Here is a 144,179-nt window from a genome sequence, read left to right on the forward strand (position 1 = left end):
AAAAAAGTATGCAGCAGTTGATTGGTCCCTGAGGAATATATGCTCCTTGGTTACGATTTCTTGCATTTCAGCAACGCACTTACCTATGCACAGAGCAGCTTATCGCTAAGGAACGTTGAGTCTTCTTTGGGAGGCACCTGATTCTCTCTAGCAGTTTCTTCCTCCTTACACCATTTTCTTCTTCTAATGAATATCAGTGGGGTACACCCATTCCACTATTGACTCTGAAAGAAAAGGGGGGGCATATGCTCTTATTCTCCTGCCCCGCCTTTCCGTGCAGCTGACTGCTGAATGGCTGAGCAGGGAGATTCATCATCCAACCTCTTCACCGGAGTGATCCGCTGCGTGGAGAGGCAGGGCAGAGCTGGTTGGGGTACTTCTGAGATTGGCGCAATGTTGCTGCTGATGGACATGTGTGCTGCACAGAGCCCATGGCTCTGGGTAGATTGTTCTGGGTGGAGGGAATGGATTTCTGTGGTACATGTGGTGCCACACTTTGTGTTCGTCTCTCCAGGGATATGAATACAAAGCTCCCATCTCTAATCCAAACTATTCTCTACTGCAGCGGTCCCCAACCGTTTTTGGTCCATGGACTGTTTGGGGTGTGTGTGCTCCATGCATGGACCAGTTGGGGGGTGGGGGACAGTAATTAATGTACTTGATTCATTTATTTGATTGTAGGATTCTTTTAAAGAAATTGAAATGGGCAGCTCTTAAAAAATGACAACTGAAAAATTTAGGGGTAATAACAAGTAACATTTTACACAGAAGATGCTATCTCATGGGTGTCCTAAAAAGAAACTCTTCATGAGTAATGTTGTTACTTTAAACATGTTGTTTCCAAGCTTGATTCTTCGCAGATGAGATCATCTGGAGTAGCAAACCAATCTGTTTTTGTAACCTCTCTTTGACCCTGCTGGGGATAAGGACTGTCAGCTCCAGGCTAGATTATTTGATCAGCCTGTTTCTGGAATATTTCATAGGAAAAGAGGGTTTGAAGGACTCAGCAAATCCAGGACTACTCTAATTATACTCCTGGAATGCCCTGTTCCAGGGCTGTACTGATGGTGGTACTTGTGGAGCTTTCTTTTGGCACAGTAGAAATGGATGTACTAGAGGAGGGATACTTCTCACCATAATCCCACCAGCCAGCAGATTTTAAAGTTTAGATTTTCTCAGTCATTCTCTTCTATTTTTGCTTCTGCTTCTTTCTCTGTTGCCTTTTGTGCATCAATCTGCAAGCTCCCTCACAGGCAGGCCTAATATTTTTGTGAAGTGCAATGCACACTGATAGCATTATCTGAATAACAGTTGTGACTGTGTTTGAAAATGAAATGCATGCATGCATCCATGCATGCATAACATGACAAGGGTACATGTGCAAGTGACTCTGAATTATTGGGTCAGAGACCATCATATGACAAAGGAGTGTTCCATGCGATCTGGCAGAATGATGTGACAATCATGATATTAATCTGCTAAGAACAAAATTGTCCAAGGATAGTCTGTGAGAGGAGGGGACCTCAGACACAAGTCAAATGGTAGCTAATTTTTTAAAAAATTTATTGGAATAATACACATTATGGGTAGTGATATACCAATGCAAACATTTCAGGATTTTCAAAAAACAGTATTAAATATGTAGCAGGAGACCACTGTTACGATTTATTTTACAGGCAACACAAAGAAGGCATGAATCAAGTTTGAAACACCTTTGCCCTTTGGTGTCATAGTAAAAAAAATCCATTAAACACTCTAGTGTTTTACACTGAAGTGTCGCCGTTTACAAGTTTTAGTGATAAAATCTATGAATGATATTACAGTACAGATTATAAAAGAAGGAATTTATTTACCAAAAGTGTCTTGAGTGCAGAGAGTAGCAACTCTTCTTATCTCACAAGATTTGCAAATTTTACTTATTTTGTTTTGAGATTAGTCTTCCTGGCTTAAAACATGAGATTTCTTAGAAGTCCTAGAGAAGTTCACACAAATCTGCCAGAATCACTTCTCTCTGAAACTACTGTGATTCAGCTCTGACCACAAGTTAATTATAAAATCTGCTTCTGCCCTAAGAAAAATGACATTGTCTTGCATCTGAGGTGAAAACAGTGCTGCCCTAGAGCCACAGTTTTCACCTCAAAGCTGTTTTTGTGGGCCATGGTTCCATGAGGCTCAACTTCCCCACCAAAAAAATGGGTTTTCCCAACAAACAAAAAATGGCAACTTTGCGAAGCATCCAGGAGCAATAATTTATGTAGAGTGTTTTAAACCACCAGTTACTCATTTTGCAAAACTAAGATTTTTAGCTGCCAGAAACTTGCCTGATGATGTCCATGGAGAAATATTTCCTAGTGTATTTATGGTCCACCCAATGCAACCAGTGACCAGGTTCCACCACACTTTTAAAAATGGAAATGTAAGGAAGTTAAAATGTACAACAAAAGAGAAATTAAGATCTCTTGAAAACTCCAGTTTCTTTAGGGTTTAAGATTGCCACAAGGATACGGTATGCCTCTCTTTGTTTTTAGGCAAAAATCTGTCTAAGGCCCATTCAGTTAATAATAATAACAACCATGTACTGTCAAGTCAATTCTGATTTAAGCAATCCTTTTCAGAGTTTTCAGGTATAGAATACTCAGAAGTGGTTTACCATTCGTTTCTTCTGGGCAAAATCCTGGGATTCTGCTGCTTGCCCAAGGCCACACAGGCTAGCAGGAGGCTCAGTGGGGAATTGAACTCCTAATCAGGAGGCTTTGTAGCCTCCTGAGCTATCCAGCCAGCTCAGTAAAACTACTGGATAAAGAATATCTCTGGAAAAACTTTAGTTCACCAGCATTCATTTCTCAATAATGAATCTGGAAGGGAAATACCGATATAGACATATTTGTTCACTTAGCATTCATTTCCATCTACAAATGGCTTCCCGTGCCTGGTCTTTCAGATTCGATAATCAATTTCCTCTTAATGTCATTAATAAACCCCTGTTATACAGCAGCTTAGCGACTTCGCTCTTTTGGCCATGAGCTAAATTAGTCGCTTTGCTATTTCTGAAATCAAAGCTGTTGAATTACTAGGGACACAAAGCAAAGTCACTGCTTCACGTACTATGCAATAAAAATGCTGTAACAGATGGGCTGGTTATTATTAGTATTTTGTAAGGGAGAAAAGGTGTTCTGATTGGAGCTTTGGGGATTTGGTACGTTTATTGAAACACGGTACTGCTTATGTTTCCTCAGACTAAATGGCAGCATGTTCATTCTGCTCCATGTTCATCACCAGGTTCTTTGTATCGCTAGTTGGAGAAGTGGTACTGCTGTTAAAATAAAGAGAATTCTCAAAGTTGTCTTCTGTCACCAAGTGTTGATGTCTTTTCTTATAGAAATAGTAACCAGCGAGAGATGCCCCTGCTAGAATGAGGATCATCACAACCACCACTGCTGTTGTTTTGCTGTGGCTAGACGCAGGACTGTTTTCCATCTTCCTTGATTCTGTAAATTAAGGAACAGTATTTTACAAGGCAGCAATGTTGATAAGAATCACTGTTGTTACATTTTTGATCTTTTTTAAATAGGGAACTCTGGGCAACGGAAGTTAAAAATTCCAGTTTTGCAGGGCAATGAATCCATGTTCGGTTTTAGTCCACAGGAACTATTGGGAAAAAAAACTGTCCTGGTGTCACATTCTAACTCTATTCAGCACAGCGTATTGGGAGTGGCAAGGAACCTGTGGGTCCCATCATCCCCGGGCCCCATCCATGCTACCTGGGTATGATGGGAGTTGGAATACAAAAACCAGAATACCATATATTCATTTAGAGATCATCTAGTGTTCTTTCTTCTGGTCAGTAGGCAGTGATAAATTTAAAATCTTACATTTTTAAAAGAACTTGTTGCATTACTCATTACTTCTCAGTAGCTTGATTACTGAGTTGTTCTTATTATTAATTAGTTGTATTACACTTTACTAAATGATTGTATTATTGTTCCCAGTAGTCCAAAAAAATACAGGGCAAGACTATCTGGTTCCCTCTTGTGGCCAGTTCTGATACTGCACATTGAAAATGCCATTCTATAATACAGTACAAATTAATAACAGAATGGCATAAACTCTGGAAAATTCATATCAAATGACACTACAAACAGCTTTTGAAGATTACTAGCTGCTATTCATTGTAAATAAGTAACTTAGACATTATTTGTTACACTTTTAAAAAAACATTGCTCCTACTTGTTACATTACACAGTACCCCAAACATATACAGTAACTACCTTTCTTGCAAGTAATAACTTCCAAACAAGGATAAATTTTGAAGTTCAGGAGTTTATAATCACAACCCATGTACTCGCCCCCCCTCCAAAGATTAGTCCATCATCACCTCTGCCCCCCTTCACAAACAAACATGATATGGTCCCTGGTTGCATTGGATATTCTGTGAATATTTCTATGACACTCCATAACTCTATTTGGCATTTCATGTTCTGAGGTCAGCAAAGAACACTACCACATAACAAACAAATAATAATCAAAAGGCTATATAGATTTTGTCCATCAAACTGAAGTGAATAGAAAGTATTGAAATGAAAGTGTGGGAACGTCTTGGATATAAAAAGATCCTCAAAAGACAATTCTCAAGGAGATTATTCTATAATTTACCTTTAGCTTGTTTCATTGGCAACTTCTCAGTCGGCAGAATTTCAACAACTATAAAAATGGGGGGAAAACAATGAATGACAACAGGTTCAAATCTCCTTTTACTGTTTGGATAACATTATTATTATTATTTTAGGAACTCCATTGGGGATTGGTTCCAAGTTCCAAGAGTGGTCGACCAGACCAGATGGGTGGGATATAAATCAAATAAATAAATAATGTTCCCCGTGAATAATGAAAACCATGGATAATAACAAACACAATATATATCATGGTAAAATCATGGTAAAATGGGGGGGGGGAAGAAAAAAATTTCACATGCATTACAAGGGCTGGCTACGAGAGGGCACCAGAGACCATCCTATGCATTCATCACTAACAAGTGTTCATAGTATGGTCTCTGGCTCCAGCCAATGGCCTTTTCTGGTAATACCTGTGAAAATAGTTTTTTCTGGATGTTTTCTTTATAATATTTTTAATATTTTCAGACTGTGGATAAGTGAAACCGTGGATACTGATCCCGTGGATATGGGGGCCTTACTGTACATTCAGCACAAAGCATTTTGAGATATTTGCAGGCTTTAAATGTAGGGATATAAAGCATGACCTTGTTTCTCTTCACACACAAAACAAGGAAATGCAATGTTTTTTCTCCTCACTACTAGGTAGTCAGGGTTCTTATGAGGGGCAGTTTTGGATAGAATTAATACACATTTGCACATTTTTATAAATGAGCAGATGGAAAACCATAACTGCTGCCAATTATTAAAAGTGGAAGTGGGTTGTTGGCATCTGTCTGAGCAATCAGCCTCTCCTTTTGCATGTGTGTGTGTGTTTGTATATGTGTGTGTACATGTGCATGTGCGCTTAGCTTCATAATAGGCTTGGATACATTTGCTGAAATCAAGGAGTAACTCTCAACTAGAATACGCCCATTGAACCAATGAAACTTACAGAAGAATTGACTCACCAAATCTCAGTCGATTCAATGGGCCTACTCTAGCTCTGACTTACGACTGGATTCCAGTACAAATATTGTCAAGGAAAGAAGTGGCTCTTATGGTTCTATGAAAATCGTCAAAAGATTGTTCCGCTGAGGAAAGGCAGTGTCTCTCAACCAAAAATGAAAAACTAGTGAAATTTCTCTGTGTCCCCACTTAAATGATATCAGTTGGATCTTTTCTCAGTGAAAGACAATATTTTGTAGGTTAAAAGGCGTGTGACTCCATCCCTAGCTTCGGTTCAATGAGCTAGAAGATTTAAACATTACCCAAGTTTGGAAGTAATTCAGCTTTCTTCCTGGGCTAGAATTAGCTGCTCACTCCTAATGATGTAAATCTTTACTTGTTTCATACTTGGAAGTAAGGATGAGAAGCAGCAAGATTACTCCCATGCCCCATGAGAGGACATGGCATTTTGTGGCAGTCTTGACAGAAAAAACAGTGAGAACAAGGGGTTTTGCACTGTTTGTGCAAATTAGTTGACCTTAAGGCAGGAAAAAAAATTGCATTTGTTGTGTCTCAGTCTTGCTTGCAGGCAATAAATCTCCTTAAGATGTCTCATCAAGTCAAGACAGCCTAAATTACAAGGAGCAAAATTATAGGGAGTGTTCATTACATCTCTACTCAGTTTCCTCTCTTCCCCTACCTCCCAGCCAAATTCTTGTGTCTCTTAATAACCTTTAGTTGCCTTCCATTTAAACCATAAGCCTCTCACAGGTCAGAAGTGACTTGACAGCTCTTAGCAACAACAGGAACAACAAACAAAATGTCTTGTTTACCTTTTGGTTTTTTGCAAATGTACCCTGCATAGATATTGCAATAAGCATTATTCCACATTCCAGATGATGAAAGCATTTCTACACACTCTTCACTACTTTGAGGTGACGGCTCCCCATTGTTCCAGTTGACAAAATCCACGGCCGCATTATCCAGCCAGAGCCAATCACCTAACATCACATGGGAAAATATAGTGAGGAAAAGAACTCTAGCAGTTTCCTAGTTGGCATAAAAGGTTAAGTGCTCAATGTCATGGATTCAGGGTGTGCTCAAATGGCAGGAAATGCATGCAGCTGATTGTGCCAGGAAGAGTTGCCTCAATGGGAGCAATCTTTCTTAAAACAACCTTTCCATCTGCCAAGGAATTGCTCCAGCCCGCTCCCATAAAGTAGAAGCCCTATCGCTGGACTCTAGCTGGAAGATGGAGTGCGAAAGTTGTGTAGAAGTACATAGATTTGCACCTGTCTCTGGCTGCACCCGAGTTTTGCCCACAAACACACCTTCTTCCTCACCAACCACAATGGACACCAACCACCCCTTGTTGTAGGGTCAATGTCAATGTCAACTCTTTCTCTGTTGTATTTACCCAGAGACGATTGGTAGGCATTTTGATCATTTAAGAGCTCATAATAAAAATATTCACTGATTATGTCAGGAAACATTCAGATTAAAACCAAGGCCAAGAAACATACCATTCAAATTTCTGAACATTCCTATCCAAAACGATCGTGTTTTGCTTTCAAGTTCTTCTATATTTGCTGCTATGAAACGTGCTTCTGCTGCATCAGTTATGGAAACCAGAGTGGCATCTACAAAATATGAATAAGGAAACAAAAAGAATGTGTGAGTTTTTAATTGAAGTAATATATCTCACAGTGGCTGATTTCAAATTAGAACACACTTGGGCCAAATAAAGCAAACCTAGCTTTTGGATGAGGCTTTGCAGAATGAATTCCACTGCAATACTAACTTAAGTGACATCAATTTCAATGAGTCTCCTCAGAGGAGTGAACCACACACTTCTTTAAATCTGTTTAGTTTGAAATCCCTATCTATTTTATCCAGAATTGGAAGCACCATATTTGGTAGGGAATATACAGAAGTGGTTTGCCATTTCCTTCTTCTGGACGTGCCCTGGGATTACACAGGCCCACACTTCTCCAGCGAGACACTTCCAACCTCTGGCTTCTCAGCCAGACACCTAAACCACTGAGCTATCCAGCCAGCTATGGCAGGCAAAGTAGTTCTGCTTAACTGGAGAAAAAGAAACTGTATGTTGTTCAGTGGCACACTTCTCAGAGAATATCTACAATACATTGTTTTTTTCAGCTCAATACCACTTTATGGAATTCTGGGGTTTATAATTTAGGAAAGCCTTCAGAATTCTCTGCTGTCATTCTCTAGCAAAGCATTGCAAATATCTCATCAAACTACAGATCCCAAGATTCCATGGGATGAAGCTATGGTAGTTGGAATGATAGTTAAATATTGCTGTAACTGTGTAGTGTAGATACACTCTCAGTCTCCTTTAGTTGGATAGTATAGCCTCTAGACAATAAAAGGACAAGACTTAAAGTGGTGAACAATCTGGCCAATACATGAATGTGTGGTTATCCTATATCACATGCAAGTGGGCAAAGTTCTGGAAAAGGTAAATTTTGAAGCAAAAGCCAAATCATTTTTTTTAAGGAAACACGTGATAGGCCTAATCTAGATATGGATTGTTTATGTTTACTTCTACTTGAAAAAGCTAGAGATCTAAAACTGCCAAAATTGAGTTGAGAAAGAGACGTTACAGTTAGGCCATTACTGGAAGAGGGAAATCCTTAACTAATGGAAGCATCTGAGTGTCACTGCATTAGTCTCTCTTTGGTCTTTGAGAGTATGCAGATTACCTTGCTTTATTTGGAGACTGCTGTTCAAAGTGTAAGTATGGGATTTCTTTGAAGTTTGCTTTCACAAACACAGAAAGATTTCCACAACCACACCTCGGCAACATTCATGTGCTTTCAGCCATAATAATAGGCTATTAGTTTCTACCCTATCATACTGTGCACACTTGAGCATGAATGGATATGGATCCACCTTTTCCCTCTGTACTCCATTCAAGAAATGATGATACTTGCCTAACTGTAAACAAGCTAAAGAAGCCCTTGGCCAGTTCTTTTTCGAGGAGGATTCAAAGTAGTAGCAGTGTTGATGAAAAGGAATCCATGGCTTATCTTCTGATTCTGGACACTTCCCTGGTAGCTGAGGAGGTTCAGTAGGTGCCTTCTCTGTTTACAAATAAATAAATAGCACTATTAATTGGTGTGTGTGTATAGTAACTGTAATTCAAATACGTTTCCATCATCTTTTCCATCATAACACTTATTTTCATCATAAGGAACTTAAAGAATCAGACTGCTTTCTACACATCCCTATACCCATACCTGTGGTTCTCAAAATATCATTTGTAAATATTCATCCTTTGCTCAGAATCCTGTTCAAAAACACACACATACATGTTGAACAGTAATGACATATGTGGTTCCCCCATGGGGTAGGGATTCTCACAACCAGTTTCAGAATCAACACCTAGTCACTTATGTGATAGTCACCCTGTTAAAACAGGAACTCCTATGTGGCTGCCATAGCATGCACAATTTTTCCCCTGCTGTCTTATTCTCTATTGCCAGTTTTATATTTTGCTTCTCTAGTGGCCGTTTTATTGCACAGTATTATTGTTGTTATATTTGATATTTTTAATAGACTGTATATTGCCCAGCTAAGTTAAGTTAGTAGGTAGTTTAAAAGAGAAAATCAATGATGGATGGATGAAAAAAAAGTTGCAAATCTGTTCACAGTGCATACGTCCAAATGAATTATCAGTGAACCACTATTTAGAGTGTTGTGACGCCATGATTCAGAAATCTTATTGAGACACTAACTCCCTACCCACCCAAGCTTCCTGTCTCTTTGGTAAAATAGTCTAACAATAGCTTAAATTAGATTCTTAAAAGAGTAATTGGTTTGCATAGCCAATATTTGACATTATTCACAGCCTGATAAGCTAGAGTGGTCGTATTGACCAGATAGGCGGGGGTATAAATAAATAAATAAATAAATAAATAAATAAATAAATAAATAAATAAATAAATAAATAAATAAATAAATAAATAAATAAATAAATATTCCATTGCTAATGAACCATTGTCACTTTGTCCATTATCTGTATCACCTGATAAAGGGGCCATGTATAAATATGACACGTCATATAGTCTCACTCTCATGTCTGAGGAAGTGGACTGAATCTATGAAAGCTCTCACAGTAAATGTTGCAGTTAGTCTTTAAGGTACCAGTTTGTTTTGTTTTGCTTTGTTTTTATCTGAGATGTTCCACAGATGCAGCAATTTCTTTAAAAACTACAACCAGATAAACAGCTGCATCAAATGGAAAAGTCAGATTGTTCATTACAGAAGGACTCAGTGTTTATTTATTTGTTTTATTTCTGTTCCTTGTTTCCTCCAATAACTTCATGGTTTCTCTTCAGAACAAATCTCTCATATTTCATAATTTGTGTTTCAGAATTTAGGTTTCGTAATTTGTGAGGTCCTACTTCTGCCTAAACAGTAGAGTTAATGTGACGCTTCATTTACTTACGACTGGAATGTTTACAGAGTGGGAAATATTGTTCATCGCATGATCCTGTCTTCCATGTTCCATCTAGATCCATAAAGACACAACCAAATTTTTGTCTTGGTTCCCCTGGAGCCCAGTTAGTGAATTTCATTCTAAATTTATCCATCCATGAATACTGTCCACCGGTCTAAAAAAGTAAGTGCATGGTTAATAACATTCCCTGACAGAGACAGATCATATAAGCAAACTTACTCAAGCAAGTGGGTTGAGGGTGGTTGGCTCATTTAGGCCTACATTTAAGTGCTTTGCTGTGTACCCACTTCAAAATGCAATACATGTTCGCTGCATCTCCAGCAGCTGAACTCACAGCATGCCTCAAGTCGCAAAAGAAACGTCACGAGTGGTGAGCTGAATAAGTGTTATACGCTCAGAGGTCCTTGTCTGCACAAATGTTTAGTTAATTGAACTGGAGGTTCACACAACTAAAGAATTCTGCTTCATTCAGTGGCTGGAATCCTGTTGCTTAGCTGAGTAAGGCACTAGAGTAAGCCACTGAGACAATTAGGATTTAGTGGATCTGTAAGCTCCATTGATTCAAATGGTCTTACTGTAGTTGTGCCTTATTTTAGCTTAGTTAAGTAAGTTGGCTCATCAAATCCCACTTATTCAATGGGGATACACTAATGCAACTTTCTTTATGTCTGTCTGTTAAACTTATACCTGACTTTATGTCTATCTGTTAGACTTATATCCCACTTTCCTACTAAAAGACAGCACTTGAAGAGATTAACAAACTTTTTAAAAGAATAAAAACAGATAAAAACTATAGTAAGCAACAAGATTTTAGCTACTCTATTCTTGTATTTACTGATGTAAACTTGAAATTGATTATAGATCGGTGATTAATGTATGATAGAGCATCCTCAGTTTGATTACTAAAGGAGAAAATTACTCAAATAACATTATGATTTGTAATTTGGGATCAGACTGAAATTTTAAAAAGTGCAGCAGCTGATTCTGGCATCTTGCTCACAAGATTTTGCTGCAGTTTCACGGGGGATGCATTTAAAGGAACTTAATAACAACTGTGAAAGTCTAGTCTAAATCCAACATAATGCTTACAAGATGAAAATTATCTTTAGGAATTGCATAAAATTCTAGGATTCCTTGCACTAACTCTAAAAACACACAACTCTAAAGACAAAAGCTCTTGCAATGGGGCACTACTGAAGCTAGCTGCTACAACTAGGTTTCAGGATGGGACTAGCAGAGTGTACTTTCCATATGAAGGAAAAAAACATGATGAGATTTCCTTTTGTCTCTAGTATCAGGATTGAACAAGAGTAAGGGCAATCTAATCTAGAAATAATAAATCCTAATTGGACTTTGTATAATCCATGAAGTCCAGATTACCTGCAGACTAGAGATGGGCATAAATCAGAAAAATTGTGATTCATTTTGATTCATGAATTACGAATTACGAATGTATTACTTTTTTCATTTTTACTTTAAAACCCTACAAAATGTCCCTCAAGCACCGAGATACCAACTTCACAGGGAAGCTTCCTCTGACTCTTGTGTACAAGCCCAGCAAGTTTGATGAAGCTGAGGTTTCAGATGTCCAAGTTATACACCCACAAGAAGACCTCACAGGAAAGTTTCCCCCCACATGCACCTAGAGACACCAAAATCACAGGGAAGCTTCTACTGACTCTCCTCTACAAGCCACCCATGTTTAGTGAAGGTTGGGTTTCAGACATCCAAGTTATACACCTATATAGTAAGTTCCCCCAGGAAAGTGCCCTTTAGCATCTAACTTGGGAAATCCAACCTTCACCAAGGTTTGTAGGGGATTGTAGAGGAGAGTCAGAGGAAGCTTGTCTGCAGTTTTGGTGTCTTTGGTTCCTTGGGGGCCATTTTATAGGTAAACAAATTGATGAATAAAAAATTGCTTAAAATTCACTGATTCGTATTCATTGGGGCACTGATTCGTCTGAATATGAACTGATGAATTAGTGATTTTTGAATGAACTTGGTGATTCATTTTGTGATTTATGCTCATTTCTACTGAAGATCAAAAAATTTACCTCATTCTTAAATGTAGCAATGGGCAGTTGAAAATGCAGTTATGGATAGATCTTTTAATGTACAATGCAGCACCCGTTAATGCTCATTGGGTGATACCTGTGTTGCTTGATTGCTTGTACCTCAACTGAGCTCCTAAACTGACTAGAGGTTTATCCAAGATTTATGGCAAATAGGTGTGTATTTGCCAAAACTCTTGGATAAACCTCTAGTTAGTTTAGGAGCTCGGCAATTTTTTTTTATTTTTATTTTTTTTGCATTTTGTATGAAGTCCTTCAGATACATGTGACTGTTCACATAATTGTAATGGTCTAAATATGCACTGTCTCAAGAAGACTGGTGTACTGCAACTATATCACATGGCTGGAAATGCTGATGCAGTCACATCTGACTGCATCAGCATTTACAGCCATGTGATGTAGCTGCAGGAGGACAAGTCATTCTTCAGCAAGATATAGCTACTTAAAGAAGGATGGTAACGACATGTACACCAGTCTTCTTGAGACAGTGCATATTTAGACCATTACAATTATGTGAACAATCACATGTATCTGAAGGACTTCATAGAGAATGCAAAAAAAAAAAAAATCACTATGCTATATAGACAAGAAGGAACTGGATAAACATGAGGGTGAGGTCCACACATTTCTTCTGCTATACTTCATAGTGTGAAGTAACATACAGTAAATGCTCTGGACTCCTGCATTGTTTCTGGGATTTCTTTTGAACAAGACAAAAGCAGTTGCAGTGGATTCTAATTTGCTCTTGCTTCTGAAGTTCTTATTTGTTGTTGTTTAGTCGTTTAGTCATGCCCGACTCTTCGTGACCCCATGGAGCAGAGCACGCCAGGCCAACCTGTCTTCTACTGCCTCCCGGAGCTGGGCCAAATTCATGTTGGTCGCTCGGATGGCACTGTCCAACAATCTCATCCTCTGTCGTCCCCTTCTCCTCTTGCCCTCACACTTTCCCAACATCAGGGTCTTTTCCGGGGAGTCTTCTCTTCTCATGAGATGGCCAAAGTACTGGAGCCTCAGCTTCAGGATCTGTCCTTCCGAAGTTCTTATACTACCTAAGGAATACATGATGCACTTACCACATTGCTGTTAAGCCCAATCCACACGGGGCTTCTGTACTTTAACACTTGCAGCCAGAGGAATGACTGACTGAAAGGCTCTAAAATACTGGCAAGGACTGCACCTTCTTTTTGAATCTGACACCCCAGCTGGCCTTCTTTCCAAGTCACTTTTGATTCGATGAAGAAATAGGTGCTATTTTCATAATAGAGTTGACGTACTGGGGTTGTTGACGGAAGAAGAGAGTATTTGGGATCTGCAAAAGTAAGGGAGAAATTAAAACCTATGCATTACTCTCCTTAAAATGATTAGGACCATTTCATAAAGTTCAAGAAAGTTCCAATATATCATTGTATATATTTATTTATTTATATTATGATTGTTTATGTAGTGATCACAAAACTAAAGAAAGGCTAATGGTTAGGTGATCACTACAAACAGAAAGCAATTACCTTTAAGAGAGGAGTTAATGAAGAGTTGACACACAAAGTTCTCAACCAGCAGAGAGTCTCGGTCCTGCCCCGAGAGCAACTTTTATTAACCTTACAGATTGCTGATAGCATTCAGATAGGATATTGGTTACATAACGTCAATTTGCATTGGCTGAAAGAAAGGCTTTGAAGTCATACCCTCTGTCTCTATGGGAAAGAGGAAGGATGAGCAGATGTTACCCCCCCTCAGGAGCCGTCACATCCTGCTAGGAGGGTGTGCCCTCACTACAACAGGAATGCATCTGGCAACCCTGGAGACAAGCATTCCCACATGTTTATATTATTTATATGCCACTTTTCCCCCCATAAGGGACCCAAGGCAGCTCACAACAATCTATACAACGATCAAAGTTTTAAAAATACCATTAAAACCATATTTAAAAAACAATTAAACACATGCCAATATTAAAAAACAAGATTAAAATAACTGTAAACACATTAAAAACATTTAAAAATCTCTTAGTTTAATAAATACAGCATTCCAGAGACTCCCATTTATTGTTCAAAAATCTGCCCGAAAAGGAAGGTCTTTGTCTCACAACCAAGGGACAAGAGGGAGGGGGCCAACCTGTCTTTTCGGGGGCAATGCATCCAAAGTAGAATCCACACACAGATAAAAAGTCAGATAAACTGGATGTTGATTGCATGCATGTTTTGGGGAAATAGTGGCCAGAATCCTGTTGCTAGTTTACACATCTGTTAGTTAAATTGTGTAACTCATTGCAGCAAATTGATGCTAACTTAATGAGGCCCCAGTCACATTAAGAGCCACGCCTGATTGTGCAACAAGTGTGCACTTAAAATAATAATAATAATAATAATAATAATAATAATAATAATAATAATAATAATAATAATAATAATAATAATTATTATTATTATTATTATTATTATTATTATTATTATTATTATTATTATTATTATTATTATTATTATTATTATTATTATTATTATTATTATTATTATTATTATTATTATTATTATAGAACTGCAGAGCAGGAAGAGACTCTATGGTTCATCAAGTCCATCCCCTGTCAGGGAGGCACAGTGGGGAATCGAACTCCTAGCCTTAGCTATTCACCAGTTCCCAGTGCCTTGTGTGTTACATCAGTGAGTTACACAATTTAGCTTATGCAGATGTAAATGTAAATATAAAACTCCGGTCGTAACTCGAAATGGTCGTAAGTCAAAGCACCATTTCCAATAGGAATGCAATGAAATCCAATTAATCCATTCCAGCCAAAGAACAAAATCACCAAAAAACAACAACAATAACACCAACACCAACACCAACAACAACAACACTGCAACAAGACCCATCAGAAACGCGATTTATCCGTTTCAGCCGAAGGGGGAAAAAAGAAAGAAAAGCAAACAAGACCCTTCGTAAATGCAAAAAAAGCAAACTAACCCTGCAAGACCCATCAGAAATGGGGGGAAAAAACAACCCCCAAACCAAACAAACCCTGCAAGACCCATCACAGCATAGAAACATAATCCCACAACCCAGCCCAAAACCACGCTGCAAAACCCACCTAGAACAGTTTTTAAAAAGCAGAAAGCAGCACCTTACCTTACCAGGCAGTTTGAAGCCTCCTCCAAACACACGCTCTCTAACTGCTGGGGCGAAAGAGCTACAAAGAAGAGCCTCTTCGCTACCAACGTTTAGTAATTTGAATTTCTCGCCTTTTTACCCTGCCTTTTTCTGTTCATAATTGGAAGCTCCAGCCGCAAATCGAAGCAAAAGTTTGCGGCCGGAGCTGGTCGTAACTTGAAATGGTCGTATGCCAGGACGTTCGTATGTTGAGGCACCACTGTAAAATTTATCCGTTAGATAGTCTTTAACTGCAGCTGTGCCTTGTATAAGTGTACTAGGAGTGTACACAATTCCCATTTACATGTCCTTTGATTGCAATCTTATATAGAGTTACCATGGAATATGGTGATTACTATGTATAAAATTCAGTGGGATTTATTTCTATCTATACAGACCTGTATAGGATCCCCACTATCACTTTTAGAACCTCAAACATTTGATTTTTGACAAAATTGGGACCCCTGCTTTGAATATGTCCTAGAAATTGAAAATCCCACGCTATATGGATTATTTTCTTGAAGTGCTGTAGAGCAGATCATGGGCATTTAGGTTTTCATAATTGAATCGACTGAAATAGCCCACTGGAAAATGAACTCACCAGTATTGGTTTGGCATATATAGCCTTTCTTTCCAGAACAGTGAAAATCTCTCCATGTCCCTGCTTCACGTGGAGGCTGATTTTTAACTGCAACACAATTTTTCTATAAGAAAACAAAATGAAACAGACAAAAACTGTGAAAATGGTATGAGGAGGCTTTGGGTGGTTACTTTTTTCCTCCTAAGCCATACAGAGGTGAAAGGATGAGAGGTCGAAATAAGGAGTTTCCAGCATTATGCAATCCCTTATAATTATTCCCTTGCAAGCTATTATACAGCTATTATGATTCAATGGGTCTACCCAGTTGAGCTATCAGAGCTTCTGAGTTTGGCTTGAACTTTGCTTGGACAACAGTCAGAATTGTCCTTGTCTCCTTAACTACTTCCCTTGACTTCATTAGTTGATCCTAATAAAGCTGTTTAAGGGCCAGTGGGTATAGTGGATAAAGTGCGGAAGACTTGGGTTCAAATCCATGCTCAGTCATAGAAACTTGCTCAGCCATAGAGGAAATAACACCAATAAAAAGCCCTTCTCAAGACGGGGGATTTGTATTTGTCTCCCCCAGGTGATGAATACAAATTCTCCATCTCTACTTGTAAACTCTATGAGGGTCACCATAAGTCAGAAGCAACTAGACCAGTGGTTCACAACCTTGAGTCCCCAGATGTTCTTGGACTACAACTCCCAGAAATCCTGATCAGCACAGTTAGTGATAGAGGCTTCTTGGAGTCCAAGAATACCTGGGGATCCAAGGTAGGGAACAACTGAACTAGGCAGTCCATCTACAGTGGTGCCCTGCATAGCGAGTGCCCCATTTAATGACAAATCTGCATAGCGATGATTTATATGGCCAAAAATCGCATTGCGATGATCGGTAAGCGTTTCGCTTACCAATCTTCGCATTGCGATGTTTTTAAAACAGCTGATCGGCGGTTCAAAAATGGCTGCCGGGTAAACAAAATGGCCACCCACAGCATTTTCACGCGGTTTCCTCGCTTACCGGGCGGCGAAAATGGTGGCCGGATGGAGGATTTCCGCATAGCGGTGAGTTTTTTCCCCATAGGAACACATTAAAAGGGGTTTAATGCATTCCTATGGGGTTTTTTTGCCCCGCATAGCGAGGAATCCAGATAGTGATGCTTTTTTTTTTAACAGATTAACGTCACTATGCAGGGCACCACTACTTGTGAGCTTTCGATTTTGTTCAGTTTTCTAGCTCTTGTTTTTCTGCCTGCTAGATGCCCCTCAGACCCTAGTTCTGAAAGAGATATCCATCTTTTGCTCAAATTCAAGCTCTGACTAAGTAGATCTGAGATATAAACAAGGAAGCTGTGGGATAAGTTTTCAAGGAAGTTAGTAGAATTGACTTAATTTAAGAATAGCCCAATTCAGTTATTAAGGAGGCATATGGAACTCACATGTATTGGTGAAAGCATGTTAGTCTCCTCCTCTCCATTACACTGAAGAGGGAAATGTGACTGTTTGAAGAGGGAGAAGGTATATTATTCAGGCAACCTTTCCATATGTGTCAGAACCCCAGTTCTGGAGTGCAGAATTGGCTCATGGGGAGACCCTACCCAGGTTCAGCAGCCTCACTCTCTTTTCAGACAGTCGTATTTCAATGCAGCAAGAGATGAGATAAGCCTACCACATTCCTCTCAACATATGTAACCATCAGACGCCTCCTTGATGTCTCAATAGGGCTAAAAATGTGATCAAATACCTACTGAGGAGCTAGCATATCCAGATGATGGGTAACCTGCTGCCCAGTTTTCATAATGGAATCCACTTCCATCTGTCCAGAGGTACATTTGATCATGGTTGATATCATTCAATCCTATCCAGGCTTCTGCTGGAAAATTCTTTAAATGGAGAGTGAGGAAGGCTAAAAGAAAGGAAGGAGGTGGGGAAGTTGGCATCCAAAATTTGAGAGATAATTCAACCAAAAGCAGACAAAGAAACAAACAAACCACCATTCTCTGAAAGCCTGGATTTTGTAATAAACTAGCAGAAAGGGAAATAATTTGGAAAAGGACACTGCAATAGAAATAAGCATGGAAAACTTTAAGATCACAAACTGAATCCTGAAACTCAAGAATACAGAGAGAGCGGTCAGCTTGTTGTTATCAACACAAACAGCCCCAAGACTTTTTAAAATACAAGCATGCATTTGTGTGTGTGTGTGTGTGTGTGTGTGTGTGTGTGTGTGTGTGTGTGTGTATGTGTGTGTGTGTGTGTGTGTGTGTGAGAGAGAGAGAGAGAGAGAGAGGTGGTTCACACATTTCCCTTTCTTCCCATGCGTTAGGAGACCAGCAATGTCCTATGTAGGTTACAGCAAATCATAGTTTAACATCTTTATCCAAACCCAACAAATTCATTGTTTCCCAGGATTCAGTTCCAAGAGCACCCAGGGCCTAAATGCAATTGTAGGCCAAGATGGTGTAGTGACTAGGATGTTGCACTAGGGTTCAGAGACCCAAGTTTAAATCCCACTCAGCCATGGAAACTCACTGGGGAGGGGGTATAACAATACCAGTTTTTAATGCACCCGCAAAGGGAAGCCAGGGCTAGATGGCCATAAAATGACATGCAGATATGTTGTCAGAAAAATCACGGATCCAGGAACATGGATACCAGATGCCGTGCAATAAGGAGAGTAAGACGATTCACAAGTCAAGCCATTCACTCTTAAAATGCAAACTACACAGCAGGGCAGCTAACTACAGTGGGGTCTCGACTTACGAATGGCTCGACATACGAACATTTTGACTTACGAACTGCTCTCATAGGAATATATGGACTCGACTTGCGAACTTAGATTCGAGTTACGAACTCTTTTTTTCCCCCTTTTTAAAAAGCAAAGTCATCTTAGGTTAAAAGGAAAAAAGAAAAAAATATCCCCCTCTAGTGGCAGAAGGCAGAATAGCAGCTTCCCATTAGTTTCTATGGACGAAAAGAGCAGATACGGATTAAATGGTTTTCAGTGCATTCCTATGGGAAATGAAGATTCGACTTACGAACTTTTCGACCTGAGAACTGCCTTCCAATACGGATTAAGTTCGTAAGTCAAGACCCCACTGTACCTTGAGAAGTAAGAACATTCTTGATATTGCTCTGCGACAGAAAAGGAGCCAGCTAGTCTGCCTCTTCCCTAGCTGAGTAAGGCTCCATCCCAGGTCAGTCTCATACCATGGAGACAGTGAAATGCCTTGACAGGGGGCAGCATTGGCAAAACCAGACCTTAAACATTTCATATGCCTTGGAATATGAAAACCTACTAGGGTTTCAATAAGTCAGAAACAGCTCATAACAAACAGAGCCTCAGTTGCAAATAGTAGTTCAACATTAGTTCAACTTATTTACCTTGTTCCTTTTCATTAGATATGGTAGCCAGGTTTCCTCTAAACTCAGGGGCTTGACAATGTGTGCGTGCATCATTCCAAGATTTTTGGTCATCCACATTATATCCAAAAATTTTATAGCACTAAAAAAACCAACAATAATGAGGTAATAATATTTTTATAGAACCCGTTTGAGCTTATTTTCAGATGCAGAGATAGGTGGAACAGAGGTTAATCTGCTGCAAAGGCTGCTATCTTACAACTCAATGAGGAGACAAGAGCCTTTACAATTCCTAACAGGGGAAAGATCAAGAACTTGCGATCATCCTGTTTGTGCTCAGAAAAGTTATATTTTTTGAATACAACTCCTCAATCAGAACAGCTACTGAGAAAATGCCCAGCCAGAGGAATATAATGTATCTGACTACCATTACAGGCAAGTGATCAAGAAAGAAGGAGGGGGAGGGAGGGAGGGAGAGACAGAGAGAGAGGGAGAGAACTATTTTCCACTGTCACTGCTGGGTTCTATTCCCAGCTTGAATAGAAATTTTGCATGTCGCCATGTACTTGTGCTACCCAATCCCACAACAGAAGCTACCCAGAATCGACTGGCCATTGACCTCTGAATTACAGCATCAGTATACTTTGAAGGCAGTAGGAAAAGAGGAAGACCAGATGTGGGATGGATTGACAGCCTTTTAAAAAGAGCTGAGCAGGGCTATAGGGGGACAGGACATTTTGGAAGCCTGTCGTTCATGGGGTTGCCGTAAGTTAGAAGCCACGATGGCACATAACAATAACAATACACCTCAGAGCCTAAGTCTAACTTGTACTTCAACACTGCAATATCTAGGGCAGTATAAAGTATATTTTCTCTCTGGCTGATGGCCATGGGTCACAAAACAGCTCTTCCTTCAATTCCTCTTTCTATATATAGTCCTGTAGCCCTTGGTGTTACTATCTTGCAACAAGAACATTCTACCTGTACCTTATTTTCAAACAAAAGCCACGATTCTGGACATCCTCCTGGAATGGAAGGTTTCGTTGGAGCAACAGTTGCATTGATTGAATTGATGTGCCTTTCACATACGAAAGAGTTTGGGTAACCACAACTGATATCGTTCCAAAGTCCTGAACATAAGAGAACAAGGGATCATAACTTGGGTAGTTAGTTTTGAAAGGTTACAATGTATTGGCCACATTTGCAGGTCACCCTAAACTAAAACATCAAGAGAACAAGCCAGAATGAGGCCCAGAGACCTTTGGGTAGTGTGGGCAGCATATAAATAAAATAAATAAATAAAATAAATATGCAACCTGTGCACTCATTTTAACTGATGTAAGGTTAAACTGCATAAGCCTTTGTGCTGCAAGGTCAGAAGAACTGCAGTTGTAAGATTGAATCAACATGATGGAGTGAGCCCCTGTTGCTTGTCCCAGCTCCCGCCAACCTAGAGGTTTGAAAGCATGCAAAATGCAAAATGCGAGTAGATAAATAGGTACCACCACGGTGGGAAGGTAACAGCTTTCCGTGTCTAGTTGCACTGGCCACTTGACCACGGAAGATTGTCTTCGGACAAACACTAGCTCTATGGGTTGGAAACGGAAATGAGCACCGCCCCCTAGAGTCGAACACGACTGGACAAATTGTCAAGGGGAACCCTTACCTTTACCTAAGGAAAGGTACAGGTGCCCTTCACCCTAGATCTTGTAATACTGCTGCTTAAAGAGCAGGTTCCTGTGAACCTGATCCTTCTGCAGTAGCACAATTCCATCTGGAGAAGACTGAACATCATGTTCATGGCTTGTTTAAGAGTGAATTCCAGTCAGTTTATTCACTCAATGTCAACCCATAAGTGGCTCTAAGCACCTATACAAGACAGAATGTCAATGATTAGCTGAGAAAACATTTCATATACTGACAGCATTCTACTCCAAAGGTCTAGATGAACTCTCATTATTTCTGAGCCAGTCTACAGTATTTCTGAGCCAGTCTATTTCTGAGCCAGGGTGGAATTCAAAGTGCTGGTTATTAAGCTCTATACAGCTGGTGAAGGACTACACCATCCCATAGGAGCCTCCTTGGTTTGTAAGAGGGGTGGCTTCTCTCAGTCCCACCACCCTTGCAGGCTCATTGTTTGACGGCAAGAGAGAGGGTCTTCTTAGAGACTGCTCTCAGGCTTTCTAAAGCACTGCTCTGAGACTCCTATTTGGCCCCATTCCTCTTGTCCTTCAATTGTCAAGCAAAGACCATCCTTTTCAAGCTGGCTTTTAAGAATGCTGCTTCGAGTGAATTTAGAAATTTCTTAAAATGTTAGTTTTTTAAAATTTGCTTTTAATTGTGATTTTTAATACTGGTTTACTGATGTTGATAACAGTGATTGTTGTGCAGCTTTTAATTAACTGTGAGCTGCCTTGAGTCCCCTATATAAGTGACATATGTACAAAATAAAATGAAAAGAAATTAGATGAGATGCCTAAGTAGCATGGGGGGGAAACTGCATCAATGTTATGGAGTGACACCAGTGCCATCTTCTGGAAAATGCCCAAGCACAGGACTATAATGTTTCTGACTACCATTACAGGCAAGTGATCCAGAATTGTACTGCAACAAATGATAACAGAAGCCACCAAGAGATCTGGGGGAATCTCAGGGTATATTGGATTTTTTAAAAGTCTCCAAATACTTTCACTTCCTAAACTGAGATATGAAAAAAAAGTTTTGGCCAACAACACTTGGTGTTGGGTCACACTGTGCACCTGAGGCTGACATGGAAAGGTGCTGTGTTGTGCAGTAATCCCCAGCATATGTATTAGTGAGCAGAGCTTGGATGAGAGGGGCAGACTTCATGGAATTCGATAAGACTTACTTCTGATTCAATAAGTGAATAATCAATCCACTCAAAATGCAATACATCATGACATCAGAGCATGCAAGTCAATGGAAAACTTGCACAAGTACACTATTGTATTACAGAGATCAGATAATGCCATGAAAGCAGAGGGACAAGAAAAAATGACAGAAGCTTGGACAAATCAAAGGAACATCTGAAAGCAACAGGATGCATGCAGAGAGGATCAGCCATATGCACTGCAAATTTGTTCTTTCCAGCACATACACATATACCAGCATACACAGCAGCCCACCCACCTGTTCTTCTGTACATGACGACACAGTTCTCATCATTGTTTGCAAAGTTGGGTTCATGTGGTGCCCAGGCTACATATTGCAGTGGCGTTCCATCCATCCAGCTTAAAGACAAATTATTGAATTATCATATTTCTTTCAACATGGTTAAGTCATTCAAGGTAGGGAGAAATCTTCAAGGGGAAAAAATAGCCAAATTACTTGATTCCTATTGTTATCTCCAGTCATTGACTTTAAGGAAGAGTTGACAGATCCACCTCTGTAGATAAGGCTTAAGACCTATTTAACATCCATTAAGTATGCCAATTGCTGTAAACAGTGATCATGGGGGTTTATCTCATTTTGTTTTGGTTTGATGTTGATGGCCCTATCTCTGTGGAATTCCCTTCTATGGCAAGTAGCTCTGGCCTCTTCTGTGGCTGATATCAGCAGAACTTTACAGACCTGCCTGTTCTAGACTATGGATGGTTAAGGGAGCAACACGACTGGATTATTGTTTTAACCACCATGCAGTTTTATTTTCTCTTAGATGAAATGCTCCAGCCACTAACATGTTAGTTCTATTTTTGGCACTTTCCCCAGCTCTACAAATATTTTTTCTGGGAAGGGAGGGTGGGGAAATGTATCAAATGAAAGGTATTGGTCTTCCTTAGTTTGTACTTTATTATTTGATGGTATTAAATAGTGTATTCATATATATGAAATGGTTTAAAATGTTTTCATGTTTTTAATCTATTTTAAATGATGATTTTAATGATTTCTTGTTTAATAATTTTTAATTGCTATTTACATGTTATTTTAAATTCTTGCTCTTTTAATTATTTGTGAGCCATTTTGAGTCCCACTGTCAGGAGAAAGGTGGCATAGAAATACACTGAATAAATTAAAATAGATACAACACTCTTGAATAATATAAGACATGAGATGTCACAGTGCTGATAGCTAGAATCTCAAATGACCTTCAAATAAATACTGTTAAACTGGACCACAGAAGAAAGTAACAACATGCGACTGTCAATCAATGCCAAAACCACACAAAAAATCCCAACCCCAAATCAATACCAATATATAGGAATAATATCAATATAAATAACTATGTGTGACAATTCACATAGATACCAAGCAGACAAATATACATATCTGGAACACTTGATTAACAAACACATAGATTGTAATATAGAAATAAAGTGAAGAACTGAGATAACTAGAACAAGTTTGTGAAGTTGCTTAAATTGTTATGTAACAAACAGCTTAATACATCTTTGAGATTGAGAACGTTAAAGTGTTATATATGAGCGACCCTCCAATATAGATGTGATTATTGGACTATTAAGAAGGAGATGCTCAACAGAATACGTGCTATTGAAATATAGATATACAGGAGAATGTTTCACATCCCACAGCCTGGGAGAATATCAAATGAAGATGCACTTTATTGGATAGGAAAATAAAAAGTTCATTATTAAGAAACATGAGCACTCATATTTTGGGCACTTAATTTGTCATGGCAAATATATTGCAATACATCATTGAAGGGAAGATTGAGAGTAAATGTGAAAGAGATAGAGGAGAGATTTCTCAGATGAGTAACTTCAGAGGTTGGCTAGACTTTAACAAAGAACAACTAACCCATACAATGGTATGTAGGTGGAAATATGCCAGAATGTTAGCGCTCAGCAACTGCGATGGTACCCACAGAGAAAGGGAGTTACACAATCACATAATACGCTGTGTCGTTTTATGTTAACATACCTAACCTTCTTATCAAGGCTCAGTTGTAAACCAATGAAGTAGGTATCTACAGAGGCGTTTTGTGACATCTAAATAAAGAACAGGAAAGAACAGGAAAATGTATCCATTTGTTCTTACTTCCTGGAAGTTACATCTAAAGCAAACACTAATTTCAGAATATTACTTTTAAAAACAAGGTACGATACTGCAGTTCCTTTAAAAACAAATCAGTATTACAAACTCTGATGAATAAAGGTGCAGGAAAAATAACTTCTAAGGCTATGAGAAGAGAGCAAATTCAGACTATGGTCTTGAAGTTAGTCTCTCCATTTTTGCCCCTGTTATTCCAGTAGTTCCCAACCTTGGTTCACCAGATGTTCTTGGACTACAGCTTCCAGAAATCCTGGTCAGCACAGCTACAGGGGAAGGTTTCTGGGAGTTGTAGTCCAAGAACATCTGGGGAACCAAGGTTGGGAACCATTGCAATAACAGAAAATTAACTGTGTTATTGCATCCATAAAGAGAGAATATCAGGCACAACCTACAGAAAACAATAATAAAAAATTAAAAAGACAAAAATGTTTTGGCACCTTAAAAACTGTTATATTTTAATATGAGCTTTCACAGAGAAGGCAAGGTTTTTGTCTTTTTGATTTTTTTTAAATTTAGGTTTTGTGTGATGTGCTTGCGCACATTAATACAGCTACCTCTTCTAAAAGTACAGTTATGATAAGGATAGAAAAATTTTTATATTTTGGACAGTTCAGATTTTAGGGCAGTTGCGTTGAAAAGACTCCATTGTTCTTTTGTATTGTTTCCAGCACTGCCCGGTACACACCTGCACCATGTAGTATCATTTTTTGATAATATACTACATACAGTATACTCTCTGATATTGAGGGGTGAACATAAAAAGAGAAGAGGATCGAACTTTCAGATTATAATTTCATAAATAAAATTTCTGATATAATATTCTAAATTACCCTGGTAAGAAAGAATATATGGCTGGCTGACCAGCCTCAATGAGTTAGATAATTCAGCTGTGGAACCAGAGGTTAGGATTCCCCACTGTGCCACCAGAGAGTAGAGCCAGCCTGTGTAGCCTTGGGCAAGCTGCACAGCCCCAGGGTGTCCCAGAAAAAGGGAATGGCAAGCCATTTCTGAATATTCTCTACCTGGAAAACCCTGAAAAGGATTCTCATAAGCTAGACTTGATTTGATATCACACAATTATGAAGAAATAATATAGGAGTGACTTACATATTTGAATAGGAACCTTCTTTCATTGTCGTTTTCAATGACGGCTAGATCCCCAAAGTTCTCCTTGCAAAATGCCCGTGCTGTTCCCATAGGTACTTTATCAGTGTTAAAATAATACTGCTTGTCTCCATTGACCACCCATCCATCAGGGGTAAGCTCAAATTCTGCAAGAGTGATCGATGGCAGAGATACATATTTTGAGATTGAATTCACGCCCTTTTGTAGAAAAGAAGAGCCGGGGCTGTTTTTCAAAATCACTCATGCAACGAAAAAGCATGCAAGGTATAAATTAAGGCACATGCTTTGCCTTCCATACCATGTAAATAGCAGCCACTCTCTGTTGCAGTGGTAGAATCTTTGTGCTTCCGGATGTTTCTAACTTCCACCAACCAAACCAGTAGAGTTGAAAGGTCAAGGATTATGAAAATGTAATCCAGCAAAATATATCACAGAAGTGAGTACACCCCCTCGCATTTCATAAATATTTTAGTATATCTTTTCATGTGACAACACTGAAGAAATGACACTTGGCTACAATGTAAAGCAGCGAGTATACAGCTTGTATAACAGTGTAAATGTGCTGTCCCCTCAAAATAACGCAAAACACAGCCATGAATGTCTAAACCACTGGCAACAAAAGTGAGCAAACCCCTAAGTGACACTGTCCAAATTGGGCCCAAGTAGCTGTTTTCCCTCCCTGGTGTAATGAGACCCATTAGAGTCACAAGTCTCAGGTGTGGGGGGGGAGCAGATGTTATCGCTCTCATGCTCTCAGACATTTACACTGTTACACAAGCTGTATACTCACTGCTTTACATTGTAGCCAAGTGTCATTTCTTCAGTGTTGTCACATGAAAAGATATAATAAAATGTTTATGAAATGTGAGGGGGTGTACTCACTTGTGTGATATACTGTAGCTATCCAAACCTTGGTCTACAGCACAGCTCCAGCAAATCCCGAGGTCCATTTTCTGTCTGAAGCCCAGGACTGGCCTGTGGGAAATGCATATCACAGGAAAAAAATGTGGTTTTTTTTTGGGGGGGGGGGAATCAACCACAAAGAAGCTGGAAGTGGTTGGAAGTCAAACTCGGATCTGGAAAAATGAGCATTTGCAGCATTGCAAATTACAGGGCCTACTGTGGGCCCTGTAACTTATTTTTTTAAATGGATTGCTTCTCCTGGAGGTTTCTTTTTTAAATTTTTTTTAAATTTCCCATTGGATCAGGGAAGATTTAGGCTTCTAAGCGTGATGATTCACGTTTTTATTTTTATGGGGGGGGGAGCAGACTCTTTCTTGTTAGACAGAGAGTTTGGTTTGGTTCAAAGTTCAAACGCAGTGTGGTGTAGAGCAGTGGTCCCTAACCTTTTCCGAACTGCGGACCGGTTAGGGGGGCGGGGTCTGTGCGCAGTGGTGGGGCTGGTCCTGCCAAGGCCACGGACCGGCACCGGGCCGTGGACCAGGGTTTGGGGACACCTGGGTGTAAAGGATGGATTGTTGGACTAAGATTCAGGGAACCTGGGTTTAGGTCACTGTTTGGCCATGGAAGCTCTCTGAGGGTTGGCGATTAAAAAGCATCTCCTGAACATCTCACAGACCTCAAAAAGTCTAATAGGGTCACCATAAGTGACCTCAACGACAAATATACAGTCCCATAGTAGGAGTGATCATTGGTGTGTATATAATCTATGTGCATGTAGATGCAGGCTGATGGTTGATACACTTGCACAATTATATTTAATCTATAAGGAACATGTATTCACATGCCACCTATTAAGATACGGGAACCCTAATTCCATTCTAATTGTTGGTAACCCATGTGAGACCATTATACCAACCAACAAACAAACCAAGAAAAAAATCAAAACAAACTCACTTGGCAAAGGTGGATCTGTTGGTATAGGTTTTGGTTCCACTCCTGTTTTTTAAAAAAAGAGAAGGGGATTTTAGTGTAAATTACATGTCCATTGCTGAAACTGTCAGAGATTTTAGAGTCATAATGATGCCCAAGCTAGTCGAAACTCCCAGATTCTCAACATATTGGCCAGTAGCCTATTATGCACACAGTTTCCCCTGCAGAAGCTGCCACAAGGTGCTGGTTGACAAGGTGCTGGTTGTGTGAAACAGAGTTGTATGGATACCTAAACAATCCTGGCCCCAAAGCAAGACAAACAATAATGAGGACATAGGAAAAACCATACAGAACAGTTAATAAAGAGAAGAAGGGAATGGTAAACCACTTATGAGCATTCCCTACCTGGAAAACCGTGAAAACAGTGATCATAAATCAGAGTTGATGGCACTAACCCTTAAGTTAGTGATTCCACTATCTTGATTACTTTCATTAAATGTTATTTTTTAAAGTTGCATTTCAAAGCTTATAATGTTTCCATTTCATCATGTTTGGTGTATGTTTATTCTTTTATATTATTTTGATGTTATTTTATTTTAACTTACTGTTGCTGATTATTGTTCTATTTTCTGTTGTGAACTGCCCAGAGTGGTCTTGGTAGCCAGATGGGCAATATACAAATCAAATCAAATGTCCCATGGCATTTTTAAGACTGACAGATTAATTACAATATAAGCTTTGTTGGGCACAGAGCCTGCTTCCTCAGATTTTGTAACTCTTGTTCTTTTCAACCATCTTTTGTCTATGTTCTACATTAATATGGCAAGAAATCTTACCTTTTGGAATCTGGCAAATCCAAGCAAATAATTCATCACAGTGCATATCATTCCACCGCATCCAAGAATTTGCGTGTACCTCTCCACAGTGTTCAATGTTGTTATAATTATTAGGTTCTCCATATCCCCAGTTTACATACCCAAACTGAAGCAGAAATAAGCGTGTTAACGTTTGCTTCCAAGAAGAGCATTTCAGTCATGACTGCATCCCTAGATCCCATTTTTAAAAATCACCATAGTTTTTAACTAGAGATGGGCACAAACTGTGGCTTGGTGTTTCAGTGTGATTCAGCAGATCAAGCCCACAGGTGTTGTACAGATTCCGTGGATTCCCCACCCCGCCTCACCTCCTCCTGTGGGTGCCACTCAGAGGAGGAGGTGGGGCAGGGAAGCCTGAGGTGCTGCCTCTGAGTGGACGCCTGTGGAAGAAGGCAGGGTGGGGAATCCAGGGCCCCCATGCAATACCCGTGGCATGATCCACCAAACTTCACCAAGGTGCAGAACCACAGTCCATGCCCATCTCTATTTTTAATGTTTTACATGTTTTTAATTATTCAGCTCATTTTAATTTGTTTAATTGTTTTAGTATATAACTTTTTTTAAAAAAAAACTGTTCTCTTTTATATTGTGAGTCCCACTGAATCTCCTTATAGGGAGAAGGACGGACTATAAATCAGTAGTTCTTAACCTTTGTTACTCGGATGTTTTTGAACTGCAACTCCCAGAAACCCCAGCCAGCACAGTTGGTGGTGAAGGCTTCTGGGAGTTGCAGTCCAAAACTCCTGAGTAACCCAAGGTTAAGAACCAGTGCTATAAATGAATGAATGAATGAATGAATGAATGAATGAATTCATTCATTCATTCATTCATTCATTCATTCATTCATTCATTCATTCATTCATTCTACTAGATCCAGTCTTAAAGAACAGTACTAGTCATAATATTAGGGAGATTTCACAAGTATTGACCAAGTTTTTTTTTCACCTGATGAATTTATATTTGTCTCGATATCAGCTGTATACTCTAGCCTTGACCTGAAAACCAGTCTGTCAGACAAGATTTCTAAAACCGTCTCTTCAATAGTATACAGCTGTGCTTGTTAAATTAATTTTGGAAACAATCTGAGGGCAAGCAAATCACCTGTGGAAGTAGACTTGAAACAGAAAACTTCACTGTGAAATATAAGTTTTTAAGATAGCAATACATTTTGGATTTGATTTGCTTTTGTCTGGATACACCTTTACTTTATATCTCAGACTTCTGCGATACTGTGAAGATAAGAAAATGGGAATTTAAAAATCTGAACCTGATTTTTGGAGATATATATATATATAGCACTCAAAACTGCATATCCAGCAGAACTTAAATGTATGCCTCATTTGATATTGAGAACAAAACAATTTTTCAATCTGGCCTTTGATATAAATTGTTGCTGTGATTTATTGTAATGGTTTTTGTGTGTAGTTTATTTGGTTTGCATACACTTTGTAGTCTTAAGTGCTATGTTTCAATGGAAAACTCAGATAAAAGTAGACATTGTCATCACCATGATATTTTTAAAACCAGTATTTTTTTTAAATGGCTGGTATCCTCTTAGTGTTCATGCAAGGTTTGTGCAACATGGGCCTCACATTGGCTAATTGCTGAGGTGCCAGGGCACATCTGTGTGATATTAGGCACATGGCCAAGATATGCCCTTCTACTCCATCAGTTAGCCACACCACATTAAACAAACCTCTGAACCTCAATGGGATTCTGGCTAATATGAATCTCACCATGTTCACATTATTTGTCAAATTGGTTTTCTGGTTATTCAATAATCCAATTAATTTCAAATTATGAATTTTTTGGTGCTGTATTCCAATTCTTTTGCCTTTCAGTTTAACAGCACCATCTATCCAAGGACACAAACAATACAATATGAAAATAGAAAGAGAGAGAAAACAAATATTAAGTCACTCACTGGAGAGCCATCACTCCATTCAAAACCTTCTTTTGGACTTAGATAATTTAGACCTATCCAGTAATGAGTGTTGTCATATCCATAGTTCCTGAAATACAACAAGAATATAAGATAACCAAAGATGCAGAGATATGTTGTTCTACAAAATCATTTGTCATAGATAACTATTTGAATCTGCTCAAAACATTCTGAATTCTCTAGAGAAGACAATCATTAAATACAACTAGCAAGTACTCTTGCCATTGTGGTTGAAACTGTAAATTGTTTTTTATGAAATCTTGTTAGCTTTCTCTTTAAAATAAGGCATCTGCTTTTTTTTCACTCATCTTTGTCCAGTAATGTTTAAATTCAATAATCAAAACATAGTTTGTGGGAGGCAGTTTGAGTGGAGTCAGGGAGAGAAAGGATTTTGAAGGCATTGACAGAGGATTAGAGCAAGATGAAGGTTACGTGACTGAATGAATATTATTTCAACTGCCAGCACACACACTGTATATTGTCTCCCTGCTTATTTAACTTATATGCAGAATACATCATGTGAAAGGCTGGACTGGATGAATCCCAAGCCGGAATTAAGATTGCCGGAAGAAATCTCAACAACCTCCGATATGAAGATGATACCACTCGGATGGCAGAAAGTGAGGAGGAATTGAAGAAACTCTTAATGAGGGTTAAAGAGAAGAGCATCAAAAATGGTCTGAAGCTCAACATTAAAAAAAAACTAAGATCATGGTCACTGGTCCCATCACCTCCTGGCAAATAGAAGGGGAAGATATGGAGGCACTGATAGATTTTAGTTTGTTGGGCTCCATGATCACTGCAGATGATGACAGCAGCCACAAACTCAAAAGATACCTGCTTCTTGGGAAGAAAGCAATGACAAACCTAGACAGCATCTTAAAAAGCAGAGACATCACCTTGCCGACAAAGGCCTACATAGTAAAAGCTATGGTTTTTCCAGTAGCGATGTATGGAAGTGAGAGCTGGACCATAAAGAAGGCTGACCGCTGAAGAATTGATGCTTTTGAATTGTGGTGCTGGAGGAGACTCTTGAAGTCCTCTGGACTGCAAGGAGAACAAACCTATCAATTCTAAAGGAAATCAACCCTGAGTGCTCACTGGAAGGACAGATCCTGAAGCTGAGGCTCCAGTACTTTGGCCATCTCATGAGAAGAGAAGACTCCCTGGAAAAGACCCTGAAGTTGGGAAAGTGTGAAGGCAAGAGGAGAAGGGGATGACAGAGGATGAGATGGTTGGAGAGTGTCATCGAAGCTATCAACATGAATTTGACCCAATTCCGGGAGGCAGTGGAAGACAGGAGGGCCTGGCGCGCTCTGATCCATGGGGTCACGAAGAGTCGAACACGACTTAATGACTAAACAACAAGCACACAAAAGTTCATATATGTATACCAGTTATTTTTAGAGACTTGGTTTCGTGCAATGTTTTAGTTTACTCCTGTCGTTTTAGTATATATTTACATTATGTTTTGTAAATTGTCCAGAGTGGTGGTCTAGCCACTAGGTGGGTGGGATAAAAATAAAATAAAATTTGTTAACTGATTGAGAGGACTGGTCAAAAGTCAGTAAGATATTGTTTTGATCCTGGACAAGCTAATGACACAATTTAACTAGTTAGTTGGACATGGCTTTTCTTGACTGATTTATTATGCTGCTGCTGCTAATAATCATGTATATATGCATGCACCTATGTATCTGTATCTAATTCAGTTTTTAAATTTTCCTGTCAAAATTTTTCTTTAGTAAACTTCAAACTTTGTGCTTTCCAATTTACCATCTCCCCTTTGGGTATCCACTCCATACCTTAACAGCTATCTCATACTGTCTGACTCAGGTACATTAGACCCAAATGGTTTAGAGAAGTTTCATTGAGACAACCACAGAGGTAAAAAATTTCCACCAGGGGGCAGCAAAACCAGACAAACACAAGGAACAGTATTTTGCAAACTACAATTCCCAGAATTCCACAGCCAAACTGGGAACAGGCAGCATAAGAATACTATTCTGACAATTTCAGGCATCATCAGTCTGTGACAACCATTGAATTGGTGACTTTTGGTCTTATGGGGTGACCTCTGGCATTGCTCACATAGCTGAGCCTGTCTATTGGCCATGAGAATGTTTATTCAGGTTTTTATTGATTGATTGATTGATTGATTGATTGATTGATTGATTGATTGATTGATTGATTGATTGATTCCATTTATACCCCGCCTATCTGGTCATTGCGACCACTCTAGGTTGGACATACAGGAAACAAGAAGGAACCCAGATGGGCAGAAGGACCATGTAAAGATTGAGGAAATTAATCTGTGGCTTCATTTCCTCAACCTTTACATGGAATACCTGGCCTGTTACTAGGAGAACCTCACCCCGAATCCTATATGCCATTGCCTTAACTCCTGGCTGCTAACTCCAGCTGCACCAATCCAAGCAGGACCATTCTCTGGAAGTCCTAACAGCACCCAGGTTTTAACTCCCTCAGTCTCAATCACAAATGCACCCCATTTCAGCAGGTGCGATGTGGAGAGTCTGAAGGAACGTGATGGCATACTGCCACGGCTCCTGCTGCCTTGGCAGCCTGTGGCAGGGAGGGCGGATCTCATGGTGCTTCACATCACAACATCTTGGACCTCCAAAGCTCTTTAGATCACACCCCTTGCAATATTTCCATCCCTCCATTGACTTATATGGCCCTCCCGGGTCTCATGACCTCCCCTCTGTTCATCAGGTGAGGGGCATTTCCTACAGGAATTATGGCAGAGGAAAGAGTACAAAGTCCTTAACTCACGTTAAGTAGCGAAATAGTGATTGTTGTTCTTTTAGGCTGCTAATGGAGGCCAGGTCACCTCCGAGAGCAGTACAAAAGCCTCGAGCATCAGCCCACGTCTTCAGGTCTTCTTTTCCTGAAAAAGCCTAACAATGATATATTATTTTACAACAGGGCAGAATATATTGTGATAAATGGAACTTCCTGATGAGAGATGCTATGAAATTCATTAGAATTTGAGTGGGCAAGCTGTGGGCCTTGAATCACATACAGGTCTCAGAAGCCCTGTGCAAATAATTATTTCAGGTCTAGCAAAAACAACAACAACAACAACAATCTGTCATTTCCTTGGCTGCTTGCTGAGCGGGAAGAAAAGCAGGGTGGGGGTGGGGGTGAGGGCAGAAAAAAGAAAAAGAGATGGCCCACTCAATTTTGACTTTGGCCCTACTGAGTTTTGTCGTCTGTCCTCCCTACCATCATCATTGACAGTCCCCAATGACATGCAGCCCCCAGTTACTCTCCGCATGTTTATTCCTGCTTAAATAAACCATTATATAACTCCAATTCCATACTTTGAAGCACAAATTCCTCTGATCGCTGGAACCCCAATCTTCTGGGCATCTGGGGGCAGGGGTCGTTGTCGGCAGAGGTGGAAGAGTCACCCCGTCAACTAAACGCTTGCAGAGAAATGTTGCCTTCCTTTCACAGTTCAAAAGATCCCATAAGCCCCCTGCAATTCCGGTCCTCATAGCCACACAGCCCGGCTTCCGTCCTTCGTGGCACATGAAGAGACAAACAGAACTATGTTATTTAAAGTGGTGTGCATCAAAAAGATAAGAAAAGAAAAAAGAAAAGATGATCAGTGGGGAATTGAACTTCGAACCACACCACTTTGTAGCTCAGATATGAGTCAGTTTTTAAATCTTCCATTTACTTGCATTGGGAAACCAAAATGAGTATTATTATTTTTTGTTTTGTTTTGCACTTATGTATTTGGTATTTGGAGACCTTGCCCAACTAAACGTGCTAAAATTCAGACAGTTAGCTTCAGGTGTTTGTACTGGATAACTGCCTTGGTCAACTCCACTGTACTAAACTACACCTTTCAGGGTTTTTAAAAAACCAAAAGATTGAAGCTATCTGTGGTTACTTCCTAGTTTATTATGATGTCCCCACCCTGACCAAAGGCCCCGAGGCTCCTTTGGAATCCTTTATATCTTGGGGAAGCTGTTGGGGTTAAAGAGATAAGGAGAATTATTTAATTTCTGAAAATTGGCACTGCTCGTAAAGTCATCCTGGCATCCACATTTTTCAGATATGAAAATATCTGTCCCCACCTGCCAATCCCACTGACTTCCAGGGCTTCCCCACAAGAAAAGAGATTCCATGGCAGCCTTAGGACCTTTGGGGAAGAATAGGATTTTTTTATTATTTCTGAAAAATGACTGATGCAGATGACATCATAAGCCTTATGCAGCATAACTCACACAACAGGGTTTCAGCTAATAGTTTCCCCCCCAAAAAAATCTGTCAGCAAATGAATTTTCTTCTGAATTATGGCCTCTCTCCAATGTGGTAAGAAAGGTAAAAAGAATTTGGTCCTTCACTGGCATATCATGCCATCTTATTTATTCATTGTTATATTGCTGTCTTGGTACCATTCCAGTTAGCTTCATGTCATGGCTGTCCTGCTCCCACTTTATTCTCACAATAAGCCTGAGAAAGTGGGACTAGCCAAAAGTTACCCAGTGAGTTCCATGGTTCATTGGGAATCCCTGTACAACACTCTTAAGGTATTAAACTCCATTGGGTTGTGTCTTAGTCCATAATCATCTCTACAGTAGACATCTATTTACCAGGCATGTCTGAATTCCAGTGAGTGAATGTGACAGGTTCTCCACTGGTCCACTTGAATGTTCCTTTTTCTTCCATATCAGAAAGGCCAATCCAGATATATGTTTCTGGTCTGAGCCCAATCAAACTGGTCAGATAAGCTTGCTCATATCTGCAGAAAGGGGATACACAGAATGTGTCATTTCTACAAATTATTGTTTGCAATCAAAAATGCACTAGTTTTATGCTTCCACTGTAGTGAATGAGCAAATTAATCCCTTATAGAATATTTGGCCATTATTAGATATCATCAAGTTGCCTCCAATTTATGGTGACTCTATAAATGAGTGATCTCCAAAATATGCTGTCCCCAACTTGCCTGCTCAGCTCTTGTAAACTCAAACCTGTGCTTTCCTTTAGGAAATCAATGTATCTTTTATTGTGTCTTCCTCTTTTCCTGTTGCCTTCAACTTTTCCCAGTATTATTGTCTTTGCCAGTGAATCCTGCCTTCTCAGGATGTGATGTGAAACCAGTGGGACAGCCTCAGTTTTGTCATTTTTGCCTCCAAATATAATTCAGACATGATTTGCTTGAGGATCCACTTGTTTGCCTTTCTGGAAGCCCAGAGTATCCACAAAGCTCTCCTCCAGCACCACATTTCAAATGAATCAGTTTTTTCCCTTGTCAAATTTCTTCACTCTTCAACTTTCACATCCATACACAGTAATCAAGAATATAAGAGTATGGATGATCTTAGCTTTGGTCTTCATTGACACATCCTTACACATGATTATATTTTCTAAGTCCTTCATTGCTGCCCATCTCACTCTCACTTTTCTTCTGATTTCTTGGCTTCCAGTCTCCATTTGGATTGATGACTGAACCAAGATATATAAAATATTTCACAATCTTTATTTCTTCATTGTCAGCATTAAAGTTTTATTCCTGTTCTGTATTCTTGATTTTTATCTTCTTAATGTTCAACTGCAGGCCTGCTTTGGCACTTCCTTCTTTTACTTTCATCAGAAATCATTTCAAGTCATTGCTACTTTCTGCCAGTAAGACGGTATCATCTGCATATCATAAATTATAGATGTTTTCAACCATTTTTCACTCCTCCTTCATCTGATTTAGTCTGGCTTTCCATATGATGTGTTCTGTGTGCATTGGTCAACTATTTGTCTATAGCATATGGGACCAGATCCTAACTTTCCTTCTCTGTTAATGGCCAAATCCCTGTTGCTTAAGATAGTAAATTGTATTCGAGTAAACATAGTAAATTGCATTGTATCACCAGAGGTTTGAATCAGAAATATATTTTTTTCTTATCACACTGCATGTCTTAACTGGTTTTCTCAGTGTCAGGATGTCTGTGTTATCAGCAAGAGGGTCGTGAATTGTCAGTTTTAATTAAGTAATTGCCAGTCTTTTCTTCCTATAATTACCATCCAGATAAAACATCCTGCCTCAGTGAACTAGATTATAGCTATAGTAGAATACATGTTGCCATGGGACTCTTCGTAGGTTTAGCACCAATGGACTAATATGATGATAAATCCTTTGGAAATCTTGAACAGAAAATTCTCACCTGTCTTCAACAGAAGCTAAAGAAGCCCCCTCCTTTTTACATGTTTGGTTTGCCTCAGCAAATGTTGCAAACACATTTCCAACCATGTAGCAGTAAAAACTATGTTTTTTCCAGCCCTGTTGGGAGAAAAAAAAGGAAAAAAAGAAAGCCATTTGTGTTTATGTGTGTATACATGCATGTAGGATTTTGTGTAGGTACATTTGTGTATACATGCGCACAGAAAAGCACACACATGCAGGGACCATGTATAGTATAGATATGCTCTGTTATAAGGTATGGATAACATATTCTGTTTACAACTGTGGCCAGAATCCTCTTGATGATTTATGTATGCATTAAGTTCAACTGTGTAATTCACTATGATCAGTTGCTGGTAACTTACAAGACTCTGGTCACATTACTAAATGCATGCCTTTTGCACAAATGGGTGTGCACCTCATAATGCAACCAGTGCATGATTAATAAGTGGTAATCTGCCTTGTTGATTTAGACCAGTGTTTCCCAGGTTGGGTATCGTGACCCTGCTGGGTGTCGTAAAGTGTTTTCTGGGGGGTCACCAGTCACCTAATATGTGTTGTAGCCCTTGTGAAATAATTTCTTCCTTGACCTTTTGGATCTGGATATTAAAGTTAGTATGTTTGTGCGAGAAGCAGACCCTTCGAAGGAGAAAGAAGCCTCTACTTTCTGAGAAGGGATGACTTTACCTTATTAAAATGTTTTTTTTTTAAATTCAAACATGGCAGGGAGGGTTGCAGGTTACTTGGCTATTATAAAAGGGTGTTACAACTCGAAAAAGATTGGGAACCACTGATTTAGGCAACGTAATTTACATACACGTAAATAATCCACAGAATTCAGGCTTATATTTCTAAAATCCTGTGAAAACTAAGGCAAGATCCAAATGAAAACAACAAGGGCAAAACCTTGGCAGATACAGAAACTAATCCAGATAAATACTTCCTTAAATGAAATAGGATATTGGTGATGTTTAATCAGTGAAAGGGATTTTCCTGAATGGAAAATATACCTGTATCATTAAGAGAGTACTTCTTAACAGCAATATTGCAGTGAAAGAATATAGCATTAGGGTTTCAGGTAGTCTTGCCTCAGCTTCCTTATGCAATGATATATTTTCTCTTCCTAACCATGAATTTTACTGCTGGAATATTGGTGGGGAAAGGGAGTCAACTGTTGTTCACAAGATGTCAGAATGTCAGTAGATGTTGGAAGCTGAGTGACTCCAGCTACATGAGATTTTGTTTGCCTTGAATTCGGGACTATCTTTTGGGGGAGAGTTTGCCAGAATCACCCCAAGTGATTCCATTTGACTCTTTGGTGAAGAAAAGCAAACAACCCATGAACAAATCATGGATTCCTTAAAACAACTGTATGATAATCCAATCCAGTTGTTAAGATTTTCAGGAGAGGCCCTCTTTAAAATACCTAGCATCCCAGAGGCCTACCTAAAATGGTCAACAGTAAGAAAGTTGACATCTTAAATATCAAGAACTTTATTTCAACATCCAAGAAATCCATGAGAATATGTGTTCATTCCATTCTTTCTTGCTTTGCGTGTGTTTCTAATCCAAGGAACATCACATGCACTACAAGGAATTCAAAGAGAACTGGGCAAAACAATCATCAGGCGCCCCCATATTGTCAGTTTTTCCGCTTACTCTTTGGCAGCCTTCTTCAATGATCTCCTTTTCCTCTGGAGCATTTTTTAATGGTTTCCTTTTGCAAATGTATCCAAGTTTTGCATCACACGGCTGATCTGCCCAATACCCATCCTGAATTGGATATGGGAAGAAAACATGTTATTGGCCAAAGGGGACATTCTGAAGGCAACCATTGGTGGATGTGTGTCTGGTTGCACGTTTGCTCTATAGCAGTATTTTCCAACCTTGGGTCTCCAGATGTTCTTGGACTAAAACTCCCAGAAGCCTTTACGACTAGCTGTGCTGGTCAGGATTCCTGGGAGTTGTAGTCCAAGGACATTGAAGAACCCAAGGTTGGGAACCACTGTTCTATACAATGGTGCCTCATATTACGATGTTAATTCGTTCCAGCGAAATCGCTGTAGAACGAAAACATCGTAAAGCAAAATTAAAAAGCCCATAGAAACGCATTAAAACCGGATTGATGCATTCCTATGGGCTTGAAACTCACTGTCCAGCGAAGATCCTCCATAGCGTGGCCATTTTCGCTGCCCATGCAGTGAGGAATCCGTCCCAGAAAACAGCAGGCGGCCATTTTTTTACCCGGCAGCCATTTTGAAACCGCCAATCAGCTGTAGGAAAATCGTCGTTTTGCGAGAATCGGTTCCTGAAGCAGGGAACCGATCATCACAAAGTGAAATTCCCCCATAGGAAACATCGTTTTGTGATCGCTTTTCATTATGTGATTTCATCGTAAAACGGAGCACTTGTCTTGTGAGGCACCATTGTAGCAACGATGGGGAATCTCCAGTCCTCTGGGTAGTTGAGACAGCAAATCCCACAACTATTTTTCAGTGTAACATACAGGGAAAAACATAAGGAGGACCAAAGTTTTTATATCCCTCTTTTATAGAGTAGGTAGATGGCCTTGAGTTCCCTTCTTGCTCCATTGCCTTGAGGGTCTCTTACGTCAGACTGGTATTGACTCTGGAGAATCCCCATGCAATCATTTTGGATCGCCATGGAATAAAATAAATACTAAATGCTATGGGACAGAATAACTTTGGAAATGGGGCTACCATGTAGGTCCCCAAATTCAATTCATGGTTTGTTGCCTGTTTAGGACTCCTGAACAGTGAGGATGCCTTAGCTTTCAACTGGTGGTCATTTGGGGTACAGCCTGTAACAGGCTTTCAATCAAGGAAACCTGATACCACAAAAAATTATCTAAGGCCTTTTTATTAAAAAAAAATGGAAGGACTGCATCTCAATTGAAAGTGAGACATCTCAATACATTGCTAGAAATATGTTTCCATTCTTCGTAAGCATGGGGAGAGAGAAATTGCAGTGACGGCTTTCAGCTCAAATGACATCAATATCAAATATGGTACTGGGCAGAAGTAATACATCCAGCTGGATAAAATGGAATGGAAATAAGCTTAGACAATGTAAACAGTGAGAGACCGTGACAAGGTTTTACCTTTCCTTTCATAACAACACAGTCTTCTTGCATGTTGCTGTTGTGAGTTGGCTCTCCTCGGAACCATTTGGTGTATGTTACGGGAGTCCCATCTGTCCATTCAAAGTACATTTGGAGCTTAAGGTCATTCAGCCCAATCCACAATTCATCATTTGGTCCTAATTCACATATAAACAAAAACAGCAGTTCATTTTACACAGAAAGAGGGAGTGAGTTGACTTAAATGTTAATGATGGCTACGTCCAAGCCCCGGGTACTTAACCGTTTTGCTACCAAAACCCAAGACCCTTTTTTCTGTTCCATTTATGCTATGGCATCAGTAAAAATTTGGCTGACCTAAGGCAAAGATCCAGGAGAGTTAAAAGTCTTCATACAGTGCATAGAATTTACTATCACAAATTTAGAAATAGAGGATTACTTGCATTTCTGCTTCTGGGCTTTCAATAGGCAACTGTTAGGCCATTGTGTCTTTAGAATACTGACATTATCAGAATCATTTCACTCTTGTATGCTGCCTTCACTAGGTTTGGCTGGGAGGGACCCTTCTGAGCTGGGGTTATTGTCAATTGAGCGGTAACCAATTGTTCCTTCCCTGCCTCAGATTTTGAAGAGAGCCACTCTTCTCTGCTTAAGTGTTCTTTTTTCCTGTTTTTAGTTTGCTGGCAGTCAAAATGTAATTTGGTATGTATGCACTTAGTGTGCAGTTAGTCGCTGAGAATGTTGTCTGCAGGAGTCTGGTGGAAGCAGGCTGTGAGTCTGTTGAAGCCTGTTGCTGAAAAGTCCGTAAGCAGTCTTTTTTGTATGCTGTTCTGACCTAGTCAACTGTGAGTAAACGGAACATTTTAAGTGCCAGTTGATGAGCTGTAATAAGGGGTGGTCTACTCCGGGAAGAGTTGAATTTAGGCAAAATTTAAAACTGCAACAGAAATATGCCTTTGGTCTGCTGCAACGTGGCTCTTATTAAAGTCTCGTGTTAACAGCACCTTTACATTTGCCTGGAAATTTATTGGAAACTAAGGCTAATGAGTGAGAAATTGTGTTGCATGCTTTGTTTTTCTTATTAAGGACATTAGCACCCATATTTTACACCAGCTGGTGCATCTCTCAAATACAGAAACATAAAAATGTTCATCTATTTTAAAGCCCATCCATCATGCACATCTCCCATGTCATCATTTTATAAAAAGGTAAAGGTTCCCCTTGACAATTTTTGTCCAGTCGTGTTCGACTCTAGGGGGCGGTGCTCATCCCCATTTCCAAGCCATCATTTTATAACTTACCAGATTTGTTTGGCATAAACTTTTCTGAACTGCAGAAATGTCCTGGATTCCCCAATCATTATTCCATATTAGACACCAGCATTTAAGGTGCCATTCTTTGCTATCCCTACTTATAAAACTGAGCTCAGAAAAAACATGCCTGCTTTTTCAGGCTACAACTGCTAAGGTACGGCAGCCAGAATAGTCCGTTATAATGTTACAAAGGAGTTTTCCAAGCTCAGGGTAAGTGTGTCAACCATTGAAACCGAGTTACTGATCCAGTGCCAAAATATGGCAGGTGTTTCCTCTTCCACTAACCTGGATAGAAGAATAAGGAGTGACTGCCAAGATGTGCACACAGGATTTCCTCTGACTAATCCAAAATCCATGCAGAATGTAGTATGCTGTTTTGCTTCTGCCACTCACTGTCCCCCACCCTTGTTTTAAAAACTAGTCTTTTCTTCGTGACAGACATAATTGCTCCTTAAATTATCTTTTCCCGTATTGCTCTTGGTCCTGAATTCCTGAAACTTACTTTCCTATTTGTTCCCACAATCTTCTTCCAACTTCTACTACTACTACAAATCTCTGTTGTAATGTGAGATACAGAAGTTGGCCACCCAGTGCCTAATTTTATGGCCTACGTGAATTTTCAAAGTTCATTGAAACGCTACCTGGTTTGGGGCTATGGTGCAACTGAGTGGATCAATGTGCACCAAACTTCTCACACGCTGCTCAAGTGTTCTCCAACCTACCCCAGAGCCAAGATCTGTACAAGGAGGAGTTGCACAGTATTGTATCTGCTGAAGCAGTATCTGCTATATCTAGTTCTCAAGGGTCAGCAGAAAGTAGCAGAATGCAACAATGTGGATTTAATTGCTCCAGATGGCAGATGTAGAATCATATATTTTTTGAAGACTGTCCTAGGGAAGCAGCCTTCAAAATTAACTCAGCAGAGCAGTCTTCCTGATGTTTTGTTTTTTGTTTGTAAAGAATATTCACACAAGAACATCCAAAATTAGCATTCCCAATTGTCATCCAAAGAGGTACAGGCCACTCTTGCACTACAAGCTTCTGCCACCTCACTCTGCGGCTTGCATAGCCCAATATGGACAGCTTAAGGTGAAAGAAAGCTAGCTGGATAGCTTAGTGGTTCAAGTATCTGGCTGAGGAGCCAGAGGTTGGGAGTTCAATTCCCCATTGTGCCTCTTGTAGGTAGAGTCACCCTTGTGGCCTTGGGCAAGTTGCACAGTTCCAAGGTACCCCAAGAAAAAAGGGAGTGGCAAACCACTTCTGAGTAGTCTCTATCTAGAAAACTCTGAAAAACTTTGTCCTATGTCAGAATTGACTTGATGGCATGCAATTATTACAGTGGGAGAATAGATTGGTTGCAAAAGCATGGAGATAAAGGTAAATGTTCCCGTTGACAATTTGTCCAGTTGTGTCTGACTCTAGGGGGCAGTGCTCATCTCCGTTTCCAACCCAAAGAGCTAGCATTTGTCTGAAGACAATCTTCTGTGGTCACATGGCTAGCGAGACTAGACACGGAAGGCCATTACCTTCCCACCGTGGTGGCACCTACGTATTTATCTACTCTCATTTTTACATGCTTTCGAACTGCTAGGTTGGCGGGAGCTGGGACAAGCGACAGGAGCTCACTCTGCCACGTGGATTCGATCTTACAACCACAGGTCTTCTGACCTTGCAGCACAGAGGCTTCTGAGGTTTAACCCTCAGCGCCACTACATCCCTGTTAAAAGCATGGAGAGAAAACCTCAAAAGATGCATGGAGGATGGCTTATTAAATGCCACAATGCCATTTTGGGTCTATCAGCTGTTCTTCTCAAGCAGTTATAAAGGCCAGCTTTATAAACTGTTAATAAAGAACAAAATACTTATGGTCAGACTCCTATTTGGATTTTATTCTAGACTAAGTGAAATTGCAAAAGTCATGGCAACAAATTGCACCCTGACCAGCTGCACAATTTCACTTACTGTCAAATAAAATTCTGATAGGATTCTGGCCGTTAAAATATGTACAAAAGTATTCTTAGGAAACTGTCATCTGCACAATTAAAAATAGAAAGTTGCATAATACCAAAGGCCTTTTACATGAAGCTTTATATTACCAAATAGCCCTGTTTATGGAATTTTGCAGAAGGTCTAGAAGTCATAGTCTTCCATTTGCTACTTTCTCCTGCTGTTTCTTTCCATCCCCCAAAAAAATCAATTCAAGAGGAAATGACAAAAACATGTGATTTTTTTAAAAGAAAACTGTTATTAACAAATTCCTGTCTGTATAAATACTCACTGTACCCAAGCTGAGATATTATGAAGCTGTACTCTTCGACACTGTGGATACTAGCCAGATCTCCACCTTCCTTCCTACACAGTGTTAAAGCATCATTCCACAAAGCAGTTTCTCTGTGAATCTTGTAACAACGGCCTGCATATGATATCCATCCTTCAGGGCACTTAATGGGCACGTTCGATTCTGCAAAACAACAATCACAGTCAACAGTAATCAAATAAGGACACACACACACACACACACACACACACACACACACACACACACACACACACACACACACACACACCATTTCCTTACCACTTAAATTCTACTCTTCCTCCAATGAACTCATAACAAGTTTCATATCTTTCTCAGGTGCTCCCCCATCCAGATTCTATAGATTTACAGTAGATCTATTTCCAGTCAGCAGAAGTGCTGAGATGTGTGTTCTCAGACCATTTTCCAGGCACATGAATTGACACTATGTTATATAAACATACACTAGATAGTCTTTACATATTAACTGAGCTTTACTGAAGCCTTGGACATCCACAGAAAAGGAGGAAGACTTTGCCAGTTTGCTCAGAAATCCCACTGTTTGATAGAGCTTACTCCTTTTTTAGATGTGAAAAAAAAAACAGCTGAAAAAAGAGGCCAACTGGAAGGAAATAATATAATTCCTTTACAACACCATTGCTATTTTCTATTTAATTCTTAGCACGTAACAGCTCTTTGTCAGAGGTGAATGAAAAACAAATCCAGAAAATATAATTCAACTGATGTTATATATCAGACCGTCATGCAGTTAAAAAATATATAGTTTCCTTATCCATTAAAAGGAGTGCTGAGGAAGCTTGACATTTAAATCACTTAATCAAGTGGTCAAGAGGCAATTACATGCAGCTTTCCCTGGAAGGAAAGGACTGCCAATTCAATCAAAAAATGTGGTGCAAGTAGCCCTGCCCACATGGTACCACCATTTAATCATTAAGCCAGGGTTGATGAGAGGAGAACTGAAAGATCTTAGAGGCAGAGCTGTCCCTATCATTAGGCACAGTGAGGCGTCTGCCTCTGAATATGGATACTGAGCTGTAGGAGTAGTAAAGAAATACTGGAGAATTGTGTGTGCCTCATGGCCCACCTAACACCCCCCAAGCTGTCTTGCTACACTTCAGACCAAATTGGACTGTAGTGGGTAGATCCTTGGAGGAAGAAAACCTGTGAGTTTTTCTGATGACCAATCACAAAACAAGGCAAGCTAATGTACAAGCTATAGGAGAGTGGAAAAGATGACAATCACAGTCAAATGTCTTTTAACACTGAAGAAATCACTGCTTCTCACAACACCCATTCTGGAACAAGGCAAGATCTACTTCAAGAATAAAGGACTGCAGAGTGACTGCATCCATCTTTTCTCAACCAATAGGAAGTATTCTTAATTTGGCATCAACTGTCTACTTTTCCCTAGTGTGGTGCCACTGAAATTTTATCTCCAGCTATTCTGGCATGGAGATTGTCATCCTTCTGGGCAATTCTGTTTGCTGCTAAAACAGTGTGTGCTGGGATAAGAAAATAATGGAGATAAAGGACAATGGAGCCCTTTGCCTATAGAAATGGGGAGGTTAGAGAGTATATAGGAAGGCAAATAAGTGAGTTCCAGATCAGGTCAAGCCTGATCTTTCCTCAGAAACAGCAATGACTAAACTGAGGCTATCAAACATTGGAATACATAACGAGAAGACAAAATCTCATTGGAAAAGACAACAATTCTGGAAAACGTTGTAAGCAGGAAAAGAGAAAGACCAAGTAACGGATGGATTGACTCAATAAAGGAAGCCACAGCCTTGATTTTGCAAGAGCTGAGCAGGCTTGTCAACAGTTGGGCTTTTGGAAAGTAACTTATTTGTAGAGTCACTGTACGTAAGAAGCACTGTAACTAAGAGGCAGATAACAACAGAAGGGATTTTACAACCTCCATGGTGAAACCTGATAGCCATTACACTTGTAACAGATTCTTCATATTTGTAGTCTCCATCTTGGAGCTTTTCTTAACCACAAATCTTGAAGCTTCAACATCTAGCTAGGATGCTTTTAAGATTTTTCCACCCCTTCCAGCACAACACACTGAAATATCCACTCCAGAAGGAACTGAAAAGATTGGATTTCCATGATGTTTTAATTGCCCAACAAAAGGTATTTTCCAGCTCTCAATTCTGAACCTCACTTGTGAACTGACTGTGGTTCAAATCAAACACAAGAGACTGTAAAATACCTTACGGTTTTAGAGTGTATGGAGCAGTCATGAGACAAAAGGAGTACCATTCTTGGCAAGCAGGACACGTTCTGTCATTTCCATCCTGCCTGCAACAGGAAATGGCATTTTCGTTCCAGCAGCACAATGTGTTCCTGCCACCAGCAAACTACTTACTGTACATGAGTGAGGAGCTGAATCATTATAAACAGACCACTTTCCTCTGCAAAATGAAGGTAGTGAACCTAGATTCAAGGGAAGGGTTTTTTTTTCAGAAGATAGATGCCAGAGGTGAGCATGTACTCAAGAGGAAGGAATTAGCAGTAAGAACATGAGCTTTCAATCTTTAGTCACAAGTGTATGGTTTTGGATGGGTGCTGAGAACCTGTTGCAGAAAAGCTGTCTAATCCTACGAGCATGGCAACTGCTGAAACATGAACGGCTACTAAGGAGTGAGTGTTCTTAAGTTGCTCCCGGGGCTAGTCATTCTACCAGACGGCAGCTGCAGGAAGGATGCGTCAAATCAGGGAAAAGTGAAATTCAACCCTCTGGTTTGTTATCGGACTGCAGTCAGGCTGACTCAATTTAGCTAATGGGGAGGAACATCAGGATTTGTAGACAAACAACGTCCAGAGGGCCACGGTTTGCCTACCTCTGTGGTTTAAATAAAAAATATCTTTGGAAATATAATCTATTTCCCCGTGGCTTCAATGGTTCAGAGTACATGGTTGCAGCCACTGTTAATTAAGGTAGCTCGTTGCCACCTTTTATTATAACTAACAAACAGGAGTATCAGAAAGGACCTGAGTTGGCATAAGAAATATACTCTTTTGTGTCTCTAAAGTGAAAATGCTTTTAAAATTGTATAGATGGACTTGGGAAACATCTGGATGTTTTTACTACAGGGAAGGAGTGGAGGAAACTGACAACACATTGGCCTGTTCTGCAGGGATATTAATCAGCACATGCTTTAGAAAGCAAAGTATTTTCCTGTCTGTCAGTCTGACGCCTCAGTTTGGGATGGAAACATTGCTTCCACAACTTTCTGAAATCTGGAACTCATCTCCACAGCTTACAAATTTACTTTTAGAAAGCAATCTGTTCCCATTACATGTTGCAGTATATTAGGGGGAAAGTGTAGTTACTCATTACAAGGTGTAAAAAAAATCAACCCATGCAAACAAGCAATACAACTACTCCTTGCTACATTTTATTTTTACAACTGCTTGCCATTTTTCCCTTTCATTATTCTCCATTAATTGGGGGGGGGGGGGGAGAAACATTAGGATTGGTAAGAAAATTATTCAAAACTCGAATAATTCGTATCAAAAATTGTCTTAAAATGCCCTTTAAAAAGCAACTTTGAAAATGATCTAGAAAGTATTCCTAATGACAGCAGTTAAAGTTCCAACACTGTGTTACCTTTGAAATGTAACTCAGTTATGCCTTTGCTGCCAATAAGCAATGTTGGGAAAGTGTGAAGGCAAGAGGAGAAGGGGACGACAGAGGACGAGATGGTTTGACAGTGTCATTGAAGCTACCAACATGAATTTGACCAAACTCCGGGAGGCAGTGGATGACAGGAGGGCCTGACGTGCTCTGGTCCATGGGGTCACGAAGAGTCGGACATGACTTAACGACTAAACAACAACAAAAAAGGATATTCTTGCTGCTTTGGTCTGAGTTACCTTTGCAATAGATTAGCAAGGGTGCTTGACTTCCAAGAGGAAGGCCTCTCTACACAAGCCAGTTGGGTACATGTTCCTGTGTCAGCACAAACATCTGAAGCAACAGCAAGAAGCTGCTTTTGAAATCAGCAGTTTCAAAAGACACATCCACAGGGAGGTTTTGAAATAGCTCAGAGATGTACAGTGGTGCCTCACATAATGGGTGCTTCGTTTAGCGACAAAATTGCTTAGCGATGACTTTTTCAGAGCGTTTTTGCGCTTCATTTAGCGATGGTCCCTATGGGCGATTTTCGCTTAGCGGTGGTTGGGACCATGCTTCACATAGCAATTAAATTTTGGGTCCCCTGTTTCGCTTAACGATGGTTTAAACAGCCTCAAGTTAAAGTTTACTGTTTAAAATGTTTGAAATTATAAAGTGCACTTAATAAACCCTTTGTTAAACTAATTTGACTTTGTTCTGACTCTTTTTTAATTTGTTGTTGTATTTTCCCCCCACTGAGATGCATTGAATAGGTTTCAATGCATTTCAATTGGGGAACCGCGTTTCGCTTAGCGATGTTTCCTATGGCGATTTTCACTTAAGGACGGCAATTCGTTCCTATTGGAACTGATTATCTGGTTTTCAATGCATTTCAATGGGAAACCGCATTTCGGTTAGCGATGAAATCACTTAACAGCGATTTTTTCAGAACAAATTAACATCGCTAAGCGGGGCACCACTGATATTAAACAACAACAATAAAAACATAATGAAAGTTCCAACCTTTTTTTTTTTTGCATGAGCACACTGTTGACATGCCCAACTGTATCTCATAGTATTTATTTATTTACCCACTTACCTGAAGGAATAATGAAGGAATTCAGAGTGGCATTTCCTTTTTTACAAATGTAACCAAGTTTCTTATTACATTCTCGGCTTTCCCATTTGGCCCCTCTGCCAGTATTAAATATTCCACAGGTTTTTCCAGGCTCTGGGGAAGGACTTCCTTCGAAAACAAGGAACAAGCAAAGAAATACGGGTTTGCCTATTAAACTAGAATGTGAAGGAGATTAGATGAAAGGGATCATTATGAATTGCACTGTTAGTTGAGGGAAGTATTTGCCAGTTTAATTTTATTATGGTTATAACAGAGAAAATGAACATAGGTGATAATCTTAGAACTGCAGAGGTAGAAGGCACCCTATGGATCATTGAGCCCAGCCCCTGTCAAGGGGTCACAGTAGGGAATTGAACTCCCAACTTCTCTCTCTGCAGACACATACCTAAACCACTGAGCTATCCAGCAGTTGATGAGTACATACATGAGTAAAACTGGAGCAAAATTAGTACATGGACCACACGAAAAAATTACCTGGTGCCCAGTTCAGGTATCTGAAAGGATGACCACTACTCCACTGCCATCCGCTGTTGAAGTCCAAACTGTTAAGACCAAACCAGAGTTCAGTACTCAACCTGGATGTTAAGCCTAAATGGGCATGCAGAATACATCAAGCCATTAATCTGAAGAATGGAAACAGCAGAAGGTAGCAACAATGATCAGTCAATGGACAGAAATCAGTGAGACTGTGTTGGCTGGGCTGATGAAAGCTCTTGTCCCAAACATCAGGAGGGATGCAGACTTGAGAAAGGCTGCTTCATGACATGATCCCAGGAGAATACTACCCACTATTCCCTCTTTTCCATGCTACAGCACATCGCTCAATTTTGTTCACATTCTTTCTTTACAGTGGTATGTATGTACAGAATCATTTATCTTGAAATAAGGAAGAGCATACTTCTATTATGAAGCATTGTCACAACAGCACTTTCAAGTATTGTTTTGTAGATGGTGATGGGGCAAGATCAGGAGCCCCATTTCCCACTTCCAATATCCATACATGAAATATGGATGAGTCCTTAGACACTACATGTGGCATCTTTCTAGGATGCAGAGAAACGGCTTTTCCAGAGTTCCTGATCATGAAGAGTTGGAAAGGTATGCAACTGTTGTAGTTCTATCAACTATGCATACAATGATAATATTGGGGTGGAGACTGCATACATTTGGTGTACAGTTTTTAAGAACTTTGCATTATTTTATTTCTGTTTTAATATGAAACATCAGCAAATGTTAATGCAAATCAATAACTTACCTGCTAAATACATTTGCTCATGTAACTCTGTGATGCTCAACAAATCACCATTTTGCTGCTCACAACTTTTTCTAGCTTGGTGCCATGTTAGAGCTGCATTTGAGTTTATCTGGTACAGTACTTTTGTCAATGAGTCTATATTCCACAAAGAATATATTCCATTAGCTAGAGGGAAAAAAAAGTATACAATGCTTGTTAAAGAAAATGCAGCAGTAATTGTGGAGATTATAAAACCACAATTCTGAAGTTATCTACAGTTTTTTTAAAAGTCATCTTGGAACATCTTCATCTTTCTGTGAGTTCTTTAGATCTGAATATTTGCAAGTCTTTTCCACTCAGTGTTCCCAGAATGGCCAAGAGCTATTTGGTGGTGCTCACATTGAAAAGGAGATGTGGTGGCGCTGCTGGAAGGGATGTGGTGACGCTGCAGGCTAAACCACAGAAGCCTATGCTGCAGGGTCAGAAGACCAAGCAGTCGTAAGATCGAATCCACGCAATGCAGCAAGCTCCCATCGCTTGTTCCAGCTCCCACCAACCTAGCGGTTCGAAAGCATGCAAATGCAAGTAGATAAATAGGGACCACCTCGGTGGGAAGGTAACAGCATTCCGTGTCTAAGTCACACTGGTCATGTGACCACGGAAGATTGTCTTTGGACAAAACGCTGGCTCTGTGGCTTGGAAACGGGGATGAGCACCGCCCCCTAGAGTCAAACACGACTGGACAAAAATTGTCAAGGGGAACCTTTACCTTTACCTTTTACTACATTGAAAAAGGAGCTCCATTTTATTTAGTGGGAACTGAACCCAAACTGTCCAGAAGGTTAAAGTTTGAGAATATTGGTACATAGAAAAGGAGGACTTTCTATGATACAAAAACTGCTGTCATACAGATCTGCATAAGTCAAGAATGGGGAAATGGTTCCTTTGGCTCCTTGGGACAAGAACTCCCATAATCCCCTACTGTTAGCCACAGAGGATGGAGCTCCTGAAATCTAAAAACATGTGGAGGGCCACAGGCACCTATCCTTGCATAGGAATTATAAAGGAAGATGTACACCACTTTCAGTGGCACTGAGCTACATCATAGCATATACAGAAGATCAGCTTGATGGTTAGAGTCAAGAAGAAGACATTCAACAAAGGCCTTTTCCCACTCTCTTATCCAAAGGTAGGCAAGCTCTGACAGTCTACATGTGGGATTGCAACTTCCTTCATCCCTCAAAATTGGTGATGCAAACTAGAGTTCACAGCAGATACAGTTCAGAATCATCTGGAGGGCCATAAGATGTGGTGCATTTGCTCTAGTCTTTTTAAATGTACATTTAGTGAGCACTGCATACTTTGCCCTGAAATCTAATTGACTGTCCCAAGTCAGTTACCATTACCACTATTGCCAAGATACTGTGCATATAAGAGGAGGTTGTCACTGATTTATTAAACAGGCCAACAAAAGAGACATCTGCTGAAAAGCGCTGCTCAGAGTTATGACATATATATTTATTTACCGTAAATATACTCAGTTTTGGATTCTTTCTTTTTTTTTTTAAGAGAAAAAAGGCTACAAGCAAAACATGGTAAGAGACGCAAAGCAAAGTGGGGAGTTGAATGCCCAACCTCTGGCTCCACAACCAGATGCCAAAACCCTAGAGCTATCCGGCAGTTTCAAACCAGCTGATAGTCTTCACATGAATTAACTATTAACTATATGCTCAGAATTTCATTTTTGAAACGCAGAACTTACATTCCAATGGGCAAAAGCCATATTTCTGATCGGTGTCATAATGTCTAGTGGTTGAACACCACAGCTTGCGATCTGACCTGCCTTCGGACGTACACTCAGCATACCATTTCTCCTGGAATTGGAAAGGAAATACACACGGTGCTCCGTTGGCATTGCCTTTCAAAGTAAACATGTCTGGAAGGAAAGATTGAGAACAAACCAGTAAGGACCATGGGGTGTTTATAGGGAGGACACAGGGAGATGTTCCCCTCTAAAAAGAATATCTAAATATTCAATTTAATGTAAAGTGTTATATACCACCCCATAGTGTTTAAAGCACTCACTGAGTAGTTTACAATTTAATTATGCAGGCTGCACATTGCCCCACCCCTCAGTCATCTAGGTACTCAATTTAGTGACCTTGGAAGGATGGAAAGCTGAGTCAACCTTGAGTCAGCTACCTGAGCATATTGGAATGAAAACTGGGTCTTAAGTGGGGTCTTGGCTGCAGTACTGCAGTTCAACCAATGTGCCACAAAGCTCCTTAAACAGATGGGCACACACCCAGTTTGGCCTGATGTCTGAAATTACTAGGATGTTTTCTGTCCACACACAAAACATGCCGTTCCAAGAGAACTTCTGGTTCAAGCCACATATTTCTTACCCTCTTACTCACTTTTAGATGTACCAGATTTCATCAGTGAAAAAAATAAGAGGACACTGACCTTAAGTTCATATATACAGTATATAAAAACAATATGAAAAATTATTTGTTATAAATTTCAATGAAAAACTTCTTATTTTTTTTTCAAATGGCGAGCTTGCATAGAAATGGTAAATGACACAGTAAGCAAATAAAGGCACCCCCCCACACACATGATTATAACTATTTCCTGTCATGACCCACTGCTATTTACACCAGGAAGAACTAGGACCCTTGCACTTCCTGGCAGTGGGTTGGGGACTTGGTGCATTGTTATGGGGAAGGAGTCAAGGATGTGGAGCAAAGAAGCCCACAGAACAACAAAAAATAATCCTATAACACAGGAATGAAATAGGAAGTCTTATTCAAACTACATACTAGGAAGTCGGGCAGGGTGACAAAATGGGGAGAGTATAGGACAAAAAAGACTCAGCCACCCAAAGAAGTGAAAAAAGGGGGAAAGAGAGGGGAAAAAAGAAGCTTGGACATTTAAAAATACGTATATATCTTTTAAAAGAAGGTTATGTTGCTTCCTGCAGACTCCACAGCTGCTCCCTGGAGTGCTGTTGACTAACTTTTTCAAGAGGAAAGAACTCATTTTAAGAAATGGGGATCCTCCCTCAGACAAGTCGTCCAAAGTGGTCAGTGTTGGGATAAGGGTCATGATGCCAATAATATTTTTTTAAAAGAAAATGATGGAGTAAATTCTTGAACATGGTGTTGGTTTATCTGGATTTCTTGCCCCTCCTCTGCTTAAGGTTCCTCCACCCCACCACACCGTCCTTCATCCCATATAATTTTTTCCCCCTGGAATTCATGAGGCAGGAAAAACGCAAGGCTCCTGCAGCCTGACAAAGAAGGCAAAGTGCTGCCTGGCGCTGTGCAGGCAGGAGCCTCTGTGACCCTGCAGCAAACCCTGTCATGCAAGCTACCAGCCGCAGTTGTAGTGGCTACCAACAGAAGCCTTGGTCTTCTTCTTCCTGTCCCACACCAGCGACGCTGTCCAATTTCTTCAGATAGATGTGGCTGGAATGGTCCTTGCACATAAGGTATAATACAGGTACACTGTGTGCTGACACGCATTATCTGTGCACAATATGCTTAGAAACATCAGTGGTGTTTTCCTCCCCTGCCCTGCCCTCAGTTCCTGGAAACACCTGAGCAGGTGATATAGTCACTTTGGCTCCCACATCCAGAGGACCTAGAACTGAAACAATTTAGCAAGGGAGTACAAGCTCTTTCCTTCCAATCCACGTCAGGTATGAACTGAGTACCGCCCTGTAACTGTCTAACTACAGAGATTTGTTCTGTTTGGCTGTTGTTGTCCTTGTTTTTTTTTTAAAGGATTGACTAAATCATTGGAAATGCTTGCATGAGAGCCAGTATGTGGTGTAAAGGAGAAAGTGCTGGGTTAGAATTCAGATTCAAATTCCTGCTCAGCCATGGGAGGCAGCAATGATAAACCACTCCTTGAACATACCACAAAAAAAAAACCATATTAGGGTAGCTGTAAATCTCAGGTGACTAGATTGTTTATGACACACATGTGCTCATGCAAGCACACAGGCATGCACACACACTGACATGTGCACACACAGATATCTACTTGTGCCTGTTTTCTGCTCCATGCTGCTTCCTGTTATCTGTCCTATTGCTCATGCAATCAAATTCTGCAGTCAAGTCTGACTGTGGCAGTGGTTCCAAATCTGGTGCATTCCAGATGTGCTGAATCACATATACACTCCTCCAACCAGCACATCCAAAGAGAATTGTCAATGGCTTCTACAGAATGCCAAGCTAAGTAAGACTGCTCTAACTACTTGTCAACTGTGCTGAAAGGAATGGTAATACAATACAATACACCTTCATTGTGATCCAGCTGCCCTTATTATTCAGACAACCAAGTGACAATCAAAGCAGAGTTTGGAATCTGATTATTTTAAAAGGAAATTGTGCTTCTTATTGCTTCTGAGCAGCCAGTTTACTGTCATTTGCATTGTTGCTCTGAGCTTAATTTACATTTCCTCATCCTGTTCCGGAGCTCCCATGGGCCCCAAGTTATCTCTTTCATTGTTAGGAAGCAATGGGGGCTGTGGGATGGGAGTGGAAAGTCTTTAATAGCCAAAAATTGCTGCCACTGGGAAGGCTTTACTGCCAGCAGGCCAGAACAATATGGGGAAATAAGGTCAAATTATGTCTAGCAGCCAATTCAGATATTGCATCTTACAGATACAGTGGTCCCCCGCATAACAAGCGCTTCGTTTAACAACGAAGCCACATAGTGATGAGGTTTTTGCGATTGCAAAAGCGATCGCATTGCGATGTTTTAAATGGTAAAACATCGCTTTGCGATGATCGGTAAGCATTTTGCTTACCGATTTTCGCATAGCGATGTTTTTAAAACAGCTGATCAGTGGTTCAAAAATGGCCACCGGGTAAATAAAATGGCTGCCTGCTGTGTTTTTGTCCAGATTCCTCACTTACCGGGCAGCGAAAATGGCGGCCACATGGAGGATTTTTGCAGAACGGTGAGTTTTTTGCCCATAGGAACGCATTAAACGTGTTTTAATGTATTCCTATGGGCTTCTTTGTTCTGCATAGTGACAAATCCGTATAGCGATGATTTTTTTGGAATGGATTATTGTCGCTATGCGGGGCACCACTGTATGTACAAAAATGGAAGAGACGAAATCAAAGATTACTTTCTATGGCACTTGGATTGATAACAGAGTAGTATACAAACATTTGTCAAAATATCTCTGAAATGCCTTGAAAAGCCCTTCAAAAGTAATGTTTAGAATAAGCTAAAGTGGCTAGGTACACCTAAAAGCAACTTTGTATCAAACTGTTTCATTACTTTTTCTGTAATACTGTAACTACTTCTAACATTATTTGTTACCCAAAATTAACTAGTTACAGGTGACACTATTCATTGTGACCAGTTATTTCTAGGGTCTGGCTCAGAATGACGAACCTGACTATAGAGAAGCAATCAGCATAAGCTCTTGGTTTTATATATTACTTGTTAGAAATAACTGAGGAATCAGTACCAAAGCAAGCTAATTCAGAATAAAAAGACAGCTAAATTTACCTTCATATCCCCTGGAACACAAATCATCTTTAGTTCCATAGACCTTCCACCTACTCCATATGCCTGATCCCTTGTATAGCATGATTCTTTTTTCATTTCGGTTGCCATAGTTGAAAAACAGATCAGCTCCTTGGATGGCAAAAAGGGTGTCATTTCTGCATTCCCATTTCTGGAGATCATTTGTTGAGTCACATGGGTACAGAGTCACTGGTGTCCAGTCTATTTTGGAAGCCACGCCCACACATAATTTCAAAGAAACACTCATGAGCTGATGACTGGAAATCCATCTGAATTTTTGGGCTTCTTCTTCATGGTTGCAGGCTCTGGTGGTGACATAGTCCGAACTTTGTGCATGTACACACACTTTGTGGTCTTCATTATATATTAAAAACTTGCTTGTATCTGTATTTTTTTAAAAAAAGTCAGAGAAATATAAACATTAATGATGGTGTTAATTAAAAAACAGTGGCTGAAATCCTGTTGGTAGAACTATGCCTGCAAAAGACTGATTAAACGTTTCCTACTTCTGCCCCGTAGTTCCCACATGTCCCATGTAAACCATTTCATTGTGTTTCATGGCACAAGAGGAAGGTGTCTTGATGGAATTGCTGGAAAGTGCTTAAAAGAAAAACAAAAAACACCAAACAGTCCCCTTGTCAAATGCCACACAACTACTTGACAAGTGTCTAAAATTTAAAATGTTATAACAGCTATTAATAGATAATAGTTAAGAGAATAATAAATTCCTTCAAAGGTTAATCAACTGAATAGCAGACGTTGGTAATGATGGTACCAATGGCTCCTTCTTCAGTGCAAAAACAGGTGACATTTAAAAGGGAAGAAACCCAACCATGAATATAGAACCCTGAACCGAATTTCAACAGAAATTTTAATCTTTGGTATGTTTTCATGTTTCAATATTTTAGTTGTATTTTACACCATATATTGTTGAATTTATCTTTCAATTTTTAACTTATTGTGTTTTTAAAGTTATTTATTTTATTTATTCATTTAACTTATGCGTGAATTTTAATGTTATGAGCCCCTTTGGGCCCCTTGTTGGGAGAAATGTGGCACACAAATAAAACTAATAAATAAATAAATAAACAAACTCATATGTATAACTGAAATAAACACACAGATAGCTTTCCATTTAAGTCATATATGTTTAATTTCCTGTTTTTAAAATGCTGCTTAAAACCTGAATGCTAAAGACTTTACCCCCATCTCCTCTTTCTAGCTATAAATGCTGGTAAGTTGCATAACTGAGCGATTTGGAAGAACTGTCAAGGTGGTTTCACCATAAATAAATCTATCAATACACTAAATCTTAAGACTTAGTTCTCTGACCACAACTATCAAAAAGCACCACTCTGGGTCAAGTTTAGGCATTCAGTTTTAACATGGGAATGTAAAAAAGGCACCTTATATACAATCTGTGTTTGTCAACTATACATAATCCATAATATACTGCATGACTGATTTGTTATGCTTGAGAAGCAAGAGAGGGTGCTACGGTAGAAGCATAACCTGGAAATGACTGCTGTTCTGTTTAAGAGAAAATGCTGACCTAGAGCTTAGTGTGCAGATAAAATAATTTCCTCTTCTTGTCTTCCTTGGCTTCCAACCCATTAGGAAACAGTATAAAGCTGATGGGCTCTGGAGACAAAAACTCTTGCTGTTTGCCAGTCAGTTTTCCTTACTGACAATACAAGGAAATGTACAATTATCACCAGTAGTGATAAAGTCTTGTATTACATTGTTGTACCAACAATTAAACCAGGATTATGTAAACTAATATGTGCTATGCTTGCAAATTTTTCTAAATACCTCTGCAGACTGTTTAAAAAACTACTTGAGACTTTATAAACAAGTTGATGGTGAAATCCTGTGCATGTCTATATAAGTCGCACTAAATTCAGTAAGGTTTGATCTCAGGTAACAAGGAATAGGATTGCAACCCAAAACCCGCCCCCTTCTCCATTGATTGTTATAAATCTATGCTTTTGATGACAGACGGAGAAATAACCAGTATGGTGCCAGAACAATTAAGTAATCATACAGGTTTTGTTAATATCTCCCTATAGCACCCATCAATGTTATACATTAAATAACAGACTAAAGCTGTCATGCTTTGGGCAAATCATGAGAAGACAAGACTTGCTGGGGAAAAAAATAATGGTAGGAAAAGTTGAAGGCAGCAGGAAAGGAGCAAAACTAAAGGTGAGGATTGCCTTGACAGAAGAAGTCATGGACTTGAGTTTGAAAGAGCTGAATAGGGAGATCACTCATTCATTGAGTTGCCATGGATAGGAGGCAACTTAATAGCACATAAGAACAATAAATACTGTATTACAGAGCTACAATATTAAGCATATTTACTTGGGAATATGCTGAGTTCATTAACTTCTGTATAAACAAACTGGGAGTAAGATGAAGGTTATATTTTTCTACCCAAAACCAATCCTCCTGGATCCATTATCCTGTACCTATATTGGACCTAAACATGCATCTCCCATAGCCGAAGTTCAATTCACCTGGATGTTTTAAATTGAAAACACATCTTGTTTGTAGAAAGTTTTACACATTTTCTGCAGGAATCAAAGTTTCCACTTACATAAAACTGACACAGAATACAAAGAGGTTCTAGGTGTAGGATACACATTATGAAGTACACCTCACTTAATAGAAGAGCTGTGTGTATCTCACTCCTTAACATAATGTAGTCACTGAATTCCGTACAGTTGTTTTGCTCAGGAGGAAAATATGGAATCCAAAATATGGAAAACCAGCCATGCTGCTGGGAGATTCCAGGAATTAGAGTCTCCTCAATAGCTTTCTAATGTTCTCCATGGATCTATGAGCAGGAGTCAATATCAGTGAGTCTGAGCAGCTGCTATGTTGTTTTTCATGTGGGGTCTGCCTTGAATTAGGGACTTCTTAGAGGGTTGTTTCAAAAATAGAAGTGAAGAAATTTTTAAAAGCCATCTTGAACTCTTCAGAGGAAGGCTGGGATTAAAATGTAACATAGCATAGGAATCCTTCAGTCTTGAGAGACTATGGTATCGTGCTCTGCATGGAGGACTTGGCGTCTAGTGTGGACACTAGTGTCTAGAGTGGCTGAGAAGGCCGATTCAAGAGTGACAATCCCAAAATGTAACATATGAGTGGAGGAATCTATTATAAACAGTTTGAACCATAAGCACTTGAAAGATCAGCTGTATGCAATGCAATGGCTGAAATCCTATTGCTTTGTAAGTTGCACTAGAGTGAGCCCATTCCATCAGTATTGGTGAATTAGCTTCTCCATAACTTCATTTGATTCAAATGGGCCTATTCTAATTGTGACTTACTTACTGCATGAATGTTACAACCAGAGTAGGTCCATTGGAATCCACTCAACTTATGCAGGAATTGACTCACCAAATCCTCACTGATTCAATGGGTGTATCCTTGTGTGACTTACTACACTGAGCATCGGGATTTCAGTCAATGCCTTCATGTTCACACATTAATATTTACAAGAGGCAGTTGCATTATACCCAAAGATTTTCTACTCAAAACCTTCAGAAAAAGAGCTAAAATCTGAAAAGAAGACAAACCTGAAGGATAACCAAAATGTAACAGGATCTCCCCAAATCTTTAAAAGGCACCAAATGAAAGGATATGGGTATATCAAGAGCAAGGCTGTGAGCGTTGAAGGTGTTACTGCTAGAAAAAGCAGGGGGCTTCTGGAACACTTGTAGGAAGGATTGTTTTGAAGAGGTGATGAAGAACAAGTGCTTGGGCAGCAAATATAGAGGTATCAGAGTTTTCCCGTGTACTCATTTTAAAACTGCAAGAGGAGTAGTTTTCACGGAGCAGATGGGACCATTGCTATAGGTGCAGAAGGCATAATCTATTAGTCTTGAAGAAAATGTTGGAAGAAGAAAAATATGCTGTTGGTTAATTGAAAGGGAACAGGATGAGAAAGACTATGAAATTCCAGGCAGGTCCAAGTAGGTCACAGGTAAAGAGGAGCATAGCTTTCCCATACTCAGTGCTATTCCGAGAATCCATCTCAGTTATATATATTTGTCTTGTCTTGCTACTTTCTGTAATGTTTTATATGCTCAGTGCTTGTGAGTTGCAGAATAAATAAATAAATAATTTATTTAAGGTCAGGATGCTGTTTCATAGACAGAGTGTAGGATAGCAACCACAGGAACAGTTTACTTTCCTTTACAAGCCTACAAGGATTCCGGTCAGTCTTAAAGTCTTACGAGCAGGTTCCTACTTAACATCTAATCAGCTTTTGCTGTGGAAGAAGGACATGGAGGTGGGGGAGAAGCTGATAATCCTAAAAACCTTTAATTAATTCCTCAATGAGAGATTGCTCACAATGGCAGTGCAACCATGAGATAAGGGGCAGGTAATTTAGAAAGCTGAAGATTCATTAACTAACCATATCATGCATAACCTCACAAGCCACATCTCCCACTAAGTGAACCAGACCAGATCTCTATGGGGCAACTGGTGCTGCAATGGTGCTAAAACTCACCAAGCTGCAAAAATGGGAGGTCACCAGGACAAAGGCTTAAACAGTATTCTGTATTAACATAGTCTATGTGAGTGAGTATTGTCCATTTCTGGTGAAACTGAGTTTGATTCCAACTGGTCCAGGTAGCTGGCTCTAGGTTGACTCAGCCTTCCATCCTTCTGAGGTTGGTAAATTGAGTACTCAGCTTGGTGGCATGGGGGGGGGGGGAGAGGAAAATATGAGCCTGAATAATTGACTTATAAACCACCCAGAGTGTGCTTTAAGCTCTATGGAATCAGCACATTTTGCTTTGCTTCTTCATCCTGGTCTAATGCAGAAAACCCTATCGGAAAGTGGAGGCTGAGAATGAGATCAACAGTATAATCTTTGTTCTTTCTCCACCTACAGATCAAAGCATCATGTAGAAGGATTTCTTCAGCAAGGATAAAGCTAGAGTGCACAGGAAATGTCCTAATGCATTTTTGCAAAACACACTCCACCTATAATCTGCATTCAACAGCATTCAGCCAAAGGATAAGACCACAGAGCATTCTAAATAACTTTTACATATTTACTATTTTCTACTGGCAAGAGATGTAAAAGCAATTTGCTTTGCATCAGTGACATATTCTGCATTTCTGCAATTCATGGATCTCTGAAAATCCTGAAGAATATCCAGCTCAGTCATATATGTGTCCATTCAGATGCAAGCCCAGCAGAGTTCAATTAGGGTATAAGACTGCTGCCTGGGTTCAATTTAGTAAATCTTTCCTTAAAAGTTGGGGGAAGAGGGACAAGATGAGAGCTAGAAAGTGATAGAAAAATGTGTTTTCTTTTCATCCCATAATGATCAAACCTACATCGTTTGAATAGAACTGCATAGTTGGATAAATATTGCTACAAAAATAGCATAATTTTATTTTTCTGATACGCATCTGAATATCATATGATGTGAGCAGGCATTCAAGAAAGGCTGTATTTTTACTTTTCATATTATATTCAGAACTTTTAAATATGTATACAGAAACCAGCAGAGTTAAATATCAGACCAACCCGGACCAACTGTTTACAGTTTACATGAGATTCAAATCAGCATACTGTTCAAATAAGACACATCTTGTTCAGCTTCCAAGTATCTATTTGAAAGGTTGGATGCCCCTAAGTAGCCTTTTTAATAAACCAATCAGGGTTGGAATTTTATCACACTAGTATCTTCCTTCATGGCAAAGATCTCATAGGGACTTACCCACTAGTAAATCGGCAACTTGAAGAACTGAAAGAAAAACCAGGAGCGAAGGAACAGTCATTGTGAGCAAAACACGACTCTCTTCCCTTCAGCCCGAATACGCCACGTAATACGTTCTTTTTGTACCATATCTTGTTGCAGTCAACAAGGAAAGTTGCTCTCATTTCTGAGAAATGATAGTTCATGGAGAGCATTGTGGATGTCTAACGATAAGGAAATGCCCTGTCACATAGGGCATTTTGAAATAACAGGAATTCACAGTTCAAACTGTGCTTTCCTAAGCTAATTGCACTATGAAGGATAAAGGAAGGAAGAGCTTCCACAGAACTGCAGGTGATAAACTGATGACTGCTCAGCATTTTTCCCCCCTCGAGAATGCCTCCAATTGAATGTGGGAAATATTCAACGGCTCACAACATGATTTGCCCCCCCCTTCTTAAAACCAGGATTAAATTTTTTAAAAAATCTCAACATTCACTTCATTGTCAGTAGTAAAGCTGAAACTTGTAGGATATATGTGGCTGTGTAAGAAAGAAGAGCCACTTCTTAGAGGTGGTCAACTTGTGGCCCTTCAGGTATTTTCGGACTACAAGGTCCATCAGCCCTACTCAGCATAACTCTAGTGAGGGTGCCAGGAGTTTAAGTTCAACTTCTGGAGGGCTATAGATTGGCCACCTGTGTTGGAGATGAAGGCTGTGTAGCATTTTACCTGATGTCTACAAAATGAGTTGAACGGGGAATAAACCAACGTCTGAGTAGATGTGCATTACTGTATTATTCCTCAAATCTGCATTGCCAGTGACAGTGATTTGTAGAAATTTCTGTAGAACGCTGGGAGTTTTAGTGCACCCTCCCCCAGCTCTATTGAAGTAAAAGGGAGGAGCTGTGTGGCCATTCCAAAATACAAGTGCAATAATAGGCAATACCTTTATAGGCCACTAATAACAAATAAATAAATAATACATTATGTGAATTTTTGTGGGTTAATCCCACTTCTTCAAAGTCAGTAACCAAAGTCCAAATGTTCTTGGCAAGATGGGATTTGCCAGGAGGTTATTCTTAGATGTAAAGTTCTTGGTGAGATGAATTTTGGCAGGCCCCTCTATCTTAGATGAAGCAGGAGGTTGTTTTTAAAGTTACTGCTGAGGCAACTGGGGGTTGGATTTCACACTCCGGTTCTCCAAACAAAGGGGCATAGGCTATGGACACACACAAATACCTCCATTTGGCTCTTCTTTGAAACAGACATGTTTCTGTTTGGCCAGGCAAGCAGGGGTGATGCCGAAAACCCACAGCTCCGTTGCTTTTTTCTTTCTTTTAAAAACTTGATCTGCTTTCTAGTAACTTTTACTGTTTCCGTGTTTTAAACGTATTTGGAGTCAAGATGTGGTCTCTTTGGAGCCATATTTGGGCAGCGTAGATTTGTTGATAAACACATTATGTCAAATTCTTTGGGGTCTACCAGAGTCTTTTTAAGGTCTGAAATTCTTTAGATGTAGTTATTTATTTATTTGCCAAACGCTGAGGTGAATATGCATTGTGCTATAAGAGCTATTTTAACCATCATACTTCCTGTGTCAGAAAGAATGTTGACAAAGAACACAAAAAGCCATTCTCCTGCATGGCAGATATACTGTCCTTCACTTCCCTCAGCGAGCTACTAAATCATAGCTGATGTGTTCCATGTAAGTCCAGATGTACACATCGTTCTATGCTTTTAAGAACAAAAGCAACGATGCTTAAAACTGGGGATCCACACTTTCCAGAAATATTCCAAATGTGCACTTTACTGTGGTACAAGAAGTACATGGAAAAGTTACTTTCAGTTGTGCATGTCCCAGAATGTCACAGCTTTTCCAGGTTCTGCAACAAATCCTGCAAGACCAGCTAGGATTGTACTTTAATGCTTTTGCCCCACAGCTGAGAGACAGATGCTTGGCAAATACTAGCAAGTTCATTCAGAACTAGGCAAAGATTAGAAAGATTTGGATATTGAAATTCATGTTTATGCTCTTGAACATTATGTACACCAGCTCTCTAGCAGGCAAGATGGCACCTAAGCCAGAGAGTAACCAGCAGGCTTCTGTCATGGTTACTTAGATTTGTATTTAACCTTTTCCATTACCAGGTATATTGAAGCTTCTAGCCTATGCTAACTACTAACTATTATACACCAGCACTCAGCAGCAGATAGTTATATATTTAATAGCAGGGCAGCAGATACAAACAAAATGCACGTACTCAGATTGGTTCCATCATGAATCATCCTTCAATATCAAAAGGATCCTTCAAGAAATGCTTGTGAGAATGCTGGGATAGGAAAGATGACTCCTTTGGACTATATGCTACAATAGCCATGATGGCTGGGGATCCTGGAATCTTATGATGACTTGTTTTGGTCATGAGGGCTGCTCATGGCGACACAGTAAGTATAAACAGTGGCAGCTAGAAGAGCCTTTATGCTGTCTAGGAAATACTGTAGAAGCAATGGAGCTAAGTAATGCATCCATTAATATTCTCTGATGGGTCAAGAAGAAGCTAGATAAAAGCCAATTATAAAATAGATCTGATGCTAGGTTATGTACTCAACTTGATTCAGAGTAATCTCTTTATAGAGATGTTTGAAATCCTGTTGCCGCACTCTGTGTGTATGCAGTGGTGGTGACATCAGCAGCAGCAGCAAATCGGCACTTCTTAAAAGTTTCCTTTGAGGATTTGGGGGTACATGTGACTTCATGTACAAGCTACGTGCACCACAAACTTGCCTTTACTCAGCCATGATTTCCCTTTAATTGGGGCAATTTGCCTTTGATGTAGAAGTCATTACTCTTATGCAAGCATTGCTATACAACAGGATTGCATTCATTAAAATTAATGAAATTGAAGTTATTTAATTTCAATGCATTTACTTATGGCTAGGTTTGAACACATACAAAAGTATTCTTCTATAAAGAAGCCATGAATAGGTAAATTAGGTGCAAATGAGCTAATCTCTTTTGTTTCCCTATGAAAACAGAGTTCATTGGAAACATCTGGAATAATTATCTTCCAGGATAACATCCAATATTTCTAAAAGAAAACTAGATGGAGGAGTCAAGATATCATTTATATTTTTAGAAGGTTATGTGATTATATGACTCTTATGAAGATGAATGTATAATGAGTAAACATCCATGAATTTCAAACAGCTATACATTTTTCAGAATTCTAGTCAAATGGAAAACCACCTGTGTTTACTCTGGAATCAGCCACATCTCACTTTCAAAAAAGTCTTTGTTACATTAAACATCCTGTAAGAGTGTACTACTAGCCTATGTTAATGCACATGACTGTGTAAGATAAGATGAAGTTGCAAGAATCATTAAAACAAAGCAAATAGAGAAAATGTAAGAAAAATTAAATTTAGTACAAAATAAAAATGCATTGTATTTTTAGGAGATATTCATGGAATGAAATAAGAACTGCTTTTTAAAAATTTACTTCCATATTTTTCTTTTCTCTTTTTTCACTTCCTTCTGAGTCCCTGGGCCACCATAGCAGGTATAGAAATACTTTCTAAGAAATAAACAAAGGATTTCTTTTAAGGAAACAAAGATGGGTAATAGCTGACTTGTTCATAGGAAGAATGAACAGTTACGAAAAGCAAAATTAATATCCACTTACCTGAAAATGGATGAAACCAGTTCAGACCTAGACCGAACAGACATTTGTTAATCAGTCAATCAAGACTTTACATCAACTTGTACGCCTCTTTCCTGCTGCACGTTTGACATATCCCGTTTTAAAAGACCTTATAAAAGAGTGCATCTTAGGATTATCAAAACAAAGGCTTAAAAAAACATGAAACAACACTAAGGTAGCACTGATTGTGGAACGAAAACAAAAACAAAGAATAACAAAGGAGCAGGTTATTTTTATCAAGAATAATAGGGTCTCTCCTAGCTCTGCAGTTCCAAGATAATTGTTGTTGTTTAGTCATTAAGTCATCTCCGACTTTGTGACCTCATGGACCAGAGCATGCCAGACCCTCCTGTCTTCCACTGCCTCCCAGAGTTGGATCAAATTCATGCTGGTAGCTTCGATGACAGTGTCCAGCCATCTTGTCCTCTGTCGTCCCCTTCTCCTCTTGCCTTCACACTTTCTCAGCATCAGGGTCTTTTCCAGGGAGTCTTCTCTTCTCATGAGATTGGCCAAAGTATTGGAGCCTCAGCTTCAGGATCTGTCCTGTCATAATAACAATGGCTAAAATCCAGGAGGAACAACTAGAGCAGCCCCCATTGAATCAATTGAACTTACTGAGGAGTTGACTCACCAAATCCTTATTAATTCAATTGGCCTAGTCTAATTGCAGTTTAATGCTTAAATCCAGTCAAATACTGTAATATATCATACTATATAATATTTCTATAGATAACATAGGAATTAGCTGAAGGAAGACTCATAAAGTGTAAAATAATTGCTATGCGAATCATGTCTTCATGATGGACAGGATCAACTGGTTTGGTTGGGATCCAAAGAGACCCCGGAAGAGGGGGAAGATGCGCAGGTTCTACATATTACACCCACAGATGTATTCTCATTTATTGTATTGAACACAAGATTATTCCTCAAGCCTCCAGAGCAGCATAAAGGAGGTTAAAGGGGGTTATTTAGATGTAAGCTGAAGTATATAGTTCATATTTCTAACACTTGCCTGCTTTTCCATAGTTATTTGTGCATTGCCTAACCTTTAGCTTCAGTTCCCTTTCATCATTCTGAAGAAAATGTTCTCACAGGGACTAAGAATCTGCATGTTTTAACATAGCATTTAGATTTGCATATACATCTCCTCCATCATCTGTAATTGCTCATACATATTAATTAATTAATTAATTAATTAATTAATTAATTAATTAATTAATTAATTAATTAATTAATTAGATTTATATCCTGCCCATCTGGTCTGGCCGACCACTCTGGGCGGCTTCCAATAAATATATGCTCTCCATATATTTATATACCTGCCACATATATATCTGTAGCACTGAGGTAGATAAAGGTGTCCAAATATTCCTCCCCTCACAGTTCGACAAATATCTGTACTCACTCAGAGATTTTAACCTTTTAAACAGCTGAGTTTGGAAGCATGGCAGCTCAAGGAAGTCATGCCGATAACAATTTAAACAAGACATCCTCCAACAAGCAAATTGAGGGGAAACGATTTGCAACCTGAAAGTAACGGCTGTCTTGGAAATGTTATTGTTTTGGATTGTAACCTAAAGGTAAAGCTTCCCCTTGATAATTTTTTTTTGTCCAGTTGTGTTCAACTCCAGGGGGCGGTGCTCATCCCCGTTTCCAAGCCATAGAGCCAGCGTTTATCTGAAGACAATCTTCCGTGATCACATGGCCAGTGCGACTTAGACACGGAATGCTGTTACCTTCCCATCGAGGTGGTCCCTATTTATCTATTTGCATTTGCATGCTTTCGAACCGCTAGGTTGGCGGGAGCTGGGACAAGTGATGGGCGCTCACTCCGCCACGTGGATTCGATCTTACAGCTGAAGATCTACAGGCCTTACAGCACAGAGGCTTCTGCGGTTTAACCTGCAGGATTGTAGTTCCTAAAATAATCAGCAAGTGGTCACACTGTAATCAAAAAAAGTAACTTTCCAAATTCCACTATCATACATAAGACATAGCTTAGCACCACTTCTGTCATTACGGCTTACCAGAATGTAAGATTCTTACTGGATCAGAATAAAGGCCTATTTAGCCCAGCATGCTGTTTTTCAGTGGCCAACTAGATGCCCATGGTAGCCCACAAAGATACTTAATTCCGATTCTGCTGTTGTTGCCCCAGCAACTTGTATTAAGAAGCCAGGTACCTCTAATCTTAGCCTAATCAGTGATGATCTTATCTTCATGTCATTCGAAGCTGTCCAGACTGGCAATTACTATGTCTTGTAGTGGGGAATCCCCCAGTTTAACTCTGTACTAAGAGAAATAGTAGTAGTGCTCCTCTTCTTCTGCACGATTTTTGTACAAAAACAAAACATTTTAGAATTGTGTTATTCAAAATTTCAGGCCATTTATTCCAGTTTCTCAAGCTCTGTTTTTCAAACAACAAGGATGGTGTAGGAGCCTGGCCTGTTGTGGCAAAACTAGAAAAAGATTCTATGGCACCTGGAAGACTAAGATGATTCATTCGGTCCATACTTCTGTGGCCTGTGTTTGATGAAGTGGATTCTATGGAATCGTACGCAAAATCAAACTTCTTAATGCATTTAAACTCCTTGTTCATTTATTTTTCTCTTTTACCTCATACTGAAGAATATCATCCTTAGGCATTAGAATAAAAACAAATTTAGGAAATAAAAGGATGCTAGCAGATGCTAAATTAACATTTAGTGTTGGTCTGATTGGTATGTTAATATATTCTCATCTGCCAAATGAGTCACAGAAGGTAGAGAACATTCCTAGGAAACTGCTACCACTACATCGGGGAAAAAAAGCCTCTTCTAATGATGACTTATAATACTAACTACAATATATGAATCCATGCCAATTTTTACATGTACTTGATGAGTAACTCTGAAACAATATTGTATCATGTAATAGAATATTTATGTGAGTAGGGAAACAGCTTTCGCCTTTCAGCTCCCAAGAGGTTGTCTGAACGATCAGTTTCTGATTAACTGAAAATACCCAGAGCATCTTCAGGAGTAGTCCTTTACTAAAAGCAGTTAATACTAATCCGCTTTAATTACATCTAAAGTATACATTTAAGTCAATAGTTTTTGGTGACCTAGAATTTTTAAGGGTTGTAGTAGAGCTTAATGATAGAGCTCAACTGCGGAGGTCGGCAACTGTGGCCTTCTACAATGTCATTGGTCTGTCATGCCTGCTGGCACATCCCATTGTAAGGGATCATGGGATCATCTGGACAATCACTAAGCACAGGTGTGATTGGGTTCGTTATATTTTTGGAGCAGTTCCTCTCTTTTGGCGGGAAACAAGGAAGACTCTTTTTGAACATCAACAACTTTATTATTCCAAACATTTGGCGAATCAACAATCACCTCAACCAGTTCAAATAAACTGATATTGTTTATAACATGGTGTCAATGCTTCTATCTTTGAGCTGATGGGATCTAAGAAGGGGCTGGTCCAAACTGTTCGCGATCTGTTGGCTTCTTCAGGGGTGTGCTCCTCACCACGCAAATGGTCCCATAGCAGGGATGTCTGGCCCAGTCGCCATCCAGAGGTGGGTGGTTGAATGCAGAGTCCGGCCGGACCACCTTCTTCCAACAACCCTGTCCTCTCGGATACACCACCACTGTCCATTCTAATGAATCCACCAGAACTTCTTTCTGTTTAGTAGTGTCTGGATTACACAGTAGTCCCCGGGTCTTTAGATTAGGAAAATCTTCCAGCAATCCTTTCATTCTTTCATATTCAGGTTCCTTCCTTTTACCTCCTGTTGTCTTCCTCCCTTTCTCCTCTCCTGTCCCTGTGATTCTGAATTGTTTCCGCCCCCCTTGATCCTGTATCTCTTCTTCTCATACTGGCAGAATTAACTCCTCCCCTTTTTCTCCCTCTCTTCTACTAAACAAATCTTCTTTTATCTCCTTCAGTTCTCTTTCCCACTTCCTCTACTTTCTCCAATGTTTCTCCCACTCTCTCTCTACTTCATCCCACGCAGATATCTTTTGTGGAGGGGACAGTTCACTCTCCATTTTCACCTTTTTCTCTACCTCTCTTTCACAATGGGACTTTTGGAATTTATTTCACTACAGAATATGCAGATATTTCCCAGAATATGCAGATATTTCCCCAGCCAGAATTCTGGTACCTATAGCCAAAAAATCCAAGTCCTCAGAGGGGTTTCAGTACATGCACCTGTGCCTTGACAAGTCTCTCTCTCAAGCAACTTACATTAGCCTGAAGAAGGAAATAGGTGGGAGTGCACAAACCTCATGGGGGCAGCAAGGGATTAGGGGCCTGATAAATTTTTGAGAGGAACACTTTATCCCGAGCCTAATGAGGAGAGAAACTACTAGTCCCCTAGTTCCTTGCAACTCCATAGAGCTTAGTATAAAACTAAGCTTTTAGGGAATTATTAAAACAACTCACAAATCAAGTGCACTATTATTATTCTCTACAGTGCCAAGAATGCAAAATGGCCCATATAAAATTTCCTCAAACAGAAAAATAAATGAAGTGGGAATCTTGAGAGCATGACTGAAGTACTAAGTCAAAATGCTAATATCACACAAAATTATATACAGATGAAGTGCATACCTGAAAAATTTTGCTCACATGTCTGAAGAAAGATCAGAAACAAAATTAGGGTGCACAGCTTGCTCACATACGAGGGAATTTTATTATGTTTCTTACTTTTAAAGGAAATTGTCATCAGTGGTAATAATACCTATTGGGATGATGATAGTAAGGGCAAGAATCTCTTGATGCAAGGTATGCATGTAACTGATATTGCAGAAGAGGTATGTATCCGTCAGGATTCCAAAGAATTTATTGTTCCCACACCGCGTTATCTGTACAGGAACATTCTGAACACAAATTGCAGTATTCAGTATTGTTTGGGCATTCAGCATTCCAATTGTGTCGAAAGCTAGGGTGACTATCGCATCAGATAATCACTCTGACAAGGGAGCTGTGTCAAATGTGGTAAACATATGGGGACTTCTGGTCCACAGAAGGAAGTAGTATTCCTGCATCCCTCTAAGAATGTCATCAACAGGTGATCTACTACAATGACACACAAGCCCTGGGGAGGAATGTGAAGCCTCTGGGATGGAAAGCAACTCTCAAATTGTGGTCAGAAGATGATGGAAGAGACAGTGGGAAAACAGAATAAAGAAACTGATTTGAGACAGTACTCACTAGAAGAGGCAAAGAAACACACAATGAATAGTACTCCCATCTGTACTCACCTGCTCCAGTGTCTGATCAGATATCATAACCAATATATTTCTTTGCTGCAAGCATGAGTTTGAATATATCTGTGAAGATTCTCAGTCATTCAGGTACGGTTATCTGGATGTTGAGTCATGGTAACTGGAGTTCTTTCCTGTTAGGTTGAAACTTTTTGCTACACATCCAAGTAACTTCTTCAGTCTGAGGAGAGTTGGTGGGAGACCAACTAACTCCTACCAGCTCTCCTCAGACTGAAGATGCTGCCATGATTACACAACTTCCAGTTTGAATATTGTCTACATTTTTAGGTAGTGTGTTTCCAGATAGATTAAACAAAGACTAGGTCAATCTGGAGCAGGCTAAAGGTAAAGGTAAAGGTTCCCCTTGACAATTTTCCCCCAGTTGTGTTCAACTCTAGGGAGCAGTGCTCATCCCCGTTTCCAAGCCATAGAGCCAGCGTTTTGTCCGAAGACAATCTTTCGTGGTCACATGGCCAGTGCGACTTAGACACGGAACGCTGTTACCTTCCCACCAAGGTGGTCCCTATTAATCTACTCACATTTGCATGCTTTCAAACCGCTAGGTTGGCGGGAGCTGGGACAAATGATGGGCGCTCACTCCGTCACGTGGATTTGATCTTACAGCTGCTTGGTCTTCTGACCCTGCAGCACAGGCTTCTGCGGTTTAGCCCACAGCGCCACCACGAGCAGGCTACATGCCTGCATTAATCAGGTGTTGTTTTGTGCAGTCAAATTAAACCAAACTGTAGTGACCTTAATGGATTTTCAAGGTAAGCCCTATTAAAAACCCCCACCCCTGAGTTTCCATGTCTGAGTGGGGATTCAAACCCAGGTCACCTGAGTCCTATACCACACTAGGTACCACGCTAATCTGGTATTGCTTCTGAAATGCTACACGTTACATCATACAAAGAAAGCTAAAGGGAAGGACCTGCAAAGGGGGGGGATAAAGACAAGTGCACAACTAAACAAAGAAAGCAGGAATCCATTTAAGTTCAAACAAATTCTAAAACATTTTTGACAAAGAAACCTGCAGAGAATGTTCCCTGAGCTGCTTCTAAAAAAGTTTATGCCTGCTCCAAACTCTAAGGCACGAGAAGAGATAGGCCATGAATGGTGCTGTGGGTTAAACCACAGAAGCCTCTGTGCTGCAGGGTCAGAAGGCCAGCAGTCGTAAGATCGAATCCACACAACGGAGTGAGTTCCTGTCACTTGTCCCAGCTCCCGCCAACCTAGCAGTTTGAAAGCATGTAAATGCGAGTAGGTAAATAGGTACCACCATGGTGGGAAGGTAACGGCATTCTGTGTCTAGTTGCGCCGGCCACAGAAACTTTCCTCAGACAAACACTGGCTCCACGGCTTGGAGGCGGAGATAAGCACAGCGCCCTAGATTTGGACACGACTGGACTTTTACCTATCAACTTGAAGGGGAACCTTTACCTATCGACTTCAAACTTCTTTGTACAGGCACAGAGTCCTTTTGTTGACGTTGCACTGAGATCACAAGGGATAAAAAGGCCATAAGATATTTTTAAAAATACACAGAAGTAAGTGATCTGACAATGACAGTCCTTTAATAAATGTAGTGTTTTGTTGTTGTGTGTTGTTCCAGTTTAAAAATGTCATTCACTCACATCCAAAGTGTCCCCTTTCTGTTTTTGGTGTGCTCTCCACCAAATATACACAGAATATACTTCAGCATTCAGGTGACAAAAACCAGCATGGAAATGTAAGTTACATTATTTAAACAAAATAGATAAAAGAGTTCAGATGTGTTTCCTGGTCCCACACATTTAGCAGCTTACAAGTTATTATTATGAAACCATTATTCATTAAAGCAGACTGTTTTCTGAATGCAGAGTGTCTGAAGTTCTAGACCTCTAACTTTGGTAGATAATGTCATCTAGTAGCACCGATGGCTACAGGAAGGCAGGACACACTTGCATTCAATGTACAGTTAATGAAAATTAGACAGTTTGGTTTCAACAGCATATCCATAGTGCATAAGTATTTGTGATATGCAAGTTAGAGCTTTCTCCTAAATTCTGAACGGACACTCTTATAAAATCCATGAACATGGTCCATGATTAATAAAACAGTAATGTAAATTATTTTAACACTGTTATATATTCACATGATCACCATAGTAATTCAAAACAGCCACTAACACAAACACACTATATGTACATAACATATATGCCACAACAGTTTGCCAAGTTGACTCTTCACAAACTAGCCAGTTTCAGCAGACATAAATAACCTTGTACCAATGTTTAGGCATTTTAAAAGGAATTAAATGTCCTACGTATTTTAACTCCTTTGCAAACTTAAAAAAATCCTAAAAAGTCAGTGCAAATAGAATCATCATACTTGTTCACCAAGAAAGATTCCTATTAAGCCGAGGATAACCCACTTTTAAGATATTAAGGAATAAACTGATAACATTGTAAACTGCCTTCAGCAGAGGTTAGAGCAGATTAGGAATCAGAAGTCCTATATCCTATAGTAGTGCCTTCTGAGAGTAAGTATTCTGTTGTGATGGTGGAGGCTGTTGCTGCGGCTGGCTGCCTGGTGGCTGGGGCAGGGTTGAGGTGACTAAGTTATAGCTTGGCACCTGGGATATAGTTCCAGAATTCTGATAAGCAGCAACATCAGCAGTAGCAGCTGGGGGTGGGCTGTAGACTGAAGCTTGGCTAGAATATGTACTTCCTGGAACAGAACCAACCATTGCGCTGGAAGAAAAGCAGGGAGAAAAACAGAGTCAGTAGGTTGACAGAAAGGTACAAAACAAGGTAGGCAAAACTGATCAATGTTTTCACTAAGTGTGCATATAAACAAATGTGGGCTTTACTCCAAAATACAGTGGTGCCTCACTTAACGAGCGCTTTGTTTAACGACGAATTCGCTTAGCGATGACTTTTTCAGAGCGATCTTGCGCTCCGTTTAACGATGTTCCCTATGGGCGATTTTCGCATAGCAATGTTTGGGACCATGCTTCGCATAGCAATGACAGTTTGGGTCCCCCTGTTTCGCTTAACGATGGTTTTGACAGCCCTATGTTGGCTGTTTTTGATATGTTTAAAAATGTTTAAAAAATGTTTAGAATGCTTGAAATCATAAGTGCACTTAATAAACCCTTTGTTAAACTAATTTGACTTTGTTCCGACTCTTTTTAAATTTGTTGTAATTTTCCCCCCCATTGAACCAATTAAAATCGTTAAGCAAGGCACCACTGTATTCATATAGTTATTTCTGGATGACTGACTTTTGATTTTCCAGAATTTCTTGGGAATGTGGTAACTTTGTCTAACTACCATGTTTCCCTAAAAATAAGATTTTCCCTGAAAATAAGATTTTGAAGGAAAATAACTTTTGCTCCAAAAAACGCATTAGGGCATATTTTCAGGTGATGTTTTGCATTTTTCATGTACATTTTTCATGTACAACAATATACATTTATTCAAATACAATCATGTCATCTTCTGGTTGCTGTACAATGGTGGAGGGCAGGATTTCACTTAACTGGGGCTTACTTTTGGGGCAGGCCCAAAAATCATACTAGGGCTTATTTCCACGTTAGGTCTTATTTTCAGGGAAGCAGGGTATATGAAGATGCTTTTAGAAGGGTTTTTTACTACCTCAAATGCTGCATGGGAGTAGGGGAAGACTACATCATCATGCAGACATCTAGAAGACTGGATACTGACACTTTTGTACTCTCCTGAATACCACAAATAACATTGGTATTTCTACAACTATTATTTTTGCAACTGCAAAAGTTCTTCTACAGACAATGCCAAATATCATTAGGAAGGAAGCTCATAAAAGTAGGATTCTGAATAAACAAGCTGTAAACATATACTAAAGTTAGCATTTGCATTATTATGCTTGCTACAGAGCCTTGTGTCCTGTCAACAAAATTGGAGAATAAATACTCAATTTAAACATACGGCAGATTTCCTAAAGATAGATACTTAGTGTACTTGTCAATGTCAACTTTTCAACCATTACAGTGGGGTCTTGACTTGAGAACTTAATCTGTATTGGAAGGTGGTTCTCAAGTCAAAAAGTCTGTAGGTCAAGTCTCCATTGACCTACAGTGCATTGAAAACAGATTAATCCTGTAACAGGCCGTTTTTGTTCCATTTTGGTTTTTTTCTGGTCTGTAAGTCAATTCTCAGGCTGCAAGTCAAACCTGAATTTTGCGGCCAGAGAGGTCTGTAACTCAAAAAGTCTGTAAGTCAAGCCGTCTGTAAGTCAAGGGTCCACTGTACTTCCTTTAAGAAACTCTAGTTTAAGTACAGTACTTTGATATTTTAATTTCCAAACTTACTTTGTATAGGATGTTTGAACTGGCTGGCTAGGTAATCCAGAGCTTGCCGCTGGAGGAACGGTGCCTTGGTTGAGAGGTGGAAGTTGCTCAGGAGGAAGACTGTAACCTTGAACAGGGCCCATCTGAGCACTTCCTGCCACCATGTATGCATTACTTTGAGGTTGTCCTGGATAAACCTAGAAACAAGTAGCAATCAGAAATATAAATAGTAACTTGTTTACTTTTCAATGGATTTTCATTACTCTTCTACTCTTGAAGCCACAGAAACCAGATTCAAAAGCATGTCATCAACACTTACATATGATTTAAAAGCTGGAATGCTAGTATATCAATGCTGTATATCAATGATGCTAATCAATGACTCTCCTATCTCCAGCGTGAGTACCCACCAGGGCAAACCCCTAAACTCTGTATCATTTTCCACATTGTCTCTTATGCATCCTCTTTCAGTACAATAAAATGCAGGGTACATGTAAATGTCACCAATGAAAGGTGACAAGTAATATAATCTTATTATACAGCCGCACTCTGCTTAACGATTGCCCTGCATTACGACAAATCCGCTTTACGACCATGTTTTTGCAATCGCAATTGTGATCGCAAAACGATGGTCTAAATGGGGGAATTTCGCTAAGTGACGATCGGTTCCCTGCTTCGGGAACCGATTTTTGCTTTACGATGATCAAAAACAGCTGATCGTCGGGTTTTCAAAATGGCCACCAGGTGCTTAAAATGGCTCCCCGCTGTGCTTAGGGACACATTCCTCGTTATACAGGCACCGAAAATGGCCGCCGTATGGAGGATCTTCGCTGGACAGTGAATTTTCAGCCCACTGGAACACATTGAATGGTTTTCAATGCGTTTCAAGGGGCTTTTTAATTTCGCTTTACAATGTTTTTGCTTAACAGTGATTTTCCTGAAATGGATTATCGTTGTTAAGCGAGGCACCACTGTATTAGCTATATTTTTATTTCACACAAGATCCTTACTGACCCCAAACTTATCTTTATTTGTTTCCCAGCAAAACTGAAGGAAAATATTCATACAGTGAAGACCCCACAAGTTATCTTTGGAAAAAAAATGGAAGACTTATGATTGCAATTATGAAACATCTTATACCATAAAATCTACATTCAAATACATACCTGAGAGCCTGAAACACCAGACTGGCCCATATAGTACTGTTGGTTTTGTAGTTTTGAATACATTGAATACATTGGATCTTCATTCATCAGTTTGGTATATAGTGAAAGCGCCTCCATCACTTTAACATTAAGCTCTGATAATTCTGAATGTTTTCTAAAAGAAATGTTTTAAAATAAACTTTTTCTACAATATGAATATGAAAGTGAGCTTTTTAGTTGCTAATCATTGAAACACTGAATTAGAGGGAAGAAAATTCAATTTTCTGTAAGCAGAAAGAGCACACAATTGCATATATACACTTTTTGAGAAGAGGAAGATCTCTTGCTTCCTGGCAAGAACAGCCATGATATCTTTCATCCTCTTTCCCAAGCTACCCAAAGAACTGAAATGCTGCACAGAGACACTGGCTCTTTTAGACCAGAGAATGAGACCTAAAGTTCCTTGGGATAGAGATATAAAGAGACAATAGAATGCTTGCCTAAAAAACAACATGCAGATGTCCCAAGACCAAAAACATCTGCCAGGACAGAAAAAGTATGTGCTGCCTCTTACAGGAAAATATGATGATTTAAGTTATCAACTTTAACATAGAAAGTACAAATAGCTATAATGAAAACTGTGGAGTCAATGCTCGGATTAGTAATTTTTAAAAATCCGTCTTCTTTTATAGCAACCTGCATATCTCCAAAAAGAGTCCCTCTTTTGTTTAAAGACTGCTTTATATTTGTTGCAATATATAGATATATTTAAGAGCTATACTTACCTATCAATGTCCTCTAGCTTTTCATCAATTAGAGGTCCCATTTGATGGCACATTGCTAGAAATAAAGAAGAGGCATTAAATAATAATCTGCTGTGTTGATTATTGCTGCTTGATGTTTGTGTTTCACTGTACAAGGCTTTAAATAAATGTATTATCAATAGTGTTGTATTTCACTTTGGAATCTATTTTGGAATCTATTTGTAAAAGCTATTACAAATATGTGCTAAGCAACTAAATAAAATACTGTAAAATGACAATGATTTCTATAGCAAAAGTCAAAAGAAAAATGGGTTGTAACAGGAACCACACCACTCTACACTGCCTGGGTGGAATGCCTGGCAAAGCTATGTCTCTGTAACTTTACATTAGACAGCAATGAACTGGATTCTGGGGAATATCTAATAAATAAATTCAAGGGCTTAAGATTGTCAAGTCTGTTAGTTTGTTACTGTTGTTGATAGCAGTTGTAGGGCTTAGTACCTCAGAATTTTTGAAGCTAGTTCTCCCTTTTTTAGGGGAGTTTGTTGTCAGTTGCTTGATGTGAACTGGGGAAAGAAAACATACCCTCAAGATGGACCAGCTCTGGGAGATCTGGCTGATCGTCGGTTGGATCTGCGCTTTGCAACATCTGCAACAGTTGGTCCATTTTATCCTAGAATAGGAGAAAAGTGTTCTTTATTTGGGGCAAGGCTCTTCTTGTTTCAAAGAACGGGATTCCATACACTCAGTGGAATTTCTGGACATGTCTAATGGAATCTTTGCCATTTATAATCTGAATAGCAGATACCACAAATCCAACCTAACACATAAAAGAGAGCTTTTAGAAGTCTACTTAATTCCAGAAATTGATTGCCATAATCACTGAAAGTGCTCCCATTAAGCTTCATATTGATCTGTATAAGACAACTGTGGTGGAATGCCCACGTCACTCCTGTCTATCACAGCTGAAGCTCAAGTGCAGGAGCCTATGAGAAGACAGGAAGAGCTGAGTCAAAGAGACAGTTAGAGAGAGGGAGGCAGTTAGAGAGGAGATTTGAGAGCGTTAAGAGCGAGAAAATTGGAAAGTTGGAGAGTCAGAGAGAATGGGAAGGAGATAAATGGAATAGTAAAGCTAAACAGATAGTCAGAGAATATTAATGAGTTAGTTAATGTGAATAGGTAAATACACCTGAATAAGCAAACATGTAATCAAATATAAGTTTAATGAGTGATCCTAAACAATAATAAAAGAACATTTGTGATTTAAAAATCAAAAGATAAATAAACAAGTTATATTGGCAGCATGTGTCTGATGCATATATGATGCAGTGTGGATGAGAGATCCACTGGTGGTAGCGGAAGAAAGTAAACTTATCCAGAGAGTGAACCTGTGTTTGGGGGAAGCAAACAGGGAATACTGGGTGGAATGTCACAACAGTTATGAAGATGGTTGTAACTTAAGTATTTTTATGATATCTTTTTCACATACTATTATTCTGTTTTATTCTTATTTTTAATATTGCCCAAAGATGGCCATGAAATATTTGGCCATGTGGTATGCCACATGTAGCCCACAGTTTAGATCTGCCCAGTCCTGCAACAAAGACTGCAGCCATTACAAAAACAAAACAGTAAAAGAAATTATGGAACGTGGGGAACTATTGATCTGCTCACTGGTGTAATTTATCAAGAACCTTTCATATACAAAGTAATACTTTGGGGGGGTCATTCAGAAAGTATTAAGTTCAAAAACTGTATCCTTCAAACACAGGCTCCTTTCAACTATTATTCTAAAATAATAATTATATGCTACCAAGTTAATTCTGGCTTATGTCAACCCTTTGCAGTGTTTTCTAGGTAGAGAGTTCTGAAAAGTGGTTTATACATTTCCTTTTTCTGGCGGCATCCCCAAAGCCACAAAGGCTGGCTTTTGTAGGATACAGAGGACATCACAATTCAAATTGTTGTTGTTAAGTCATGTCCGACTCTTCATGACCCCATGGATCAGAGTACGCCAGGCCCTCCTGTCTTCCACTGCCTCCCGGAGGATGGTCAAATTAATCTTGGTCACTATGATGACAGTGTCCAACCATCTTGTCCTCTGTCGTCCCCGTCTCCTCTTGCCTTCACACTTTCCCAACATCAGAGTCTTTTCCAGGGAGTCTTCTCTTCTCACAAGATGGCCAAAGTATTGGAGCCTCAGCTTCAGGATCTGTCCTTCCAGTGAGCACTCAGGGTTAATTTCCTTTAGAATGGATAGGTTTGTTCTGTTTGCAGTTGAGGGGACTCTCAAGATTCTCCTCCAGCACCACAATTCAAAAGTATCAATTCTTCAGCGGTCAGCTTTCTTTATGGTCCAGCTTTCACTTCCATACATTGCTACTGGAAAAACCATAGCTTTGACTATGTGGACCTTTGTTGGCAAGGTGATGTCTCTGCTTTTTCAGATGCTGTCTAGGTTTGTCATCACTTTCCTCCTAAGAGGCAGGCATCTTTTAATTTCATGGTTGCTGTCACCATCTGCAGTGATCATGGAGCCCAAGAAAGTGAAATCTCTCACTGCCTCCATATTCTATTTGCCAGGAGGTGATGGGACCATTGGCCATGATCTTAGTTTTTTTTTGATGTTGAGCTTCAGACCATTTTTGGTGCTCTCTTCTTTCACCCTCATTAAAAAGTTCTTTAATTCCTCCTCACTTTCTGCCATCAAAGTGGTATCATCTGCATATCTGAGGTTGTTGAGATTTCTTCCAGCAATCTTAATTCCAGCATGGGATTCATCCAGTCCTGCCTTTCACATGATGTATTCTGCATATAAGTTAAATAAGCAGGGAGACAATATACAGCCTTGTCGTACTCCGTTCCCAATTTTGAATCAATCAGTAGTTCCATATCCAGTTCTAACTGCTGCTTCTTGTCCCACATATAGATTTCTCAGGAGATATATAAGGTGGTCAGGCATTCCCATTTCTTTAAGAACTTGCCATAGTTTGTTGTGGTCCACACAGTCAAAGGCTTTTGCATAGTCATTGAAGCAGAAGTAGATGTTTTTCTGGAACTCTCTGGCTTTCTCCATATTCCAGTGCATGTTAGCAATTTTGTTTCTCTCTTCAAATACTACTCATTAACAGTTATTCTGAGATCACCCTCTAGTGGTACAATGGCCACATTTATAAGCATAATGGAAAGAGTACTGAAAATACTGTAAATAAATGAACTAAAAATTGGCTTATTTCTCATACAATTTCATGGATTACAAAACACTATCAAAAGGCATCTACAATTCACAAAAACCTATGCTATTTTTGTGGTCTTTCAGATGTCATAAAACTTGTTTTTGTTACAGAATAACACAAATTGCTGCTCCCAAAAAAGGCCTGTGACATAAACTGCCATGTAGAAGAGATCTGTTCAGTTCCTATAAGCAACTGAATATAATCAGCTCATAAACCATATTGCAGATTTTTCTTAAAAGTCAAGGAGCAGCTATAAGTGTACCGCTTAAAAACCTGGCCCTTAAGCCATTTTATAAATTGTTCCACAAAAGCACTGGGAGAGGGTGATCAGCACGCAAAATGGCAGAAATTTCAGACAAGGAAATGTTTGATCTGCTCTTCCATGGAAGCGTCGTGACATGTTTTCTTCTGAAAATCTAAATGTAGAAAGCAGGCACTGATGTAAGAATTCAAAGGAGCTGATTCCGTAGCAGATGGGTTTATTCTATGCCCTAAAGGACTAGATATTAACAAAAAAGCAGAACTGGACAATCTGAGAAATTACTAAACAGTGATATGGACCACATCTCAAGCTAGTTATTTGCAAATCTATATCAATTCACAAATAGAAAAGTTTCACAGATTCACTGCATTTTTGTACATACTTCATCAATATAAACTGGTTCAGGCTCTGGCTCAATTGTTTCAACTTGAACTTCATCACTAAATTGCACAGTTTTCTTCTCAGATTTCACTGTAAACATGTAAGTTGACAGAAAAATAACTGTTAAATAGCAAGATACAACTTGTCACAAAGGCATCTTGTTTATAACTGGGTCCAAATTCAGGAATATGCAAAAGGGAAATCAACTTCTCCCCACTTCCTCCTCCTCCTAGTAGCCCCTTCCATCTCTGTAAAAATGCTATAGTAAGTTCACGGAGCTTCTCAATGGAATAAGGTGGTGGGGAGGACGACAGAACACTTTCTGTTTGCTGAGGTCCATTCAGGTAACATACTTTTGTCTGATTTGGGAGAATTTTGTATTTCCATCGACACAACAGCCCATTTCATTGTGTAGCGTTAGGGTAGTTGCATATGTCTAAAGATCAGTCCAACCCAAGATACAAAATATATCTTGCCCCTTAAACAAAATGTATCTATAAACAGGATACAAAAGCATTCCATAAAGCAGCGGTCCTCAACCTTTTTGGAACTGTGGACTAGTTGCGGGGGACGGGTTCCATGCACGGGGGGCACCCCGTGCTTACGGATGGGTGTGTCATGCTCGCGAGTGGGCGTCTCACACTTGTGGGAGGGTGTGTTGCACAATACGCAACATGTCCACCATGAGTGTGTGAGGGGGGAGATCTGTCTCGGCAACCCAATCCTGGGAACCCACGGACTGGCACCAGGCCGCAGACTAGGGGTTGGGGACCCCTGCCATAAAGCACAAACTTCTCTTAAACATGGAGGCAGGACCATCAGTTTCTACTAATTACAGCCTCTTGTACCTTATGCTATCGTTCTGAACAGTTTCCAAATCTAGGAGGCATGGGGCGGGGAGGCAGAAGCAGACCAATTAATCATTAATGCTAGAATCCTACTCATTTACACAACTGCATACAGATCACCACCCTACTGTCACCAACTGGCACACACTTCTTAGTGTGATTAGTTGTGAACTGACTGCATCATTGGGGCATACAACCAGCTGCAAAAAGGAGGATAAGATTTCCAAAGAAGAAGGAACACTGCACAATTTCACATATGAGCAGTATGCTTCAAGTACATTTTAGTCATCAGCAGCACAATTTCTGAAATTATTATTCAAAATATTCATAATTGTCTGGTTAGGGCTGGTGGGAGTTTCCATCTAGCATCTGGATGCTTAAAGGTTTGCAATACCTAATAGTATCATAGCTTCTTTTTTTTTCTTTAAATAATACAGAACATCATACAGGAAGTCCTTTTAAGAGAACAGTTCTCTCATACTGCAAAGTCATCTCTCACACAAGGCCAACAAAATATTCAACAGTATCTCAGCAGTTTGTAAAACTAGAACTCTCTACGGCAGACATGGTACCTCTTGATCATCTCAAGTGAACATTATATTACTCACTCATTTCTGGTTCAACTGTAAGATCAGCAGTTACAAAATTAGAAGGAAATAATCCTGTCCCTTGATGAGTTTCACCTTTCCACCAGTTTGGATCACTATAGATTAGGAACAAAAAAAGGAGAGAGCTCTGCTTAGAATGTGAAAACAGGCATTTAAAGGTCAGAAGTATTAGTTAAATTCTAACTCTATCTACTATAAAGGATTGATTTTTATACAGCATTCTGTAAAATAATTCCCAGTTATATTAGCAAAAACCTAAGCTAAACACAGCATCTGAATTGTTGTGTATTTGCATTGTGTGTTCCCTGGAAGCTGTGCTTAAGCCTCATTTGGAATCTATGCACACCACATTTAAGGTTTTGTTGTTTTGCATATAAATCCCTAATCAACTTCAGAGCTGGTTAAAAGACGGTGTTCCTTGTTACAGACCTACTTGGTCTTTAAGATCACTTAGAGAGGCTCCTGTGATTATGCCATACACCCCTGAGGTGTGTGGCATATGCTTTTTATTTTAATATTAGTCAAACATCTAGCAATTCTTGAAGGTATTTCTCTAGGTCTTTCAAGCAGTAATTCAAAATACAATTACCTGTTATGTTTCCCACGTCTAGCAGAATGTTACATTCTGCATTTTGTGTCCCCATGTTCATTTTATACTGATTTATTTTGGTGAAGGAATTAAACAAATTAAAAGATATTAAAATATAATGGATTGGATTTGTGCAGGCATGCATCATTTTGCTGTGCAATTCTGCAAAAAACTACAATGCTTCGTGCACATGGAAGTACCTGGTTTTCAGTTCTCTTAGTGCATCACTTTTCGGCCTTTTGGCTAAGAACAAGTGTGTGTAGTTCTCTTAGTGCACTAAGTAAAAAAAACCTTCTGGAGGAAGAACAGGCCTTCTGCTCAAAGAAGGATAACTCTGCATCCAATCTATTATATTTAAGATCTTTAACTTCTAAGCATCCTTTCACTAACATAAATAAATAAACAAAAAATGAGCATGCAAACACAAAATGCAGAAAGTAGCAATCTAACAGGAGGAAACCTAACAATAATTATGTTTTGAATTACTAACACAATCAAAAGTATATCAAAACTAAGAAATACATAGCACTGCAAGGTTCATATTGCAGTTCTGTACAGTTGACAGCTTTGTAGAACTGTCACGTTACATTAAACATACAAGTAAGCTAGAATATTATATCTGCCCTATAAATACCCAGTTTCCAAATTCTTCCAGAAGAATTACCTGTCATCAAGTACAGTTATAAGCTCTCCAGCTTTAAATGTTAGTTCATTATCTTCAGCAGCTTCAAAGTCATAAATTGCCCGGACTTTCCGGCCCTCATGTTTGTGATTTGTTAAGAGACTTGAGGTACTGGGATAAAGACTGGAAAGTGATGTTTGTTGTTGTCTCTGTTCTTTCAGTGACAATTCAATGGCTGAGGGGAAAAGAAATAAAATCCATGTATAAAACAAAATAACGTAAAAAGCTTCTATATATTTTAACCAATTCAACCACGCTAAAAATAAATCATTTCCTTACAACTTACCTAGTTTTTATTTTTGAAATTTGTAAAATTGTTCATGTGAGTTGTCCCAATACTAGTGATACTAAAGACATTTTACTGACAACTTTGATTAAAATTACCGTATTTTTTGCTCCATAAGACGCACTTTTTCTCTCCAAAAAGGTGGGAGGGAAAGTACATGCATCTTATGGAGTGAATGCAATAACCCAGGGTTCAGCCACCACCACCCAAAAGCCTCCCACTGCCATGCCAAGAGGCCTCTGAACTGGCAGCAGAGACTGCTTGCTGTTCAGACCTCAGCATTCTGCACTGCTGGCTTTCTAAGATCTGCTCCCTGCAGCTCAACTGGAAAACTAGCAAGGCAAACAGGCCTATGGCAGCAAGCAATGCAAACAGCCAATGACCAAAGGGGAAGGAGTGATTCTATAAAAACCAGGGGAAACCAGAAACACAGTCCCCCATTTAGGCAGTTGATTTTCCCACATTTGGGGAAATCACAGGGGTCAGCTCATCTGAAGTGCAATAGATGAGCCTTACCCTGGGAAAACCACTCTTACAAGAATGGTATCTTCCCTGCCAAGTCTGAGTTTGAATGGCCCCTAAGCCTCCTGGCCCTTTGTGTGCCCTGCCCTCAAAAGGCATGGTGACCGCCTGGCTGCACCTCCTGATCAGAACAGGGTTGCACAGCCCCAGTGCTGAAAGAGGCCAGGAGAGCTCCTCAGTGTTTTGGGGTGCCCCACAGGACCCCCATCAGGGGCTAGATGCTCCTCCCACAATCCTCCAGTGCACATATATTAGCATACCTAATATGTGGGGAAGGCGGGGAAAGCAGGGGAAATTGAAAGTTTCAGTTAGTGAAGAGGCTGCTTGTCTGCTTCCTTGCTAGTCCAAGCAGTTAGAGAGCTGCTTGTTTTTCTTTAAAAACTTCTTGTTTTGAGTTAAACCCTGTTTGGATTAAAAGGTGCTCCATTTGAGTTGAAACCTGCTTGCCTGGGAAGCGGCTGATCAGCTGTTAGGTGGGGAAAGGGCAGGAGAAGAGCACAAAATGGCTGCCGTCTGCAGGCTGCCTGCTGGCATTTAGCTGTTTGGGGCTCTTTTTTTGGCTGTTGTGGGGTCTACCAAGGCACTGTGAAGAGCCAGGCTCAGTCTACAGTACCTGGTAAGTGAATTTCTTTTAGGTTTTTTAAAGGTTCTGACCTTTTTCAATGTATTTCTATGGGAAATTTGGATTCAACTGGCAAACTTTTCAACTAGTTCTGGGCATCTAATAGAGAATGTATTTCCAAAGGGTGTTGCAGCAAGGAAACTAACGGTGCCTCGTGACTTCTAACTGGATTACAGTACCTGCTTCCTGATTTCAGTTACTATAGTTTGTATTCAGTTTTTTTGGCTGGTCAAGAACATTGTTCCTGGCTTTGTGTGTTGTGCCTTGCATGCTATAAACATTCAATTATGTCAGAAAGTGGAGATTTGGTCTTATGCTGAGCATGTGCTACTGCTGGTGAATGGGATCAGGTTAAGCTTTGTGTTGCTGTTCTTTTGCATAACCTAAAGTAAATAAGGAAACCCAGCTGTTAAATAGTTTAATTCCACTATTTATCCTCCACACAACTAAAAGGGACCTCTCAATGCAGTGCCCAATCAGACAAACCATTTCTAATTTAATATAGGATTGAGCTGTAGATGAGCAGAGTTGCACAACAATCTCATCTGTCATTTCTATAAGCATGGGGAGGAGGTGGATGAAAGGAAATATAAAATATAGGTAGCGTGGTACAGGTCTTATCACTGGCTGATAATGGTCTATATGTACTTGAATTAAATTTATGGTACATGAGTACACAAAGCTTTAAGTCTCTCCATTTGTTAATGACAGTGGTAATGGTTCTTAATGCCACTGTTGACTGCTGTTCACTTTACATGGTTCAAATGTTACTCTGTTATAGTGTATTAAATATTTTATTACACTATTTGGTTCAGAATATATTTTCCCTGTTTAACCCCTCTAAAAATTATGTGCGTCTTAAGATCCGGAGCGTCTTATGGAGCAAAAAATACGGTATGTTTAGCTAAAACAGACATATATTCACCAATTTCATTTTCATGTCAAAATGCAATGGGCCTGGCATTTTCATTTTTTTTTTTTTTTTTTGCCTTAGGCGAGAAAGTCTTACCTCTTTTTTGCACAGTGTTTTATATGTTTGCACTGTGTTTCCTCCATGAGACATTTTACAAATTACCATGCTAATCAAAGGGGATATTGACAGTTTTTCAAAATTTTTGTTAGCCAAAAAGATTATTTTCACTTTATTTCTGAAATCATCAAGGATATGAAGAGTTATAAAATGAGGGGCAAAAATGTAGAAGCTGAAGAGTTATGGATTAAATAATCCTCCATTTAAACCTAAATCACTTTAATACAAACTCCTCAGAAGTTGTATTTTTTCACAATGTAGTTTTAAAATAATAAATTATTCTCAAATTGTATTGATGAAAAACTATTTTCATGTATCTCTGAGCTTGAATGAGGAAGGTTAAATAATACTCCTTCAGCAACTAAGCAAAAATGTGTACAAAACTCCTTTATATATTTCCTCAGTCCATGTTGACTGTGCCACCTCAGCTAATGGAGACATCCATGCAACTCCAACTATAAAATCACAAGACAAAATTTAATTGCTGGCCCCAGTTATAACAGATCAATGGAATAATTTCCTGAGCAGTAAGTCAGATGTGCAACCAGCCAATATATGTGGAACAGGAATGAAATCGCTGTCAGCAGCAAACTGATTTTGGAGTGTGTGCAATTTTGCCTCACTGCATACAAATTATGAGCATTCCAAAACCAAAAAAAGAAGGTTTTATTCTGTGAAAATATGCCACAGAAAATAACATCATTCTTGCTGCTTGGACAAAGCAATTAAAATACTGGCCCATATGCCTACTTTAGTTGGGGTCTTAGAAATTGTTACAGGTCACCAATTTTGGTTTATTCATTTTTCGTTGCAACACTTGAAAAACACCAGTCAATAGTTTTGGTCATTTAAGAATTCATAATGAGCAATGACCAACCTTTAGCTAGATCTTCTTCCTCTTTTTTGTTTGCTACTATTCCAGGATCTTTAGCTACCAGAGCTGGGCTTGCTTTTGCCTGTTCTGCAGCCTGCTTAAAAAAAAGACACAAGTTATTTGGAATTTATAGATCATAATGGAATCAATCTAGTCAGGAATCATCATACACTGAAGCATCTTCGTCTATTATCTATTTTGTAATCCAAAACAATAAGGATACACTGCTAATTCAAGGATTAACTTGAATGTAATGATCAGTGCTCTTACAATCCACTTGATTTTGCTCCTAACTTGACACCTTGAAATGAAGTATCTTCCTCAGAAAGAATAAAATGGCTTTCTCTCCTATGAAACAGTTCTCATGTTACACCTGACTTGCACTTAGAAATGAAATTTATGGTACAAGATTCGTTTGAAAATTCTTAGAACATTCTGGGGAATGATCAAATAATTAGTATTACAGTGGTGCCCCTGCAAGACGAATGTAATTCTTTCTGCAAGAATTGCTGTCTTGCGAAAAAAATCGCAAGACAAATGAAATTTATTCATCTTGCGAGGCATTGGTCTCGGGTAAAAAACTGTCTTGCGAAGCATGGCCATAGAAGAAACCGTCTTGGAAGGCACCATAGCGATTGCAAAAAACAATTGTCTTGCAGGTTTTTCATCCCACGAGGCAATCGTCTTGCGAGGCACCACTGTACCTACAAATACCTGGGAATTACTTTTTCATATTCCTTCTCCTGGTCCTACCACAGACAATCAGCAGTACAAGTGACCAATACCATAAGTAAACTACTTAGACAATTTCACTATGTCCAGGGTGGGGAGCTGATTCCTGTGGCCCTAGAGATAGTCAAGCATAAAATCCTTGTGCAGCTGTTGTATGGCATCGCTGTTTGGATTAAGGGTTTTAACCCCTCTATTGAAGATGTTTTATCAAATACACTGCAATCCTTATTTGCCATGCCAAGATGAGGCTCTTCGAGCTGGTCTGCGGCTCGAAGCTGGTATGCCTTCAGTAGAATGTCAAGCGTGGCTACATGCATTTCATTATTGGTTAAAGGTGGTATATGCCCCCAAAACCTGTGGCTACCTATACTATTTGCAGAAATATGTCTTTGCCAGCTTATGGCATAAAAGATTTACAGAAAAAAGATTTACCTCTCTTACGCTTCTCTATGGACTTCCTACTGAGAGAGCCTCAAGGTAGCATTAAGCCAATACTTATTCAATGTATCAAAGGTATAGACCTTCAGTACTCTAACTTGTGCAGACAGGACTTGTTCACCATTGTGTTTTGGCCTAAATTTTAAGTTCCCCAAGCTAGCTAACTACTTATACCAAATTACAACACTGAGATATCACTTTGCCTTTTTAAGGGCTAGGCTTACTGTAACTGCTTTCCCTCAGGCCTTTTAAAAGGCTGTTTTAATAATACCCCATATGGTGAAAGGATTTGTCCCTGCGGGAAAGAAACTGAGACCTTGGCGCACATCATTTTAAAATGTAGCCTATGTAGGATTGAACGTATTTGATATCTTGGTCCAGTCATGAGTAAATGTACTAGTCTACCTCCCACAGGCTATCTGAAGTTTCTGTTGTCTGGAGAGATTCAAATAATAACACAGTTAGTGCCTAAGTTTTTATTTTAAGCTATGAGAACTCGCAAAAAGCTATAGCAAGACTTCATACTATATTATGTATTTATTTTATGTATTTTGTCTTTGTATAATCGGGTCTATGACTGCATAATAAAACTTCACTTTATTTCAGAAATAAATTCCATTGTATTAACTATTTGATCATTTCGCTCCCTATTGCCACAACAAATGGCATAATCCCATATACCTGTATATCCACAGAGAGATGCCACTGAGTTCAATGGCACTTACTCCCAGGAATGTGCAAATCTAACAACTTTTGCTTACTTCAACAAGTTGAACTATTTATACAAACAAATGCCCTTGCCTATGAAGCTAAAAAGAAAACCATATCTGCCTTTCTGCACAAAAAGCCTGGTATGGCTTTGTGGGCAGGGTGAGAGGGCTTAATTTGCACTGATCACCTTAAAAGTTGTTGGGATTTGTTTTCTAATTTAGACTTTTCCAATTAAGATTTTTAAATGATATGAGCTTGAAAGCCACTATGAAAATTATGTATATCTTTGGATGTTTTAAAACTATGAAATACACTCTGTAATGACAAAACATACAGTTGGCATTCCAACTATTGATGGAATGAGGCTATGCTTATATGGGAATTGGATTGCCACCTATTTATTAAACATATTGATTTGTAACTTACTTTCCTTGAAATGTTTGAGTTGTCATCCCAATTAGTAAATTTAAAACTCACTTATTTAACAACATCTTCTTTAACATCTTTAACACAGAAAAAAGCTTGCAACCTAGCTTCAATTTTACATTAGCATTTGCTTCAGATGACTTTTTGTTTTGTACAGTAGGACCACCATATACTTGTGGTTTCACTTAACCGTGGGTGACTAGTTAGCTCCTGGGCACTAGAGATCCATTTCTTTGGGCAAGGACAGGTTTTCAGAATGCTTGGACCAGGCGGGAGATGTGGAAGAACTCCCTGCTAAGCCCTCTCCCTGGGCGCCAGCTCCACCAAGGCAAGGCAGGGTTAGAAATGGGTGCTCTAAACCCAGCTTCTGCCAAAAAGAAAGGGCCATCATTGCATCTGGAACTGAAGAGATTACGTCAAAGGGGGCAGCAGCAGCAGCTCAATGGCTGGGCCTGTGTTTCCTGGGCAGAAGCACAGAACTCCAATGCATGCAGGGAAGGATGAGAAGAATCCAACCTGCTTCCCCTGCCTCCATCACCTGCTCCCCGCCCCTCCCCATTCTCCACCTTCCCCACCTAATCTGTACTGGCTGCCCCACCCCAGCAGATTTTGGATAGGACTGCGTGCATGAGCATGCATTCAAAAAAGTGAGTCTTCTTTGTTCTCTGGGCTCACGGGGGGGGGGGGAAGGGAGCTATCTGTGGAGCCAAATCAGTGGTAGAGGAGTGACTTGCAGGAGCAGCTGAATTTGAAGAGGGTGGGAGATGCTGTTCTTTCTTTAAATAATTGTTGTTGCTGTGGTATGTGTTCACTACTTTCCATGTTTTTCAGTGTCAGTGATGGGGGGCTTGGAACCAATCTCCGGTGGATATGGAGGTCCTACTGTATACAGAAGTTAAAGGCTTCACAGCACTTAGTTTTGCATTTCTCTAAAATGAAATATAAGGAAGGAATCAAAAATACATTTACACAGTAGACCAGGGAACTGAAAATTTGTAATTATTCAAGGCATTGCATGTTTCACACCTTATCTACAGATCTATTATTGGGCAGGGTGGTTTTTTGTTTGTTTGTTTGTTTGTTTGGGCATACGAGTGCTTTACCTGTGAACCAATAACTGGAAACATAACACCTTGCTCTTTAAGATTTTTTATCATAGCAGATATCAGACTAAGTTGTGGGTCATTCTTGAATTCATCTGTCCATTCCACCATGAGAGCTTTTAGTTTTTCACAGACCTTTGGATGACCCTGTGAAAAGATAAAAATGTATGAAGACCTTCATGGCTTGGAACCACTTCAGAGCTGGAGCACTTAGCTCCTACTGAGACCCGAATTTAGCCCTAATTTTTTACTTTGATTTCAATAGCACTGGTGTGACAGGATCTAACTGCATGTCTTTTCAACCTATAACCCTCTAAAGCAACATAAATTGCTCACTTATGTTAATTTGTATCTGCTCCCGTAAACTGTTGATACCACACATATCATCAATCATCCAAAGCTGATTTAGAATATGAATATATCTACCATGGCATGGTCTTGGAAAATAAATACAGCAATCTGCTTTAAAGCTAACATCTTCAAGAATGGTCAAAGCACTTTCCATATCTTTCAGATCACAATTTCAGGTAGCTCTAATACACATAATTTTACACAGATGGTGTCCCCTTTCCCTTGTTTTCTTCAAAGTCTTCTTAGTCTTAATCCTCACAAAATACCACATATTGAAATACCTTCAATATGTAGTATTTTAATTTGCAAGAATAAAGAGATGTCCAAACTATCATGAGACCCTTTTCTCCATAAATTTCTAAAGAAGCAGCCATCTTAGCCTGCCTCAGGATGGTAAAAAACTGGATGGGAGGCGGGGACAAAATCTGCAGTTTAAAGACTAAGATATTTCAGTGATAGCTTCAAAGTGGATTTTAGTCCACAAAAGCTCAGATTAAAATATAGCTCTCAGTCTTTAATGTATTGCCCAAACCCAGTTTGAATTAATGAGAGCAAGATGGCAAGCGAACGTGAGGAAGGTGGTTTCATGTACCTTGCACAACTGCTTACACAAAACTCTGCATACCACCCTTGCATTAATTCACAAAAGGAATTCCATTAGCATGAAATGAAATAGGATACAGGTTCCACTCACTCTACATGGCATAAATGTCAGTTGATTTGATTTCATTTCATTCTAACAAAAGAGCCATATAAATTCACAGCCATTTAATCCATATTTATGTATTCCACACATAAGTGGCTCCTGTAGCTATCATCTTTTATTCTGTGTCAAGGTTCATTCAAACTGTCAGTTACATAAGGAACTATAAAAGGCTTAAAATGTATTACCTTATTGAGCACATTGCTTACTTCACTAGCAAAATCTCTTGAACATACTTCTAGATGAAAAATTTTTCCACAATTTGAGACGCATGCTCCAAGAAGCTAAAGACAGAAAAATAAAAATTAAGTATTTTATATCGGAACATGAAACTGATAAACAAAATTCTTTTTTGAAAAGCTACATACTGTCAACGCTTGCATAGCAACATGAGGATCCTTGTGGTTCACTCTCTTCATTATAGACCGAAGACAGTCCTTAGGTCTAATTAAAAAAAACATAACAACTTTAAAAAATATGTTGACATAAACCATAACATTCATTAGAAAGCTAGAAGATATACTTACATAAGAACAGTGTTTTGTTTTATTTTGTTTTGTAACAGGAGGGAGATAGCAAAATCTTCTTAGAGTCTAGGAGTTAAACACAACTCTTCTAAAATGTCTGTGCACACTAAAGACAACCAGTTCTCAGTAACAGTTCCCATGAAGCTATTTACTAAGCGTGCTACTTATATAATGCCCCATAACACTTAAAGCACTCTCTGGGCAGTTTACAATTATGCAGGCTACACATTGCCCCCCCCCCCAATGAGCTGGGTACTCATCATTTTACTGACCTCGGAACAATAGAAGGCTGAGTTAACCTTGAGCCGGCTACCTGGGACTGAACCCCAGGTCGTGAGAACAGTTTTGGCTGCAGTACAGCAGTTTAACCAGTGTGCCACAAAGCTCTGCCTATTCTTCAGCTCTTCCATATCATCAGCTCAAACCTGGTGAGATGCCATTCTCTTCCCAAAATAGAAGGCCCATTCTCTCCCATAAATGTAGTCTCATTAGTTCTGCTGACAGTTTCATTTTCCAGAAAGTGGAAAACAATAGGGCCACTTAACCTGGACCCAGTCATCATCAGCAGGGAAGAACTAGCCGATAATATCAAAATAATGGGAAGCTTGCATAAAAGTGACCTTCTTGGAATTCATTATACCAAACACAAGAAAAAACTGAGGCTGCAACTACTCTGGCAAGCTGAATCATAATGTGGCTGCATTCACAGTGATCACACAGCACTGCAGATTTGGGAGTTCAGTGTTCAAACTTGATGTGATGCGATTCACACTTCAGCCCTCAGCCTCCTCTTCTTTCTTTCCTTCCTCCTTCTGATCCTGCCTCTGCTGGTTTTTTAAGATTTGCTGTCAAGCTGCTTGGATTTGAAAGGGTTTTACAGTATTCTGGAAAAGGTGGCAGCATTCCAAAGTTGTTCTTAATGTGCACAGAAATGCCACATATCATAGTAACACCTTTTATTTCATCTAGGTTGTTGCTGTTTTTTAAAAAAATCTTTTTCTCATCTAGAGCTGATCTAACACTAAACGAGTACAGTATATCAATACTAATGATAAGGTGATCTGGCACTGATCTCATAATTTATTTTTTAAATGTCATAGGATGACTGGGGGGGAAAACATGGGAGCAGGCATTCCTGCAGTCCTGAACATTATGCTCCAACTGCCTACATCACTGAAATACGAACCCATTTATGTGCCACCCATCTTTATGACAACAAATTAATCAATCAACCGGGAAATATTCTGTTCAAATTGTTCCAGCTTGGAAAAAAAGTAGAAGCCCAAGCAACAGAGAAAAAAGCCACATTGGGAGCAAAAAGGACTGGACTGATTCGAATCAGTGTTTGTATTGTGTGATCAAAAACAAAAGTCTTCAAATTGACCTGCACTATAACCATAGCAACTCTCATGATATTTGATTGTCTAGTTATAACCTCAGGTTAATATAGCTTGCTCTCTAAGAAAGATGATTTCAATGAGCACAAGGAATGGTCAGAAATACTCAAAGAGTCTCAAAAGCAAGTCATGCCTCTTCTCTGCTTTTAAATGTTTAACAGTTACAAGCTTGGTATATCAGAGTGATATTGTAGATAAACTGTATATTGATTTCAGCAAGTCTTCTGACAAGGTCGCTCCCTTGATATTCTTGTGGCCCGGCTTGTAAAATGTGAGGTAGATAATGCTACTTTTAGGAGGATTTGTAGTTAAATGATGGGCCATACCCAAAGAATGCTCAGCAGTGGTCCCTTGCCATCCTAGAGAAGGGATACATGATATCCCATTGGGTTCTGTCTGGGTCCAGTGTAGTTTAACATTGCTATGAACAACCTGGATAAAGAAGTAGATGGGATGATCATAAAAGAAACATACAATGTTAAACTGGGAGGGATAGTTAATACTTTCAAAAAAGTATTAGGACTCAAGCTAAGTTTAATGCATTAGGGAACTTGGCCAAAGCAAACAAAATGTGTTTCAACAGGCAAAAAAATGTAAAGTTCTATATTTAGGCAGGAAAAATCAGTTCTATGAATAGAGGCTGGATAACAGCTAGCTTGGCAGCAGTATGTCTGAAAAGGATCCATGGGTCTTCACATACAACAAACTAATCATGACATAACAGTCTGACAGGGGCAGGAAAAAAGCCAACATACTTCTAGGCTGCATCAATAGACAGATGATGTTCAAATCAATGGAAGTAATAGTAGCGCCATTATTTAAGAAGGAAATCAAGAAACTGGAAAGTGTCTGCAGAAGGGTGTGCAAGATGCTTCAGCAGCTGGAAACCAAGCCCCATAAGAAACAGTTAAGCAGGATAGGTATGTTTATTTTACAGAAGAAAATAGCAAGATGTGATACGCAGGCATATTCAAATATTTGAAAGTTTTTTATATGGAAAATTTAAAAACCTTGTTTTCTGTGGCTTTAGAAGAAAGGATCTAAGCAACAGATTCAAATAACAAGAAAGAAAATACCAACTAAACATTAAAAGGGTTTAATGACCATAAGAACAGTTTGATGCCTGAATTGACTACTGTACTTTAGAAGATGGAGAACTTTCATTCATTGGAAGTTTTAAAATAGATGCTATGTGCACTTGTAAAGGATGTTTTAGCTCTTGATTTCCTGCATCAGAAGAGATTATGTTCAGTTAATTTTGGGGTCCCATCCAACTTTACAATTCTGTGATTAGAGTAATATAAATAGAGCTCTACCAGAAGTATCAATAAGGTGTGCTTCTTTTAAAAAAATCAAAAAAATCCAGTGCGCATGAGGAAAAAAAGGTCCTTTCTTGTAGTAAGAATTTAAAGAAAGGATGGGTAGTAGAATTATACATCCTATAAGAGTCTAGTGAGGAGGAGAATAATCAGTAGAAAGAAGGTTATGGTGACCTTAAATTATGTATAGGTAGGGAAGACAGCGAGTAGATGAATAGGTATCACCGTGGTGGGAAGGTAATGGCGTTCTGTGTCTAGTCGCGCTGGCCATGTGACCACAGAAACTGTCTATGGACAATGGCTCTATGGCTTGGAGACAGGGATGAGCACCGCGCCCTAGAGTTGGACACGACTGGACTAAATGTCAAGGGAAACCTTTACCTTTGGGAAGATAGCATGGAGAGCAAGCAGCCAAGGGATGCTAGCTGTGCCTATCTGTTTTACCTTCACAGCAGATGTAGCATATGCCCTGTTAAACACCTAACATGTAAATAATAAGATCAATCAGTCTTTTATCCAGCTAATGTGTTTAACAAGGTAGTAAAACTTCTGAATTTCACAGATTACACTTTTATTTCAATAACTTTAATTTTTAAACAGATTCATGATTTCATTTTTACAGCAAGTACTGATATCCAGCTACTTAAAGGAAACTCTAGTTCAAGTAACATGGTAGGTTCAAGTAATCTATATTTGGTGCTGTCTATGTTTTACAAACATCTGTTAGCACTACTAATTATAGAAAATGCTGCTACATGGCATAATCATTTCCCACTGTACACAACGATGGACGTGTTTTATTCCAGGGAGAAAATGCTTTCAATTTTCTTCTCAAAACAATTTGAACAAAAACCATTTGGAACAAAGAGTTGCATCTTCCTTTTGCGATAACTAATAAATGTAACTGATTAGAGAACATCAATAAAACTGTGTCCTGCTGAAAGTTCAGAAATAGTTCACAAAGTTGCAAGAATGGAAGGGACCTGATCACCTGTTCCATTCCTGAACAAAAGGACAATCAACTCTATATCAACATCCATCCTTCTTCCCATTCCTATATTAATCCACTTTGTCCAAATTACAGTGTGGTAAAAGTAGTAAGTAGAAATTCATGGAAAAAACACCAGCAGACAAAGACAACTATAGAATTACTGGTAAAGAGAAGTCATTCAAATCAGAAATAATAAAATGTTTATTATTATAACACCATGCAGAGTGACTATAGTGTAGAACAATGCAGGCAATATTATGAAAAAGAATGTTAGTTTTAACAGTTTTATTTGAAAACAAAACACATGTACTGTACTACCCTTTTGTTATCAGGCTACTGAATTATACATAACTACTCTAGAGATAAAATTACTTGTATAACAGTTGACTGATTATGCTGTACTACGATAATAATTCAGCCAACAGTATTACTCGGAACATGTCAAAAAATTAACTAATCTGAACAAACTCCTCTCTTTTAAATCCAGTTTAAATTAAGCCATGTTAATAAGATCAGTATGGATTAGATTCTAGTCATTAACATTTTAATTAATGCCATAGAATCTTTCAATTAATGCTACTGAATTTAAAAGCAGTATTTCAGTGGTGTGCTATATAGAACCTACTGTACTGTGATAGATACAGTACTTAAAATTTGATCTATAATCTTTTATTTGCATATGGAAGTTGTGTAGAAAGTGACCTTGAAATAAAATAAAACAAGCTACATTTCTACACACAAACTTTGCTATTGTTAAAAAACATAATTTGAGAATGGAATCTAAATACTGTAGTTATTCTTGTCAAATCAATGGGACCTGTGGACATTTAACTCAAAAATAGAACAGCCCTATCCATATTACTTCTGAATGTTAATTCAGGTGCAAAATTTAGTTTAGGCTGCAAAGGAGCTGTTCTTTAAAAGACAGAAATTGACAGAATAGGAGAATTAAATATCGTTTGGAATATTGTCAAAACTTAGAATTAAAGAATTTATTTAGGCTATTTTAATCATTTGAATAAAGTTTGAGCTTGGACCCAAACATTTTGTTTGTAAATCCTAAAAACACCAAACTACAGTAGCATTCAACCAATCACGCTAATTACAGTAAGCTTTAAAACTGAGTCATGAAGGACAATGAAAAAGCAGAACAAAAGTGCAACACTCATACATTAATACAGAAGTGAGGTGGAAATAGTTGCTAAATTATATTAGTAGTTCATACTGTTCTGCCAAATTGAGAACTGTACTTTTAATCCTATCCTGAGAATGAATATAAAAACTCCTGAGATTTCTATTTTAAAAAGGGAAGTAGTTGACTGAGACACTGTATATAGCAGCTGATAATATTTTAGCAAATTAATGAAAAAATAAAATATTGGACTGCTTTATCACTTCAGTATTTTCGAATAGAAGATTTAGGAACTGTTAGCTCAGTTTATGGGAAATGTAGATGTTAGCCAGATTGCTAACTGGGTCTGGTTACAAGGAACACATAACTCCCCTATTAAACAGCTCTACTGGTTGCTGATCCATTTCCAGGCACAATTCAAAATGCTGGTTTTTAACCTATAAAGTCCTAAATAGCTTGCGTCCAAGCTATCTCTCTCTATGAGCCTGTCCAGGAATTAAGATAATCAGAGGAGGCTTTTCTCTCAGTCCCACCACCATTACAGGCATGCTCAGTGGGAGCATGGGAGAGGGCCTTCTCTGTTACTGCTTCCAGACTTTGTAACTCCCTCCCACTGGAAACTAGGTTGGTGGCATCTTTGCTGTTCTTTTCAGGTAGGCAAGAAAACCCCCACCTTTCCCTTCAGGCATGCTTTTTCTTAATGACTAGGAGCCTGAAGGTTCCTTTTTTAAAAATGGATTGTGTTCTGTTTTACAAGTGTTTTTATTGACCTTTTTAAATATACTTGTTTAATTTTAAAAAAATATTTGCATACTCACTGTTTTTAGCTTTTAAAATTGATCTTTTAATTGTTATAAGCCACCTTGGGTCATTTTGGGGAGGAAGGCGGGGTAAACATATTTTTAATATATACAGTATGACCACTGAATCAATGAGGATTCAGTGAGTTAGTTTCTCTGTAAGTTCCACTGATTCAAATCAGCCTACTCCAGTTGCAATTTACTTTAATGTAGTAAGTCACAATTAAAGTAGGTCCATTTAAATCAAAAGAATTTATAGAGCATTTGACTCATGAAATCCTCACTGACTTAACAGGCCTACTTTAGTATGACTTACTATGCTAAGCAATAGGATTTCAAGTCATAGATCTGTAGTTCTTCGCTCATGTGTTGTCTACCTTTTAAAATTAGACTGCTGTTTTTAATTTTAACAAATAAAAATCTGGAGAATTTAGACAAATAGCAAATGCACTTACCCTGTTCGTGACTGTCCCACTTTATCACAAATGTCTAAGATGGGTCCCCAATCTTCAGCAGTATTCATTTCACTGGTTGCTTTTTCTTAAAGATACCAAAAAAAAAAAAAAAAAAAAGAGAGAGAGAGAGAGAGAGGGGGGGGGGAATAAATTTTAATGTACAGGTGAAAATTCTGTCCAGCACTACACAGAAAGACATGCACCAAAACGTATGTTAATGCGATCATTCTATTTTTAATTGATAATGCAAATATATACTTAGATGCAGGCCTATGAAACACTGTATCAAAATCAGGTTGAAACAAATTGATACATGAACTCATAACACATTTGTACTTCTAAGGGTGTGAACATGCTCAATAGCAGGGTCTCATTACTCAAGACATTAACACATTGGCTCATCAAGTCAACACATTTTCTGCTCCAGCCACTACTGTAGATCCTGCACACCAGTAATTTAATCTATTCTACTCTGTTTCACCTTTACTTCGAAATGTAGCTCAGAACTTTGTTTCTCTAATCTGCATGACTATGAATATACTCCAGGGTGAACGAGAAGTCAAACAATCTTTTACTTTTTGAACTTGTGGCACATGCAGCAAGGTAAGTCATTCACAATATTTTTCTACCACTTTTCTGGTATATAGAAAAGAGCATAAAATACATAAAAATTCTGGTATGCAGAAAAGTCATTTTTCAATCTCATTTCCCATTCTTGAAAAAACAATACTGTTGTATTGTAAGCATGGTAAATTAAAGGAAGTCTACAGTCCATATTAATTTTGCCAAGGCATAACCCACCCACCCTCACTTCACTGCTGCAGGATGATCATTCTAGAGAAAGAAGGGTTTTTCTAAAGGGACAGATAGACTTGGTAGACTGGTATGCTCTTTTGTATTTTTAGATTGCAACTGCCTGAATATTTCAGGCATTCCCCTGATAGAATTCTGAGAACAGCAGCCTAGAAACTTCAATCTGTCAATCAGCATTCCAATTATTTATCTTCTTTGCTGCCACCTCTAACCTCCATCTACTTTCAAAAACAAAGGAGCTGCAGATGAGATACCTGGGAGTCATACGTTTTCCTGGGAGTTGTAATTCTTTGGAAGATGCCATCTATTGAGTCTAACTGGCACTGATACCACAACTCCTAGCCTCCTTTGCATCCAGGAGGACCTGCCTCCACTGGTCAGTCACGTACTGTATCAGCTATGGTGATTAATTGTCCAGTGAAGGTAGGCCTTCCCATATGCAGAGAATGAGAGACATACTATCAGACAGCCCAAAAAGATACCATGGTTGATGGTATCAAAAGCCACTGACAGGGCTGACTGTATCAACTGGGACATGTACTTCCTGTCCAGTTCCCTGCATAAGTCATCCATCAAGATAATCAAAGAAACCCCCCCTTACATAACCAGCCTGAAGCCAGATTGAAACAGACCTAGAATTATCGAAATTCTAGATAATGTGTCTCATCCAGAAACTCCTGGAACTAAGCCACCAAATATTCTAATACTTTCCACAGGAATCGAACATTTCACACTAGCCGGTCATAATCCAATACCTTGGGACTCAAGGAGGGCTTTTTCAGCAGTGGTCTTAACGATGGCTTCTTTCAGCATGCTAGGATTCTGACCTGTTGCGGGAAGAATTCAGGACTTCCCCTACCCACCTAGCTCCTTCCCAAGAAGGGAAAAAATCCAACACACATGTGATGGCTCTCAATTCTCCAAGGGTCCTATCTACATGCTCAGGTTGCAAGAACTGAAAATATCCATTAACACACATCTTGCTCTACCAAGGAGTCAGTAACACAACAATATTTGGCAGCTATTTGCATGCTCTCCCTCACACAATCCTACCACTCCTCAAACTCTGGAAATGGCATTTCACATCAAGTATGCTGGAATGGCACCATGAAATAAGGTGAAAAGCACAATTCTAGAAAGGTAGTTAATATTTTAAATAAATCATTTTTGGCACACAAAAAGTTAACTGTTCTATACTTTAGATCAGAATTATATGTAGCCTAACAACAGTTTATACAGCCAAGCTCCATGCCTGTCTAAAAGTCAGAAGATGTTCCAATTAAAGTCAAGTGCAAAGTCAGCCATACCTCTTTCAAATGGAGTTACTAAGAAAATGCACTATCAAAGCACTTCATTTTTTAAACTTTGAAAGATTCCAATCTAGAGTAACCTCCAATCTGATAATATCCCTGTATAAAATGCAGATAACTCACTCTTAAATAACAAAAGGAAGAATGGAGTACTATTTTGCTTAGTAGCATCACCAAATCACACACTAATCAGATTAAGTATCGATTGTGTGCAAATAAATTCTAGCTATTTCTTACTTATTCTATAGTTATGCAACCTGTATTTCTTAGTACAGTGGTGCCTCGCACAACGAGTGCCCCATAGAGCGATGAATTCGCTCTACGGTGACGCTTTTGCCATCGCTAATGCGATCGCAGAGCGATGCCCCCAATGGGCGAAAATCGCAGAGCGAAGGTCGGTAAGCGGTTCGCTTACCGACCTTCGCTTTGCGACCCGCCAATCAGCTGTTCCGCGGCTTCAAAATGGCCGCCGGAACAGCCGAAATGGCCGGCCGCAGCGTTTTCACGCCCTTGGTAAGCAAGGAGAGGGCGCGAAAACGCTGCCGGAACAGCCGAAATGGCTGCGTGCAGCGTTTTCGCGCCCTCCCCTCGCTTACCAAGGGCGCGAAAACGCTGCGGCCGGCCATTTCGGCTGTTCCGGCGGCCATTTTGGACCCGCCGGACAGCTGATCGCAGCCATTTTAGCGCCCTCGTTCAGCAAGGGGAGGGTGCAAAAATGGCTGCCGGCCATCGGAGAAACATCGCTGAACGGTGAGTACAGCAGCTGATTGGAACACATTAAACACTGTTTAATGCGTTCCAATGGGCTTTTCTGCCCCGCTCAGCGATGTTTCACACAGCGAGGGTTAATCCTGGACGGATTAACATCGCTGTGCGAGGCACCACTGTACTCCTTTAAACAAACTGACAACTGAAAATCCAGGAGTAAGCCCTTTTAAACTTACTCCTGTGAGAACCTTGAAATCCATGAGAGATTACAGGAGAAGTTGGAATCACAACAGTTGTTCTGTTGTTTTTAAGGGCTACAATCCACAACATTATTAGAACTACTGGTAATGCTGGAATCAGTTTTGTTGTTGTTTTTAAATAGATTGTTGTACCTTACTGTTTTGGATGTGTCTTGGTGTTGCTAATGTTATTTTATATGTCTTTTGTATTTATACACTCATTATTGTTACCATTAACATTGTTACCATTGAGAAGAGCCTCGTGGCGCAGTGGTTAAACTGCTGTACTGCAGCCAAAACTGTGCTCACCACCTGGTGTTCAATCCCAGGCAGCCTGCTCAAGGTTGACTCAGCCTTCTATCCTTCTGAGGTCAGTAAAATGAGTACAGTGGTGCCTTGCATTACGACGTTAATTCATTCCAGCGAAATCGCTGTAGAACAAAAACGACGTAATGCGAAAATAAAAAGCCCATTGAAACGCATTGAAACCCCTTCAATGCGTTCCAATGGGCTGGAAACTCACCGTCCAGCAAAGATCCTCCATAGGGCGGCCATTTTCAGCACCTGTTCAGTGAGTAATCAGTCCCAGAAAACAGTGGGGAGCCATTTTATTTACCCAGCGGCCATTTTGAAACCGCCGATCAGCTGTTTGAAAATTGTCGTTTTGCGAAGAATCGGTTCCCGAAGCAGGGAACCGATCATCGCAAAGTGAAAAACTCCTATTCAGACCATCGTTTTGCGATCGCAATTGCGATCACAAAAAGATCGTCATAAGGCAGATTCGTCGTAATGTGGGGCAATCGTAAAGTGGGGCAAGACTGTACCCAGCTTGCTGGGGGGGGCAATGTGTAGCCTGCATAATTAACTTGTGAACTGGCCAGAGAGTGCTTGAAGCACTATGGGGCGGTATATAAGCAGCACGCTTTTGCTTTTTTTGCTTTAAATACTGTCTCTTAATAATGTAAGCTGCCTTAGTTGTTTTAAAGAAGAAAGGTAAATCCATCTTAAATAAAATAAATAACTTGTTTAAAGAACAAACTAAAGCCTTTTTTCTAATGATATTCAAATTTATGACACATTATGTAGATGAAATTATTAATTTACAACTCAGTAACGTGATGTAATAATTACATTCAAAAGGAAATATTCAGCTTTTACAAGCTTGCAATGAAAAGATGGAAGCATTTATTTTATGGTATTAAGTGCAATTTGCCAAAATAAAAGGGAATTCTTAAATGAAAACTTCATTCATGGTGCAGGCTGACTATCTAAATATTTACTCAGAAATTAAATACCAGCAAATTTGATGGAACACAGCTATATGTTTATATGCAGTGGTGCCTCGTTTAACGGGCGCTCTGTTTAGTGACGAAATCGCTTAGCGATGACTTTTTTTGGAGCGTTTTTGCACTTCATTTAGCGATGGTCCCTATGGGTGATTTTCGCTTAGCAATGTTGGGATCATGCTTCGCATAGCGATTAAATTTTGGGTCCCCTGTTTCGCTTAACGGTGGTTTAAATAGCCTCATGTTTGCTGTTTTTTAAATGTTTTTCTGTTACAGTATTTATAAAGTTAAAGTTTACTGTTTAAAATGTTTGAAATCATAAAGTGCACTTAATAAACCCTTTGTTAACCAAATTTGACTTTGTTCTGACTGTTTTTTAATTTGTTGTTGTATTTTTCCCCTATTGAGATGCACTGAACAGGTTTCAATGCATTTCAATTGGGGAACCGCGTTTCGCTTAGCGATGTTTCCTATGGCGGTTTTCGCTTAAGGACGGCAATTTGTTCCTATTGGAACGGATTATCTGGTTTTCAATGCATTTCAATGCTAAACCGCATTTTGCTTAGCGATGAAATCGCTTAGCAGCGATTTTTTTGGAACGAATTAACATCGCTAAGGGAGGCACCACTGTACTAGATCATGAGTACCAGGTATGTAATAATGTTTGACCATTTTATAAGAACTTCCCAAAGTTCGTATAAAAAATTTTAAACTACGCAGAATTTTTTTAAAAAATCATTACTTGTAAAAAAGTGAATTTATGAGGAAAACCATTCCATTCCTCAATCCTGTTAACCTTTTAAAAATGTTGAGACATTATATCAAGTCACAGAGGTTCCTCTATCTTTTTCAAATAACAAGAACACAAAATGATGCTTACACCAGCATCAGTTATGGTGCAAGTGATATGTAGAGCCCTCTGTTATGCATATTTACCCTCATTACAAAGGGCCACAATCTCATTCACAACATTATTTTAAGTTTGTGAGGAGCATTGGCCTGGCCAGTACTAAAGTATTTTAGGATAGCCACCAACTGTGAGACAAATAGGACTCAGACCAGCACAATCCCATTCAGTCTATTCTTTCACCCTACTTTATTATGAGAAAAGCAAACACTCAAATCTGGCAGTTTCAGTTATTTGAATGTAGCAACCCCCTTGACCTGTGCAAATTAGGTTCCCTTGAGAGAGGAAAGTAAGTTCATGAATTTGCATTGACTCAACACCTGAATGTAGGGAAACTCAAGCAAAAAATAACAGGCAACTTAAAGTGGGTAGTATGCCACATAGTGCCCCTTGTCTTTGACTTTTTAAAAAAACGAAGTGCTTAATTTCTAAGCATTTCAGATCAGTCTGAAAACAGTTGCTTTCTCCACAACTCTGGAATTTCTGAATCTATTTATTTAACCCCAAACACACAGGAGTGTATTTTGTAATCACGTTTCATTTCAGTTTGTCTCAGACTATCCCAAGTTAACAGGTGTGGCCTTGTCATGTGTTTCTATGAATCACTGATGATTCTGTACCTAAGTAGCAAAGCCAGCCAGTCATGAGATTTAAATTCATGTCTGACAACAATTTTTGCTGAGTTTTAACAAGGAAGTGCCTATCTGCACCCCAAAATTTTTATTGTTACATCCCATTACATAGAGCCTATTTGGAGCCTCTGCAACCTCAATCCTCACTACTCTCTTACAAAAAAAGTTTTGTACAGTGAACCCTTGACGGCTTGACTTACAGACTTTTTGAGTTACAGACTTCTCTGGCCGCAAAATTTAGGTTTGACTTGCAGACTGAGATTTGACTTACAGACCAGAAAAAAACCAAAATGGAACAAAAACGGCCTGTTACGGGATTAATCGGTTTTCAATGCACTGTAGGTCAATGGAGACTTGACTTACAGACTTTTTGACTTGAAAACTGCCTTCCAATACGGATTAAGTTCTCAAGTCAAGACCCCACTGTATGATACCAGCAAGAAGAATGAGAGGTAAACAAGGAAGTAAACTATTCTGAAGGGGAACAATTCCTACTCATCTTATACAATGATTACACTGAAGATATGTCCAGGTAGGATGTTCATAGCAGTGCCGTTTATAACATACTACCACTTGGGATTGGGGCTGCCCCGCCATATCCACATTAATGGGCTACTTGAAAGCATTCGTACAACTGGTACACTTTCTATATTTGTAAGTACCACTCATTAAAGTCTGCATAAACTCTCTTGGTTATACATCCAAGGGCCTCCAGAAATAAATGTACAATTTTCCAAAACGGACTAAAATTAGGAACCCATCAGGACTAGTAACCATCAGCTAAAATTAAACGCCCCCCCAAGTCAGGAACACTGAAGCGGCCCCAAAACAAGAGGTACTAGATTGGCATTTAAGGAGAACAACAGAAAAGAGATACAGGGATATGTTACAATGAGATTTATCACTTAAGAACACAAATGAACTACAATCCATATACTTTTAACAAACATCTGGTAACACGTATTCCATGCAGCTTTATCAGACACTGAAAACTGATTATGAATTCTCTTCTTACCGTCATCTTTCTTTAAAAATCCAGCTTAATATTGCTAACCGCGGACAAGTCATCCTAAGCCTACCTTGCAAGGCTTTTGTGACAGAGAGACAGTTGAGGACAACACACAGTATCTTGACCTCTTAGGAAACAAGCAAGGCTTTCTTAGCTTAAAAAAGAAAAGTTTTACCCTATAGAAACACCTAAAAACAATGAAAGGCCTTCGGGACATTCTTAAGTCTTTCAACTTAGCAACACAAAAGACAAGTCATCTCTCTACGAGACACCAAACAAGCACCAGCCATGCTAACATATGGGAGGAAAATGAATGATGACAAAGGCCGGGCACGAGTTCGGCGGAGAAAGACGGGATCAACCCAAGGCGACAAACAAGGGAAGAGTTTCGGTGAGGGATGCCGGAGGGGGTTGGCGGGCGGGGAGAGGAACAGGGAAGCGGTGAAGAAAAAGGCCCAGTTGGAAAGGAGCCGGTGGGCCTTCTCCCGACTCACCCACATCCTGGTCGAAGGGATTGCTAGTGAAGAGCGGCATCTTTCCGACGACGGGAGAGAAAGGCGGCGGCGGTCGAAAGAAAGTAAGGTCCGCTCGCCCCTCCTGACCATCGGGGGGGAGAGGGAGAGAGAGAGGAGGGCGGCAACAAACAGCAACAAACGCCTCAGACGGAGCGACTGAGGGAACGAGGCCCCCGAGACGGTTGAAGCTCCGCCCTCTTCCCAACAGAATTCCACCCTCGCGCTCCCTCCTTTCTTCCCTCCCTCCCTCCTTTCCTCAGCTTGGTTCTCCACAGTCACCGCCGCCTTCGGAAGCCGGCATTGCAGTGCGTGATGGGTGAAAAAAAAAAAAAAGGAAAGGCGGCCGCCGTAGTGCCTGTTGGGAGGGGCGCGCCGTGAATTCCAGCGGGCAAGACTGGGAAGGAAAGCTTATCCCGCCTTTTCTTCCAAGGCTGTAAATTTCCTCGTGTTCTCGGGTGGCCTTTTGTGCGCTTCGTGTGCGGATGAAATTACGTGGTCCTCTCAGGCGTGCTGTAGACAGCTGTCTGGAGACTTCACTCAGGCCCCCTAGTCCCCAGGCTTGGAGCGCCCGGTGGTGACTCCGCGTGGGTTGTAAGAAAGATCCGTAGGATCTGCAACGAAATGTGGAAGTGCAAAGGGTTCCTGCTCAGAGTGGTTTTAGGTGAGACATATATTGTACGCCATTCTACGCGTCTTAGCTATGCCGTCTTCCTGGATACTCTTCACACTTTGGATACACCTCACACTCGTGTTTTCTGATGCTCCTATACAGAAACTGTTGCCTATCTAACAATTCCACCTTTTCCCCTCTACAAGGGAGTTTGTTTACTAGAAAAATTGAAAACATTGATAAGTTTAGCTGAGCCAAAGGCCCAATTTTATTTGAATAGCAGTAAATAAAAGGTCAGCTAGAACTTCCCTTAAAAGCAGAGAAGGCTCCGGGCATATGGAGTGCATACATTTTATAATGATACAAAGAGTCATAAAAATGCTACAATTCAGTTGGTCATTTGTACCCCAACTTTGGATCCAGTCCCTCATTGGGCAAATGATGCCAACTATGCTAATCTATTGGTTACATGTAAATACGCATATTGTGCCCCCATCTCTCCTTGACCTGTGCCCAAGACACGCCTGAAAGTCTGGGGACGAGTATCCATTTCCCCTTATCTATTGGTATGTTTATGTGTTTTCTTCCTGGGCCCTGATATAAGAGAAGACTCCCTGGAAAAGACCCTGATGTTGGGAAAGAGTGAAGGCAAGAGGAGAAGGGGACGACAAAGAACGAGATGGTTGGACAGTGCCATCCAAGCGACCAACATGAATTTGACCCAACTCTGGGAGGCAGTGAAAGACAGGAGGGCCTGGCCTGCTCTGGTCCATGGGGTCACCAGGACTAAACAACAACACCGTGAATCACTTGTGAATGTTACAACAATCACTGCTGGCTTCCTCCTACAGGTATTCCAATGGTGGGCCATCTGTTACATCAAAAAGGTGGTTGGGCAAAGGAGAAGAGTTACATTGTTATTCCATGTCAGCCATAAATACTTTTGAGCTAGGAGTGAACGTTTCAACGTTAGGTCTTTCTGGGGTCTGTGCTTTCTCTTCTTGCCTTGTCAGTTCTAAAATGTAGTTTCATCTTTATCAGGTCCACAGTCAAATTTCATGAAGACCTCAGATGACTTTTAAATAAATAAACGTTTAAATAAATGATGACAAGATAGAACTAAACAACTACATCAGTTTCACGTGTTAAAATGAGATTCACGTAATTAAAGCACAGATCTCCCAAGTCTACCCAGTTATAGAGTGGGGGAATGGATGGGGAGATGTAATTTTCTAAAGGACAGTGGCATACGTGATGACAAAAATGAATTCTTCTGGTGGCTTATATCTTGAAACAATTTTCTGTCAACTAAATTTCCTGCAGTGAGGGATTTTAGCAAGGGAAAGAAAGGTTCTATACTCTGTTGCCTTGCTTTTTTTTTTCTTTTAAAAAGAGCTGCAGATTAATTGGGGCAGTTAACTTTAAATGGAGTCACATCCACGTTGGCTCTAAACGCTCAGTTACTAAAATCTAGACTTAAATCTATTGATGAGTGTTAGCAAATTAAGTGCCACTGAACCTTTAGCCCTATTCTGTTACTATATCAACTTTTTCTTGCGGTGGGGCATAATATTCTCATCTTTCTCATGCCTGATGGAATGGGTGGGAGGTGGAGCCATTTGGCTGTCAAAATGCCTAGTTACAACTGTAATATGAATGGTTGGAAAATCTGCTTTTAAAATCCCCTCCCACCTGAGTTGTGGTGGTGGGGTAAATCACTGGTTCTTAACCTTGGGTTACTCAGGAGTTTTGGACTGCAACTCCCAGAAGCCTTCACCACCAACTGTGCTGGCTGGGGTTTCTGGGAGTTGCAGTTCAAAAACATCCGAGTAATAAAGGTTAAGAACCACTGGGGTAAATGACAAATACTATCCTTGGGTAGCTTGCTCACTCACACAGACCCACAATGGCTGAAATCCTATTGCTTAGTGTAAGTCATGCTAGCATAGGCCCATTGACTTAAGGGGATCTGTCCAACTATGTAAGCTTCCGTGATTCAAATGGGCCTACTCTGCGATTTACTATACCAGTGGTTCCCAAGCTTGGGTGATCCAGTTGTTCTTGGACTGCAACTCCCAGAAACCCTGACCAGCACAGCTAGTGGTAAAGACTTCTGGGAACTGCAGTCCAACAACACCTGGGTCACCCAAGGTTGGGAACCACTGCCTACCCTAAAGTAACTCGCAACTGTAGGAGGTTGACTCTGCTGAGTGCCACGCCACAGGATTGCAGCCGGTGTCTCGGCGGCGGCGGCGCAGCCTTGGAGATCCTCGGGCGTCCCTTGCGCGGTGGTGGTGGCGGCGGCGGGGAGGGGGGGAGGCGAGGGGAAGGCGGGGCGGGAAGGCGCAGCATATGAGCCGCTGCCCGGGAGCAGCTGCCCGGAGGGGGGTTGGCGAGAAGCGCCCGAGCCGGCTCCAGCTGTCCGTGTTGCCTCCGCCCGGCCCCCTCCCTCGCCTCCTGCCCGCCTCTCTCTTTCTATCTTTCTATCTGCCTGGCCTCCGGCGAAAGGGTAGGGGAAAAAGCCATGGCGTCCAGCGAAGAGGACGGCGGCGGCGCCGGCAGCAACTCGTTGGACGAGAAGGAGAACGGCAAGAAGGCCAGGCGGTGGCGGGGCGCGGTGACCACCGCCTGGCTCATCTTCTACAACATCACCATGACCGCGGGGTGAGTGAGGCAGGCGCGCGCGCGCTCAGGGGGGGGGGAACCTCGTCGCGCCCAGCCGGCTGCAGCCCCGGGCTCGGCGGGGAGAACCTCTCCTCGCACGCCTCACCCCGCCACCGGCTCCGCTGCCTCCCAGCGCCGAGCCCCATAGCCCGGCTGCGCCCGGCCTTGGCAGCTCGGAGGGTGCAGCGAAAGAAGAGGCGCGCGGCGGGAGGGGGGGGGGCTGGTTGCACAGCGCCGGCTCGCCTGCATTTCCTAATACGGCGCAGCCCTTCCAGGCAAAGGCGAGCACGTCATCCTTCTAGCCCGCCGGAGAGGTTAAGTATAGCCCGAGCCCGGAATGCCAGGCGCGGGTGCAAGCTGGGCGGAATGGGGGCAGACTTGCTTCCCTCGGCAGAATTGGCCGCCGTCGCCTGAGGCGCTCCCTCCCTCCCTCCGCCGGGTTTCGCGGGCCTCCGGGGTCCCTCTCCCGCCTTCCTGTACGAGGCTCCCTTCAGGAGGCGGCGGCGAGGCCCTCGGCGCACCTGCTCTCCCGCCAAGCGGGATAACTCGAGCAGAGCGGCGGCTAAAGGAGGATTAATAGCAGAAATCAGGCTCGCGAGCGTCGAGAAGGCAGTGGCGGGGCTTCCCTTTGCCGCCAACTCTTCTTAGTTTGGGAATGCCTGCCTGTAAGTCAGGGCGCAAACCTGAGGTCTTAGTAAGAATGAGACCGAGGAGGTGCTTGTTTCAGGCGTGTATACATTGGTGTTTTCCCTGAGTAATCCAGAAATCCGTATGTAAAATTATAAATACATGCCATCCCAGTGCCCTTAGGAGAAGGGTGCATTCATAAGCTCAGTGTAGTCCTTTAAATGCTATGGGTCGGTTTGTTTTTTTGCTTGCTTGCTTGCTTGTTTGTTTGTTTGTTTATTTAACTTATATGCCGCCCACACTACCCGAAGGTCTCTGGGCGGCTTACAACATTTAAAATACATATAAATATATATATGTACTGTATATATAAAAATACATATACATCTATAAGCAGCACTTTAAAAAATTAAAGAAGTTTTTCAAAGCATGGTAGCTAAAGGTATCTGGGATATGTACTCCAAGGAAGCAGCTTTCCCCAACTTTGAACCAAGGGGGGAGCATAATTGTTGGGACTGCAATGGTCAGGAGAATGTTTATTCTTTCCTTGCCTTCTGCAATCCTAGTAATTGTTTCTTATTTTCCCCACCCTTTCAATAGTTGTTCTTTGTATTTTTTTAACTCTTGCATTTAACACTATGCAAAGTTTGGTCTTATTTTCCTAACATTATGGCCAAAATCCTGTTGTGTGACTCATTGTGCAACAGATGATGTGTCCAGAGAATTTGTTAGCCTATAACAACTTGTTTCCAAAAGTTACGCTTTTTACTTAACTAGCAACACTGTTTCAGGAAATATGCATTAAAATTGACATGTCTTTATAGGGGTTCGTGACAGTTTTTGATGTGCAAAAGTGCTTTTCCAAATGTGTAATGTGTTAAATGGCCCTAGCTGTTAAATCAGAGGTTAACCTTCCACACTTACCATTTTGTACTGTAGCATGCAACCTGAGGCTGGGGTGGAGGAATGAAAATGATACCTTTCCTCTTGGAATATATCTTTTGGTGTCCCTGCAGTGTCTGTATGGATGATTTGTTTTTGCTATGTTAACTGGCCAGCAGCAATACTGTTGGAAGTGCCTTCTCAGCAAGAATGAGAGGAACATGCATGAGTACAGATATCTCTCTAAAGAGAAACTATAGCTACAAGCTATAGAAAACCTAAGTGTGGTAGCAAAAATTTGCCATTTTGATTTTTCATCCAGTGGACTGTACGCCAGAGTGCAGGAGTAGATATCCTAAATCAGTGGTTCTTAACCTTTTTGGAAGAAACGCCCCCTTGAGTCATTGAGGAAGTTATCATTGCCCCCCTCCCCGCAGTGATTTATTTATTTATTTATTTATTTATTTATTTATTTATTTATTTATTTATTTATTTATTTATTTATTTAGACACTTAAATCCAATGACCCCTGAAAACAAAATTAAATTCCAAGAAAATGAAATGCCCCCCAAAAAGTAACATTTAATGATTTAGTTGCAAGTGAATTTTAGGATGCAAAAATAAATATAAAAAGGGCATACAAACAAATGCAGGAACTAAAAATTTCAAGACAAAAAGTCTGAAACTAAATTAAGATTGGAGGAAAATATATATTCATGCACACTGTAAAAAGGCTGCAGCCATCTTCAGAGGTTTGGCTTGCTCCAGCGCCCCCCTACCGCCCCCTTCTGCTCCAGCGCCCCCACACCGCCCCTTTTCGTTCCACCGCCCCCCTGAAAAATGAAATCGCCCCCTGGGGGGCATTATCGCCCACGTTAAGAACCACTGTCCTAAATCAAGCCTGAGTGCTCACTGGAAGGACAGATCCTGAAGCTGAGGCTCCAATACTTTGGCCATCTCATGAGAAGAGAGGACTCCCTGGAAAAGACCCTGATGTTGGGAAAGTGGAAGGGCAAAAGGAGAAGGGGACGACAAAGGATGAGATGGTTGGACAGTGTCATTGAAGCGACCAACATGAATTTGGCCCAGCTCCGGGAGGCAGTGGAAGACAGGTGGGCCTGGCGTGCTCTGGTCCATGGGGTCACGAAGAGTCGGACACGACTAAACAACAACAACAAAAGCATTTGTCATTATTTGGTATAGAAAAGACATACATTTGTTTTCAACATGGGGAACAGTTGAACATACACTACTTTCCTGGTTAAGAATCACAGCTTTGAATATAATGGGAAATCACAGTGCTGAAATCCTACTCAAATCATACAGATCTGAAATACAGTATGGAATCCTATTGCATGGGTTTGTATTGTTGGATGGCTGGTTTTGATTGTGACCATTTGTGTTTGATTCTGGGAATGTTCAAAAGCATCTCTTGCGTTATTTGGCTTCAAACTGCAAGGTTTTTTTTTATGAAGCATCAGAATCTTTAGTTCCCATGTGAGATCAAAAAGTTATGACAAGCAATATATTGGTGTGTGGATTCCTCTCTTTCAACTTTGGAGCTGGTGAGAAAAGAGTTTTTAGATATTTTGTAAGGGAGCATACTTGTGGAATCGTCCTTATTTGAAACCTAAAATGAAAAGACAGATTTTCATGGCTTTGCTTTCTATGCAGTGATTAGTGCTGTCTGTTTGCCAGGCACTGTGGATGGATGGCCTAGTGGTTTAGGTATGCGGCTGCACAATCAGGTTGGGAGTTTGATTCCCCACTGTGCCTCCTAAGAGAAGATTCAGTCCATGTGGTCTTGTGCAAGCTGCACAGCCCCAGGGCACCCCAGATGAAGGAAATGGTAAACCATTCTGAGTATTCTGTACCTGGAAAAATGCTGAAAAGGGTCACCATAAGTCCTAGTTGGCTTGATAGCACATGATTTATGAACTGGATGGATAGCTCAGTATCTGGCTACAGACGTTGGAAGTTCAGTTCCCCACTGTGGATCCCTGAAGAGCCAGCCTTTGGGCAAGCTGCACAATCCCTGGATGCCCCCAGAAGAAGGGAATGGTAAACCACTTCTGGGTATTTTCTGTCTGGAAACCCTTACATGGCTTGCCATAAGTCAGAATTGACTTGATGGCACACAATGATAGATCGGTATAAGTATCTTTACATACACATAAATCCAAAAGAAATATCACATATGGCATACTTTCTTGGTAAAATCTAGAGTTCAGTTTCCACCACCAGTTAATTTTATGGTTGTACTTAAAACTCTACAGAAACATTCAGTGCTTTCTTATTCTAAACCCTGTAATTGATATTAGTAATTGGATTAGTGTGTATTTTTATGCTGTAAGCCGCCTAGAGTGGTCTTAACTGACCAGATAGGCGGGATATTAAATAAATAAATAAATAAATAAATAAGCAAGCAAGCAAGCAAGCAAGCAAGCAAGCAAGCAAGCAAGCAAGCAAGCAAGCAAGCAAGCAAGCAAGCAAGCAAGCAATAATTTCTTTTTAGTTTCCTCGGAGTCCTCCAATACACTCATTATCATTATGTCCAATTATGTAGTTCAGGATAGCATTTTAAGTACTGCTAGGAACAAAGGGTTCCCATACATAGTATACATAGTACAATTCTTTAAAAGTAGGTTTTATCAGGAAACTAGATGACTTGGACTTCAAAACATTAAAACAAGAATATGTTTGTAAATTCAACTATTTTTTTAAGGTATAAAGCAGGGCAGACCTTTTGCCCTCCAGCTGGTTTAGCCCATGACTCTTGTTGGCCTGACATGGTATAGGATTGTGGGAACTGTAGGTCTAATCTATGATGTGAAGGGACAAAATATATACAAATTTTGCTCATCTGGCTTCTAATGGTGCACAGGTTGATGGATGTGCATATCTCATCTTCATGTCTAATTTGTTTATTAGAACCTTGAGATCCCTTTGAGCTGAAGCCAGATGCATGATTCATATGCTGAAAATTAAAGAATGCTAAGTCAAAGGTTTTGGTCTGAATATTAGAACGTGAACATACATCACAGTTGTTGTGTACAAAAATGTGTTTAGTCATTTCTCCACACTTAACTCTTCCTTCCTTCCTTACAATATAACAGTCAATTCAAATCTATCTTCTGCCCACTCCTGAAATATGTTAATAAGTCACCCCAATGGTCTTAAAATCAGTTTTAAGCAACTTGTATATTATGTGTCTATGTGCACACATAGATTTCTCTCTGTGTGTCTTCCTAAACTCAAGATGCTTAGGAGCATTACATTTGTGACATCTGTAAGCCCAGAATGAAGGACTGAACATATGAGTATTATTTTCCTTTTTCAAATAAGGCTTCATCTCTAAAGAAAAGAATTTTTGAGACTTCTGGTAGATAAAATAAGGCACAACAGCAGAGCTGAATAGATTGATGTGGGGTTTGCCCATTCATATCTGGTGGCACGCTATATGTTTGAAACCTTTCTTCAATTCATGAAGAAAGGTTTCAGACATATAGTTCTGAATTTGATTGTGGTCTGCTGCAAGGAGTTGTTGGAGCATGAGGTGGGGTGGGGGGAAAGAGCTCCCGAGTGGACTTCGTATGTATGATTGTCAAAATCAGAAACTGCTGTTGCATACTATTTGCAGTTCCAAGCTGCATACACAAGTCATTGTGTCTCAGGTGTTTTTCTGTAGTATATCCAAGAAAAAGCTAATTTGATACATTCCTTGAGTGGAAAAAAATTATTTAGAGATCCATCTCTAGCTTCAGTTGGAGGAAGGTGAGAGGTGGGAAGGGGAAGATTTACCTCACCAAGAACAGAACAGTGCTGTCAGAAATGGAACCAAAATGTTCCCCTGTCTGCAATTACAGTAAATCAGACATTTTAAAAGGTCTTGTGGCATCAAATCATTCCTTCACATATTCTCAGGTAGACAATTTCTGACGGTCTAGGAATTATTTTTGCCCTCCAATGGACTTTGGAGGGCTCCAAGCCCCTGATTCCCAATTTGCCCCCTAAAATGGCAGATAATTGGGAGAAATGTCATGGTTTCCTGGGAGGGTTAAAATATTTGAGATGTGGAATGAGGATCTGGGATCACAACGTGCATCTTGCAGCCTCTTGTTGTTGGAGAGAAACTGAGGAAAGAAACCCGGTTTTTCTCCTCATAGCAGCATTTCTGTAGGAAATGTGATTTTTCCCGTGTGTTTTGTGGTCATTTTTTTCAAAAGGAAGCCACGCTGCCCTAAATTATTACAATACAGTCCTTGCATAGAATGGCAAATGTTACAAGTACTCATCATATCCCAAGTCTGGTGTTACCTAGAGGGTTGTATGCAGTCCTAAAGCTGCATTTTGCACATCCCATTTATCTCTTACCATGCTGCGTGATAGAACCTGCCTTCCATGGGAACATTACATCTGCTGGTGGGGAGGTCTCCCTAGTTCGTGCTTGAAACAGAGCCTTTTCCAGTTCTGGCTGGGAAGGGCTCAGTTTCAAGTGAACAGCAGGTGAGATGAGAGGATTTGCCTGACAAGTTGCTGTGATTTATGTAGGAAATGGCTTTGCTGAGCAAAGTTGATATCTTAAGCTCTCCGCCCTCTCTGTGTCGCATTTGAATACATTTTGTTTCTAGTCCCACCACCAACTAACTTTATCTTTAGGAGTGAGCCCAACTATCCATAGGATTGTAGAAATTCTATGAAATAGTACAAGTTCTACTGGGCATACCAAATATCAGGAGGCAAGGGAGGCAGGGTTGACCATTTTTGGTGAGGGGATTGCTTTATTCATTTGTTGTAGAAGAAACAACAATCCTGTGGCACTTTAATAATAAATAATTATGTGCAATCAAATCAATTTTGCCTTATGGCAACTCTTTTCAGGGTTTTCCAGGTAGAGAATACTCAGAGGTGATTTACTATTCCTTTCTTCTGAGGGCATTGTATAACTGTACAGCTTGCCCAAGGCCAAAAAAGGTGGGTTCTTCTAGGATGCCCAGTGGGGAACTGAACTACCAGCCAGATAACGTAAATCACTGAGCTGTGGCATCTTATACACCAACAAATTTCATGTGGCATAAGCTTTAGTGGATTGCAGCCCACATTTATAAACTCTTCATCGTTTTTAAAGATGCTATAGTGTTTTGGGAGTCATTGTGATGTTCGGTTTCCCATCAGGCCATGGACATGTGGTAGTGGTGGCTGCTGGCAATGATGAACCCTTTTGCATCTGTCTGAAAAATCCTATTAGTGTTGCCATAAGCCAGAAGTTACCTGATAGCATGTAAGAAAAATAGTTGATGTGCAATTGACATGAACTGTAAATTAAAATACAGTAGTTAATTTGAATGCATGGGTTTACTTTCACTAAAGCTATTTTGCTCTCTGCCTAGATGGCTCGTACTGGCTATTGCTATGGCACGGTTTTACATGGAAAAAGGAACATACAAAGGCTTATACAAAAGCATCCAAAAGACACTTAAATTTTTCCAAACATTTGCTTTGCTTGAGGTAAGTTCTTACATAATGTGTTTGGGAAGATGTGGTTTGGGGAAACAGTTTTAATCAAGGATGAAGGCATACGGTCTAGGGCTTGGAATATTTGCTTTATTAGCCAACAGTTTCCATAATTCTTCAGCTACTGTGGCCAATGGATATGCTGGCTGGAGGATTCTGGGAGTTGTAGTCCAAATTTTTCCAAATTCTGATTTAGTCGATTATCAAGACATTTATAAATTCCCATTTTTTTCTCTCAGTGGCATTTCATCCAAAGGCATTTCATACAAGTTAGCAGTCAAAACTAGTTTTCCTTGGAGTGCTTTTTCCCCTGTTGTATTCAGAAGGTCCTTGTGAATGCATGATCCACTCTAGATTTCAGGATATTCTTAGAAAAGTGCCTTATAGGGTGCCTTCTCCTGTTTAATTGTTTGTACACGCATGTGCCTTAATGTTGTAAACTCGGCAATAGCTGTGTATCGTTTTATAGCATTCATATGAATGGGTTCCTGCCAACTGGTGAACAACTGGTCAGGATCTGTTCATAATACTAGCAAAATAAATTGGCTAAGTATTTATTTAAAAGAGATGCAAGTGATGCAAGATACGGGACATTGGTGTGGATGGGCTTGGGTATTTGCAAAATGCCATCCCTCTGTTCTTTGCATTTGATCTCTCTGTCCATCATAAAATTTCCAATTCCTTTATTTCTCAGAGTTCACTCCCAATTAATCAGTGAACTATCAATGTCTTCCTCATGCCTTAAATAGTGTTCTCATTCCCGTGTACATTGTGCTCACTTTTTATTTACTTGCATTGGTGTGATCCTATCCTTCTCTGACATTGGTCATAAAATATAGGTGCTTTTCTGTCTACTTTGGGGTTTTTTTAAAACTCATGATAACACCCCCTAGCTGGAAGGGAAAGCATATGGCACACTTATACATGTCTGATGCAGTAGCTGGCAGTCACTATCATAAGTTTTACCTTATTTAGATTTCAGATTTGCTTGAGCTCTCTTATCTCCATGGAGCTGGGATGTTAGAGATTGTTGGGATATTACATAGAAATGTTCTTATGTCATATAATGACTCAGGTAAAGGTAAAGGTTCCCCTTGGCAATTTTTGTCCAGTCGTGTTCGACTCTAGGGGGCGGTGCTCATCCCCATTTCCAAGCCATAGAGCCAGCGTTTTTTCCGAAGACAAATCTTCCGTGGTCATATGGCCAGTGCGACTTAGACACGGAACGCTGTTACCTTCCCACCGAGGTGGTCCCTATTTATCTCCTCGCATTTGCATGCTTTCGAACTGCTAGATTGGCGGGAGCTGGGACAAGCGACGGGGGCTCACTCCGTCGTGTGGATTCGATCTTACGACTGCTGGTCTTCTGACCCTGCAGCACAGGCTTCTGCGGTTTAGCCCACAGCGCCACCACGTCCCTCAGAGTGACATATAATTTTGAAATCATATAATTTTCTTATGTAAAATACTTGTTCCAAATGTGCTATTTGTATATTTTTGTTTTTTGGAATTGCCAAGCTGTGCAAGAGAATTCAGGCCTGAAGATAAATATGTTTTCTAGATTTTTTTAAAAAAAAACATATATATTATAAGGCACAGGGTGTAGAGGAAGAAAACCTGCAGTCCTCTGCATGTTGAACTCCAGTTGCCACTTTCTGTGACCTTTTATTGTGTGAACTGGGGCAGATGGAACCTGGAGTCCCACTTCTTGAAGGCCAGCAGTTCCCTGTCCCTGCTGTAAGATACAAATTATTTCCATTATAATCTCAGTGGTTAGGTCTCTGGCCGTGGAGCCAGAGGTTGGGAGTTTGATTCCCCATCATGCCTGCTTGGCAAGGGCTGGACTCAATGATTCATAGGGTCCCTTCTAGTTCTGCAGTTCTCCTATTATTATCATTATTATTATCGTCATCATCATTGTTGTTGTTAAAGCTGTTGGCTTGAATTTTAGTTTGGATGCCAGCTTCAGTGTGGCCAATATCCCCGGTGCATTGTTATAATGCTCTCTGTATAGCAGTGTTATAAGCTGATTTGTCTTCTGGGTTTGGGCACCATCACTAGGTTAGGAATGCATGACATATTTAACAACAACCATTTTACTGTTTACAGAAGTATCAAGCTAAATAACAGTATGTTTTTTACCCCAATAGTGCAGCTAGTGAAAGCTGTGCAAATACTCTGCTTGCATATCAAATAAAAGGGAGGCACCTTAACTAATTCTGACTGTGTACAGAGTCTGATGGTCTTCAGCTGAGAGAGCATAAGGATAACCAGCAGCTTTGCTGCCACCGCCTTCATACCTTGTGCTATTTTGAGCCAATTAGTGAAGTTCCCACTACTGCAAACCTTACCACAAAGGCCATGCCTTCCATTTGGCAAGTGAACATGCTCCTTGATGCTTATTTTTGTGTGATTGCTGTGCTCCTTGTGTAGCTTTTCACCATACATTCTGTTCTTTAAGATTCTGGCATCAGAATAATAGGAACTGTTCCATCCTCTGTGAATACTTATGCATGATTGCTGAGCATTTGAGAGTTTTCATTTTTGCTCTTTGTGGAAGAGAGCTGTGGAAAGGAACTGATGCTGAAAATGTAATAGGAACAATTGTCCAGGGTTGGCCCTATCAGAAGACATTAATTCTGTACCTCGGATACTAAAATAAATCCATAATCCTTGAACAACCTGGGGGTGGGAGATGGTGCTGGCATTTATTATTTTGCTTTAGGCAACCAAATGCCTTGAAATAGACTTACAAGTGCTTCCCTTTATCCTGTCAAAGATTTGTTTTAAATACTCAGACTTTAATAACCATTCTGTCTCTCTCCCTCCCCCCTCTCTTTAAATTTACAGATAGTCCACTGTGCAATTGGTGAGTCTTTGCTTCAGTTTCTCAATTAACTAAGCACAATCCTGCTCTTTGGGACAAAGATGATATGTTTCTCTTTTTAAGGAGTAGTGCACACTTCTGTGCTTGTGACTGGGGTCCAAGTGAGTTCCAGAATCTTCATGGTGTGGTTTATTACACATAGTATAAAGCAGGTAAGTGTTGTGGGGAAAACATATGTTCCTTCAGTTTTTATGAGAAGACCTTGTATGCAGCAGGGATGGCAAACATGCAGTTGCCCAAACATTGTTGGATTGCCGCTCCTCATAACTGTTAACATTGCCTGTACAGTGGTGCCTCACAAGATGAACGCCTCGCGGGATGAAAAACCCGCAAGACAAATGGTTTTTGCGATCACTGTGGTGCCTTGCAAGACGGATTCTTCTATGGCTGTGCTTCACAAGATGATTCCCCCCCCCAAGACCAATGCCTTGCAAGATGAAAATAATTCAGTCGTCTTGCGAGATTCCCATAGGAATGCATTGCAATGCACTCCTATGGGAAACCACTTTTCGCAAGACGAAAATTTCGCAAGACAGCACTACTCGCGGAACGAATTACTTTTGTCTTGCGAGGTACCACTGTACTTGATAAGGGTCATGGGAGTTGACCCCAGCTGGTGGTCCACACATACCTTATTCTTGGCTTGTATCACAGTAAAAGTAGAGATGAATTAGTATCATCGTCTCCTCAAAGATCTGAATGGACTCTTAGAGGACTGAATATAACTGTACACAGTTCTGCAGGCAGAAATGAAAAGTTCCTCACTTGCCTTTGCCTTACATGTGGGAGACAAGGGCTTAAAGGCCATTGGAAATGGATATCTGAGCTCTCGTGGCTTCCTGCCCAATTTGCTCTCTCTATGAAACAAGATCAAAGGCTGACACATCTCTTCCTCAGCCAGTTCACCAAGCTGTCGTCTGTTCCTCTTTGAGAGACAACTTAAAATTAGCACATATTGAATGGGCTAAGTGAAAATAAGCCGTATGTGGAATGCATGTGAATTACCCTTCGCACAGGTGTTCCACTAGTTTGCCTTGATTCCATCAATTTCTTTTTAGGTGTGTGTAATAAATAGAACAAATACACAAACTTTCAGTCTGTTATGAAAGGTTGTGCATTTGTTCCACTTTTGAATCTGTTGTTGCTGGGAATGGTGTGTGTTTCTGATATGATGGGAAATGAAATAGAAACAATCCTTGTTCCAAGTTTACTTTGAATTAACTTCCATTGAGTTGAGTGGTCCTGTTTCCCAAGTAAAAGTCCATAGGATTAGAAAAATTAATCACCCTGTGACTATTATATTGTTCATACAATTTCTTCAGAAGCAGAAAGTGTCAATTTTACTGTCAATTCTGTATACTGTAAAAATTGTGATCCTTCACTGCATTTCCCAGCATTCCTCATCATTGGCTGTGCTGCATCCAGACGATGGGGAGTTGCTGTCCGACCACATGTCATGGGTTGCATTTTATCTACCCCGGATTAAATTCACCTTTGCCACACTGAAGCAGGGTTGTTGATATCAACACAAAGTAGTCATGACTAACTTAATTCCCATTGATTTTAATGCATCTCCACTAAGTATGGCTAAGTCTTAATCAACTCTGTTATTCTGAAATTGATTTTAATAGATATCCATACCTTTCTTTCATAGACATTAGCACATTCAGGATTGCTTGTAGCCTGGGCTGGATGGTACCCAATCTTTGCTTTTCCAACATGCAAAAATAATCGCCGAAATTCTGATGCATAGTTACGCTAATGGAAGGAAAACAGCATAATTTGCAGCAGCAAATTGCTGCTAATTAATGGGTTTCTACTTGGAGTCTTCATTGCCTGCAAGTTATGCCATTTCCCTTCCATTGGCATAACTATGCAGCAGGATTTTAGCTGCTATCTCATAATATTGTGCAATAGTGGTTTTAGCCTGAGATTAATAGCATTTTTAAGGTTTAGATGCCCTTCTTAAGGCTCTAAGGCCTTGCATATGAAGGTGTGCATGTTTGTGTGCTTAGGTCTGAGCCCATGAAACTGTCTCACCAGCAGGTGGCACTTTTCCATCTTCTTATGTCGGGAACTGCCTCATTTCTTCCTTAAGGTGTGCACGTACAGTACATTATAACAGAACATGAAAGTTTGGTGGGGTTTCTTTTCTATGCAGTTCTCTCATTTTTAGGACACCTGAATGCTGTGCCATCTGCTCAAAAGAACAGTTTTTCTATGTGGAAATGTAGCTTATATTCAAAAGCAGCTTTTCATTATCCATGATAACGGTTTCAGTATATATAAGGGATATGCCATATATTTCAAACATTACAGTGCAAACTAGGGTTTGAGTTCATCAAAATTCTTGACTAGATTTTAAGCACGAAACCCAAAATAAAGGAAGAGGGAAGGGACCATTGGATATGATGGAATGTTTTAATGATCAGTCTACAGTTGGATTGGGGCAGGGAGATGTTGTGCCAACTTAATTAGGTTAGGCTGTACAATGATAGTAATAATCGTGTGCTGTCATGTCAGAACTTATGGTGATGCTTTTCAGAGTTTTCTAGACAGAGGGAGTATTTAGAAGTAGTTTCCCATTCCCTTCTTCAGGGTGCGGTGGGCGTATTGGCACTGTGCAGCTTGCCCAAGGCCTTACATGCTGGCTTTAATCACAGTAAGCACAGTAGGGTATTGAACACCCAGTCTCTGGCTGTGTGGCTGGAGACCCAACTCACTGAGCTATCCAGCCAGCTTAGACTGTACAAGATGCCAAACAAATTTAGGGCTGTGCCCAAGAACTGCTTCCATTCCTTTGAAAACAAAAAAGCCAGCAATTATCGTGCTCTGCCTCTAGCATTGATCAGAACACATGGAGCTCAGAGAACAGAAACTACTTTATCTCAGCAGGACCAGTGAAGAAGAAAATTGGGCAGGCCACTTTTGACTTGAAAGTCAGTTCATAGGGAAAAGAAGAGTTTATCAGTCTCTTGTCAAATCCTACTCTATTGACGCAGCTTCATGGACTTGATTTCTTTAACATGCACATGGATAGAGAGACATGCCGTTGGGGGATGGGGACAAGCAGGGTTGGGACAAAAAGGCAGATTATCAGCTTCCTTGCAGGAACTGTCAGATTTGCTGAGATCTTGCTGACATCTGTTTTAAATAGGGGGAGGGCAAAGAGCAGCCCACTGAGCACCATACTTTCCTGCAGAAATTTGGCTATTGACTGGAAAAAGTAAAGTAAAAATGGAAAATCGGAGTAGAGGAATAAAATGATACGGAGTTTCTAATAGTCTTTAAGCACAGAAATCTAATATGAAACTCTCCCTTTTAAAATAAAAATAGACCTGCATGTATGTAATTCCTTTTTTCAGAAATGTGGGGATTCCTACCTACCTTGTTGCTGGTTAGACATTGATTTGCTCTTTTCTCTGTTACTCTCCTGACTCTGATGTCCTGAAATAGTAGGTAGAACTCTGTATGTAGGTAGTTCAATAATTCATTCAATTTCCATGCAACTTATGCCAATATCCATCTACCGTGCCTTGTTTTGCACTACACTGTAGAAACCATTATGATATGTAACCTTCCTGCCAAGTGGTTCCCAATCTTGGGCTCCCAGATGTTCTTGGACTACAACTCCCAGAAATCCTTATCAGCACAGCTAGGTCTTGAAGGCTTCTAGGACTTTTAGTCTAAAAACAACTGTGGGCCAAAGTTTGGGAAACACTGCAATAGAGGGAGAAACCTGTAACAACTTATTAAAGAGGGCAAGACTAACACCAAAAGATAGCTGGATTAGGCATTTGCTAAGGCCTCAAGGCCAGTGGAGGTCCACCATTGTTATCAGTGCTGTTGTTTCCATCAGCCTTAGCCGCCCTAGCCAATTATGTCATTTGTTGGAGGCTGCACTTCAGCAGCATCGATTTGTGAAATGGAGAGAATACCATGATGAAAATACCTCATTTTTGAACTCGTGGACAGAGGCCATGAAGGGGGTGTGTGGAGAGGATATGCAAGCCAAGTTTAAAAAATAGACCTCTTCGGCCTGTCATTAAATAGGGCCAGTATTATAATCATCAGCTCACAACATTGCTGGCCAGTGCCTATTTACCTGGGAGTAAAACTGCTGAACTTAATGGGTCTAAAGAGAGTCATACAGGATTGTGTTATAAAAGACAATTGCTGACAGAGCAATTAAACAAAGTAAGAAGTATTAGCAAAGCAAACTGAAAACTGCTGAACAGAAGAGGGCTGTAAACTTCAGTGAATATGAAATTGTGCACATGAATTGGCCATTTCTTTTCTTTTTCTATTCTTTCAGTTTGATGGGGATTGGTTAGTTTAAAAGAATGCGCACTTGCATTCTTCCTAAAAAGAGAAAGAATGCCAAAAAACCCATTTTTCTGCATTTTCCAATGCATTGCTTTTTTCCCCGTTTTTTTTTTCCAATGTTAAGGATGGAGAAAATGTTGGGTTTCTTTTTTTATATACTTCTGCAGATTCAGAATGAGGAGAGCGTTATTCTCTTTCTGGTCGTATGGACTGTGACAGAGATTACTCGATATTCCTTCTACACATTCAATATGCTCAACCATTTGCCATACTTCATAAAATGGGCCAGGTGGAGAATGCCTTGCAGTTTAGTTTCTCATTGTTTTGTGCATGCTTATTTCATGCATGCTAAAGCAGCAGGGAAGAAGTAAATGGTTATATGTGTGATGATGATGATGATACTATGATTAATTTTTTAAAGGCCATAACATTGAATACGTTTTAAACACACAGCACTAATTTAACTAACCTGCCGTGTGCTATGACATTAACATTTCTGTAGTGCACATGTATATCTTTTAAAAATTGCATATTTCATACAGTACGTCTTCATTTGCACACATGTTGGTTTGGGTTCTTTACTTTATAATGTGCTATTTTAGGAAGTTCTATAGAGCAGTGGTCCCCAACCTTGGACCTCCAGATATTCTTGGACTACAACTCCCAGAAGCCTTCACCACCACCTCTGCTAGCCAGGATTTCTGGGAGTTGAAGACCAAGAACATATGGAAGTCCACAGTTGGGAACCACTGCTGTAGAGAAGTAAATATTTTCCCAGGCTGAAATATAACACTTCACAAAACATGGAATCTGCTGCAGGCTTCCTATTATGTTTTTGTCTGTGTTTCCTATTATGCCATTGAGGCTTTTTATTTTGCCATTGTCCTCCCAGATTTTGATATAATAGCAACCCAAATAATAGAAATACTTGAGATGCAATTGCATCTTAACTCAAGGCAGCATCTCTGTTGGATAGAAATCTTTCTAGCTTTTTACTAAGCCTTGTTTGACTTGCATTAAGCAGTCACTATAATCTCTTTTGTGATGATGAACATGTAGTATCTAGGTTTTGCCTACCAGACCTGCTTGACATTTCAGAGATCCAGTTATATCAAAATTATTTGAAAAGGTCTCTGAATTTTAACACTTCTGTTAAGCTACACAGTATTTTTTGTCTAATGCTAAAGCTTTTCATTCACAATCTATAGCCAGAATGTTTCAACCGTATGATAGCTGATCAGTATCGTGGTGACCTCCTGACATGATTGCTGAAATGCATTTCATATTGAGCTGATGTGGAAGCCAAACTAAAAATTCCAAATATTATGTTATGCAGAATTATACTGCTGCCAGAATTTTAAGAGGTACAGCCTAATGGGATCGTGTTAATACAGGGAGCCAGGAATGTGTGGCCCTCCAGATGTTTCTGGACTGCTGCTTCTGCCCTGCTAGGTAGGGATGATGTGACTTTTTAATTGCCATAAACATCTGAAAGGCTGTTCATTTCCCAGCCTTGTATTATATTTTTAAAACAATCACATCTGCTGTCTGCCTGCTTCCAGAGTGCTTATCTTCAAAGTCCTAAATGTCTTGAGACACCAAAACTTGAAGGAGTACATCTGCCTAGACTAATTTGTCTGTGTCTTAAGATCTTCTCCAGTTTCTTTTGGCATGGGAGATTGTTGTATAACTGGGCAGAGGACCTTCCCTAAGGGGATGCCCCCCATTTCTGGAATGCCCTTCTTACTGCCGTCCTATTGATGATGGAGATTCTGACATTTCTACGAAATTTTAATCCTTATGCACCAGAGTTTAAAACCATCCAACTCAATCATTATTTTATTCCAAAATATGTAGGTGTTACTTTGTATTGTTCACTGATTTGTAAGAATTACTGTGAAAACACAAAACAAAATGTCCGCGCACAAGGAACAATATTCTTCAAAAGCTAGCCGCCTAGCGTGGTCCTCACCAACCAGATAGGCAGGGTATAAATTAAATAAATAAATACATAAATAAAAATAAACCCGCTGGGGCAGAAAACCACAAACACTAAGAACTTGGCCCTATGCTGTTCTGTAAATAAATATGGCAGCCGGATGTGGTAAGGTTCAGTCTATGCAAAACAGCTAGACCTAGCATTCAGTGAAAGCTGCAGTCATTACTAGATGCCTGAAGCCAACCCCTATTGATATTGATAAAATCAATTATCTGGCAGGTATTGCACCCAGTGACATGCAAAGGTAGCAGCTAATAGTGAAAGACCGAAAGCATCTGCATCAAATCCACTCTGGCTACCATCCCAATTATCCCAGATTAAAATCAATGAAATGTTGGAGAGATTGTTTAGAATTCCATATGTGAAATGTGATAGAATGTCTACCCAGTTGGTTTAGGTTTTTTTTGAATTTTGCATCAACAGTAAGTGGGTGACTAAAATGTCCCACTGTGGTACATGAGGTTTCAGTCATGATTATAGTTTGGCCTTTGCTCTGCTTTTTTTCCACTCCGTCTATTTTATTGTATTTGTGAAATATTTACATCTATTGTTGTTTACAATTATATCCTGAAAATATCCTCCTTTGTGCATTTCTTTTAAATGAGATTTAAAGATTCAAATGTCAACCAAAGTAAATTACCACTTTTCCCTTCAGTGTATTCATATTTTCTTGGGTGGTAAATGTTACAGTGTTACATTTGGGTTTGTCAGTCCTCCATGTTTTCTGCTTTTAAAAATTTGCTTTTATTTGCTTTATAGAATGAGCTAAATGTGGATAGCTCAGTGGTTTAGTTATCTGGCTGTGGAGCCAGAGGTTAGGAGATGGATTCCCCACTGTGTCTCCTTGACAAGAGCTGGACTAAATGATTCATAGGGTCTCTTCCAGCTCTGCAGTTCTAATATTATTATGTAGTTTAGCTTAACTCTACAGTGCTCCCCTATGATTGATTGGTTTTTGTCATTCCTAAACCTTACTAATTAATGACTCATTCTTTCATGCCAATAATCTCCTTTGACTCTTCTTGAATTTTACACAGCACAGTCTGCTTGACCCATATGCTCTCTTAAGTCATCAGTTCTTAGGAGAGTTTCATGTTCCATAGCTGCCATTTTATATCTCATCTGTTTTGGTCATGGAATGCGCATTATGCATGTCTTTTCTGACCCTGGGAGGGATCTCTTCCAGCTTGAGGTCAGGTTCTTTTATGAATCACTGTATTCGTATGCTTTACCTTGCGGGAAACTTCCTCAAGGTATTGCCGGTAACCTTTTTAAAAGGTTTCCAATGTGTAACGTGATAAAAATAAATATGGCAGTGTTCTTCAAAGCCACTGGCTTCTTTAAAGACCAGTCTCTCTCACTGAACAGGTCATGGGCTCTTTCAAATGTCTGTACTTGCTTCCCCCCCCCATAAAGATTCTAGCTGCTTAATTATTCCTTTGAATAGGACTCAGACATACGTATCTAGAAAGCTTTAATGCAAGCAAAATAATTACAGTGTTTCATGTTGGTTTAATGCTGTGCTTTTATTTATATAACACCAGCAATCTTTTGTTACAAACATTGATAGAAATGGATGACTGCTGTGTCCTCCTTAGATTTTAAAATATTTAATACTTTATCAGTATAAAAACTTCGGAATCTAGTCTTCAATGAAATTCCTGGAGTTAAAGGAGCATCACATTCTACACATAAAATGAAGATAAAGCTAGGATATTTACCTAGTAGTTTTAAACGAATGTGTGTGCCAGATAGCTCATCCCACGTGGCATAAGCCCTTTTCCTGTATGTAAAGCTGTAATTGTGCTAAGGCCTGTGTGTGCAATTGTGTAGGTCCCTCCTTCTCCTCCTAACTACTCCCAGGAGTAGTTACTGTGTGTTTACTGTGAAAGTCTGCAGACTGCTTTTGTTTTCTTTGATCTGAAGCCTTGCCTTTTCAGAGTTCCAAGTTACAGAGATGCTGTAAGCATATTCAGCTAAATGCACTTAAAGAGACACTGCAGATCTTTGCAATGAATCCCTAAAAATCTTCCTGGTTGTTGGGTAAAAGTGGGGATGTCTGGGAAGACCCAGAACACTTTCCGGCTTGCTGCCTGTATTAGGACCAGAAGGGATAAAAATTTCACCCCAGACTGGAATTCTGATACCTCTTGGTGATTGCAGCAATGAGGCCATGGAGGAAGCACGTGGATGCATGTAGTTGACTAAACAAATCGGAGTTGTGTTCAGTTCTGCTGATATGTTCACTGAACTACACATCTTGAGAGCTCTTTTTGGGGGTCCAACTAACATTTAAGAAGTCTTGTTTAATGTACAAATATGCATGCAAACCAGTCCTATGTTTTTCTGAAAGGTTGTCTGGCTATAATTTGTGGAACTTACTCTGGCATTTAATGTAGATCAAAGAGCACTAACTGTTCAGAAAAGTATTCTTAAAGTTATTTGTTTATTTCCTGTTCATTCCAGGTACAATTTTTTCATCATCTTATATCCAGTAGGAGTTGTTGGTGAACTTCTAACAATTTATACTGCCTTACCCTACGTGAAGAGATCAGGCATGTATTCAGTGAGACTTCCCAACAAGTATAATGTCTCTTTTGACTATTACTACTTCCTTCTCATTGTCATGGTCTCCTATGTACCATGTAAGTATCAGTAGATCCATCAGAAAACGCTGGCTTGCAATTGTATATTAGCTGTGCAGATCTTAATAGAGTCCAGTTTTGTAGGTTGTTGTAACAGTGACAGAATGCATGCTTTGTATATCAAAAAGTGCCAGATGAATGCAGACAGACTCTAGTTACAAAGGATTTTAGATAGTAGGCTTGGGAAAGTCCTTAATCTGAGACCTTAGAAAGCTGCTGCTATTCAGAATAGATAATATCCAGCTCATTATAAGGCAACCCTGTATTCCACCTTCCAAAAAGATCACTTGAAGAGGTCTCTCATTATATTTCTTATATTCAATTGTTATCTCACTTGGCGCCTTTCAGTGAGGACAATGATTTTTCTAAGAATGATGTTTATTCTCACTTTTTCAGATGAGATGACTCTAGTCATCCTGTTGTTTTTGGAAATTGACAGAAAATACAGTTAACACAACTGTATCTATGTTTCTTTCTTTAAATAGTGTTTCCACAACTGTACTTCCACATGCTTCGTCAAAGAAGAAGAGTGCTCCACGGTGAAGTGATAGTAGAAAAAGATGATTAAAACAACCCTTGTACTTGTTGCGCTTTTTCAGAATAACAAACCAAAATGATAATACGTTGCGTGAGTCCAACTTTGAAATCATGGAACAAGAATAACCAGTGCACACAATCAAACTAGATTTTGCAATACTAGTGTTGCAAAAATGAATATTTTTAGACTTTACCTTTTAACCTTGCATTGATCTTTTGTTTCCCCCATTTACTTTTGAATCCCAACCATTTATGTATGTTTTTCTTTAATTTGGTTTTTTTTTCTCCTTCTGTTGAATGTACCAACTGTTTTAAGACCCCTTAAGGAGTAGAATTATATTTGAAAGTGTCAGTCATCAACCTAATTCATGATCTTTGTTCTACCACTATAGCTCAACCGTGGCTAGAAGACTGAGAAGCCTCTCCATGTGCATAGAGCACTTTTGCAGATACATGAAGGTGGCCAGGCGCTTTGTTCATTTTTTTCTGGCAGCAGTCTCCTGGCTGTGTCAAGAGAGGTTGCTCACAAAAGGCCTCTAACCATGGAGAGTGCTACACACGGGTATACAGGCATATGGTTTGAGGCAGTGCTAGTGTTTGGGTGCACCTGTCTGCATATGCTCAGCAGTTTGGCTCCTGGCCTGAATCTTTCTTTAAATGCTGGACTGGTATCTTATTAAGGGCACTCCAAAATGGTGTCTTTATTTTTTGTGATTTTAAAAAAGTTTATCTTAATTAGTCTAATTTCAGTGGTTTTTTAAAAGCCTCTCCTTGAAAATAATAAACTTATGTTCTTTGTAAACAGAACATACAGAACTGGGCTTAGTCTTAAATGTTGTAATAATTAGGTTTCCTGAAAACTAGTAGCCATTTAAAGTTAATTCACTAGTGGGTAGCAAAAAAGCTTTCCATATGAAAATGTACGATTGGCTCGTCAGTCTATGACGCATGAAATTTTGGTTTATAAAAGGATTGTTTTGTGGTTTGTTCTTATTGATTTCAATCCTGCCCATTAAAAACCAGTAGGGCAAGACACCCAGTGTAGTGTAGTGGATAGAGTGATGGACTAGGATACACAGCTTTGGTTCGAATCCCCACTCAGCCCTGGAAACACACTAGGGAGATGGAACTGGTAAACTCCTTAAATATCTCACTAAATCTGAAAGCCCTATTAGAGTTTGGTATAAATCAGTTGTGACTTTTGACAGCGCAGAACAACAAGGGACGATCCAAAGAGCTATGCAACTAGTTATGTATTGCCCATGAGTCTTTTGGACTTGTGTTCTTTTGAAATAACAGTTCCCTGTGCCATACTACATGGAAATGATGGTGGGAAGTTACTCCAAGTCAGTGGATGTGTATTATGCCATTCTTGGAACCTAGTCATTGTGCCTCCATATAAAATGGTGACCAACCATCTAAAGAGAATGAAGGGAAACTGGGGGGGGATATTTTCCCCTTGCTCGATATTTCACATGCCCTCTTACGATTTCAGAAGGTCAGGCCATCTCCAAAACATTAAGAGTTGAGTTGTTGGGGGGGGGGCAGTGGCTGTGCATTTGCCTACAAGCAGAAATCCCTTCTGCTTGTGCAACAAGATGTTCAGATGTCAGCCATTTTGCAAGAGTTGGATTGTTGGGAAGTAAAATTACTTGATTTTTTGTGTGTGTGTCAAAATTTTGTATTTAAAAGTTCTGGATGAAAAAATGCATCAAAGACACACTTTTTAATGTTAAGTGTTTTTTTTCTGGCGAAAACCAGTTCTGTTGTTTTTTTTTTTTCTACATTAAACTCATCAAAGGTGCTCTAACCGTTTACTTCATTGTTACGTATAGCTTTAAAATATAGCACCACTAAGAGCGAATAGATTAAAAGAGTTCAGGTTGCATCAATTATATATTTGCAACAGCTGTTTAGCCCTGACTTCAACTGTTCCTGACAAAATATCCAGGCAGCTCTTTAGGTACATGTTTCTGATTAGTACAAAGGAAAACTACATGCAACTACTACTGCTATTTGTTGATGATTAATAGTTACTTTCTGCAAGCAATTTTAAGATGAGTATATAATGTGCTTTATCCCATCATATTTGTAGACCTAATATGGAATTGCTGCTACTGCTCTTTGAATACAAATATCTGGTTCTCAGGTATGCTGTTGTCATATTTTAAGATACTTTACAGTGAACAAGAAAATATTGCAGGGTTGTGGTGTGGTTTTTTAAAACCATTTTGTACATCCAGTATTAAACAGTACCATTGTTTGCAGTCGTTATTGCTTTGTTTCCCAAAGAAGAGTCATAAAAAGAAAACATCTAAAAATGATTTTACTGTGTTGATACTCTGCAAAATGCACGTAAATAAAGTATGGAATCCACACCCAGGTGTTCCTATGGTTCTGCAGTTTCCAGTCATACAGAGCATAAAAGTTTTCCATGACAGGACTAAGTTTCCGTCCCTTTTTTATGTCACTGTTACACACTTCTCCCTTCAACAATGCTTGGATTAGGAGCACAAGACCCCTATTTAGTTCACAATCTGTGTGTAACTCTTACACCTCCAAAACATAACTACAAACAATTGATTCACACACATATACAGGGAAAACTGGTGCAGTTTCCTCCCTCCCCACCAATGGAGGAGATCACCTCATGTGACCTTCCCTGACCTGTGTTAGGTTCCCAGCATGCCCCAGCACCTTCCCTGGCCATCACATGGAGCCACCATGCCACAAGAGGGGTCTAATCAGGGGGCACCGCCATCCTGGCAGTGGCCCCTGCCACCACCACAAGCCTCACTCAGTCCAAGATTCACCTTTTTCAGACCACTTCCTATTCATGAATAGCAGCACAGTATTTATTGAATATTTATTCATTGAATGGTTATTTATTTACATATTTCTTTATTGAAAAAAAAATCTTGTGTATAACAATAACCATGCTGCTTATACCCATGCAATTCAAGAGAGAAGTGTACTGGGTTTTCTTCTAACAAGCATATGAGCATGGATAATGCTTGGTCTTTTAATCAGACTGACTTACAAGATGAAGCTTCAGTGAAGAACAAACCTGTTGAGGTATCTGTTTATAGTTTCTCCCCTCTCTAGACAAAATCTTTGCTGAGGCCCTTGTAGTTCTGTCTGGCTAGATCTGTCCCTGCAAATATTTGTGATGGGCCACATAGATCACAATTTTAGCTCAGTTGGCAGCACAACAGATTTACAGTGGTGCCTCGCTTAACAATTACCTCGTTAAACTATGAATCCACTTGACGGTGAGGTTTTTGCGATTGCAAAACAATGTTTCAAATGGCTTTTTCGCTTCCCGACGATCGGTTCCCTGCTTCGGGAACCGATTCTTCGTATTACGATGATCAAAACAGCTGATCATCGGGTTTCAAAATGGCCACCCACTATGTAAAATGGCTCCCCACTGTGCTTTAGGATGGATTTTTTGCTTTACAGGCACCCGGTTTTAAATGCATTTCAATGGGCTTTTTTATTTCGCTTGACGAGGATTTTGCTCTACAGTGATTTTGCTGGAACGGATTATCCTTGTCAGGCGAGGCACCACTGTCTAAACTAGTAAAATGGGGTTAGCGGGGACGTGGTAGCACTGTGGGTTAAACTGCAGAAGCCTCTGTGCTGCAAGGTCAGAAGACCAGCAGTCATAAGATCAAATCCATGTGACAGTGAGCTCCCGTCGCTTGTCCCAGCTCCCGCCAACCTAGCAATTCGAAAGCATGCAAATGCAAGTAGATAAATTGGTACCACCATGGTGGGAAGGTAAAATGGTATTCCTTAGTCACACTGGCCACGTGATCACGGAAACTGTCTTTGGACAAACGCTGGCTCTATGGCTTGGAAACGGGGATGAGCACTGCACCCTAGAGTCGGACACGACTGGACTAAATGTCAAGGGGAACCTTTACCTTTACCTAAAATGGGGATTACTTAGAATTGACAATCTGGATGGGACTACACAACCCAGCCACGATAAATGCTGTATTTCAACTAATGTTCAGAACTGGTTGTGCCAAATGTGAGTTGCTGGTTTGGATCCCCATATATATGCCTATATATGCAGTAAGTGCTATCTGTGTATATTTCTTTTTGTAATTGTCTTTATTTGTCTTATCCTTCTACTTGTTTGCTTACAAGAAATCCATCTAAGCCTTTCAGTTGAAAGGTCTTCCATGCTTTTAATTATAGTTCCATTAATATATCCGAAGTTCACCCAGACGCATTTGTCAAATGTTGTACAGTATTAATACTAGTATCTAAATTTTTGGGAGAAAACGTATTGAATAAGATAGTTTCATAATGCTTATATACCGCACTTCCTCCACACATTGTAGCTAATAAATTTGACAATTAAAAATGGTAGCTTGAATGTTTTTGCTTTTTCCAGTTACTGATCAGTGGCATGAGACACTTTATGCAACTAAAGATTTTCAGAAGGTTACTGCAGGTCATTGCATGGGTACAAATATTATGTTTCCATAACTAGGATTACTACTGACCACAAGTTCACCTTGAGGTCCCATCTGTAATACGAGTATGCAAGACATTCAAGGAATGTACATTACAGACCATCTTTTAGCCCAAGCATCCTTTATCCTTTACTTCTCCTCTTGCTACTTCAATACAACTAGCATTATGTCATATATAGCAAATATGTCCTACATTTGTGTCATTTAAATGGTTGCTGTATTTTTACCAGCTATCCATTCTGTGGGTTTATGCTACAGTCCAGTCTTCAGTGTGCTGTGACTCAAATATCAAGCATATTCCATGCTTGCAGATTTACACTGAATGATTCCTTCCTCTAAAAGTAATCTTTAAATACTTGCTATAACCTTATCTTGTCTCCTCCTCAAATATTTTTTTTGTATGTGTCTATTTGTAAATTACTTTCTAACTGCTAATGTGTGTTTTTATGTCTGTGTATAATTTGGTTTCTTCTTTACCCACTACAGTTCTGTAATTGTTTCTAGCTTGGAATAATCTCAATTTCTGTTTCTCTTCAGTTATATACTAAGCTGGTTCCTTTTTTATGGGTTAACCAATTTACTGGCAAGAACCTTGTTATAGATATATGCCAGTGTAAATGTAACAGTTTAGATTTTGGTGATAAGCTGCCAGTAATTAGTGACTTGTTGCTCACATTTCCAGTCATGCAACTGGCACATGATAAGAAATGCAAGGAGCAACGTATTAATTAGTGGCCATTCTCCACCATGATTTATGCTAGTACACTTAAGCAGGCATAAATCTACAATAGGATCTGGCAAGTTTATACAGTTTTTCTGTCAACATATCTATAAATGACTTCCATTTCCTTCCTTTCCTTTTACATGCTTCTCATGCTTTATATGAGATGTAGGGAATCTCAAAATATTGAGCTGCAACTTCCATTATGTTGTGTTTGTTGGGAGCTGGCGTGCAACATTTGGAGGGATATGAGTTCCTACATTGGACTTGTGCTTGTACAGCTCTGCTTCATAAATAATGGTTTATAAGCATATTTTTATTGTCAACATTTATGAATACCTTTGTTGTAATAATTTTTGACTGTAATGCTGAAAAACCAAATAATGGTATTAAATGTGTTGTACAAGTCAGTGGGAGAACTGAGAAACTGATCAGAGCCCATTTAAGCTAGAGGCATAAGTGAGGTTCAGACAGCCTCCTTTCATGCTTTAGAAACATGCACGATCAATTATGGGGTTGCACTAGCTAACCTGCCGTTCCCACTGAGGCACCTGTGATCTGCACCTCCTCCAATTACAGGTTCCCCTTGGATAAGGGCAAATTTTGGAAGAATTGCTTTTCTGGACTTTAGCTACCGGCCAGTGGCTGTTCCAGTGAAGATGCTCAAAGAGTTGTAGTTCAAAACCTAACTTTTCTGAGGCCTTAGTTAGGGCTGTTTCACTTGCTCATTGTTTGGTGTGAGCCATTTGGAGGCAGGTCTAAGTAGATACATTTATTTTAAACTATCCTTTCATTGTACGTGCGTCTAAAAGAGAGCCAGTATGATGTAGTCAATAGAGTGTCAGACTAGGAGACCCAGGGTCAAATTGGCTGTGTAATGAGGGCAGTGGCGATGGTAAACCATTCCTTGAATGTCTTGCATACTTCAGAAACCTTACTAGGGTTGCCACAATTGAGAAATTAACATGACCCTAATACACAATATAAGAAAACATATAAAAGGGATGACTGGCCACCTGTCTCTGTCTTTGTGTGTGTGCAGGCACAAACTTTAGTTAGTACATCAAGTGTTAACTACGCCATAAAGTGCATGCGTAAAATGGGTCTAGCGGTATCAATGAGGTGTAGCTTCGACATCAAAATCACCCAGTTCTACTAATTTATTCAACAACAAAAAAACTTGGCCCATGTATACAGAAATAAATTCATAAAGTAATCTTCTGTAATGAGTCCAGGTTTGATGACACATCCTAATAAGACAGATGAAGATCAAGCCTCAGCTGCTATGACATTCCCGGCTTGGAATGCTGTAGCCAGTTAAGACTTTTAATTTAATCTTGTCAATCTCTTCATCCAGTCTAACACAATGGCACTTTGCCTCTTCAGAGGATGGTGATAGTAATCACAAGTATAGCAGGAAGCAGTCCTAGATTCACAAGAAAGAATGCAGGTGATCTTAACCCATGAGGATGAAAGAAAAATCAAAACCTTACACTGAATGAATTGTGTGTTGTTTTCCAAGCCCATTAGTATTGAGGACCAGCAGCAGAATTAGGAAAATAGATAGAAATCTTCTGTTAGAAATATGCATTATATATTTTTCTTGAACCCAGTGAGAATACAAGTGCCCTCCTTCAATGGGTCCAAGCTTACTGACAACATCATTATCACTGTTATGGTTTATTAAAAAGTTATGGGACCCACATGTTCCATCCTCCCTCTCTCTCTCTCTCTCTCTCTCTCTCTCTCTCTCTCTGTGTGTGTGTGTGTGTGTGTGTTTAATAGTTCATCAGGTAACAATATAGTAGTATGCCTACATTTGCAGATCTAGTTTGATGTGGATTTTATGACAAAAATGTGATTCTAGGAAAGTAAAAGAAAAGTATTCAAATATTTCTAAAAAGCTACAGGAATGAGCAGAATTCTATAAACATTAGAATTTTTCATCATGCTTAGGCACTATTATTCTAAATTTAAATATTCACAGAAAGTTTTCAAATTGAAACAATATTTTAGGACTTAGTAGCAATTTTAGCACTCGGGGTTTGATGCCGTATCAGATAAGCTTGGGTCTCTAGAGACTGGTACACCAAGAGTGAAGGTGGAGGGAAGGGAAGAAATGCCAGTGTTTGAGCGTGTGACAGCCATCCTGGTTCTGTACTAAGCCAGTTTATTCTAAATTTCCTTCTGGAAACAATGTATGTACAGTACTTGAGACAGGCAGCTTTGTGCCTTTCCACCAGCAGATCCGAACATTTGAGTTGGTTCAACCTTTCCAGCAGTGAATATTGACTGCTTGACTGAAATGTTTAACTCGTTCTGACCTAGTTATGCTCATGACACCTCTGTATTCTGGCTTGCAGGAAAGGCAGGCAATTCCTGTCTTCTCTATGAGTCAAATACTCATTAACAGCCTGTAGCAGTATCTCCCCCCCCCCCCCCACCTTTTGGTTGGCAGGTAAAGATATCACTAGAACATTACTGGCTGCTTTTGTTAGCTAGTCAGTTGTGCTCCTTCCCCTAGACACGTATTTTTAAATTAGGTTCTAAATTAACATTATTTTGTGTTTAATTGTATTTTTACTGGAAGCTGCCTTAAGTGCCATCTTTGAGACAAAGGCAGGGTATAATAAATTATAAATAAACGTTCAACTTATCTATTGGTAACTGGTCGCCCGCAAGTGTTGGCAGTTTTCACATATCCTCAACATTGCATAATACTCCTTCTTCTAAACATCACAGCTTCCAGATAGGAAGATGTGCTCCCTGCCTCTGTTACATGTGCTGGTATTTACATAAAGGATAAACAGCCTGAGACTGTGAATGTGTGAATGCCCCCCCAAATCCTCAGGCAGTAACTCTGTTAACTTGTTGACTTCCTTGTGAGAGTAATTAGCCCCTAGAGGGCATTTCCTGTTGCGACAAAAGTTGTGGGGCGGTTGAGTGATTATGCCTTAGTCTCCGTTGCTGGATTGCACAGGTGTCATAAATTCATAAATTGGGTTCAATGTTCATCAAAGTACAGTGGTAATAAGACTCACTGCTAAGAGTTTTTTTTTTAAATGGGCTGCCGTGTTTTATAGTTTTAATGCGTTTTTAGAACGGTGTTTACCTATCATTTAAATATGGTGTCTGTTCTTTTTTTTTTAATGTTGCAATAATTTATTGTCTAACTTTTAATACTGTTTGTTTGTTTTAATACTGTAACCATCTTGGGTCCTCTTGAGGAGAAAGGCAAGATATAAATATTTTAAACAAACATTTGCTGCTCTTTTATGACACCTCTAATCGGCTGTGGCTGCCTCACTCTGCCTAACTGTAAGGTACTCTGCTTTTGTCGTTATTACAGGATACTCTTCTATCATTACCAGCTGGACCAAGGCCATCTTTTCATACCATAGAGTTGTGCCACAAAAAGTAAAAAGAACAACATTACTGAAAATTTACCTCTGATACCTAAATGTTTGCTCTAGGTGGGCTCCTGAACAAGGAGAACAACGTTAAGAGTCTCTGCAGTTAAGCGACGGTTCATGTGGTCATGTTGTCAAGGTGGGCCCAGGTTGTGTAAAGCAAAATGGCAGGGCTGTTGGCAAATCTTTGGGTCCAAATCCCAAGTCTGTGTCCCTATTAAATATAAGCTCCCCCCCCCCGAAAAAAGAAGGGGTTCTGAGTTGCAAGTTGAGTCTGAGTCACTGAAAAAAAAAAAACTCAGCCCAAGTTAAGTAACTGCTGCAACTTAAGTCTAATGTAAGATTGAGTGCTATGATGTGAGTTGGCATCTCTGGAAAATGGCACCACAGTCCAACACAGGACTCTGGAAGACCCGGGTGCAAGGAGGATATATGTCTACCTTACATCTTTGGATCACTGAAGCAGAGCTCTTTCACCTGACTCCCCCCCTCCACTCCCCGTGTCTCCCCAAACCCGGTCAGTGCAGAAGCTTGCATAAGGTCAATGTGTTGTGAAAAATAGACTTCCAGTCTGAGTTGGTAGGGGAAAGGGGAATCTTTTGTTTCATGATTGTTTCAGGACAACCTAGAGGGAACCGTTCACCTGCCAAGTGTTTCGAATTCAAAGCCCAGAAGAATCTACCAGCAATAGAGCCTCATGGCGCAGTGGTTAAACTGCTGTACTGCAGCCAAAACTGTGCTCACGACCCGGGGTTCAATCCCAGGTAGCCGGCTCAAGGTTGACTCAGCCTTCTATCCTTCCGAGGTCAGTAAAATGAGTACCCAGCTCGCTGGGGGGAGGGGCAATGTATAGCCTGCATAATTAACTTGTAAACCACCCAGAGAGTGTTTGAAGCACTATGGGGCCGTATATAAGCAGCATGCTTTGCTTTGCAATAGCAATTGTAAGAGATTGTAAAAGTTTATTAGGGAAGTCATGGGGATTCTCTGTAAAAGCCTAGCAAACAAATAGTATCCATTGGCCAAAATGACCAAAATGACTGTGTAAATAGCATAACATTTAAAGGCAAATTGGTCCAAGTTAAGAAATCACCTTAGACATTATCAGTTGCATAATGAGCTGTTTGACTCAATGTGCAACTGATAATAGGTGATTTCTTAAATCCAAGCAATTTGCCTCCAAATTATATGCTATTTACATAGCCATTTGGGTCAATGAATGCTATTTGTTTAGACATTTTTTACAGAGACTCCGTATTACTTCCCTAATAAACTATTGCATTTCAGCATTTGCCTTACTGTCCATTTGTCTTTTATCACAGTCATCTTAGTTTGTTTACTTTGTTTGAAAACACAGAATTGCACAAAAAGATGTTGTGATGGGAGAGGGAAAGCCATAAACTGGGTTTTAATCCCCATTTGTACAAAAGATGCTGCTTTAGCATATTTGGTTTTGGAAGCCAAATTTTGTCTATTTACACTGTACAAACATTTCCCAAGCATTCGATAGCTGTATATAAATAACATTCCACCAAGACCTTTCTCACACGAGAAGCTGCACACATAGCAGGCAAACTGGAGCTCTCCTCCACAAAAATAAATATGAATGCAAACTGCTCACAAACTACGGCATAATTGTTTAGAAATCAAGTCCTCTTGCCAGGAAAGAGAGTGTTGTCTTTCCTTCATTGCAATTTTTAAAAAAGTTGTTTTGAACTAGACTGTTAAAAAAACCTGAAATTATGTGGACTGATTTATACTGTCAACTGTATTTCACAGCATGTCTTGAGCTAGAAATGAATTCTTCATCAGTGGAAAATTGATTCGGTATAAGCTTCTGGCTACTCCAGAAAGCCTGTTTGCTTTCTGCACCATTTATTTTGCTCTCTTCTGTATACACCTTGGCTACTGTCTACTTGCACTATCACTAACTACACTAAATCATTATTGTCAGTTATAGTAGAACACATGTTATCCCACTTTTCAAAGGCTTATGACCATGCAAAACAGCTTAATATGCAGTATTAAAATAGAATGGCAGTTTAATAATCTTTAAAACAATGGTAAAACAGCATAAATCTCAGCATTACTGTTATAATAAGAATAATAATGGCAGATAAATGCTCCTCCCCAAAAACAGTCTGGAATAAAAATGTCTTCATGAGCCAGTAATAAAGGGACCATATATTTCTCCCAAACAGAGTTATTGAGAGGTGGGGGCTACCACAGAAAATCCCTGTTCCTGATGACGCATTTATTATATACAATTTTAGTCAATCTTTTGTGTCCTTCAAGAAACGTGTTCTATTACATAGTCCAGTTGGTGCCTTCCAGATCTGTTGGACAAGATCTCTTATTGTGCTGGGTGGGGTGATGTGAACATTCATCTAACACCTCTGGAAAACACCAGCATGGGAATGAGTGGCACAGACTTTGAATCACATACTGATATAGCTCTGTTTCTCCTTTTCACCTACTCAAGTGAAACACTGGAAACTTATCCATAATTGGAACCAGCTACTGCAGTATGTTAAACAAAGATGCTACCTTTGAACACCTAAAAACACACACTAAATCAGCAGTTAAGCAGAACCAATGATGTCATTTAAAACAGCCTCACTGGATTTGCAGGAATATAACAATTCAAAGGACTTCTGTTATTCTGTAAATTCCCACATGGCAAGTGCAGTAAGTGCACTTGTAAGTGCAACACATCAGTCTGCTTGTATAAATCTATCCATATTTTAAGGCAGTGGTTCCTAAACTTGGACCCTCGGAAGTTCTTGGACTACAGCTTCCAGAAATCCTGGTCAGCACAGTCAGTGATAAAGGCTTCTGAGATTTTGGTCCATGATGATCTGGGACCCAAATTTGGGAACCACTGTTTTAAGGCTATCTTGGTTTGGGGAGACCCTCCTGCCTCCATCAGCTGAGATAAGATAGATGCTGCATAAAAATCAGATATTTTCAGTGATGGCCAATGGGTACCCAGTGTGGTGTAATGGTTTCAGTAACAGACTAAGACTCTGGAAATTATGGTTTGAATCCCCACTTGGCCATGGAAACTCAATGACGGAGTGGAACTGGTAATACCACTCTCTAAATATTTCACTTACCTTGAAAGCCCTATTGTTGTCATTTAGTTGTTTAGTTGTGTCCGACTCTTCGTGACCCCATGGACTAGAGCACACCAGGCCCTCCTGTTTTTCACTGCCTCCCTGAGTTGGGTCAAATTCATGTTGGTTGCTTCGATGACACTGTCTGATTAGAGTTCTGATAAGTCAGTTCTAACTTGACGGCACATAAATAACTAAAGATAGCATTTTTGTCCAGTTCTTTAAAGCCAGTTTCAGTATCTTTTTGGAATTTCTGTGTTGTTTTAAAAGCTTTTATCCCTGCATTTGAATCTTCATGTTATTTGTTTTAATGCTCTGCTGCTAGCTACATTTCTGTCTTTCCCCCCTTTTATATATTAGTGTTGGCTCCTAGATTAATTGTTTTGTTCAGGGCTTAAAAGCCACCTCAAAAAAATATTATGTGATGGGACGTAAATCTATGAAACAAACGGCCATGACTATATTTTTGAATGGAGGAAGAGGCATACAGATTTATTACATTGGTCCATGTGTGAGGGGAGATAAAACTGGATTTAAGTTTCTCAGCTTTCAAGCTCATCTGTGCTGAAATCCTTATCTTCTTCTCCATTCGATATTTTGTAAATGTCATCTTTGATGACACTCAGAAAGTTGCTCAGGGTACTAAAGAAACCTAATCTGCTGAAGAGAAGCAGCAAAAAGGTGCATCTAATAAACAAGGCTGAAAGCTGCTCAGGGTTCCCTAAGCACCTGATAACAAGGGGCACAAGGGTTGGGTGTGTTGGTTTGTTTTGAATAAGAAATGGAAGGAAACATTGTTCTTCGGTTGAAGATGTGGAGGTCTTTTCCTACTGCAGAACAGAATGGAGTAACTTCCTTTGACCAATGACTATGGGTATATTGGGTAGGGAAGGGTGAAATAGAAGGTGGAGATTTATGTCAGAATAATTCAGGCATAGCTTCTAAATGTTAGTCCTAAAAGGAAGGAAGGTGTTATTTGTGCTGTCTTTCAGATAGCAGAATGTTCTGGGCCAACATGGAAAAAACACACAGCGTTCTTGGAAGAGTCAGTCTGTTTTGAAGACATCTTGATGGAGTTTATTTCCAGGCCAATATGCTTTAGTACTGCAGGGCCAGGGACACCTATTTTGCATGTTTCAAGCAACTCTTCCCCCCCCCCCCCGCACTCCCAGATCGGGCTTCAGAGAAGAAATGTGCTGTCTAAACACCAATGTCTATTACCTTCCATACACCTGCATCAATAAATCCATTGAGTTTGCTAACTGGCTCCCCAGGAGGATGTAACTACTCAAAGAATGGGGGTGGGGCAGGGCTAAATCCTGCATGGATTCTCTCTGCCTAGAGTAGATCATTGGATATGATCAACATATGGTCATTTTTCCAGTGCCTATTTCATAGATTACCCTCCCATAGCAAATCCAGTGAACTCTGCATACATATGATTGGAGTCATAGAGTTGGATGATCCAATCTGTACTCAGTGCCAAAGAATAGAGCTGAAGCATTCACTAGGGATGAAGATGTTGCAATTCTAGGACTTTCAATCCTGCAAGTCATGTAGAATCCTCCAGGCACGCTTCTGGAAGTTGGAGAGAAGAAACCAGAAGGCAAAAAGAGATGCCACCATACTGTGCTTCTCCCAGTGCATATTGGCTGGGAAGCAGAAGCAAATGCCCCCTCAGTCACCTAGTGGTCTATGGAAAGGGTCTTGCTATCTATTAGGCTCTATAGAGGGAGGGTTTCACTGACCTACCCTCCCATGGAGCAGTGAGGTGGCTCCCAGAAAGCAATGTAACCACATGGAATGAAGCAGAGAATAACAGTAGAAAGAGATGTCTTGCCCACCGAATTCTCCTCTCCCTTAGAAATCTGTCTGAGGGATACTAGATCACTGAAAGTCCTAGAATTATGAAAATCTCATTTCTAGCATCTGCAACAGAAGCCTTTATGGCAGGGATTTACAACACTGCAAATGTTGGATTGCAACTCTCATTATCCCTCAGCACTATTTATGCTGCCTATGAAGCATATGGAACTTGTAGTCCAAAAACAGGGAGAGCCACACATTGCTGATCTCTGCTATAGGGCCTCTGCCATCAAAATGCTTATTGTGGCTGGGAATATATTGGGACCACAAAATGTAGCATCCACACCAGAATCAAAGAACATGAAAGACACTGCAGACTAAAACAACCAGGAAAATCGGCAGTAGCGGAACATGCCTTGAAACAAGCTGGGCATGAAATCCTGTTTCAAAACACAGAAGTACTGGACAACACCAGCAATCATTATGTTAGACTACACAGGGAAGCCATTGAAATCCACAAACATCAGCACAGCTTCAACAAAAAAGAAGGAAGTCTAAAACTCAACAAAGCCTGGCTCCCAGCACTGAAAAATACAGCCTGCAAAAAGGTCAACTAATTCTACCCAGCCACAAGGACTGGTGATAACTGCACACACAAGAGTAGCTAATGACACCCATCAATCACAGTGACAGATAATCTTCCCCCTTATCACAACAATACACCTATAGCAAAAAAAAAACACCCTGATCACCATAATCACCAATCTCCTGAAAAGGCCAAAAAGTTGATCCTACAGCTACAAATACTCAGCTATCCCACACCCTATGCCAGAACACAGACAGAATTCTAATTCCTGTCCTCTGAAGATGCCAGCCACAAAGACTGGTGAACGTTAGGAAGAAAAACCTCCAGAACAAGGCCAAACGGCCTGAAAAACCATGTTCATTGAAATGTTCAAACAAAATGTATCCTTCTGTAGCTTAAGTCCATGATATCTCGTATGGTCCCCGTGGCAACACTGAAGGCCTCTTTGCCCTCTTCGGTGTGATAATTAAAAGGTTAGATTTATTTGAAAAACAATAGCTGGTCACTATTTTTTATCTTTTGTTACCACTGACACAAGAAAGAAATTTGGTTTGAAGAGATAATTTACAGTTGAAATGAGATTAATGAACGGAAGAGAAGTTTCGTGGCAGTTTGCAAAGAACAAGCATGTAGCAAAAATGCAAAACAAAATGTTAAAAGTCTCATCGCATAAGCAAGAGTATGGGGAAATGAATATTTATTTAGCAATCTAACGTCCTCCAAACATGACCTATAGGAAGCTGTGCCAGGGATGTTAATAGGTTCAAAGACTTTTGGAAATCATCCGAGACAGCTGTGGTAATGAAATCTCTGGTTAACAGGCTCATGGGAAACTTAGGTGAGAATTATACAGTTAAGCAAAATGCAAGTCTGCCCGTAGCTAACACTGTAGCATTGCTAGGTCTTAAGGGTGCAGTGGGCAGATTAGCATGGGGCCACACCTTAAATTATTCAATTTAACAGAAAACTAACTTCAGTTAATCTACTAAAAGTGGTCAAGTGCTTGTCCATGACCCAAGTACTGTACATTTATTCTCATCATGCAGGAGCTGACAGAAAGCCAAGCCATAGTTTCTTGTTACAAAAGTGAGCCCCGTGTTCCCTAACCATCGTCTTCCCCCATTGGCCATGCCCTCCCAGGCTTCTTCTTTCATTGCAAATCATTGTTGACCATTACAGCCACACTGGGAAAACAATAATTTGCAGAAAGCCATCATTTGCCCTCAAATTAAAATTGAAACCTGACTCTGATTTCTGATTCTGGCTAGCTTAGTTTGCCTAGTTGAGCTGAATGTCACAATATGGGGTGCCATGAAAAACGAAGTCAGCTGGGCCAGAAAGTGAGTAGGAAGAGACCACATGACCTGGTGGATAACTCATTTTAACACCAAAACCTAACGGTCTGGCAGTGCACTTGAGCTGGTCCATTGGCTGGAACCGAGGTTGAAAATATTATTTTTGGACTAAAACTGCCAGAACTTCCCACCATCAAAAGAGACTTCAAATTTTGGCCTAAAATATAAGGTTTCCAAGCTCTGAGCAGAAGACAAATGTGGATTTACAAAGAGGGGATCATAGGGAAAAGTCTTACATTGAGGCAAACTATTGATCTGTCTTGACCAATATTGTCCACTTTGACTCAAAGCTGCTTTGACTCCAGGGCTGCAGGAACTATGCCAACTCTAACTGGAGATCTTTGATATTAACTGGTGATTTTCCATTCCAGTACTAACTAAACCTAGTTGATTCTTGAATGGGAAACCACCAATTAATACCAGGGATCTGGTATAAACCTAGTTAGTACTTAGCTTCCAGAACTTGACAAGGTTTACTCCTTCTTGGTGACCTGCTAATCTGAATACAGCCCGCAATTCATGAAAACTAAAAGATTGCCTGAAGATGAAAGAATCTGCTCACAAAGTGAATTGGCCAAAGGTCCCTCTGCCATCTCTCAACAAACTGTCAGTGAGAACAGAACTGCCACTGGTCGCCTCTGGCCTCATGATCTGTTTGTCTCCCCTGCCAAGCAGTGCCAGAGGAGAATTATTTGCTGGCCTAGGCTTCGGATGGACTTCATTCCCTTCATTGCTCCTGTAGTCTCTCTCTGCAAGAGATCACGTTACATATTTTTAATTGCAAAGACAGCTTGTAAAGCTGGCAGCAGTTTGTACTGAGAAATGGATTTTAACGGTGTGCACTTCATTTAGTCCTTTGGAATGGAGGGCTTGAATCACAGCACTTGGTCAAGGCAGGGCTGACAGCTGTTGTCACAGGCAAAATAAAATGAGTGGAGAGGGAGAGATTGAGAGAAGGACAGAGGGAGACGAAGGTTTAATAGGAGTACTGAAATTTTACAACAAGTCTTACGGTCTGAAAATTGATGGCCAGATGTAATAGATCAATTTAAACCTTTGTTTTCACACAGCAAGACTACTGACACACCAGCCTGAAGTAGCAATTCTCGCCTCATTACCCTTCCCTGTAGCGAAAACAGATTTTGTTCTCCTCTTTTCTTCTCTTCAACCAACATGACTTACAGAAATATGTCAGATCTAGAGAGGAATTTAGGGTCTATGTATATATTACTTGTGTTGGGCTTTGTCTGCACTCATACTTAGTTCTGAACTCTTCTGACAGAAGCAGGTGGAATGTCTGGGCACATTTATTTATTTGCTCCTCAAACTCTGGGTCTCACACAGGATTCTGCACCTCCGCATTTTATACTCATAACCCTGTGAGGTGTGTCAGATTGAGAGATAGTGACAATTCCCAATTTATCCATTGAGCTCCATGGTTGAATGAGATTTGAAACTGGGCTGTCCAATGCTTGTCCACCAACAATCCAACCATTAATTGCACCATGTTCGTTTTCATTGCCAATACTGATCTTTCACTGGTGCACTTAAAGACAAATCTGGTGAGCAGGAAGATTTTAACACTATAGCAATCAATTATTTCTATATTATATTCTATATTCTATCAAGTCAGCTATCTATCTGTACAATTCAGGTATCTCTTTGTCTTTAGAGTGACTACCTGAATGTGATTTTGCATTTTATTTCCATATTTGTGGAAAACAAATGACTTCTATCAATTCTTATCCAAGTTAACTTGGTCAAATGCTTCAGCGTCAACATTTAAAAAGTTCTATCCACCAGAATCTATTCAAAGAAAGAAATTAGACCATGGTATTCTGATCCCCCTCTAGTGGCTCGTGACAGAGCAGGTGGTAAAATCCTGAATTTTGGGGGATGACTTGCTCTCCCAGATGTGTCCACTGTAGTTTGTGCCTGTGCTTTTAATTTTCAATATTTTAATTAAGTATAAAATTTGCTGAAGAGTTTTAATTAGGGCACATTGCCATGTTAAGATGGCACTATTGGACTCTAGATTCTGGGGGAAAAAAGATATTTGAGCACAAAAGATAATTACTGTTTCCTCCTGAGGTTAAAAAAAAGGCTGATGTCATTGAGTTACAAAA

The 144,179-nt window shown here is 39.8% G+C and overlaps 3 protein-coding genes and 1 pseudogene across 13 annotated transcripts; 1 reads left to right on the forward strand and 3 right to left on the reverse strand.

Moving 5' to 3' along the window:
- Positions 1 to 1,546: 1,546 nt before the first annotated feature.
- On the reverse strand, positions 1,547 to 61,050 carry LOC110085988 (macrophage mannose receptor 1). The gene is made up of 30 exons (XM_073003091.2): positions 60,278 to 61,050; positions 54,513 to 54,914; positions 50,740 to 50,913; positions 48,999 to 49,163; positions 48,218 to 48,331; positions 47,705 to 47,851; positions 42,945 to 43,127; positions 39,375 to 39,532; positions 37,913 to 38,026; positions 36,237 to 36,352; positions 34,671 to 34,819; positions 33,387 to 33,586; positions 32,836 to 32,960; positions 30,025 to 30,112; positions 28,062 to 28,206; positions 27,250 to 27,291; positions 25,375 to 25,538; positions 24,136 to 24,203; positions 22,387 to 22,487; positions 20,224 to 20,366; positions 19,258 to 19,378; positions 17,622 to 17,779; positions 15,895 to 15,997; positions 13,229 to 13,464; positions 10,072 to 10,237; positions 8,555 to 8,704; positions 7,121 to 7,237; positions 6,431 to 6,598; positions 4,654 to 4,701; positions 1,547 to 3,488 (listed from the first exon to the last, which is right to left on the reverse strand). Exons 1-30 carry the CDS (start codon positions 60,336 to 60,338, stop codon positions 3,238 to 3,240), a joined length of 4,377 nt encoding a protein of 1,458 aa, XP_072859192.2. The 5' UTR covers positions 60,339 to 61,050; the 3' UTR covers positions 1,547 to 3,237.
- Positions 61,051 to 70,765: 9,715 nt separating this feature from the next.
- Positions 70,766 to 104,381, reverse strand: STAM (signal transducing adaptor molecule). Of its 4 annotated transcripts, none has more exons than XM_020806665.3 (14): positions 103,858 to 104,381; positions 96,460 to 96,544; positions 90,207 to 90,282; positions 90,027 to 90,122; positions 88,785 to 88,931; positions 85,378 to 85,468; positions 82,023 to 82,215; positions 80,770 to 80,864; positions 79,315 to 79,403; positions 76,020 to 76,107; positions 75,456 to 75,510; positions 74,692 to 74,845; positions 73,547 to 73,722; positions 70,766 to 71,945 (listed from the first exon to the last, which is right to left on the reverse strand). In XM_020806665.3, exons 1-14 carry the CDS (start codon positions 103,895 to 103,897, stop codon positions 71,714 to 71,716), a joined length of 1,617 nt encoding a protein of 538 aa, XP_020662324.3. In that variant the 5' UTR covers positions 103,898 to 104,381; the 3' UTR covers positions 70,766 to 71,713. The 4 variants fall into 4 exon arrangements, with proteins under 4 accessions (XP_020662324.3, XP_020662323.3, XP_072859200.2 ...); XM_020806664.3 differs by having other exon boundaries at positions 85,378 to 85,471; XM_073003099.2 differs by lacking the exon at positions 103,858 to 104,381 and adding an exon at positions 98,028 to 98,672.
- LOC144583917 (U1 spliceosomal RNA) lies at positions 82,739 to 82,893 on the reverse strand (annotated as a pseudogene).
- Positions 104,382 to 106,783: 2,402 nt separating the features above from the next.
- HACD1 (3-hydroxyacyl-CoA dehydratase 1) lies at positions 106,784 to 128,951 on the forward strand. 8 transcript variants are annotated; one of them, XM_073003100.2, is made up of 7 exons: positions 106,871 to 107,152; positions 114,052 to 114,169; positions 117,026 to 117,044; positions 117,126 to 117,214; positions 121,556 to 121,677; positions 125,854 to 126,032; positions 126,518 to 128,951. In XM_073003100.2, exons 1-7 carry the CDS (start codon positions 107,013 to 107,015, stop codon positions 126,598 to 126,600), a joined length of 750 nt encoding a protein of 249 aa, XP_072859201.2. In that variant the 5' UTR covers positions 106,871 to 107,012; the 3' UTR covers positions 126,601 to 128,951. The 8 variants fall into 8 exon arrangements, with proteins under 8 accessions (XP_078234797.1, XP_078234798.1, XP_078234799.1 ...); XM_073003101.2 differs by having other exon boundaries at positions 117,129 to 117,214; XM_073003102.2 differs by having other exon boundaries at positions 117,132 to 117,214.
- Positions 128,952 to 144,179: the final 15,228 nt, after the last annotated feature.

The sequence above is a fragment of the Pogona vitticeps genome, chromosome 6 (genome assembly GCF_051106095.1).
Source record: "Pogona vitticeps strain Pit_001003342236 chromosome 6, PviZW2.1, whole genome shotgun sequence".
Lineage (NCBI taxonomy): Eukaryota > Metazoa > Chordata > Lepidosauria > Squamata > Agamidae > Pogona > Pogona vitticeps.

Coding starts and splice junctions, on each gene's coding strand:
- HACD1 (XM_078378671.1), top strand. CDS start 106,841: ATGAGCCGCTGCCCGGGAGCAGCTGCCCGGAGGGGGGTTGGCGAGAAG. Junction 117,215..121,555: donor TTACACATAGTATAAAGCAG/GTAAGTGTTGTG, acceptor ATACTTCTGCAG/ATTCAGAATGAGGAGAGCGT. Junction 121,678..125,853: donor TACTTCATAAAATGGGCCAG/GTGGAGAATGCC, acceptor TGTTCATTCCAG/GTACAATTTTTTCATCATCT.
- LOC110085988 (XM_073003091.2), bottom strand. CDS start 60,338: ATGACTGTTCCTTCGCTCCTGGTTTTTCTTTCAGTTCTTCAAGTTGCC. Junction 20,367..22,386: donor CGTCATGTACAGAAGAACAG/GTGGGTGGGCTG, acceptor TCTTATGTTCAG/GACTTTGGAACGATATCAGT. Junction 8,705..10,071: donor ACTCTGTAAACATTCCAGTC/GTAAGTAAATGA, acceptor ATTTGTAAACAG/AGAAGGCACCTACTGAACCT.
- STAM (XM_073003098.2), bottom strand. CDS start 98,085: ATGCTGAAAGAAGCCATCGTTAAGACCACTGCTGAAAAAGCCCTCCTT. Junction 90,123..90,206: donor TTGCTATGCAAGCGTTGACA/GTATGTAGCTTT, acceptor TTCTGTCTTTAG/CTTCTTGGAGCATGCGTCTC. Junction 88,932..90,026: donor TAAGCAATGTGCTCAATAAG/GTAATACATTTT, acceptor ATCTTTTCACAG/GGTCATCCAAAGGTCTGTGA.